General features: G+C 32.8%; 8 protein-coding genes and 2 long non-coding RNA genes across 14 annotated transcripts in view; 7 read left to right on the forward strand and 3 right to left on the reverse strand.

Moving 5' to 3' along the window:
• The first annotated feature begins 2,843 nt into the window (after positions 1–2,843).
• LOC105325222 (cysteine sulfinic acid decarboxylase) lies at positions 2,844–15,000 on the forward strand. Its single transcript, XM_034454869.2, has 16 exons — positions 2,844–2,888; positions 2,995–3,077; positions 6,386–6,516; positions 7,002–7,095; positions 7,488–7,578; positions 8,317–8,423; positions 9,203–9,318; positions 9,542–9,676; positions 10,459–10,575; positions 11,280–11,344; positions 11,795–11,873; positions 12,498–12,579; positions 13,097–13,214; positions 13,321–13,375; positions 13,933–14,022; positions 14,761–15,000. Exons 1-16 carry the CDS (start codon positions 2,860–2,862, stop codon positions 14,938–14,940), a joined length of 1,572 nt encoding a protein of 523 aa, XP_034310760.2. The 5' UTR covers positions 2,844–2,859; the 3' UTR covers positions 14,941–15,000.
• A 3,594-nt stretch (positions 15,001–18,594) lies between these two features.
• Positions 18,595–49,137, forward strand: LOC105325218 (fibril-forming collagen alpha chain). The gene is made up of 40 exons (XM_066086389.1): positions 18,595–18,805; positions 22,599–22,721; positions 22,946–22,977; positions 23,650–23,691; positions 23,929–23,982; positions 24,454–24,522; positions 25,436–25,534; positions 26,052–26,096; positions 27,336–27,389; positions 27,500–27,553; positions 28,469–28,522; positions 28,749–28,802; positions 28,932–28,985; positions 29,120–29,218; positions 29,619–29,717; positions 29,912–30,055; positions 30,966–31,064; positions 31,250–31,357; positions 31,454–31,507; positions 32,000–32,152; positions 32,670–32,723; positions 33,254–33,352; positions 33,828–33,935; positions 34,490–34,543; positions 35,451–35,549; positions 37,810–37,908; positions 38,529–38,582; positions 38,808–38,861; positions 39,518–39,733; positions 41,285–41,392; positions 41,966–42,127; positions 42,707–42,814; positions 42,943–43,050; positions 45,528–45,635; positions 46,560–46,721; positions 47,103–47,156; positions 47,680–47,733; positions 48,286–48,339; positions 48,607–48,660; positions 49,016–49,137. The coding sequence occupies exons 1-40, from the start codon at positions 18,724–18,726 to the stop codon at positions 49,124–49,126; spliced, it is 3,492 nt and encodes a 1,163-aa protein (XP_065942461.1). The 5' UTR covers positions 18,595–18,723; the 3' UTR covers positions 49,127–49,137.
• Positions 49,138–49,187: 50 nt separating this feature from the next.
• Positions 49,188–54,336, forward strand: LOC136275922 (collagen alpha-1(II) chain-like). Its single transcript, XM_066086390.1, has 8 exons — positions 49,188–49,275; positions 49,637–49,672; positions 51,468–51,575; positions 51,875–52,007; positions 52,593–52,702; positions 53,044–53,118; positions 53,423–53,644; positions 53,748–54,336. The coding sequence occupies exons 2-8, from the start codon at positions 49,643–49,645 to the stop codon at positions 53,892–53,894; spliced, it is 825 nt and encodes a 274-aa protein (XP_065942462.1). The 5' UTR covers positions 49,188–49,275; positions 49,637–49,642; the 3' UTR covers positions 53,895–54,336.
• Positions 54,337–60,026: 5,690 nt separating this feature from the next.
• Positions 60,027–71,112, forward strand: LOC105329713 (uncharacterized). The gene is made up of 9 exons (XM_034454885.2): positions 60,027–60,196; positions 62,612–62,659; positions 64,375–64,474; positions 65,642–65,875; positions 66,927–67,124; positions 67,550–67,659; positions 68,076–68,148; positions 69,570–69,728; positions 70,582–71,112. Exons 1-9 carry the CDS (start codon positions 60,122–60,124, stop codon positions 70,743–70,745), a joined length of 1,161 nt encoding a protein of 386 aa, XP_034310776.2. The 5' UTR covers positions 60,027–60,121; the 3' UTR covers positions 70,746–71,112.
• A 7,044-nt stretch (positions 71,113–78,156) lies between these two features.
• Positions 78,157–80,437, forward strand: LOC136275469 (uncharacterized). The gene is made up of 2 exons (XR_010714050.1): positions 78,157–78,535; positions 79,836–80,437. It is a non-coding gene; the product is annotated as an uncharacterized lncRNA (long non-coding RNA).
• Positions 80,438–92,228: 11,791 nt separating this feature from the next.
• LOC105329525 (uncharacterized) lies at positions 92,229–95,865 on the forward strand. Of its 2 annotated transcripts, none has more exons than XM_011430841.4 (5): positions 92,229–92,360; positions 92,534–92,600; positions 93,208–93,270; positions 94,715–94,811; positions 95,631–95,865. In XM_011430841.4, the coding sequence occupies exons 2-5, from the start codon at positions 92,553–92,555 to the stop codon at positions 95,792–95,794; spliced, it is 372 nt and encodes a 123-aa protein (XP_011429143.3). In that variant the 5' UTR covers positions 92,229–92,360; positions 92,534–92,552; the 3' UTR covers positions 95,795–95,865. The 2 variants fall into 2 exon arrangements, with proteins under 2 accessions (XP_011429143.3, XP_011429213.3); XM_011430911.4 differs by lacking the exon at positions 92,229–92,360 and adding an exon at positions 92,375–92,432.
• Positions 95,866–99,047: 3,182 nt separating this feature from the next.
• On the reverse strand, positions 99,048–122,972 carry LOC105323170 (contactin). Its single transcript, XM_011422151.4, has 25 exons — positions 122,675–122,972; positions 115,135–115,225; positions 113,844–113,938; positions 113,406–113,491; positions 112,395–112,540; positions 111,981–112,094; positions 111,376–111,711; positions 110,861–110,956; positions 109,202–109,429; positions 108,488–108,593; positions 107,670–107,854; positions 106,839–107,111; positions 106,427–106,723; positions 105,418–105,584; positions 104,955–105,081; positions 104,566–104,727; positions 104,150–104,302; positions 103,748–103,842; positions 103,489–103,584; positions 102,875–103,064; positions 102,141–102,262; positions 101,763–101,970; positions 101,360–101,475; positions 100,976–101,150; positions 99,048–99,391 (listed from the first exon to the last, which is right to left on the reverse strand). Exons 2-25 carry the CDS (start codon positions 115,205–115,207, stop codon positions 99,276–99,278), a joined length of 3,762 nt encoding a protein of 1,253 aa, XP_011420453.3. The 5' UTR covers positions 115,208–115,225; positions 122,675–122,972; the 3' UTR covers positions 99,048–99,275.
• A 3,604-nt stretch (positions 122,973–126,576) lies between these two features.
• On the reverse strand, positions 126,577–129,349 carry LOC105323163 (hypothetical protein). Its single transcript, XR_004597986.2, has 2 exons — positions 129,035–129,349; positions 126,577–126,690 (listed from the first exon to the last, which is right to left on the reverse strand). It is a non-coding gene; the product is annotated as a hypothetical protein (long non-coding RNA).
• Positions 129,350–129,790: 441 nt separating this feature from the next.
• On the forward strand, positions 129,791–137,661 carry LOC105323155 (uncharacterized). Of its 4 annotated transcripts, none has more exons than XM_034454926.2 (12): positions 129,800–129,934; positions 130,364–130,465; positions 130,755–131,142; positions 131,839–131,948; positions 133,218–133,278; positions 134,735–134,835; positions 135,390–135,554; positions 135,996–136,067; positions 136,538–136,664; positions 136,763–136,941; positions 137,091–137,231; positions 137,386–137,661. In XM_034454926.2, exons 3-12 carry the CDS (start codon positions 130,770–130,772, stop codon positions 137,551–137,553), a joined length of 1,497 nt encoding a protein of 498 aa, XP_034310817.2. In that variant the 5' UTR covers positions 129,800–129,934; positions 130,364–130,465; positions 130,755–130,769; the 3' UTR covers positions 137,554–137,661. The 4 variants fall into 4 exon arrangements, with proteins under 4 accessions (XP_034310811.2, XP_034310817.2, XP_034310824.2 ...); XM_034454933.2 differs by having other exon boundaries at positions 129,916–129,934; positions 130,394–130,465; XM_066084845.1 differs by lacking the exon at positions 129,800–129,934 and adding an exon at positions 130,017–130,272.
• A 3,455-nt stretch (positions 137,662–141,116) lies between these two features.
• The window catches only part of LOC105330710 (adhesion G protein-coupled receptor E2), a 12,843-nt gene continuing 9,780 nt past the window's right edge, over positions 141,117–144,179 (reverse strand). Inside the window, exons 9-12 of the mRNA XM_034454974.2 lie at positions 142,945–143,064; positions 142,718–142,843; positions 141,443–141,577; positions 141,117–141,206 (exon numbers count right to left, since the gene is read on the reverse strand). Of these exons, the coding sequence (XP_034310865.2) occupies positions 141,178–141,206; positions 141,443–141,577; positions 142,718–142,843; positions 142,945–143,064 (410 nt within the window). The 3' untranslated portion in view covers positions 141,117–141,177. The remainder of the gene's footprint in view (positions 141,207–141,442; positions 141,578–142,717; positions 142,844–142,944; positions 143,065–144,179) is intronic.

Here is a 144,179-nt window from a genome sequence, read left to right on the forward strand (position 1 = left end):
TATACATCAACGTCAAATTGCTTAGGTCCATACATGTTTAGGGTGGGGCGATATACGCGTAAAATTTACAATTTTCGCCAAAGGAACTAAACCTCACGACTGAATTTATACTCTGTGTCTATATCGATCTGTACTCGGTCTGAAGTCAACAGAAATATAGAGGGTGGTCATCAAATGTAAAAACTGAAAAAAAATGAAAAAAATTTCGAGCTCTGCGTGAAAAAAACGAGAAGATGCAATGACTTAAATAGGGTTGCGCAGTCTTGACAAAATTAGTGTGATACTGTTGCAAGTCAAAGGCAAAACTTTTGCTGTGTTATTCCCACGTCACATGGCACTTTTTGGATAATGCTGAATCAAGCGTACAGTCCAAGAAGACAAACAAACAAATTGGCTAACGCACGATTGCATTTTCTCAAAACTCATACTCATGATCTTTAGCATGCGTAATTCCAACAACCGCCCCCCCCCCCCCGGTCGTAGATCTTAGCAGGTGCAAATACATGTGAGGAGGCAGCACATTTTGTTAATGGAAACTTGACTGCATGGACAGTGAGCCAGAAGTGCTCATACATGTACATGTACATAGGACAATAGATTAATAAAATAGGATGGGGATATAAAAAAAAGTTCAAAATAGTTTATGTAAAAAAGTTATTACTCAGTAATTAATACTGAATTTTTCTACATGATGGGACTAGTGCATATTTGCAACAAGTCGCACGACTTATGCAGAGCTAAATTGAAGTAATCCACATATTAAAGAGAAACTTTCCAAGACCAATTTGCGCATCTAAAGGACAAGTGGACAACATAAGTCATATTGCAAGATATAGTATGGCTATTGCGTCAAATGCAAGAGGATTGAGAGAAGAAGAAAATAACAGACGGACTGACAGAAAAAGTACAACCTATATACATGATTCCACCAAACTTACATGTACTTCAAGAAATACGGGTATGTTTAAGTTTTATAGAGAACGTTTTCGTGCATCTACTTTGTGGGATTGTGTTTCTATGAAAAATGTTTATATGTATTGACATGTTGAGTTTTACATAAATGAATGCATGGGTAAAAAATGTGACTAACATACATTTCTTGTAGTATACAAGAAATCTTATGGTTGAGTCAAACGTAAAATCCAAAGGTGTAATTAAACGTACCATCCAAAGGTGAAATTAAACGAAACATCCAAAGGTTTAATTCATTTAAAACAAACTGTATGAGCTTAAAACATAAGATAATATTCTTTATTAAATTGTAATAGCATCCCATGTATCATTGTTGCAATAAAAGATATTTAAACATTCTATATTGTAAAACAGTATTTTCTAAAGATGAACAAAAGCAGATGGACATACAACCTTTTAATGATTTTTAATTTGATTCAACATCTTTACTTAAATACAATGGGGATTTTTTTCTTTCTTTTTTTCTTTATTAACCCTAGTACAGTCCTAAAATCTTGTAATCCAAAGATGAATCGTTCCTTCCACCGTGTCAAACAAATCTGTAGCGGTTCTGACAGCTAGGGGAGCTTATTTCAGATAATGAATTCTACTATACCGTTTCATAAAGTCTTTCCAAAAGGTATCGTTAAGTTTTATAACTTGTTTTAATGTTACTGATCATTGTGATAAATTTGGTAGAGTTCTTTTAATCTAATATTTGGAAATTGAGATATAAATATCCTCACAAACATGCCTACTTTTTTCTGACATTTGGGAAACATAAAGATTTCAGCTTGTACTGAGGTTTTTTTTTTTTAAATTGCATTAAAAACAATTCTTCATTTATAGAAAATCAAGATCAAAACTCTTGCTTAACACTTAAAACAAGTAATTGGATTTTTCTGTCAATTCTTGTGAGTAACATAAAGTTTACGTATAATTATAATAGCAACAAACTGCTATAGCAATTAAACCACACTGATGAGGCATTTACCTAAATGTGATATCCCAACTGATTAAAATGGCGGGAATTAAAAATTGCATAAGAAAAAGAACTAACTTTACAATGAAGTGACGACCAGTTGAATATTAACTTAAGAGATTTTCAGTCACTTTGGTCGGGATTTTAAAAGAGTGGTTGTTAAATCAAATGAAAAAAAATATCATCAGGAAATGCTGAAACACAAATAGTGGAATTACGTATAACTGATGAACTTTCTGATAACACTGAGGAAAATTGTGAAGATTATACCGACAACTTGGCACATCAGGGTTTATAATAAATGAGAACCTTTCTTATACATGCACTTTCTGTATTCAACAAGAGTGTCCACCCTAATTTGGCTGACCATGTATTGCTGATGAGGTAAACAACTTTGGTAAAAAGAAGAATCCTATTCATGTCACGCATTTAATGAAATTACGTATACAAACGTAAACTGGTTATTGACCATGATGAACCGTCGGAATATAAGGAATCATCCCAAAATATTATTATATAATAACTGTCATGTGATCTACACTAGTCACGTCATAAACGCCCTGACTCCTATTAGTTAAAGACACTATAATACAGTTATGTCGTGTATTGTTATTTATGAACGTATGGTTAAACTTGATTTGATCGTATCGTTTTGCTATATTAAGTTCTTTGGAGCCATAGACGTCGGAACCGGGTTGGGGGTGGGGGGGGGGGGGGGTGTTCGTAGCCCCCCCCCCCCCTTTTTTTCAAATTTAAACATATATGTAACCATAACCATTATCCTTATTTCACTTGTCAATGTTTCTAATACGTCTAGCCCCCCACTTTCACTTTGCTTCCGACGCCACTGGGAGCAATATATATATACATACATACTAGTTTTGACAGATATTTTCCACCTTCCTTTCCATCTCTTATCACTAGATATGAAGTCTATTGTAACGTCGCTAGCGAGGTGTTTATGCACGCATTTTCGTAAATCGTTTTTTTTTTTTTACTTTTCATTATTGTGAAGCCAAATTTGCAGTGAAATATTTTAATGTATATTTTATCTCCAACAGAGCTGCGTTAAGAAAATTTAAAATCGATTTAGCGAAAATCAGTCAACCTCGACTTATTTCAAGCATGGCATCCAAAGATCGAGGTAGGGCACTCGTATCATACTATTTTTAACCTTGAAATATAATTATAAACATATAATGAAACAATGATATATTTCATATCATTAGAGTGGCGTTCACAATCGCTAGAAAGTGTTTATGAGGGAAGGGTGCATATATAAACCCTGAAAGGGGGGGGGGAGGGGCCATTTAAACCCCAGGAAGGCACACCAACCTAACGCACACCAAAATCATGGGGATACAGTCTGGAAATTATGAAAAATATAACCAAAGGAACAAATGAAATGTAAGCGCATAATTTTGTCTGAAGGTAAACAACAAAAACTGAAGACTGCTGCGATTGACTCGCTGTGACAGGTAAATGCAAAACGCCCTATAATATATATATATATATACATTCTAATATTAAACAGTAGGTTTGGTGGAGGACAGGCACACTGGAATGGGCTATAGCCGCTATTTCCCCTGTAGGAACACCCACGCATTATTCCTTAGAAAATAAAATCCGGCATGGGAGAGGTCAAGAGCTATAACGTCAAGAAATGTAATCTACGGAAACACTTTCGTGGGTTTTGTGAATGTATGTGAACACGGCGTGTATATCTATCATACCTTGTCAAGTTAATGTTTACATGTCGACTCCTTGAGTTAAAATATTGCCTCAACCCACAATATGATTCTTTTGCCCAGTTAAGCCTTATTATTATATTAGTATTACACAATGAATTATTTGTTATTATTACAATGAACCTAATCAAAGGGATTTTGTTGTTTTATTACAAATATAATATTTGCGTCTTTTTTGAACTTCCGGTCAATAGACTGCGATTTATTAGGCCGCCGGTCAATAGACTTCGATCTATTGGACCGCCGGTCAATAGACTGCGATCTATTGGACCGGCAACGTATTTCAGAACGCGGGTATGTTAAATTTACTTTGATGTTACGATCTGTATACTTTCGATAGTTCTCGTAATGTATCGTAACGTTACGCTGCATTTAGTAATTGGTTAAACCAAATTCATGTTATCAATATTGCGTATCAAATAATCAACAGTTTTAAAGCCTCATATAAGGTAAATGACTATTCATAATCTAATGGGTTGGAGACTCCCCCTTCTATGTGTAAACTAATATTAAGTGGAGATGTTTTAATGCATGCAACAGGTTTGGCGCATGTAAAAGATGAAAAAAATATTAGTATATTGCATAATGGCACGAAAACCATCTGTAATATGCAAATTGTAAACCCTGAAAACTAACTAGAAAATGGAAGTAGGTAATAAAACAATTATTTAATGCCTGAACAGTCAATAGACCAGAATTTTTTCCTTTGGTGCAAGGAACAGCTTAGTATGGTCTATTGCCCTCGGCCTTTTGCCTCGGGCAATATTTTATACTGAGCTGTTCCCTTCACCTAGAGAAAAATATTCTGGTCTATTGACTGCTCTTGAAAGCATTAAGTAATTGTATACTGCGTTTAAACAGCTGTTTACATTTTTACGTGTATTGATATCTTGCTCTAGATATTGTTTACCTATACAAGTTGCGAGCGTTTGTTATTTCAAGATTGTTCTTTCAAATATGAAAAGTTCTGAAGCAGTTGACGTGTTCTTGTGCACAGACTGAGCATAGCATTATTGCGTTATGAAAAAAATTACATGTTATCTACTTTTCAAAAATAGGCATATAAACATGACCAGCGAGCGCAATATAATAAATATACTATAGCATGACTAATAATAATATAGGAACTATAAATTATTGGGCAAGTTTAACACAAAGCCTCCGTGAGTATCTACTGGTAGTGATCATGTACTTCATCGCTGCACCTTAACACGCTAAATGGCTTTTAGGAACAGTTGATTGCATTTTTTCTCTCTATAGGGCGAAGATGCGAGAGTGCGAAGTTGCGAAGGTGAAAGTACGAAGGCGAAGGGGCGAAAGTGCCAAGATGCGACGGCGAAGAGCAAAGATGCGAAGGCGAAAGTGCAAAGTTGCAAAGGCGAAGGAGCGAAACTACTATCGCTCCTTCGCCTTTGCAACTTCGCACTCTCACCCTCGCATCTTCGCACTTCTGCCTTTGCCTTTTTATAATTGTGGAGCTCTCTATTGTTTAAAGACAATTTTAGCTGTATAAAATGACATCTAAGGCAGAAGACGAACTTTTTAGAATTTATATTCAACAGCCTACGCAGATCCATATCTTTTTTTTCCGGGGGGGGGGGTCGAGGGATAATTGTATTTGTCGGAGAGGGGGGGGGGGGTATTCCGGGGCATACTTTTGGAAATTTTACTATATTGAATTAATAATATTAAAGTTTCCAGGTGGGATGGGGTCCGCACACCCTCTCCCCTTTACTGTGTGAAATAATTATTATTAGATTTTTTTTTGAGGGGGGGGGGGGGGGTCCGGACCCCATGCATGAGCAAGGAATTTCGCATAATGTAATTACATGTAGAATGTTACTCTGTGTTTAATCCACGGTAAACAGACAGCAGGTAAGTGACAGGAGTCGGGAAGTGCATGTGTACACATTATGGCGGACATTACATTTTATGTGGAGTATATAATGATTAGGCGTAGCCAGTAAACATATATGTCACATGTATACATTAAAATATTTATAAACATTCATAGTAAGCACGATGTTCAGCGCATGCGTACCAATAATATCATGGATTAATCGGAAAACCTTGGCGAGTACGATACTTGCATCAAATTCTACGTAATCGACCGAGACTTGCTGAATGCAATAAAAAAAAAGCGAAGGCCAAAGTGCGAAGTTGCGAAGGGTATGGCGTTCCGATGGGGTCACTCGACCTTCGCACTTTTGCCTGAAGGGCGATGATGCGAGAGTGCGAAGTTGCGATGGCAAAGGAGCGATAATAGTATCGCTCCTTCGCCTTTGCACCTTCGCACTTTCGCCATCGCATCTTCGTGCTTTCGCCTTCGCAACTTTGCACTCTCACATCTTCGTCCTTAGGTAAAAGTGCGAAGGTCGAAATGGCCCCATCGGAACACCATACTGTACATTAATACTGGTTGATCATAACGTCAACAAAGAATCTTAACTACATGTATGTTAAATGGTTTGTGAGACCAGCTTGTTTCATTATTTTGGAGTTTTCCAGACATATTTTCTGGCTTATTTAGGATTTCGAATTGTTTAGATGTTAAATTATGGAGATATAAGTATTGTACCACCAACCTACCTTACCACATTGAAAGTGAAGGAGGTATAGTCTGGTTTTACGTCAAAATACGTTTGCAACAACTTGTGTTCTATATTAATTTTTTTAAAAAAAATCAAATATTATACATTTACAGAGGATGCGTTTTCAAATCCAGACGTACAACAAATGCTTTTGAATTTGCACCACTCCATGGTCAAAACCCTGATAGATTCAGAAACCAAGGAACTACCCGTCTGTAACTTTAAGCAACCGGAGGAACTACTTGTATGTATAAAGGGGCGTGGCTTAAATCAACATTCACTTTTATCTCTATAATGACGCTTAAAGTCATATTAAATCATATTATTAATGATAAGAACAAAAACATGAGGTGAGCTGTAAATAATTTAAAGCCTTTTAAGGAGTTCTTGGGGTAAAAGTTATAAACATACGATTTTCTTTAATAGTGTATCTGTTTACCTAGCTCCGTCAAAATTTGGTCATTTGTTTGTATCATCTTTGCTAATTCATACAAGATTATATAAGGAGAGGGGTTTCTTTAATTTTATAATTTTATATTTAATTTCATTTATATATTTTTTATATTTTATATATAATTTTGCATTGCATTTGTGATATAATTCTTGAATCAAAGTGAAGTCAGATCTATACTGGAACATCGATCGATACTCATCGATTCACAGGTAAGCAATGTGGCCCGTAGACAAGATTGCTCTCAAGATTTATAAGACTGGTTCATTTCTTCTTAGAAAGCACTTGATCTTGAAATCGGAAAAGAGCCCGCTAGCAATGACACTATACTGGATGCATGCAAGAGTGTTATGGATTATAGTATTAAAACAGGTACTATTCATTTTGAATGAAGCAAAATCACAAAGATACAGGCTAGTCAATCATGATCGATTAAACGTTTCTTCACCTGTTTATAAGATGCTCATACTATATATATATATATATATATATATATATATATATATATATATATATATATATATATATATATATATATATATAGTTGTAACTTGTCAAAGGAAATTTGTATTTTGGTTGCTCATCAAGATTACCATAAAATCCTTGTTAAAAATGAAAATAATGTAAAAGAAGAAACAAACCTCCAGCTAAAATCATGACCAAGCCTTTTAATATCATGTTTATTCCAAAGTTTGTGAAAGGCTGATTCTAGATGCGTATAAAAATAAACAGCTCTCTGGGAATATTTTTACTTTTTGTTTTAGCTAGTCCACGTTTTATGAACCAACTGTATAGTGGAATCAACCCGAGCTGCCTGGCAGGGTCATGGGTGACAGAGGTGTTGAATACCAATCTGTAAGCTTACCAGCTAAGTACATTTATACTACAATGTTATTATTAGTAGATGTATGCGCTACCCTTAAAATAAAGCCGCCCCTTCCTTTAAAAAAGAATTTTATATATATTCAACTGTTCCCTGAAACGGTCGCAAGATATTCCCTCCCACCCAATCCCATAGTCTAGAAATAGTTACATGGAATACTAATGAAACAAAGAGGAATTGCATATTTTTGTAAGTGAAATTTTGCGGTCCGTTCTACGTTTTATGGATTGCGTCATTACACATAACTAATCGATTAAAAGGCCTAGAATATCAGTTGATTTGATATTTGTTCAATTATAGGATTGAATATGTAGATGACACTAAATGTGTATTTCCGAATCGCTTCCATGCCTTTTATACTTGACCAAGACCAGCTTAAAGATTTTATGATCCGTATTTTAATATTTCCTCTAAAACATGCCTTGAATAAAACATTGAAGTACTGATAGCTTGAAATCGTAAATTAATTTTTTTATCTGTTAAAATAAATGTTTAATGAAAATTAAATTAATATGAAGTTCCGGTTATACATTAAATATTTAAAAAATTATACGATTTGAATAAGAGCGGCATCATAAAGCGGAGTAATTGCAAAAAAAAAAGAAGCAATTGCAATCGGTTGCAGCCAAATGCAGTCTTCAAACTTAAACATGCAAGTCGAGATTGCTATTTCGTGTAAATTTTGTATTTACTATTAATTATGTATCCAGACATACATATGAAGTTGCACCTGTCTTCGTTATGATGGAGAAGTATATGATGCGAAAACTTTCAAAACTGGTTGGATATGACAACGGCGATGGAGTACTATGTCCAGGTAAATCATTTATCATAATTACTACTAAACATTAACCTGAGCTCTTGAGCTTCCATATTGGAATATATTGATAGTTTTGATTAAATCATACATAACTATAATTGTGCTCTCATAAATTGAAAAAAAACCGGTAACACACGCAGAGAGACATACAGACAGACTACTTTTTAAAATACGTGCCCTTTTGATAATGCATTTGTAAATCAACATGCATGTTTTCTTATCCGCATCAAATGTGTTCATCAATCATTTATAAGCTTTTAATGCTTCTCCCAATAAATCCCACTTAAAACACGTTTCATTTGGCACTGCACTAAGGTGTATAGTTTACATGTACACATAGACATGTCAAGAATGCAGAGAAGCCGTCTAAAGACCCATCTTTATTAGTAACGATACTGTTTCAGTTTTTCTTTCAAGAAATCATTAATGGAGTTATCAATGCAAGAGAAATGATAGACATATTCAATTTAAAAATATGTATGTCTGTTTGTCTTCTAGACAGGAGAGCATAAATATAAACTACCGTGTTCTGAGATATTGGTCAAGCTAATTGTTGCACATGTTGTACATGTTCGTGCTAAAGTGTATTAGTATCTTGTTTATGTTTGAGAAATATGATCATATCAATTAGCACTACAGAACGCAATTTGTCCTTATTTACTTTACTAATATTATTTTGTACAGTGTATATTTTTTTTCATCGCAGGTTGATTTGATAATTTTTTTTGGTCAATAAAGTTAAAGCGTCAGTTAATAGAAATCTAATCCAATTTTAGGTGGATCGTTTGCAAATATGCTTGGAATGCATTTAGCAAGAGTTCAGATAGATCCTGACATCAAATCCAAAGGGATGGGGAATAACAAAAAAATGGTTTTGTTTGCGTCATCGGAGGTACGTAATATGATAATATGAGGTTCATATATGATAAAAAATTTGCTACTTCCCAAAACCCTGAATGTTGGGGGGGGGGGGGTATATATGACTGCATATATGATTATCACTAACAAAAGCAACCCACACTTACAACTACATGTAGCCTACATGTAAGATGATCAATTAACATAAACAACACCCACTCATTTAAGCTTTTTGTAAATAAATCATTTATTTTCAGGCGCATTATTCTATTGCAAAAGGGGCTAGCTTTCTCGGATTTGGAGAAAGTAATGTCGTGAGAGTAGAAACTGACAAAATAGGAATGATGAAACCGGATGTTTTGGACCAGAAAATACAAGAATGTATTCAACAGGTTAGTATTATGTTTAAAGTAAGAAAAACCCGAAAGAATACACAATGAAGAAAAGCTAAATTACAAACAAACAAAAAAGACCAAAACACCGCTGCAAAATCCACTTTGAATACTAGCACTTGACAAACAAACTTTAGTGAGCTGTGTGACGCATTAACATGTTCATTTTGTTCAGATAAAAGATATTGCCAAATTATAATAATTTTATTCCCAATCAATTCCTACATGTCTAATAGATGGATGTGAAAATGCATTTTAAAATGGATTAATATTACTAAGTACACAGAGATCAACATCTTTTTGATAAATTAATTACTAAATCCTTTGTTAATTCTTTTATTAGGTATTTGAAATTAGGTCCGAAGGTCACTTGGTCCTCTGTATTAGGAATTATTTTTTTATAAATCGTATGAAAGGATTTTGTTTATCAATTAGAAATACGAAGCAGTGTCTCTGTGTCTCTTTATTAAAACTATTGTTTCGTTTTTTTTATAATCTGAAATGTTTTTTTTTTCATCTTTAAGATAATCTCTGCAGAAAATTGTTTATTAAAATTTAAATAATCAGTGCTATTTACTGTTAAACTGGAAACAGATAACATTATTGAAGACACTTGTAATTGTCTGGTTGTTACGATAAACGTCATGCAAAACATCAGTTTTAAAACAATTTACCAACATTTTTGTTAACAGTGTTCTTAACAATCTAAAGCACAATATATTTGAAAGAAATTATTGAGAAACGATGACATTTTTTTTTAAATATTGCGCTCTTTGTTTTAGGGAAGTATACCAGCTTTTGTAATGGCAACGACGGGATCAACTGTATTAGGATCATGTGATGATCTGAATGCTGTAGCTGATGTGTGTGAAAAACATGGCGTCTGGATGCACGTCGATGTAAGACTATCTGACTTATTCTTGATTTGTCGTCTGTTTGTTGTAAGGCACTCTCTCTCTCTCTCTCTCTCCCCCTCTCTCTCTCTCTCTCTCTCTCTCTCTCTCTCTCTCTCTCTCTCTCTCTCTCTCTCTCTCGTCAGAGTTTCTCATTAAGCTTCCTTACATGTATACATGTTAAATGTTTAAGTTTTGAAAATGTTCTATTGTCAAAATGCTAGTCCTATCACTCGTTGATTAGTTTCTCACTAGCATCTGTACAAACATTTTTTTAAAGAGGATTACTAGTACTTTTTTCAAATGTGCGTATAACTCTTTCAATACTTTGATATTAAATCCCCTTCGAAATCCCACCTAGCCTTTTATTACAATGTACGTGTTTTGACACCCATGTGAAGCAAACATTAATGTTTCAAATTATAATTGATATACCTTATTTATTTAAAAGAGGACGTCTGTTCATTTTCTTGAGAATCTAAGTTCTTCACACAAATAAAAAAAGGTCGTAAAAAAATTTGTGAATATGATCCATGCAATCTAAAAAGTTTTCAAAACTTTGTGGAACAGCAAATTCATTAAATTCATAAGGATAATAACCACTAGTTTATCTAATGCATATATCAAACAAAATTCTCCTCAGATGATTCTTTGTTTACGTTTTTTGATGAAACTGATTAACGCATTAACAGAATTAAATTTTAATTCAGGCTGCATGGGGCGGAGGTGTAATTTTATCAGAGAAATACAAACATCTTATGAATGGAGTCCACAGGTATGTAAAGAAGATAATTTTATGCTCTTGGGGAATAAATAACCCTCCACTATTCATATTTTGATTTCATCGGCAATCATCCGACTATCCGGCACAGTGTCCTAAGATAGATAAGCCCGGTACAAAACTAACACGGATAAATGAAATATTGTAAGAGCCAAGATGATAGCTTAAATAGCAAAAGTTTGTTTAAAACCCTTTTTAATAATTGTATTTCTCAAACGCCATTTTAATGTCCAAGTTTCAAAAATTAATGTGTATCCATTTTCCATTGCATTAACCTCCACGATTATAATTATAGCACATGTTTCCATTGAATATATACAAAGTATGGTTGGAATTTATACATATTGATTCTTTCAGTGGTGTCTTTACACATATTTCACAAATACAATAGTTTTGTTTTTTAAGAATGTTTATATCTTATGAAAACTGGTTTTTTTTTTAAAGATCAAACTCTGTGGCATGGAACATTCACAAAATGAGTACTGGTCTCGTCCAATGTTCAATCTTTTTAACGAAGTCAAGCGTAAGTATTTACAGATTTAGCACACATATCTATTGATAAATCTTAATTTTAAAAAAAAAGCTATTGTACAACCTCCACAGTATATGAAATAGTGTGAAGAATGTGTATTTTTTTTTTGATAGCAATAAATCTTTTTAAGAAATTTAAAAAAAAAAAGAAGTGCATGTAAATCTGTCGTAGTTATTCATAAGGCTCAAAACAGAATACGTGTTAGAAATACTAGCATAAAGTGCTAGTTGTTCAAATTACTTACAAAATGTCACAGTAATACGAGTGATGTGCATTTCAATTTACATATAAGGAAGTTAATTTGTGCAAAAATGATGGCACATATACAAATCGCCCGATAAGCATTTTCACAGTTATTCAAATTAAGCCCAACGATTCATCGAGTATGGGCTCCAATAAACGCCTACTGTCATTAATAAATGTCAATACATGAAAAATAAAAAAGCGATTGATTCCAAATGGAATTTGCATAAGTATTTGAGTGCAATATGTATAATTTATTATAATATTGATCGTGAAAGAAAGACAAACTTAAAACCTTGTAACTTCCATTCTTTTTGTTTTGCATACACATTATAGTAGAAACAAATACCGTAGAAAGATAAATATTATTAGGGTATGATGGAAGAATGCAACAGGTTCAACGCCGAGTACTTGTTCCAGCCAGACAAGCACTACGATGTCTCCTATGATATAGGTCAGTGCTCTCTTTCCTTATTTTCATTTTCATAAATGATATACTAGTATCTAAACAATTCTATATTAAATATATATACATGAATTAATTATATCTGTACAGATAAATTAATTTAGTTTTATATTTCATATTCATGTACATGCTTTTTCTACCGCTTAACAGATAACACAAAAAATTGGCCGTCAAGTGATGCAAATTATTATTCATATATAGACATTAACTTTGAAGATTTTACTGAATGCATGCATATGCTCGTCAATCAAAGCTCTTGACGATACATAAGTCAATACTTTATCTAGCCAGACATATGAACATATTTTATTGTATGAACCATTTGTATATGTTTATGCAATAAGATATGTTCAAACCAACCAAACTAGACGTGCAGGGCTTTAGAATTTCATTATTTTAATATATGATTAAACGACTACATGTGAAAAGACAGATAAGTTGACTGTGTCTTATTTCTATTAAGTTGATGGCTTTTATCCAATCTGTATACCATGTATCTTTAAAGGGGATAAAACAGTGCAATGCGGACGTAAAGTGGACATCCTAAAGCTTTGGACGTTGTGGAAGTCACGTGGGGACAATGGGATGGCAAAACAAACAGACAACGCCTTTGAAAACGCAAAGTATACAAAGGGTTACAAGCATTCACATTTGTGACTTTTTGTGAGGGTTTTTTTTTTCAACAGTACATAAATAATTACATCAAGCAACTATTGATTTCTTTTATAGGTATCTCGTGGATGAAATAAAGAAAAGAGAAGGATTCCGTTTGGTTCTCCCAGAGGTATGTTTTATCAACTTCCATGAAAAAAAACATTTAAAGATAGAATGTGCACCTAAAAAAATAAACTCATTTAAATCAGATCTAAAATTCGTACATGGCAATTTCTATGAATAAATGTTGGATTTAATTAATCAATTTTCATGTACAAAGTATGCTTTAAATTTTCTTTTAAAGGACAAAATTCCAAATTTCGTAATCAAGTTCAATTTTATATATATAAAAATCAAAGATTTAATTTCCAGGCAAATTCTCTAAAATATTTTAACAAGTTGCAAGGAAGTTTAATTTGTTAACTGCTGGGAAAGACTCCTACGGAATTTGGGATCAAAATAACAAGAACTTCTTGCATTATACTAAGTAAATAACGCTTTCTTAAAGATAATTCAGATGTTTTTCAGCATAATATTACATGTCAACTCTTTTGGTCGAAAGAAGACTGATTTTGGAAGTAAAAAGGTCAAAGTTCTTTCACCTTTTTTTATTTTTTCCTTCAACAGTGGCACGAATTTCCCATATTAATTTGTAAATTTTCGCCTAACGATGATGTTTTTATTTAGTTTCAGTGTCCAAACATTTGTTTTTGGTATATACCCTCAAGACTTCGTAATAAGGAAGAAAATGCAGATTGGTGGAAGGAAGTTTCAAAGGTAAAGGATGTATGCCTTTAAGGGGCAACGGCATAAAATGCGAAAGCCCAATCTTGTGTAAAAATATACGTACATGTATATAAATCATATTAAATGCTTATTCAAAGTTCCATATAAGTGTGAAATTAAGATATCATTTGACAAATTACACATGGCAGTTTTAACTTTCCGTATTAAACCCTAACGGCTTTTCCACACATGTACCAATACCTTTGATTTTAATTTTCCTGGTTTCCCTTGAACGTTTATTCTCGCACTATACGAGTATTTATCAATCGATCAGTGAAGAACAATCCACTTTATACGATGATTGTAAACAACATGCCCTAAAAAGACCTTTTTTTAAAAAGTGTTTTAATTTCTAGCAGGTTTTTGTTGCCACGAACAACTTACTCATCTCTTACTGATGAATTTATTGTTTATCAAAAACATTCTGTGATGTGAATGTAATATTATTTTTTTTAATACCAAATAAGCACAAATGAGTTGTTTTCTCTTCTGGAAACAACATTTATTCATTTAATACCAATTAAATTAAGTTGTTTTCTCTTTTGGAAACAAAAATGTTCTCCTCTAAATTTTCTGTTAAAATATTAAAATATTTGAAGTCTGCATGCTGAAATAACGCGATGCAGACAAACACATAGACAGTCTAAAAGCTAAATTCTTACAATTATTAATTAAACTGAAGAAAAGATGATTTTAATTGGTAATGAAAATTTGCCTACATTTTCACAGATTGCTCCTCAAATTAAAAGAAAAATAATGGAAGACGGATCAATGATGATTGGATATAATCCTCTTACAACAAAAGGATACGTCAATTTCTTTCGTGTAATTATCACGAACCCGATGACTACCCCACAAGACATGGATTTCATTCTGGACGAAATGGATCGCATTGGTCATGCACTGTAACGCGTGCTGTTTCAAGCATGTGCCATTTATAACAGTTGTTAAATAAAAATTCATACTGACTTTTTCTAATGAAATAAAAAAAATCAACAGGATAATCACTCGTCATTGGTTTGGTCTTATTGACGTGTATGTACAGATAGATAGATAGATAGATAGATAGATAGATAGATAGATAGATAGATAGATAGATAGATAGATAGATAGATAGATAGATGATAGATAGTCGGACATCGTATTAAGGTGGCTCTATAAAAACTTTTTAAGGATAAACATCTACTCTACAGTAGCATCTGAAGGCAAAGAGACATTATCTTACTGACTTTTTCTAATGAAATAAAAAAAATCAACAGGATAATCACTCGTCATTGGTTTGGTCTTATTGACGTGTATGTACAGATAGATAGATAGATAGATAGATAGATAGATAGATAGATAGATAGATAGATAGATAGATAGATAGATAGATACATGTAGATAGATAGATAGATAGATAGATAGATAGATAGATAGATAGATAGATAGGATAAACATCTACTCTACAGTAGCATCTGAAGGCAAAGAGACATTATTCTACCAGATTTTAAAAATGCCACCAAGAAGCTAAATGGGACTCTTTTAAAACGCTTTGAATCAAAACCGTTCGTTCCAATGGAAGACAAAAATTACACAAACATTGCAATGAGTAGCATACTTTTAGAATCTATAGAAGGAACAAGGAATACAACGCTGTTAAATTGCAAAAGCTAACTTCCACTTCATTCTATATTGCTCCAAGAAGATAGTTCTTGAGAATGTGACTTGTATGTTATAGAGGCAAGGCTCCATACGTGTAAAATCATACAAGGTCTGTCTTCTTCCTGTCCTCTAGTGCTTACAATATGGAACTGTCTTTTGTGAAATAAAAAACACGCATCACTGTTCAACGAGAAATTCTTTACATTCTTCGACTAATGTGAGTAGCTTTTTGTGATCGGCTTCGGGCGATCACAGTTGTGTCCTATTGTTCCTATTTGCGCATACGAACAATAAGAGTCTCGCTCTGGGAGGGGGGAAAATGCTGAAGGAATCAAATTAAACTTCAATGACCATGTGCTTGTCAAAACTGCAGAAAGATCAACTTAGCAAGAAAAGACCACTATAAACACACATACATTTTCATCAGTTTCATTATGTTAATTTGAATTTCAAAAATATAACTAATTTAAAAAGTAAAGCTCACTAAGAAGTTATATATGCCTCATGATATTATTCTATTAAAACAACTAGATTTCTTTTACAGTTAACTACATATTTATGTTCCATGACAGTTTTTATGTCTTTGTTTAAATCACAAATATGTATTTCTAATTTACATAATATTTAACACAGAAATTACACTAATTTTCATAATGGCAATTACTATACAGAAATAAAATTCCACATTATATCTAAAAAAAAATCAGGTAATCTACCAAGTAGATCTTGAAATATCGGATGAAGAGATCTGTGAAATGGAGAATACAAAACGACTTAAAGACACAATTGTTGCAGTTGGCGATGTCGTCAACTACTCAACGTATCCGTCAAATACATGCTTCTGTGTAAAACTACATGTACAAGAAGATGAAAAGTGTAAACCAAGCCACCAAATACAATTCAAGAAAGCCAGTGCCTTAAAAACAATGATAAAATAACGACAAGAAAATAAAAAATTACGTTTTTGCAAAAGCATTGATCAGAATCTGACCCTTCTGTGACGTTTACTCGTCAATCAGACCAGGTTGTTCAATCTTGAAATAGGAGACCAATGAAATTGACCGACTACACTCGACAGCGGATTGCACTTTTCAGTATTTGCAAAAAAAGAGAAATTAACAAAACTAACAAAAACATCATCGTACTAAGTTTAGTCAAACGCTTTTTCAACCAGTTGTTCTAAAACACTTTCTGATATATATCTTTGATAAGACCTTTTTAAAGCCCTTTTACATGTATATGATTGAAGTCACAAAAAAACTGCTAATAGATTTTAACTGTTTTCTTCTCTGTCTTTATCTTTAAAGATTCTTTAACACTAACGGCTCTTCCCGCTTAGTTACAAAAGCACTTCTCCTATATCTGTCTATAACTATACTTTCCATTGATAAAGTCCGCTAATGGCTTATAAACTAAACATTTACAATGACTCCTTACTTTTTTTCGATCTGCTATGAAATGATTTAATTCTACTCAGCATTTAGACATGTGGTGGCAACTACAAAATCTGCAAAATAATTATCAATCGAAAATTAAATAAGGCCTGACAAAACAATATTAAAAGTAAATCTGACTATCTAGATAAACGTTGCTGTCCGTTCTTGACGGTTGGCAAGCGTAAAAGAAGTCACGCTTAGGAATATTACGTTTGGTTAAAAATTAAAATATTATTATTAATGGGCTGATTCTTAGTTATTATGGATTCATCTTCTCCAGTAACTATTATTTTAACATTTTCTCGGGGGGGGGGGGGGGGTCACTTACCATCCACTGTCATTTATGTCTTATCTGAAATACATAAAGTGTAGAATATGTATTGATTTTAAGATGTTCATTATGAACAATTATTAAGTAAGAAAACATAAAATCCAGTTTTAAAATTTAAAAACTGGATATAAATACAAAATGTATCAATTAAGAAAATAGAGAAGTTCTTTTGGCGGACAAAATTGTTAAATTCCTCAACTAAATCAATGACTGTCGCATAATCCAACTTCATTTGCTTGGTACCATCTTTGCAGAAAAAATACTATTACTAAGCTTTTGAGACGTTTGTACAACATTTTAATTTGAGAACTCGGTTGTGTAAATAGAACAAAACTGTTTTATTCATTTGTAGGCAAACTAGATAGTAGGAAGAATATGAGAAACAATAGGCAGAATACCAATGTATAAAAGTAGAAATTTAAAAAATCGGTGATACATGTACGTGGGTTGTTAGGGGGGGGGGAGAGGTGGTGTGGGGTTTATTTTGTTCCTACACCATTTTAATTGTAACAGCATGTGGGTTTGTTGTGTTTTGTTTTGTGAAACCATGTCTTTATACAAGAAGTTTGCACAGAGGTGTAAGTTTTATAACCTAAAACATCTTTAACTATTTAATTATTAGTGTGTCTTAAAATTGTGTAAATAGATATGAGAACAAAACCGTTTTATTCATTTGTAGCAAGACTATATGATAAGAAGAAACAAAAGAAAGAATACTGGTGTATGAAAAAATACAGCATCATAGATCATTTAAATTTTGTACTTTTGATCCAATTTACTCTTATTTCAAAACACTAGTTCAATAGAAAAGATTCCCTTAAGTCCAATGCTATCATTCTAAACATTAATTTAACGTCTTATTTTGAACTCAAAACAGTCCTATGTTTTACACCTTACCGTTGAATTCCGACAAGGCTGATGTAAGCGATAATGTAAATTGAATTACCAAAATAAACTTTGTATTTTGAGCGTACCCCTTGAGTTGCACGTGATTTAAAATTTGCTCACTCTGAGATTTTACTCTATCAAGATTGCAATCTTCAACATATATTTGCCGTGATACACACTTTCACATAAAAAATACGCAACGTAATGTTACACATGTGCTTAAATTATTTGGAACTCAACAAATTCAGAGAACTTTAGTACGCTGACTTTGATTGGTTGCTTAGAAACATTGGAAAAAGTTGTCGTTCATTAAAACTATATTGTAGACAACGTACGAGTTTGGTCCAATATTTCGAAAATCAGTACTAATCCAAATGAGGTGACATTATAAAAATGAATAGTGAACGCATTCTATGGTGGCTGTGTATATCCATCATCATAACCATAGAAATAGTGTCCGGTCAACGAGTATCTGGTAAGGGCTTTTTTCATTGCATGGTACCTTTTTTAATGGCTCTAGCAAAATGCAAAAAATGCTTACGAAGCATCTATAGGTATTGCATATGAATCGTATACTTGAATTTAAGCTTTTCACCTGTTTTTGCTGCATTTCATATAAGTATCTATACAGCTGTTTAAGTTGAATGTTACGGGTACTTTTTGTCCGAGCTTTTGAATAGTTAACTATCATGTACAGCTTGCTGCAGTCCAGCCCTTGGTGTGACGTCATTATGATATGCATTATTTATTGTGACTATTATCAAAGAAATATTTTGGCGTGTTTCAATAAAATGTTTGACACGTGGGCAAAATTATTATAATGATAAAAAATATCGGCATGTTTTCCTTTCACAGTTTTGGTTACGTACATCCTGCCACGTCACTATGAAAGTCGCCATGAAAATTTCTGTTATTTCCAATACCTTTAAAGCAAAATCGGGTTTTTAAAGTTGCTAATGACTGAAAAATATTAAAAATATTCCATCATCAATGCAGGAGTAAGATAGTGACCTGTCATACAAATTAAGGAAGCAGAACTCGATGGTCATGCTGCAAACAGCTGCGCAGTGATTTAGTACGAGTATTAGTGTTAGAGAGAGAGAGAGAGAGAGAGAGAGAGAGAGAGAGAGAGAGAGAGAGAGAGAGAGAGAGAGAGAGAGTGCCAGTCTGTTAAGTCATTCGTCGTTATTTAAATATTCATATTTATGCATGCACTTTTAAATTTACATAATACATGTATGTAGTAGAAGCAATGTTGTTCTTTAAGTAATGATATTATAGCTTTTAATGGTAGAGCCATGAATTGTTAGCTAAAAGCACTAAACACTAAACTGGACAGGTTCATTGCTGCCAGGTGGACGTTTTGTACTTTGATTGTTATCAGCTGATAACAATAACATCATAATAACTTTTATCTGATTATCAGATCATACTAGGATAACAAATAAAAACATCATCCCAAACCAGTAAGGAGAGAACTCACCATGGAATCAGTGTCCCCGGGTATCACCTGGGTATAGCGTGAACATTAACATTGCCGGACATCCACAGCCAACCTTTTTTTTTTCTCATGAATAATTTATGCTGATTCAATTTTTTAGACTTTGGTGCAGAAAATATTGCTGATGCATGCATTATACATTACTAATATGTTTCATAACATTCAATATGTATTCTTAAGCTGAAATTTTTTTTTATATTAATTGGTTTATTAAGAATCTTATTTACGAAAACTAGAATTTAATTCGAGCAATATCACCAGCCTACAGCTTCACCCTCAGTGGATTTTTAAGTTTTTCGTCAGCCGCTTTGGCCTAGATGTGATTGATACAGATGTCGGGGCGGCAAGAGAACGTTGCCCCAGTTTTTGGGATACGATTTGTATCAGGAATAGATAAGCTGCTTGAATAAGAACTGTGCTTCAGCAACTGACAATTTATTTTTAACAAAGTCACAGGCAAATAAACCACGATCCCGCAACCACCCTTCCTATAAAAAAAAATACACAAAAAGAAATCACTTTTCAGAGATATTCTGCAGAAATACTAGACGATATTATAAAAGTTATAAACCATAACATATAATGAGGGGAGAAAGAACAAAAAGACGTTTTGGATGAATACAATTACAAGTATAATTTTCTCTATATGACCTAAACATCATTAAAATCGGACTCTAATATTCGCAGTTGTTTTATGTAATGCTTTTCCTACTAAAATTATATTATTTTACCGGTTTCATTTGTCTATTTTACATTTAAATACAGATAGCACGATACCATTTTCATTTAAAACTCTTTCTTTGATAAAAACAAATTAAACTAGTTTTTACAAGTAGCGTTTTTGCTGAGTATCTCAGCTGCAGCTTATCTTTGAGTGTTGCCGATCTTAAATAACATAAAAAACAAGGCCGGTGCTATGTGTCCGACTAAATCGTGCTGTATAATTACAAAACGGTAGATGGAGAATTTTCAGAACATATTTTTGGTGCTTCATGTGAACTGCCTCTGTATTAATGCGTATTGAAACAATTATACTTTTATATAACAGCAGGATATCTAGAGCAGTTGAATTGAACATATTTTATTGTATACAACATACAAAAGCCAAGGATTTGAAACAATTTCAAACAACTTACGAGTTCTTCTCCTTATTTCCTCTCGAGCAGTTCTGAAGTAAAAGATGCTGCGACCACTATGCACAATCTAAAACCCTAAACTGATTAAAAACATCAATGCTTTGGACATGATATTTCCATTGAACACTATTGCACTGCTTATTGCCATTTGTTCAACTGGAAAAATCAGTTGATGTCGAATATTAAACTAGAGATTTTCTAAGACCTCACTAATTCCAACATTCTCAACAATTCTCAGATACAATAATTTAAGGCAATCACTTAGCTTATTAAGAATCCAGAACTTCCGACTTACGACCAAATTAATGTGTAATAGCCACAAATTATCAAGGTTTCAATCCATTGCAATTAGCAATTGATTTTTGTAATCAATACAGCTACAAAGATTTTGTTTGTTATAGATCATTTAGTGAAACTGAAAATATTTACGATTTTGTAAGTTGTTTGTAAAACGCACCCATTTATTTTGAAGCTAGCAATGACTTTTTGGTTTGTATTACCCTTCTTTGTGTTTTTGTATAGGAATTAATTCTGGCATTGCCTTACTGGATGTCGTGTTACTTTTAAAAAAAAAAAGAGGAATCTGCTGATTTTGGCATTGCAATTTATATGAATTGTCAGATTGATTTACATTATCAATTATTCATTCTTTCATCCCGTCTTCAAGGATATGGATACTTAAAGTTCGGCTTGGTGCCTTTCATTTTGATTTTTAAAAAGTGCTCACAAACAGTTTCGATGCTTTGACACAAAAATTCCTTTCTTCGACAACGGCAATGTTTGAGGAGAGGTTGTCTTTTGTTTAAAACCAAAGACAACATATTTTTGACTACAACAAACAATGCACCATTTTATTGATTCTGTGGAAACACAAAGGTGGTTTTCTAGCCCTAGAATATAGCATGCATATGTTTAACGTTCTAAAACTTTTAATATCCATTAAAAAAAAGTATACCAAGAGGTTTTTAGATAAGAATGATTAAGCATCCCTCTGGTTGAGAGATACAGCGAATTTCTTTTGCAAGTCAAGCGTGACGTGTCTGATCTCGGCGGTACCAGACACGTTGTATGTAGGTCACCCGTCTTATCAGCTTGCTATTACAACATTAGCCTTGTACACTTGGTTCGGGAAATTCTTCCAAAAAAAAAAAATATCACATACAAGTTTGAACTTGTGTGATTCAAACGCGTCTCTATTTGCACTTTTTCTTTATTTTTTTTTTTATTTTTTTTTTATTTGTTCTTTAATTACAATGTAATTATGTCCCAATTCCTTAAACCATAACATATTATGAACTAAACACGAACCTTGCATACATTCGCCTGGTTTAACTGAGTATGTACAATAAACTACACATCTGAATCAATTTGTCCGCCGATAAATTTACGCATTACTTGAACTTTAAAAACCTTCATCAAACGCATTATTGTACACCGATTAAATCATAATTTAGAAATACTATGTAGTTGTTAAAAATGTAGGAAGCACTGTGTTGAAAACTATTTTAATGCAATAAAAAGAGACAGATTTTCAGCTTTAGTTTAACTGAATCTCTAATTTGAAGAAAAAGGTTTTTAAGATATATATTCATGTACATGGAAACTTGTAACAGTTCACTTTCTTTCAACAGAGAATGATGGATTAAAATGCCAATATGAAGGAGATATACTAACGCCATCAATCTGTGAAACATGCAGATGTGTGAACGGATTTTATGAATGTACTTTCATTGAAAACTGCGATGAAGACTCAAGTAAGTTCATGTTAACATTTAACTCAGCAAACCTTAATTTGTAAAGTTTTATTAAAACTTTATACAAGAACCAGCCCTATTTAGTATCAAAACTTTCGTTATTTTATCGAAATGAGATCCCAGTGAATATCAGTAAGTAAAAAGAAAACCCGAAATTGTTTTGGTTTAAATCAATTGACAGTTCAAATCACGATGTATATATAATTGATTTTTAAATGTTTCAGAAACAAAAGAAATAGAAAAAGAAAGTTTAACAGTAAGTAAACGCAATGTTCAATCGAAAGATAACTTAAGAATTTCCAACAACAATAAAATGTAACAGTACTGTAAAACAGAGCTGAATATCTTTAGGACCATCATTGTCTGCTGATGCAAGTTTTAAAATTAAGGAATACAATATTTTCCAAACAAAACCACATGTATCATCAAATTATTTTATCCGAATGTGTTTAAATATTTATATCATAATTGGCAAATAATTGACTGTGCACTAGTATTTCCAGTTTGACAGAAAACTTTTGTTTTTCACCAGTCCTCAAGTGACCAATCCATTTTGCACAATATCCTCAAATCTTAGCGATTTTGACATGCTACATGAACTTATTGAAACTGAATTAACATTGTTTCTATTTTGCTTTTCTAATAAGAGATTGATTGCTAAAATGTATAGAGAATTGTACAATGATTTTGATCCGAATACCAAATGTGCTTTAGAGACTGAGCAAAACCCCCCGGACACATTATTTCACACGCCTTTCTATGAAATGCATAAAGCTAGTTTCTATGAAATACATTTGCAGCATATATAGAATAAACTGTGTTTTCGGACAATATCTTATGTCAGGATCACATAAGTTATCAGTATAGACTAAGTTCGGAAGTGAAAGAAAATGAGATACATTATATTTCTGAGGATGTTTTGTTGTAGGGTGAAGCCAGTATTGATGCAACCGATTTAGCGGACGCAAGGGTATGTATCAATAGAAAAGCATTATTTTATTGCGGATAATGAATCATAATCATTTACGTATGAATGTATTTTGGACTTGAATATGCTCGTCTAACAACTTCTTAATGTTGAATATGTAGCATGTTGTGCTGGTCATTTACATCTTGTCCTGATTAAAAGAATGGACTCACCGAAATCTTGTCAATTTTATCTGTTAATACCGTCATGTACATGTATATTATACCAGTACTTTTATAGGGACCCCCAGGAGGCAGTGGTGTGGAGGGGCCACGTGGGCGACAGGGACCTAGGGTAAGATTGCATTCTCTATTATGTTAAGGAATATGCAAAAAGTCACTGATTGAAAGTTTTTCCTCTGCCTTAGGCGTCGGGTGAATTTAACAATACCAAATAAAATGGATCATTATATGCTTGAAATTTATTTTTAAAACGTGATATTCATTTTGGGGGTTTTTTTCTGTATGGATTCAAGAGGTATTTATGATAGGTTAACTATTCTACTGCCTATTTTACTATTGAATAATTATAAATTCAATTTATATGTTTGAAAAATAAATGTATCAACCCTTACCTCTTTGAATTTATCGTCTTTCAAAGAATTGTAAATTTTTATTTTCACTTCTAGGAAACAATGAAAGCAAATGGTAAATTGGGAGGCACAGTCATTAATTACATCAATACCAATTTGAGTTTTATTTGCTTATTTAGGGTGATGACAGAAACGATTATAAATAATGATAATTCACTTTTTGATTTATATAGGGCGACCCAGGATTAAACGGAGGTAATGGTGTTCCCGGCCCGCCCGGGCCCGTCGGAGTACCTGAAATGGTTAGTCCTATTTAAACACAATTTTTACATTTTCCAAAAAGTACATAAAATTATGAAGCTACATATAAGTAAAAATAACTTGACTTATTTCAGGCACGTAGGATTGTTCTTGAATGTTTGGGGGTTGGGGGGGACTCCATGATAATTCAAATTTTTATAGGTAAATTTAAAAAAAATCTTTGCTGCACAAAAAAAGTGCTACGTGTCTGTATTTTTTAACCTTATAATCCTTAATTCTTCGTGTTCGTCGATGACCCATGTCGCAAATACTGGCTCCGATAACGTATAGTTGCGCCCTCTGAAGTCTACCTAGATAAATAGTGGGTTTGACGGTAACTGCAGTTCCAGTAGAAAAATTCTAACACCCCCCCCCATCCCCCCAAATCCTGAAAGAAGATTTGGGCATTTTTTTTTCATGAAAAAATATTTACAAATTGTATAGCAAGATTACGTTAATTTACCTGGAACCCCAATTTCGGTCGGAACCACACTTACGTATTCCTGGTAAAGAACTGAAATTATGACCAATATTCATAAATGTAGAGTTTTGGATGGGTCCTTCCCGGAACTAAAACTATGCGACACTATTTTATAGAACACTTTAAAACAAAATAAGCATATGTTAATTAAAAGCAAATGATCCACTCTGAGTACCCTAACGAGTGTTTTTTGTTCTTATGATACATCTATTTCATTATCATTTGTTGTAAATCTATTATGTTTTCATTTAACTTTTCATCAATTTCATGTCAATAGCTATATACTGCACTGTTTGAAAACTTTCAAAATTCTATTTTTCTTTCGACAAATGACATGATGGGAAATGAAAATTGATGATTGAATATACTATAAATTATGACAAGAATTGATATCACTGAATATCTAATGTTGTTGCTGTTGTTATTTTTTTCAGTCAGCTGACCAAGCCTATGCTAACTACTACGCCTCAGTATATGGTCAAGGTTTTAAAGCTGGGGGAGCTCAAAGGCCGCAATATATGACTGCTAATATGGTAAGAACGGCGTCAATGTCTGAAGGGCAAAATCTGGTGTTTTAACACTTTCTTAGAAATGCCTGAGCGTATTTGGAGAAACCAAGCCAACTCTTCTAAATTGGAACTTTTTTGATCAATCTGATTAAAATCAGATCTTCGATCCGCTCCTTGTTTTTCTATTGTTGCTACAAGAGAATTTGATTTTAATCAGATTGGATTTTGTTTAAAGTTTCTTCATACTAGTAATCTGTATAACTGTATAATAGGACACAAAGTGAGTTAAATGAAAAACCATGAAAATTAACACTCTAAGTTAAAGAACTCTTTCCAATACTTATTTATCTTCATTCTCAATTTTTTTTTCTTTTGATAATCTTATAATTGTCACGAAGGGCAAAACCTAAAATCAATGTATAATTTTCCTATCACAAATAACTTTCAAAAGTGGTCTAAAGTTTCCTGTTTTGTTATCTTGAATGAACGGATGATACATGCTATTGTAGACATTGTATATATGCTTTGTTGGACTATCTAGGGACCGTACGGACCCCGTGGGCCACCTGGACCAATGGGACCCACAGTAAGTTATAATGATATCTACTGACCACCTAAAACTGTCAACATCTAAAAGTTATAATGATATCTACCTATACACCTACTACTGTCAACATCTAAAAGTTTTAATGATATCTACTGACCACCTAATACTGTCAACATTTATAAATTATAATGATATCTACTAATACACCTAATACCCTCAACATCTATAAGTTATAATGATATCTACTGACCACCTAATACTGTCAACATCTATAAGTTATAATGATGTTTACTTATACACCTAATACTGTCAACATCTATAAGTTATAATGATATCTACTTATACACCTAATACTGTCAACATCTATAAGTTATAATGATATCTACTTATACACCTACTTCTGTCAACATCTATAAGTTATAATGAGATCTACTTATACACCTAATACTGTCAACATCTATAAGTTATAATGATATCTACTAATACACCTAAAACTGTCAACATCTATAAGTTATAATGATATCTACTTATACACCTAATACTGTCAACATCTATAAATTATAATGATATCTACTAATACACCTAATACTGTCAACATCAATAAGTTATAATGATATTAACTTATACGCCTAATACTTTCAACATCTATAAGTTATAATGATATCTACTTATACACCTAATACTGTCAACATCTATAAGTTATAATGATATCTACTTATACACCTACTTCTGTCAACATCTATAAGTTATAATGAGATCTACTTATACACCTAATACTGTCAACATCTATAAGTTATAATGATATCTACTAATACACCTAAAACTGTCAACATCTATAAGTTATAATGATATCTACTTATACACCTAATACTGTCAACATCTATAAATTATAATGATATCTACTAATACACCTAATACTGTCAACATCAATAAGTTATAATGATATTAACTTATACGCCTAATACTTTCAACATCTATAAGTTATAATGATATCTACTTATACACCTAATACTGTCAACATCAATAAGTTATAATGATATCTACTTATACACCTAATACTGTCAACATCTATAAGTTATAATGATATTCTCTTATACTTCTATTACTGTAACATCTGATATACAGTAGTAGTAGTATTTACTTATACAATTAATACTGTAAGCGTATAATATTAGCGAATATTATGTTGATTTTTCTAAAAGGCACTTTTTTTATCTGATCATCTGGTACATTCTGCATATTTTTTATCATTTACATGTTTATTCATACATATATTAGGGCCAGCAAGGTTTACAGGGACCAAGAGGAGAGCCGGGGGATCCTGGACCCCCTGTAAGTAACAAACCTTTTTGCCGTGAAATTTTGTAAATTCACGAGGTCCAATTTTCAAGGATTATCAACTTTTTAATCTTTCATCTTATTTCCTTTTTGTCGTCTTTTAGGGTCAACCCGGAAGTCGGGGCCCATCCGGTCCACCAGGAAATAAAGGACTCAAAGTGTGTATACTATGGTACTATTATGATAATAAACGCAGACTTAATAATTAAGGCGACCCGTGCGTTATAAAAAAATTACCTACGAAACGCAAGAAAGTGTATGGGGATTTTTGAATCTGTGTTCAGTATTTAAATCTTTAAAAGAATATCAATTTTTTATCATTTGATTTTTTACAAAGATTTCTTTTACGATATGTCCGTTTCCTATACGACCAAAATCATAATCAATTCACTTCAAATGAATACAAATGGTTAGATACTTCTGACTAAGACTATTTTCCTGTCCATATTTTCATTTATTGGTCACCTGAGTGACTCGGGTGGCCTTTCGCAATTGGTATCCGCCCATCGTCGTGTGTCGTGCGTTAACATTACGATTGAAAAGATTTAACTTCTTAAAAGTACGCGGCAAATTCTTTTTAAAATGGGGTGTAATGCATTTGGTGTGAGAGTGAATATACATTGTAATATAGTACTGTAGTACTAAGATTAAAAGTCTTCTGCCGGTGTTTTTAAACTTTTGAATAGTTGATAATCTTTTAAACATTTTTAAAACACAGTCAAACGAAATTTAAGCATGCTTCTATTCATTCTTTTGACAGACATAGTGTATAAGATGCATACAAATTAGATCCTAATGAACATAAAACGAACGAAGAAATTACGAGATATTGCAAGAGTTTGCGTTCTTGATATAGAGAGTTTTGTGTTTGATGATAATTTTATATACAGAATTTTTTTTTTGAAAATGCCAAAAAAAAAAAATAAATAAATAAAAAAAAAATAAAAAGTTTAAAAAATAAGAAATCCAATATTATGACACGTATATTTCTCATGAAGAAATTTCATTTTAAGTTGTTTAACTAAAGCTTCATAATCCAAGTTATGGAATCTTCTTTTGATGTATATCAACAGGGATCTGATGGCAACAATGGCGAAGTTGGTCCTCTAGGATTACCAGGCAGAAAAGTTAGTTTTTTATCAAGTTAAACCCACAAATTAAAAAAAAATACATGTAACAATATAAAAAAAAATGTTACGTTTTTATATGACTGTTCCCCCATCTTCATATATGAATTGTTTCTTTTTTATATTTGCCCATATAATACACACTTTTATATTTGACCATATAATACACACCCACTCACAATCAATAAACTTCAACATTTGTAATGTATTGATTCGTCGTTTTAAGGGACCTTCTGGGGCCCCGGGAATGCCTGGGATACCTGGAATGAAGGGTCACAGGGTAAGAAATAACTTATCAACCAACGAAACACACTGATACTAAAATAAGAATATTCGTTTAAATTATGTGCCGAATTTGTTAAAAATTATTCTCCATAAAATCTATTTGGTTTTTTTTTCTCATTTAAAGGGTTTGAACGGAATAAATGGACCTTCAGGTGAACAAGGATTGCCTGGAGAAAAGGTATATGTACATGTATAAAGGTCAAAATCACAAGGTAGTTTCTTCCATATTTGAATGCATGTCGGACTGTCGATTAGTTACGGTATTGTTTTAATATAGTTTGCCTCGTTTTGAGTGTTTATTCTGTATTACAGGGTTCAATGGGACCTCCTGGTCCCCCGGGACCTCCTGGCCTTCAAGGTCAAAGGGGAATCCCCGGCGAAAGAGGACGTGACGGCGATAGAGGTTCTAATGTACGTAAACATAAAATAGCCACCTTAAATCTACGTCCCTTGACTATCGCGTTACGTATTAGGCAAATTTCTAATTACCAATTTAATGAAACAAATCAAAAAACGTACTCGTTATAAGAAATGGAAAACCATTATTATTTAGATAAAACACATTTATTCCCATACTTAAGAATGCAAGTGTATGAAACCTACATGTAATCGAGGTACAAACATCAACTATAAAAGGAAATCTCGCGGTAAAAATATTTTCAATGCAGTTTAACTATTGAATGTTTTACTTCTAAATACATTTGATATTGTTGACTAAATTCATACATTCGAACACGCATTTTGAATGAGATCACAATACAATGTTATCCCTCCTGAACGATAACATAAATAACATGTATTTTACTTGAAGGGATTGAATGGAGTGGACGGTCTCCCGGGTCAAGTGGGGCCTCCAGGAGTGATCGGAAATCAGGGGTCCCCGGGTATTCCGGGAATTCCCGGACCAAAGGTATAATCTGCTTGATTATATTCGATTTGTGCTTAACATTTATTCTTTGAATCCGTTAAATATAAATTCATTAAAACAAACAAAAACAAAAAAGGAAGCCAAAAAATAAATCACATTAGACTTCGTTTTATTAACTCCATTGACTCATATCAAATAATGACTTTTTTATAGAGTAATTTTTTGCTCGCTTTCAGGGAGAAGCAGGTGCCCCGGGACCAAAAGGTTCCGCTGGACTCCAAGGTCAGAGGGGAGAGAGCGGAGTACCGGGTCCCCAGGGTGACGAGGGTGCTCTTGGAATGGACGGCATGCCTGGTGCTTCTGGTGAAAAGGGCTCGTCGGTCAGTTTTGTTATATTTATGACAACTTTATTCGCGATTAACCGTTAAAAAACTAGTTTTCGATGACTAATTTTCGCGATCAAGATGTAGATTACCGGGGGAAAGTACCAGGGACTTTTGAGGATTGGTTCGCAGAGAAAAATATTCGCGATGACGCACCTTGCGAAATTAATTCGCACACGAAAAAACGTTGGTTACCTGTAGCAGTACGTTTTGTTTTCTTTTTGTTGATCTGGAGAAACTGTTATTATTTCAAGGCGTTAAAAATTTAGAAATTTATATACATTGGGTGGTACGTTATCATGTGTATATTTTACAGTTGCAGTACAACATTAAAAGTTATAGTATAACATAGTTGTTTTTATAACCGGGTCATTTTATGGGTTGCGTTTGAAAGTGTCTTTGTGGCATTTGAGCTGTCACCTTCATCTTGATTTGCAGGTTCTTGCAGAAAACACATTTTTCCCCATTTTTTCCCCAGTTCAACCTAATTAAATTGATTAAGGGTTGTACAGCTTTTGTTTCATTTTTTTAAAGGTGGTATGGGACATATGTCGATATTAATGTGAATAAAAGTACATGTACATTATAAATGGCATACTTTCACCGGTTTAGAATTTTCAAATTTTACAATCTTTTGAAAATATTTGGAATGGTAAAAATGTAAAAACCTCAGTGGGATTCGAGCTCATAACTTACAGGTTCGTAGTACTTAAACCCTCTAATCCACTGCGCTACGCTGTTGTGTGACAGAAAGAAACTATAGTTACACTTCATTTTATTGTTCATTTCGATAAACAATAAATGTACGTCACAACATGGAGGTGTCCCATACCACCTTAATAGTATCCAAGCTTTTGAATTCCAATATTCCTTCAAATACCATGATGGTTTTTTTATTCAATGACAGGGCGATCCTGGTCCGGCAGGTGTTCCGGGGTTCCCCGGAACCAGAGGACCCCAAGGCATACCTGGCTCACCTGGACTACAGGGCCCCAAAGGAGCAAGCGTAAGCTGCACTGTTATAAATCTCAGTCTGTCCGTCCCTCTGTCTGTCTGTCTGTCAAGTCACTTCGTCAGTTTATTCTTTAAAATTAAAACATTAAGACCGATTCTTTGCAAAGATAAAATACATCATTGATTGATGGACAATGATTGACATTTTTTGGCATTTTATTGAATTGAAACAAACAGGGTCAACCCGGACAGCCTGGATACAAAGGAGAACGCGGACCCAGGGGAATGTCCGGAAGTTCGGGTGACCGAGGTCATCCTGGACATCCCGGACAGGAGGGAAAGAGGGTACGTTACCATGGTTTCCAAACTTATAAAATATTTACTTAATTCGATCCTCTTGTTTCTGCATGAAAAATAATTATTTATTTTCTTCTTTAACAGGGACTTAGGGGATCCATTGGAGACCCTGGCCCCCAGGGACCTCCCGGCGACCGAGTAAGTTTACGTCATCTTTGTTTTAAAAATTTGTTAAATCGTCACTGTATTGATTTTTTGGTGTAATATAGATATAAGTATAAATAAAGTTGATAGCTAGATATTGTAGATAATCTATTACATAAAAAAAGTATCTATTGGGTCTTTAATAATGGAGTATTCGTTAGCTAATCAAAATTTTTTAAGCGAAGTTTTTACAGTTAAACTTGTTAAAGCTTTTATTACTAATTCTAACTAGTTGATTTTAATGTCTATACATTATTTAAACACAAAAAAAGGACATTGACTAATTGACTATATAAATACAGTATCTTTAAGAGGGAAAAAAAGTTCATGCATTAAACCGACAGCACATAGACACAACTTTAAAAAAGGGGGGGGGGGGGGGGGGGACATGTACTTTGAACTAAAAGTACATGTATATGAACACAACTTATATAATGAGAAAAATTTTGTGTACTCAACTTAATTCGGCTGGGTTTTTTTCCATAGGGATCGATGGGAGAGAGAGGTCTTCCCGGAAATGTCGGAGACCCCGGATCACCGGGAGAGGAGGGAGAACCAGGAGCACGTGGGAGGAGAGGTGAATCCGGACCTAACGGTGAACCAGGGAGAACGGGTCCTCCTGGTCCACGTGGACCGAGGGTAAACCATATTTTGAGATATTTAAACAATAAAATGCTTTCTTTGGTGATTCATGCGGGTCATGAAGGTTAGATTTTTTTTCCCGCAATGATCGCTACCTTCATAACCCGCATGAACCATTAAAATAAAAACATTGTTTATTTTGTTGTATTTACAACTTTCTTTTAAGAAATTGATAAATTGGTAAAAAAAATAAGTAAAATTAACTTAATTATTGTTAATGTACATTATTATGTTACCTAAAAGTAACAGCCAAGTCGTCTTCAATGAGTCTGACATCATCATGATTATTTCATGCAGTCCGTGATTTTCTATAGGTCGATGAAGGTTCGACCAATATCGATAAACGGGGCGTGTAAATTTCATTAATTCCTGTCAGTTTTAACAGAGCCATGAATTGCAGTCAATTTTTAAAAGAAATAAAAGGCATTACGGATTGCTTCCTATAAAAATGATCTTTAAATTCAATTTTTGCATGGGTATCTCTTGATACGATATTCTACTTGATCTGTTCCAGGGTGCTGCCGGTCGGCCAGGCTTGGACGGTATGCAGGGACCGGTCGGAGATCCGGTAAGTAACCAATTTCTTATCAACGTATCGGAAGTATTTAAGGAGGCTGTGCGGTCAACAAATTAGCTATCAGATCTGCCTTGAATTTTTGTACATGATTTTTATAAACTATTAGAAAGTAGAAGAAAAAAAATCCATATACTTTAGCTTTAAAATTTTATTTTGCTTAGAGTCGTTTGGCGTATGTTGTGCGATGGCAAAGTTCATTTTCAGTTTCTTCTTATGAATGATCAGGCAAATTTTCACCAGCGTGGTGTGTAGTGAAACATATATTGTTTCATTCACAAATTCATATTTCCATGGGCAATTGATTTAAAGAATAATCAGAGATTTTCTTTAAAAAAACACCTGAAATACATTGTGAAAATAGAAAAATATGATCTAAAAAATATAAAATAGAATCTTAATGAAACGAATTGCACTTCAGTAAATATTCTATGGCTTTTATAGAAGTATAACTACATGTATAGGGGGTAAAGGATTCTGTTTAAGAGCAATTAGTTCATGAATTTATCTTTCCGTCTGTAAAGGGAATCAGTGGGAATGAAGGACGCCCCGGAGAAATGGGACCACCAGGAAATGCAGGAGCTGTGGGGATTCAAGGGCCCCAGGGACCGGCAGGGTCCAGGGTAAGATCTCTCTCTCTCTCTCTCTCTCTCTCTCTCTCTCTCTCTCTCTCTCTCTCTCTCTCTCTCTCTCTCTCTCTCTCTCTCTCTCTCTCTCTCTCGTTGGTTTGCTTTATTTCACAATTTTAATAAACAAGTAAAATTAATGGTCTCATCGTTCCGTCTTACTTTTATACAGTTTTTTCTCTGTTTGAAAACCAAGTCAAAAAATGCCAGTAATGTGTATTAAACAGTAAACAGATGGATATCGGCAAAAGGTCATCTGGTCTGGGGTATAAAATTTTGGAAGCGTTAAAATCAACAAATAAATAATACTGTTGATAAATATTTCCCTGCTCATGTGAGAGTTATCACACCTTTATTGGGGGTCCACAAATCTAGTGATCTCAAACGATGTCGTCACATCAATTGAAATCATTTGAAATTTGTTGCAACACATATTTGTACGTTGGTGATATTGTCAAGCATTACTTCTCAGGGACCTCCAGGGAGAGACGGAAATCCAGGAGGCCCTGGTCCTGAGGGGCCACAAGGTGACCCCGGACCGATGGGTGAAGCAGGACCAACAGGAAACCCCGGACCCCAGGTACTCTCTCTCTCTCTCTCTCAGAATTTTAATTTGGTTGAAACATTTCTGTTTAAAGAATTTAATTTATACAACCTTTTCAATTTTACGTCACCAATCAACATGTTCTACTAAACGTCGACCATATGTCTGATAGCATTCGAGTTCAATATTATCAATAAAGAAAAAAACATGGGTTTTTTTAATTATCCAAGTTGGCTTACAATAGAGATTAAATTGGTTCCGAGAATTGATATGAGGCGACTAGAATTGAAGTACATATTTTCAAAATTGATAGTCTACATAACACTATTTGCTTGTAATTTAATTGATACGTATACGCAGGGTAAATTCCCTAAAAATAAATTTATAAACTTCTACATGCAAACGCCAAAAAAATAGACAACTATTCCTTAATTGTATTCGTATTTATCTCTTTGCTTGTATATAGTTGAAATGAAATGCGCCCTTTTTTTAAAGCCAATCTCAATGATGGCTTTATAATATATATACAAACTTTTTTTAATTAGAAACACACTTTTGTCAAAAGCAAATATTTGTTTGATAATTTACAGGGAGAAACAGGTGACCGTGGCCCCTTTGGAAATCAAGGCCCCAGAGGTTACCCCGTAAGTCTTAGTTCAAAGGAGTATTCTGTATTAATTAATAATGGTAATGTGTGTTGTATTTCTGTTTATCTAAGACATCTCGTTTTTTGGAAGATGCGCCCAGAGGCACCTTACGTTATTAATATTTTTTTCTCGTAATAAAATATCACAGACACCTCATAGCTATTTATTTTTTCTCATAATTAATATATACATCCTCTACCTAATGATACCCAGAGATGTATTATTAGGTAGAGGGTAAATAACTATATTTATTACGAGAAAAGTATATAACGGCAGGTGCCTGTGATTGCATCATACATTACAGTTTTTGTCTCTACAACTACCGATACTACTCGATGTATTCGAAGAATTATTACAATTTATTGCCCAGGACAATTTTATTTTTTTTTTATTAATTTAAACAATAAAATGCTTTCCTTGGTGATTCATTCGGGATTACCCGGATATGAAGGTAGCAACATTGCAGAAAAAAATAACGCTAACGCCTCGGCTTTTATATTTCAAAACAACATTTCTTGACCCCAGAGGTTATTCTGCAACATTCACGATAACTCGTACTTTATTTCTTAAATAAATGATAAGGAAAATCATATGAAAATTGTAATTCATGAAATTAACTGCTTCAAGTTTCGTTTCAAATTTGACCATATTGGCTCTCTTTATTTCCCTTTACGTTGGATAAACCTATTGTTCCGTATCACTGCTGAAATGCTGGTTTTGAATTATAATAAGTTAAACATACTCTGTGTATTGTGATGTCATAACATCCCCAATCTATTCATTTGATTGTCAGAATTTAACAAACAATAACACTAACTGTGAGTAATATAGCTTTGTTGACGTTCATTTTTGCTAATAACAATTTGTTTTGTTAAAGATATGTACATGTATAGTATTTTTAAAGGGAGCACCAGGATTAACCGGACTATCGGGAGAGGCGGGAAAACCCGGAGAGCCAGGGCCGCCCGGAGCTGCCGGACTCACCGGGAGAGCTGGTGCCAATGTAAGTACATGTAGATATAAAGGGAGATGGATGAATGAATGGATAGGTAATTACACTGATAGATACATGTAGATTTGTATATATTATGTTCATATGTTGTATACAATATGTTGTATATAAATTTTTCATGTATAAATCAAGACAACCAAAATTATTTGCTTAAAGAAGTATTGTGTGATATGTATTCAAACAAATGCCATCTAATGTAATTGATTAACGTAACAGTTGTTTTATAGGGAGAACTTCATTAACGAAACTGTTGTCTCATAGGGAGAACTTCATAAATACAACTGTAGCTTTATCAGAACTTCATTTGTGTAAATGTTGTTTGATAGGGAAATCTTAATTAACGTATGTGTAACTTTATAGAAAGAACTCCAATAACGTAACCGTTACTTTATAGGGAGGGTTTCATTAACGTAATAATTACTTAAGTTTATAGGGAGAACTCCAATAACGTAACCGTTACTTTATAGGGAGGGTTTCATTAACGTAATTATTACTTTATAGGAAGAACTCCAATAACGTAACCATTACTTTATAGGGAGGGTTTCATTAACGTAATAATTACTTAACTTTATAGGAAGAACTCCAATAACGTAACCGTTACTTTATAGGGAGGGTTTCATTAACGTAATAATTATTAAGTTTATAGGGAGAACTCCAATAACGTAACCGTTACTTTATAGGGAGGGTTTCATTAACGTAATAATTACTTTATAGGGAGAACTCCAATAACGTAACCGTTACTTTATAGGGAGGGTTTCATTAACGTAATAATTACTTTATAGGGAGAACTCCAATAACGTAACTGTTACTTTACAAGTAGTGGTTTCATTAACGTAGTAACTTCTTTATAGGGAGACCTCCAATAACGTAACCGTTTCTTTGTAGGGAGGGTTTCATTAACGTAATAATTACTTAAGTTTATAGGGAGAACTCCAATAACGTAACCGTTACTTTATAGGGAGGGTTTCATTAACGTAATAATTACATTATAGGGAGAACTCCAATAACGTAACTGATACTTTACAAGTAGTGGTTTCATTAACGTAGTAACTTCTTTATAAGGAGATCACCAATAACGTAACCGTTTCTTTATAGGGAGGGTTTCATTAACGTAATAATTACTTAAGTTTATAGGGAGAACTCCAATAACGTAACCGTTTCTTTATAGGGAGGGTTTCATTAACGTAATAATTACTTAAGTTTATAGGGAGAACTCCAATAACGTAACCGTTTCTTAATATGGGGAGGGTTTCATTAACGTTATTATAACTTTTTAGGGAAAACACCAATAACGTAGCTGTTACTTTACAGTAGTGGTTTCATTAACGTAGTAACTACTTTATAGAGAGAATTCCAATAACGTTACTGTTACTATTGGGAGAACTTCTTTAACTATACTGATACTCCACAAGGAGAGCTTCATTATTGTTACTGTTGTTTAATAGGGAGAACCTCATTGATTTATTCTTTTATAGGGAGAGCTTCATTAATATAACTGTTGTTTTATAGGGAGAGTTTTATAAATATAACTATTGTTTTATAGGGAGAGCTTTATTAATATAACTGTTGTTTTATAGGGAGAGCTTTATTAATATAACTGTTGTTTTATTGAGAGAGCTTTATTAATATAACTGTTGTTTTAAATGGAGAGTTTTATTAATATAACTGTTGTTTTATAGGGAGAGCTTTATTAATAAAACTGTTGTTTTATAGGGAGAGCTTTATTAACATAACTGTTGTTTTATTGAGAGAGCTTCATTAATATAACTGTTGTTTTATAGGGAGAGCTTTATTAATATAACTGTTGTTTTATAGGGAGAGCTTTATTAATATAACTGTTGTTTTATTGAGAGAGCTTTATTAATATAACTGTTGTTTTTAGGGAGAGCTTTATTAATATAACTGTTGTTTTTAGGGAGAGCTTTATTAATATAACTGTTGTTTTATAGGGAGAGCTTCATTAATATAACTGTTGTTTTATAGGGAGAGATTTGTTAATATAACTGTTGTTTTATAGGGAGAGCTTTATTAATATAACTGTTGTTTTATAGGGAGAGCTTTATTAATATAGCTGTTGTTTTATAGGGAGAGCTTTATTAATATAACTGGTTTTTTTTTAGGGAGGGCTTTGTCAATATAACTGATGTTTTATAGGAAGGGCTTTATCAATAAAACTGTTGTTTTATAGGGAGAGCTAAATTAGTATAACTGTTGTTTTATAGGGAGAGCTTTATCAATATAACTGTTGTAGGGAGAGCGTGGATTCCCTGGAGACCAGGGTGTCCCCGGACTGCCAGGTGAATCAGGTACCCCCGGACCTATCGGACCAGCGGGGCGTGACGGCGAAAGAGTAATATTTTTATTTTACTTTGTGTTTTAAACATATATTTTAAAGTAACAATATTCTATAATTACTACCACCAACACGTTATGCTTCCATTTCATTTTAATTCTTTATCCACTCAAGACCAGTTCACTGGTATTTGAGATTCAACATGAGTATATACAAATGTACACAATGAACAGTCAAGGGTCACATGTACAGTAGAAGTAATAAAGATAAAAAAAAATTAATTTTACAATAGAGTGGGCTGTATAGGTTTGTTTTTGGAAGAAAAGACTTTGAAATTTTTCTTAATAAATCTTGACAATTATACTTTTTCTACAATATAAGTATTCATCAGCTCGTTAAACGTTAACAATTTGGGTTTTCATAGTATCTCTTGGACAAAAACATTTTTCTATCATCTACAAAATGTGTACATTCCAAAATATAATGAAATTCATCCCCAATACTAATAGAGTCACACATTGTACATTTTCTTAAAATTGTAATCACTACTGTGCCATCTACCTATTTCTATTGGGAAATCGTTGGTTACATGTTCGTTATTTTGTAAACGTGATCCACTTTAATTTGTTATGTGACGTTGTTGATATAACTATATAAATTTTGTAACGTTATTACAGGGACTGCCAGGACCTAAAGGTGACCGAGGAGATATAGGACCCTCAGGACCTAGCGTACGTATTTGCACTGTTAATGCAACCATAAAGTCCAATCTTTGAAGAATCACATCTTTTAAAATCATATCATTTTATTTTACCAGTTGTTGGTTTCCAGCGCAAGTCTAATTTTAAATATTTTTTTGGAAAACAAAGAACAAAAATGATTTTGCCTGTTTCGTAAACACCTTTACTGTTTAGTGTGTATGGTCCTCAGTCTTTTAAATACATTTTTATATTTAGGGCATGCACGGAGCTCGGGGAGAGCAGGGAGCAAGAGGACCTAAAGGAGAAGAGGTAACTTACTTAGTCTACATTATAATGACAATAATCAAGTTTTAATCCTGATATTTTCACGTTTACATGCGGCCCTCACAAATAGACGCAAAAGTTAAGTAGAAACATTCAAAGGCCGTTTATATCGTTGTTCATTTTAAACTCTATGTACAATGTTTAGGAAGCATACAGCCAAATTTCTTCTTTTTTTATGGTAAATATTGATTTTTTTGGTTTTCTTTATTCATTAATGATTTTTTTATTCCTTCTTGAGGTAAGGAAGGATAGTTTATGGTGGTGTTTTAGGTGAATAATTTTACATGGAAGAAATCTGTATAATATAGGCTATTTATGTTTACTATGCCTCAGTTTGTAAGTTGATATAGCAGGCCAGCTAACTGTTAAAAGATTCTTTCCAACAAATTTTTTGAAAGATTTTTCTAAGATCATTGATAGTCAACCGTCTGCGTGAGATATAAGAAGTAGTAAAAAAGAACCCAACAATGTTAGGGTTACATGTGAAGTGTTGGTGTTCAGATTTTTTCATGCAAATTGTTTTCAAAGAAAAAAAAAGTTTTCTTTTTTATTGGTATTTTGATGCATCTTTATTCAATTAATAAAAAAAATAACCAATCAAAATTAATATCATTTGCTTCTATCTATGTCTATTTTTCAAGGGTGAACCTGGAGAACCCGGACCTGACGGGGCACCGGGTAGATCAGGCCCCCAGGGAGCCCCAGGACCTCCAGGCGATATGGGACCTATGGGTCTCTCAGCTGATCCCGGAACTCAGGGTGACGCTGGTAACCCTGGAGAACCAGGACCACGAGGATCCCCCGGGGGTCGGGGACCTCCAGGAGAGGAAGGGGCGTCGGGCATCCCAGGACCTCCCGTATGTTTATCTTGGCGACTAAACTACATCCTACGTATAAGAGCTGCTCAATAAACAATAAAAACAACCTTCTCGAATGTATTACGTACGCTGGCCTCAACGACAACCTTATTTTCTCATAAGACATTGAAAAAATTAAGTGTTATAATTAATTTTTGGGGTTTAAGATTATATCTTCATTTACTGCAATGATATGGCTTTAAATTTGCAACAGAAGCTTTTAATTAAGGTTGTCTAAGCAATACATCAAGAGAACGATGAGCTTCTCAATTTTTAAGATAAAATTATAACATCTGGTGATGTTAATAAATTCGATGTGCTTTCAGTTCTTTGCAAACTCCAAAGACAAGAAAGGGTGCTACATTCTACTTGCGTTTTCTCGAATTGTAAAGAAGATGGGTGAATAAGGCGTGTAAACTGCCTACATGAGGATAGATAAGATACTATAAAATTGAAATATCAACAAATCTCGTAATATTGAAGACGATGTTTATTTACCATGACATCTATTTATAACCCTTAAATGTGTTAAATATTTGGAATATATTGAAGCTGGAGTATGCATGTCAAAACCTCCAAATAGTGTCATTTTTAAAACTTCATTGACTTTTCTTTTATAGAGTGGGTCAGAGCTCCATATTTTTGTCATGGTCTATATAAGGTTTAAAGGAAATCAAACCGATTTCAATTAACGAAAACGTGGAAAGATGACCCACTATACTTTAAAAATTTCATTTTGTATTATTGAACGTTTTAGAAAAATAATACAAGTCCGTAATACGTGGTCGAAGTCGCATATAGCATTTAACAATGGAGTTTGTTGTGACTCAAATGGCTCAGTGATTAGAGCACCAGACATTAGGTAACATTATGATGATAAGGTTTTTAGGTTGTGGGTTCGATACCACCAAAACTTAAGATTTGTTTTCTTATCGTTTTTTAAAATATTCAAAACTGAATATAGTTAGAAATTGTGGTTTTGAAAACTTGCTTTATAACATAATCAAGTATATTTAGTTTGAAAAAATTCAATTTAAAATTGTATTTTACGACTTAACCAAATGGGCATTTGCGCTATCTTGTTCCCCCATCTTCTTTGGAATATACATGTATATATTGGAAGTATATAAAAAATCTGCAGCAGGACCGTTTAAAATATTAGAAGCAATGCAATGGTTTCATTTTGCATTGTACTGTATATTCTAAAGCAATATTTTCCAATAGTTACTAAAATTAGATGTTATATGGAATATAAATATATTATACATGTACATGTAATAAGTTTGGATAGTCAGCTTATGTTTTCCTATCATTCAAACATGTCAATATAACTAAATACCGTTACATGTATTAAGCTTTAAAATTCTTCAAACTTTTAATTCTATTATCAAATCCATTTATTTCAAAAGATAATAATAAAGAGTTATCAAAATTAAAAAAAATAGCAGCTTAACAACACTTTGAATAAATTTTACTCAAATACACGTACATCCTTGATTTTGATTCTGTAATTGTCTTCCTAGAATGACACGATGTAGACTTTATTTTAAGGGACCCTCAGGACCTCTAGGTGCCCGTGGACTGAATGGACTGTCCGGCGTAAAGGGGGAAACGGGAGATCGCGGAATTTCTGGCGCACCCGGTAATAGAGGACCCTCGGTGAGTTCATTTTGAGTTTCCTAATTTAAAATTAGTTTTAATCGAAGTATTATTTAAGATTTATATTTTCAAGTGAACAGTGCTTTTGTTTTAACGTATTTTTTACATCTGGGTATCAAAAGTGATTTTAATAGCTTTCATTGCCAAAATAGATCTTTTTGGTTCATATTTAACAATGTACAAAATTGCACAAAATAAAATTCTAAGCTCTTAAGAGTTCATAGTTGTGTTACCCTTCCAAACAGGCACTATTTATATACTATTACCCACAGCGTTAGCAACACACTTGGCAATGGGTAACACAACAAATTGTTACATGCGCGTAAATTATGCGTGTACGGTTCGCCGTAGAATTCACTTCATTTCTATATAAAAGCAGTAAAATTCGCGTCGGTTGACAATGGTTGTCTCGGGGTGTCAATTTCAACAGTTACCCTCCCAAACAGGCACTATTTATATAATGGCACCCTTACGTTCCCTTCCAGTATAAATTATTTTATATCCAATAGTGCATTTTAAAATACGACTATTTATAATGGAATGATATGTCTAAATAAATACTTGTATTTGCAGGGTGCGGACGGTATCCCAGGTAGAAAAGGTGAGCGAGGAGACCGGGGAATCCTTGGTATTCCTGGTCAACCCGGCCCCACAGGTAGAGACGGTCCCCAGGGATTCCCCGGAAAATCCGGCAGCCCCGGGTCACAGGGTACCCCCGGTCAGGATGGTATCACGGTAAGACAACACCTATATATATATGAAATTTATAACATAAGGTGATTGCATAAATTATTCTGTTTTCTTGAATATAATTATGATAATAGCTAAAATCGCAATTAAAAAAGGAAAGAAAAATAATGTCATTAAACATATATTTCTTTTGTTTCTTACAATGGAATTGATAGAGCGAATTAGTATGATTTATCAAAATATCGTACGTGCGTGTTTAAACAAGAGACTGTAGAGCATATCAGGATGAATGACAGAAAAACAATTAAATTAAGGTAAATAAATAGCATTTTGATAAACAGGGTGTTTCGTTATATTTGTTCACATTTTAAACTGGTATAACAATCAATAAAATTGATTTATCAAGAAGGTTTCAGTATTTTTATTTGTCGGTTTGTTGACTCTACATAAATTAAAACAGTAATAGCGTTATTGTCTGGGTAACAAAAACTCACCTGTTTGTATAGAAAAACAATAACAGGAGTAAACGTACTATGTCGAGTAAATTGTATGTACAATGTATATGACAGAAAATTTACTATTCATCAATATAAGTACATATATTCTCAATCTGTCTTTATCCAGGGAATGCGTGGTGAACCCGGATCCCCTGGGCCCAGAGGTCAGGAAGGCATGCCCGGCAACCCTGGACAGCCAGGTCAAAAGGGGGCAAGGGGCGAGGATGGAGCAGAGGTGAGGCGATTGACACTATCTCAAAAACTTGTTCGAAATCAGAAACCAGTGGCTTAAATGTTACAAAAGAATTTTGAAACGAAACCACTGTCCTCACCATTGTTTTTTTTTTTATTTTCCATACTTAGGGGCCAACTGGTCCAGTTGGGCCTTTGGGAAATTCAGGAGAAGTAGGTTTACCCGGAGATCCAGGTACGCGCGGAGAGAGGGGACCAATGGGACCAGCGGGTGCAGTTGTAAGTACAAGACACTGTTTGATGATGCTGAATTTTTGGTCAATTTCCCAAATATAATTTCGAGTGTATGAAAATATATGAATCTGAGACCAATACTCAGACTTGAGGCAGAGTATTGACTGTAGGAAAGATGGTGACGGCTTTGTCAGATGCCTTTATTTAAAAGAAAAACTACTGCACTATAATTGTTCTAGCCCTAGAATAGAAGAATCAATTTGCTCATGACATATTAACTGGGGTTTAATGAATTTGATAAATTGTCACTTTTTAAGTGAATATTTTTGTAATAACCTAGGATTAATGCAGGGCGAAGTGTTATCACCTATTTTATTCAATTTATATGTTAACGATTTCGAAAATAGCTTTTTAAATGCCGGTTGTTTGTCTTACGAGTTATCTTCCCTAAATCTGTTTCTTTTAATGTACGCTGATGATATGGTCCTGTTCTCTGAATCTGTGGAAGGTTTACAATGTCTTTTGAATGAACTACATAGCTATTGTAATACTTGGAAAATGCATGTTAATGCGGAAAAGTCAAAAATTGTGGTTTTTAGAAACAATGGCAGAGTAAAAGATAGTGAGTGTTGGCATATTGGTAATGATGTTTTAGAAATTGTACAACAATTCACTTACTTAGGAATACTTTTCAACTTCAACAACAAGTTTACCAAAGCTGAAAAACAATTATCTGAACAAGGTAGAAAAGCATTGTTTGCGCTTAGAAAGAATATACGGGGAATGTCATTTAATATAGAAACTTTATTGTCGCTTTTTGATTGTTTTATTGGTGGAATTGTTAATTACTGTTCAGAAATATGGGGAAATAATATAGGTTGTAATATCGAGAAACTTCATACAGACTTCTGTAAACAAATTCTCGGAGTGAAGAAAAGTACAAATACTGCTTACTTATATGCTGAATTAGGCCGTGTGCCCCTTGTACATTATAGAATGTTTAACATTATTAAGTTTTGGAAAAATGTCTTAATTAGTGACAATTGTATAATTAGACATTGCTACGAAGTTATGTATATTAATTGTGAAGAACACGGTTATAAAAACTGGGTTTTCTATGTAAAGAAAATTCTCATTGACCTCGGTTTTTTTTATATATGGTCTAACCAAAAAATAAACAATGGTATTTTACAACTTGTAAAACAAAGAATTTTTGATCAGGCAAAACAAGATATTTTTGCAAATGTTGAAAATTCAAAGAAATGTTCTTTTTACAAATATCTTATCGATGGTATACATCTTCAATACTATTTAAGAAAATCTATTCCCATTAAATTACAGAAATATATAACTAAATTACGACTATCGTCACATCGCCTGGCTATTGAAACTGGTAGATATAATAACACAAATAGAGAAAATAGATTTTGTCCAGATTGCAAATCTAGTGTTGAAGATGAATTCCATTTTTTATTTGTTTGTCCTCTATACAGAACACTGCGCAGATTATACATGAAAGAATATTATTATAAAAAACCTTGTATGTTTAAATTAATTCAACTTTTTAATACTGACAATGTTAAAGATCTCTGTAATCTTGGCAAATTCATCTCAAAAAGTATGTTATTAGAGAGGTTTAGCAAACCAACGTGTACGCGTACGTGTACGTGTAGAACGGAAAATATGTGCATTACGTCATCAGTTTGTGTAATGACGAATTTCTACACGTATGTACCCGAATGAACATACGTGTAAATTGCAAAGTACCCGTAAGGTCGAACTTGTAGCCTCTGTTTCCCTGTTGTCTATTAATTTTAATAAATATGTTAACTTTTCTTAAGCCTGAATATTCAATGCGAATGCTGATATCTACCAACATAAATTTTCATTAGCGTTTAATATGTTATTGGAGTTTTATTTCACGCATCTCTTCCTCCAAAACATGCAATGGCTCCGTTATCTTATTAATTTGCGATAAATAAAAATGTGCATATATAATAAATGATGTTTAATAAAATTAACACATGCAGAATTCCTACTTTTCGTTTATAACCAACATTCTCAGCTTAGTAGGAGAGGACATCCATAATTACATTAAAAGATTTACACGTACAAGTACACGTTACAACTGCCAAACAAGAAAAGTAATTGAGCTGGTACGCGTAGTTCTAACTTGTAACCTACACGTACAAGTACACGTACACGTTGGTCTGCTAAACCTCTCTATTAAGGGACAACTGTATTACATAATTGTAGTCTTTTGTTTTCTCAACCTGTATATGTAACAGTAAATGTTATTATCTGTACGTGCACAAGTTCTCGTGTAAATACACTACCACCTCATGTTATACATATGTCATACTGATAAGCTGTAAAGCTTAAAGAAATAAAGAATTGATAAATTGAACAAAAAATAAAACTTAATTAGTCTTTAATTAACAGTCATTTCATCAATGTGGTTAATATCCTTCGTTAACTTTTGTTTTGTATTCAAATGTAAAATATAAATATTTTGGTCATAGGGTTTACCCGGAGAGGCTGGAAAATCTGGGTCCGACGGCGCGCCAGGAAAACAAGGTCCCCAGGGACCTCCAGGGAACCCAGGGTCTGTTGGAAATGTGGGATCACCCGTGAGTTATACATGTAGCTTTTTCTTTTACATCGTTTGTGTGAAATTCTGTTGATTAGCATGCAAGAGCTTTTTGATTATCCTTACGCGTTAGTTAATTTCAATGTGTTTTAACTTTTCACAATTTTCTTTCAATTTATTTCTACTATATAAATTATCTAGAGCATGCAAGTTTTGCTCTGAAAATATTTTCAAATTGCGTGTCCAAACTCTTCCATTATATATATATATATATATATCAGTTAGATGGCCATAGTTTTTAAAAATACGTGTTTTAGTGATGCTGTTAAGGAGGGAAAACAAATTGAGAATATTTTGAATGATTGATATACCTAAAATATCAAATAAAGGTTCCACTAAACTCACTCGCTTGTTAGCTTACCTGTATTTGAAGATACTTTTTTTCTTGTTTGCACCATAGAATAGGAAAAGGTCGAGGAGTTTTGTTGTCTTATAATTAAAATGCCAAATTTCCTAATTATAATAAATCATATCGATTTGTGGTGAAGACTATGGATTTCAGATTTGTGTTCAATTATTAACAAAATCCGAAATTATGCTTTTAATTTTTGCGCCCTTGGTTTCATATTAAACTTTATCTTGAAAAATAACGATGTTTTCGGGACAGGTCATTTCTGTCGTAGCCTTATCCCTATCCTAAATGAGGAAAAATGAATCTCAAGCAATATTATTACCAAAGAAAAAAAATTAAAACAAAGAATCACGAGTCGCTAGATTGCATGGGTAATTTTGTTTCTTTACTTTGATATTTGTGACATTTACTAGCTTTTATGTACATTTACATTTGCTTTGTATTATGCTAGTAATAAGTTGGTTTACAAAAAAATATTTTTGAGCAGAGTTTTCTCAGAAAACGATTGCACGTGTATTTATTTATTTATTTATTTTTAACTCGCCGATTTAGGGTAATCCTGGACCAGATGGTGCACCTGGAATCACGGGACGTACAGGTGAGAAAGGACCCGCCGGAGAGATGGGACAGTCCGGACCATCCGGGTTACCAGGGTTCGCTGGTCCCCCAGGAGTGACTGGTGCAACCGGTCCAAGTGGCGAAAGAGGATTAAGAGTACGGAAATTAGTTTCTTGCCCTATTCTTTTTTTAGAGTTATTAACTTTCTTTGCTTGTTCACAAAGTTAATTTTAAATGATTTATTAGGGAGATAGAGTATGCGGCATATGATGCTGATACAAATTAAACCCGACTTTATATGCATATTGTATTAGTTTTGCCTATGTATCTAAAGGCTCTTAGAAGTATGACATTTCAAATAAGCAAAATCAGAACTTTGTTACGCCAAATGATAAATTGATATTACATTTGAATTTATTTTCTTTAAAGTTGTTTGTTTGCGTACTGCTTTGCTTAAAGAAACAACTTTGTGCTATTAATTCTCTTATCCAAGGACCGACTGTTAATTTAGGGGGTTTTTTTCCTTTGCATTTTTAGGGTGAAAAAGGTCCATCTGGAGCACCCGGCGCACCTGGAGTACGGGGACCACCGGTATGGAACAGATCTGGAACAGATCTGATTTGTAGCGCATGTAGAATAGTTTACGTGACATTAGTTTAGATTCTAAAGAAGACGTTTTATTTAACAAACTTGAGAGAGGTTCGGGTATTTTCATCCATATAAATGAAAAAGTTTATATAGAGTATCAAAAATATTTAAATTTAATAATTTAGCAAAAAGTGATGCCGAAAATAACTCTAGCATGTTAAAGCAATATAATGAATAATGCATATATTAATTTTTACTGAGCATGGTTTACAGTTAAATCGGATCTCTCCCCTTTTTAAAATTTTGGATGCGCCTCAAATGTAAGAAATTAGCTTTTCGCCTGTTACAAGAATTAAAGAAAACTAATAACCCAATTTACAGTTATAGTTTTCAACGGGAAATATATACTTCTATTCTAATTGCTAAAAAAATCATTGGCACACCAATGGCTTTTTCTGTACTCAGATTATTCGAAATATACATGTTTATTATCACTAATTAGTTTTAAATGGTTTGAAATTTTCAGGGTTCAAATGGAATTCAAGGAAACTCTGGAGAGAAGGGAGATAATGGCGAAGAGGTATGTATATTGTACCTGTCATTTGTTAATCGAGGATTAAACATTTCTTGATACTCAATTGAAATGTGTAAGAGGCACAGTCAATATAAACCCTCTCCCAAGTACAAAGTCAGGTAGTGGAATAATGTAAATATCTAAGTTTTATGCACCTTTTCAACTTGTAGACAAAGAAATCGATACTTATAGAAGCATTTTTGTTACCAAAATCTCTCGGCCACTTTTTAAAAGGATTTTGACATAGTCATTGTAGTCAAAATTTATTTTTTCTTTAAGATGTAAATTGGTAATTGGCCCATAAAGTGGTTTTTTGACAATTTTTTTAAGATTGCAGTTTTCAATGTTTATAGATCTAAATAAAGAACATTTTTAAATGCAATAATGTTTTAAATGAGCAGTTTTACACTGGTATTTAATAAAATAAACTTAGTTTGATATGCCATTGCCTACACCGTAATACACATTATAATAAATTTAATCCTGACTTTGGGTAGAATGATAGTAGGCCTTGAATGAATGAGATCATTAAACCAAGCATTCTTTTCCATTGTTTAGGGTGAAAAGGGCGACCCTGGTTTAATGGGATTGAATGGTTTACTAGGACCTGAGGTAATATTAATCTACTTCGTTGTTTTTTCCATATAATCTTTATTTCAGACTTGTTTTTTTTAAGGCATATGTTTTGTTACAAACGTAACGATGATGTCATAATGATATATATAAGAATAATATATTGCTGTTCAAAATAGTGTTCATTTACTTTTTGTATGATTTTCATTGCGTAGTTTTTATTCTCTGGTAAAAACTGCGTGACAAGAACGTAATTATGTTTACGAAGACGCATGATATTGATGTACATGTATATTCGTCTGTTAGGGACCCCCCGGAGAGCCTGGACCAATGGGACCCCCCGGTCCCTTAGGACAAGCGGTAAGCTTCAGTTACATCCCTTACTTCAACAATTCATTAAAAAGATATCTACAGGTTTCAATAGCACAACAATGTATTTGCGTGACGTCATATATTGAAAATGACAATTACATGTAGTACATGTTTAAACAATGAATTGGCAGATGTAAAACTTCTTTCACATAACACAGTAAAATTGTGTGGTGCTGGTCACTGTTACATACCAAAGTAATGTTAAAAATAACGGAACAAATTGTAAAACACAAAACTATAACGTACGAGTAAAACGTCGGCGTTCCAAGATAAGACAGATGCTTAATACATGTATAAATATGTATTATATTTATATACTAGTATATATTATATTTATACCTAGGGACCAACGGGACGACGAGGAAGACCTGGAGAAGAAGGACAGCCTGGCGCACCCGGACACCAGGGACCCCTTGTATGTCAATCACTTTATCTTTGTCAAATCTTTGTATGAAAAACATAGTAAAAAAGAATGTAGAAATCCAATATTTGTGATTCTTCTTCTATATTTTGATTTTTATTTTTGCCTGTTTGGTTTTTGTTATTTTCACATGTTCCTCTTTTTAGGGATCACGTGGACCTAAAGGAGATAGTGGACGACCAGTAAGGCTTTTGATCGTGTTTTGTTAAGTTCCATAGAAATAGTCTTTAAAGACGAAGTAACTGTTCCAGATTCAATGTCTTTATTCGATGGAATGCTTTTGAGGTTTTCTTAAAGTAGTAATTGGAAGCATTTAAAAGTACCTGAACAAGTACTCAAAAGTACTTAAAATATAAGAATGATTTAAAGTACTAAAAAGTCTTAAACAGACAGATAATTGATATTTAAGGTACAGATTTAGAATTTACATGAAAGTACAAGTGCTATTAAAATACTAGCAATGAATTTCAAGGTAATTGTGTTTTAAATGTAATATCAGTAACAATTGAAATACTAGTAATATTTTTCTTTCTCCATTTTCAGGGTGTAATGGGAGAAATGGGACAGCCCGGTTCACCTGTAAGTTGTCGTTCTTGAATACTAGTTTATCGAGAAGTCATTATTTAAGAAATAAAGTACGAGTTTTCGTGAATGTTGCGAGGCGTTAGCCGAGGCTTTTATATTTCAAATAACATTTCGAGACCGAGGAGGTTATCCTGCAACATTCGCGATAACAAGAACTTTATTTCTATTCTACTAACAGCCCAGTATTTCTACAGATCGTTTCTCCTATAGAGAGACGATCTATGTCATTTTGACGGCTGTTCCGTGTAACCCGAATGGTTTTGTTAGTAATGTTTACATGTGTATCGATCAAAGGAATCACATGCAGACGACAGAATTTTTCTTTGAATTTTTAACACTCTTTACTTATTCATAAAATATCTTTGAATCATGTTCCTAATATTTAAGGGGCAATTTAATACGATTATTACAGTACTACTACACGTTATATATTTAATGAAAAACACGCAGTGAAAATGTGCTAGGGAGGTCCTAGGAACAGCCGCATTGATCTCTTAAAAATAAACATTTGAGGCAATACACATCGTTTTGACTGGAACTAACACGTGAAATTGACATAGTTTTAAAACTTTTTACGGTTTGAAATTGTACTTTCATGGTCAGTGCGAGACAAATAAGTATTTCTGATCTGATAATTTACTGATGACGTTCGTGGTATATTGGAGATAATGTCCGCGGCATCTCTTTGATCTCAGCAATAACTGTAGTAGAATTGTTAATAAACTACAGGATTATTTTCGCCCCGTGTAATTGTCGCCCTTATACACTTGCAAGCAGTTTTGTACTGTCTTGAATTCGCCGAGACACAGTTTTGTTTAAAGAGAGATAATTTGAGACATTGGAATTCGCCCATTGTTAAATTCGCCCATTGACAACGAGGGCGAAAGCGGCGCAAATAAGACGGGTGAATATTTCACAGTAAATTGTTATTCATTGAAAACCAAAAACGTAAACTACATCAGAAAAACACGTGCGTATTGATAGAACCATGGTGAGGTGATCTAAAGCATTTATAAACTTATTAATGGTTGCAAAATTAATATGAAGAATAAATTCTCATCACTTCAAAAAAAGAAAAGCCTACGTACAAAAAAGATAAACAGATTTCTGATATCGATCATATTATGCGAGAAACAGAAACATCAATAGATATGCATCAATTAAATTTAACATACTGTAATTTTTTTCAAAGTTTTTTTTAGGGGGGAGGGTAATTTGTTCACTATTTTTTCCTGGTTAACAAACGGATTTAAACATTGAATAACTACCGATTAGGTTTGTCTTTTATAAATCGGAGAATAATTTTGGTTCTCTTCTGATTTATTATGTTTACGAAAAGAAAAATATTTCTAAACGAAAACAAGTTCTAAGTGCAAACAGTTTGATATTTTGATAAAGTATATGGCTCAAGCTCTCTTTTAGACATACAACATACGGTAATGGCACAAAACATATGCTTATTCTTTATCCTTGTACAAAACGAAAATCATTTGGATGCCGCTAGAGTCACAGCTCCTTGTAGAATATCTACATCTTCCTCGTATTCTTTGTTTTACACATGGCGTTTCGCCGCCATGTTTAAATTGAGGCCTAAAGGCCTTCTTTCTCCTTACGATCTCACTGAAAAACATATTGTTCTTGAAACTACACATATGTTTATAGAATTAAATAGTGAAAAATAATTGAAATCTTAAAATGGTAAGTCAGATAACCGGTGACGTAAAAACAAAGTTCAATTGAATGATAATGAAAACACTAATTTTTATGATGCTTTATTTTATGTTGCTAGGGTATCCCAGGTCCTTCTGTATACGGTGCCGCCATGCAAGGCTGGTTCCAAAGAGCCCCGGTCTTCAAAGGCCCCGGGTACCAGGGAGACGAGGCTAAGACCCAAGAGGTAGGTCTGGGACTTTCAGAGGATTTACTCAACTCTATACATGTATTTTAACTTAATAGTTATATAGTACCTCTCGTGGCTTTTGATGGTATATGATTTTTATCCAACGAGTTGTGTGTTTTCCATCCCAGAGCATTGGCGAAAGGATATAAATCACTCAACTCGTTGGATAAAAGTGATATACCATCACAACCAAGAGGGATTCTTCTCATCATGTGTTTTAATCCCTATTTTAATCCCTATTTTATAGGATTTTTTTGATAGAAATATTATTGAACCAAATTGTATATTTTTTTTAGAAAGAAGATGTGTTTAAAGCTCTTAAAGATATAACAGAGGAATTGAGGAAGTTGAAATTTCCAGATGGCTCAAAAGAGGCTCCAGCCAGAACGTGTCAACAGATCAAGAAAAATAAGCCAGACGCAGAAGATGGTATTGTTGTTTGTTAATGCAAAATCTTAGTGTATGGTCTATAGAACTAGGAGTCCAATTTGTGCTTATACAGAGAGAGAGAGAGAGAGAGCATCACTTTTGCTATACTATATGTATATCCAAATGCTCCAAACATAAAGTATATTTAAAAGCAATTCCGGGGGTTATCATTAGAATTTTCTCTCCGTCAGAGACACTACAGTTTATGAAATATTTATAAAATTTCATAATGTATTAAAATTAGTGTAAATTGGAGCAAAATTCCTCACTACTTCACGAAAATAACAAAAGAATACATAAATGCCATGCAACAAAATGATCATGCTCAATATGAATCATGTAACAACAGCTGATAATATTTCCTCTATTTAAAACTCGTGTAATTAAATAGAATTATCCTGAGATACAAATTAAACTCAAATTTTGTAAAAATAGCGTCATTGTCAAATAAGAAAAAAAACCTTGGACAATTTCTGCATGTCTTAACAAACATAAACTTTAGTCTGAACTTAGAAGTGCTTATTCTAAATCAAATAAATCAATCATAAGTATATTTTACAATTATACTGATTGGTATTTTTCCAGGGTACTACTGGGTTGATCCTAATGCTGGTGTTAAACTCGATGCCATCCGAGTCTACTGTGACTTCAGGAGTAAGAAGATTTACACGTGCGTTTTGCCAGCGATGAACATTGTGAGTATTAAATTAATGAAATCTAGGGGGGGGGGGGTTATCATGAAGTCAGTTCAAATACTGTCATTTTTGTTTTCTGTTATTTGGTTCAAGAAGTTATTTAATTTTGAAAAAAAAAATGTATTGCTTCTTACTATCTCTAAAAGAATATTTAAATTAGTAGCTTGTATTATCATTCATATTAGTTCAAAATAAGGATTAACTCTCACTTGCTACTTGACAAAATAATTATTCATACATTTTCAGTTTAAACACATATAGTATAGTAATAAATAGAAATAATATAGTAGTAAACATGTACTTGAACAAAAATGTATTCCTTTGTGGTATTTTGTCTACAGACCGATGAACACACTGCTCCAGGAGCGACCCAATCACCCCTGTGGTACGCCTCCCAGCACTTACAGGATGGAGAGGTACTTTCATTTGAATGTACATTGTACATCTGTTCGTTTGTATTTGCACTGCATAAACATTCCTGCAGAAACCGATCACATCCACCCGAATCTAGGGTCTGGAGGACCTGATAGGGAATTTCAACATGATCCGGCCTTTGGAAAATTTAATAATCAATTTCACATCATAAAGTTGCATGAACCAACAATAAGCCTCATGGCAAACAAAATTATACCCCCCCCCCGTAAAATTTTTTAATTAATTAATTAAATATCAAATGGATGTTTTTCAAATGATTACTTATCCGTTTCAATGAATTTTTAGATCCCATACCAGTCCAAAGTGGTACAGATTAAGTTCCTTCAGAGCTTACACGATAAAGCCGAGCAGGAGATCACTTTCCATTGTAAGAACTCGGTAGCTTACCGCGATGCCCAATCAAAGAGCAAAGACAGGGCCATCCTTCTAACAACATTCAACGGAGACTGGCTGGGCGCGAACAACAAAAAGAAATTTAGATACAAGGTCACAGAGGATGGATGTCAGGTGACTGCTTCTGTACATTTAAAACATTCACGTACTCCTACCCTGCACGAAAGTGCACGTGCTTTATATTTCATAATGTTTCATTTTCTTTTTTTTTAAAAAGGTGAAAGACGGCTCATGGGGGAAAACTGTGTTTGAGGTAAAAACGAAGAAGACCAACAGATTACCGATCGTTGACGTTGGTATTGCCGACATAGGGCAGCAAGACCAGGCCTTCAGGGTGGAAGTTGGACGTGTTTGTTTTTCGTGATATCTGAGTTAATGTTATGGTCAGGATATACTTTGTGACTCGTCGATTTTTGCGATAGAAAAAATAAAATTCCAATCATTTCGTTCCTGTGATTTAGATATGAAGCAATTTTACATAGCATACTATTTATGTATTTTATGATTTATGACACACTTTAAAAGAAAAAAGCGCACGAGGGTATTCTCGTGTGCGAGTGAGTGCGAGCGAGTATTTGTGCGTAATTATGTGTGTGTGTGTATGCGCGCGCGCGTTACATGCAATGAAAGAATGGTGAGTTTTCTAAAATTGTTTGAAGTATATTATGTGATCTTTTTGGACAAAATACATCATAAAAATCTTCATGCGTGTTTGGATCATGTGCATATTTCTAAGCTGGCATGTCAAGGCTATTCTCTTTTATTCGTTTTCAATCAGCTGAATCTAATAAACAATTGAATCAAAACATACTCTTTTTTTAAGAGAACATATATATCATATTTATTTATCTCTATTTCATTAATGGAATTTACATTTTTTTTAAACGATCATGTTTCTTTTAAAATTATTGAATCGCATAATAAAAAAAAATGAAATTACAAGATTTCATAATATTTAATTGATTTACAATGTTAAGTTCCCATTTCGTTGTTTTGTTCTGTTATTCCATTGACTGAATGTGATTTATTATACAAATAAACTATTAATAGTTTCTGGTTTGCATCGCATAATAATTGAAATTTCTATATATGTTGATGGCTACTGTAAGTTGCAATATGATGCTTTCACAAGTTACCTCATGAACAGTAGTGTATGCAATAAAATCTAACTTCAGAAAAAAAAACTTATTCCAGTAATTTTGTCAGGTTCTTGGAATTTTTTTTATACTATTGAATGAACATCATTTAAACCCAGAGGTATTTATAGATATAGAACAACTTTAAAAAATGTGCGGCAAAAATACCAAGGAGGCAGACAATAGGATCTTTTTGAGAACTGCAATGCTCAACATGTGATATGACTATAAAATTTTCCTTTTAGAAAAGAGACTTGATTATAAGCATAAGAATATCTAGAGGAAAAATTGATTTTAATTTTAAATACAGGATCTACAAGTGTACATGTTTTATACTCGATTGTCCAGTTATTTGTATTATGACTCCATTAAGCTGATTTTATCATGCCTATTGTTGCTCAGGTGAGCGATGAGGCCCATGGGCTTCTTATGTTGATTTCATATTTTATCTGCATTTCATACAAATGTTAATTCATGGAATCACTGTAAACAATAAAATGCTTTTTTTTGTGATTTATGAAGGTGGCGACATTGCAGAAAAGTACACTATCCGCGTTAGCGGGTTACGTAATCTTTTTCTGTAATGATCGCTACCTTCATAACACATATGATTCATTAGGGAAAGCATTTTATTGTGTATATTTACATCTTTCCTTTAACGAATTAATAAATTGATTGTAAAAAGTAAGTAAAACTCACTAAATTAGTTATATAATGTACATCAGTACGTTAGCTAAAAGAAACAGCCAAATCGTCTCTTATGGTAATTTGAGTCTCATTCGTACGGTCCGTGATTTTTCTTAGGTCGCTGTAGGTTTCGACCAATCTATGAACGGGGCGTGTAGACTTCAGACTTCAGTCTACTTCAGACAACAATGCAGATGAAATCGGAGGGTTTTTTTTACACCCCCACCCCCCCCACCCCCCCCCACCCTAAAAAGAATAAAAAGAAATGGATTGGGGCTACAGACAGGTATATAATTTTTATCTGCAAATAGGACTGAAAACAAAATATAGAAGGATTTATAATGAGATACCAACGACATATATTGATAATGAGAACTTTGAATATATTCATGTAATGTTGATTGTTTCCCAATGCTAAAACCCTTGATAAATGTTACTTTTCTTTTCTCCATTTCTAACTTTTTTCTTTTTCTCCCTTATTTTGTATCTCTATATTATTTTAATTATTTTTACAAATAAACAACAAATTTCTCTCTCTCTTTCTCTCTCTCTCTCAATGATTTGATCATTAATTAGATTTAAAAAAAACCACTTTCTTAACAGAAATAACAATCATACGACATCAAAATTAATATACAGTTCGAGATATCGATGTTTACCTGTATAAAAAAAAATATTCAATTTTCACATGTATGTTCTACCTGCTGTTTATTAAACTTATAAGATTTTACACCGAAAAACAGCCTTCATTCCACAAAACTCAGCATTTTATAGTGTAAGTCTTACAAATACTCCATGCTGTGTTTAATAAAAAAAAATGTTTCCTAGTTTTTCACCCCAATGATACTTTAGTTTTGTTAAACAACACAATTATTACAGCTTATAAGCACTCTTTAAAATAACAACATACTTTGACCAGCTGAGGGTTTGTGAACTCAAAAGACCCATGTGATGATGGTAAAGAGGAAACCCAGCTGCATGCTTAATATAAAAAAAATATATATAGTTATTGTAAAAATGATCATAGAGGTGGTCTAAAACAGTTTTCTTAAATTTTTAGGGTATATCGCCTTTTCCCATTATTTTGCCTACACCCGTGTTTGAGCTGAAAGTACGGGTTACTAAAAATAGAAATAGATACTATTACCTGTCGTAAAAAGGATTTTCGAAACACAGGTTCTGATTTTTAATGATGTCTGTAAACACTGATTTGACAAAAATTCAGGAAACCTGCATCGAGAAATAAATACATACATGTAGAACTCTGTGTATAAACACAGTTGATATTCTGAACCGTGGTAACTTCCAGCAAAATTCAATGAAGGCAGAGTAAATGGAGTATATATATATACATGTATAGTTTTAGGTCTGTTAATATTGGGTGTGCTTTTACTCAGGATTAAACAGAATAGAAAAAAACACCTGATTAGATACATGTAATTTAAACTCTCTACTCTTATCCTCTTTAAGTGAAAAGGAAAAAAATATTTACTATATTTGGTGAAATCGATCCAGCGACAACAAAACCAAAAAGACCCTACGCGTTACCGAACTAGGCAACGGATGTATCAATTTCATAGTGTCTTTTTTATATATGTGGCTATATACATGATAATATTAGAAAAGTCACTCACTGAGATATTTGTCTAGTTTTTCAGTACGAAGTCCACGTTAAACCAAAATTAATTTAATATAAACATGTACTACAATACCTGTAGAGCAAAATTTTAGTCGGATTTCTTTGGTTTAAAGTGGTTCAAATACATGTAGTAAAAAAATTCAACTTTTTTATTTCAGACAGAACTATTTCCTATATATCCCTTACAAAACAAAAAGATTTTGATGATGTCGTGTAAGAAAATTAAGACTTAAATTTAAATTTTTAAAGAATTTAAATACTTTAGATTTTACATGTAAAAATAAATATGTATAAATATTCTACAAATGGGCTCGTATCGTTTATTTTTCACCAAGGTCCTTAATGTCATGTTCCAATTTGTCAATTTTGTCAAAGGTTTTAGAAATATTAAAAAAAAAATCCCCCACAAAAAAAAAAACCAAAAAAAACCCCCACATTGTACACGACGACCTCTGCATCAGTGATTTGATTAATATCGTGAGTTATAAGTTTCTATACAAATAAAAATTTTCTATTCTAAAAAATAATGATAGTCGTACTCGTACCGAAACCAGAATTGACTGGCGCTGTATTTTCCGATGACCTAATTAATAAATTTGAGACATTTAAAATAGTAACGTTTGACCATCATGTGACTGATAGAGACAGAACCGAAAGCTTTTCAAGAAGGAAGAAGATATAGATATAGTTTCAACAACCTCCTACTCATCAATAGTAATAACAAGTGTTTCAAGTACGATGTGTCACTGAATAAGGAGTAAGTACTCGTAACTCTAGCATATGACACACTTTATCAAGTATAGCAGTGTGACATTTGCTACTTACATGTATTAAGTATATGGCCTTAATATTGACGTGCTTCAACTTGCATGCGCAATATTTTTTATGAATAATATTTTGGTGATATTAGGCTAAACCCAATAAAATACAAGTACATGTATACTACTTTTCTCGGAAACGCACTCTACCTTAATGACGTTAGAATTATTGTACATGCATCAGAAAATCCCCTATGAAATATTTCTTTTACTATAAAGCAATTTTTAAAAGAACCAGTAGATATGCTTCAAACAAATCAATATTCATGTATTTGCAATTCTTTATGTACATGTAATAAAAGAATAATAATAAACCATGTAATAAATCGATATGCTTTTTTTTTTCTCTTGCTACATACAACATTTTCTCTCCTTGGACGAAGCGGAGAAAGGTAGGGTTTAATCAAGTCTTTTAACAGAAAGGATTTTTAAAAATCCTAAAGAAACAAGAAAAAAAAAACCCCAAAAATAGAAAAAAAAACCCAAAAGTCTTCCAAATTCTGACTCCAGAATATGTTCAAATCATTTTGTTGACTAAGTATCCCTACTTTTTGAAAAACCCATATCCAACATTGAATCTAGGCCTTTCATAAACTGATTCGATTCAGAAAAACCCTTAAAACTCGTAAAATTACATTTTTATAAGAATGACGCCCCTGCAGATTTGGGATTTCTTCACAAAATACATGTATTTCAAATAATTTTACAACCTGTGTAAAAATCTTTCGCAAGATTATAAATGATCTAGTGTTAAATACCCCCCCCCTCCCCGAAAAAAAGAAATGTTAAATACCCCCCCCCCCTCCCCGAAAAAAAAGAAATGGTCAGGGAAAATAAACCCCCCTCCTCCATAAATCTATAACATAAAACTCAGTTGAGCACGTACGTGACATCATCGATTGTACTCGGAAATATTTCTTGAGACACTCCAGAATCTTCAAGTTCGTACTGACACATGGTTAGTATAACTCCTTTTGGAATGATAAATAATGTTTCAAAAAGGTTGGGTGGTCGCACTAGTTATAAATTTATAACTGTAAATTCTGGTTTCCTAAAACTCATTTAACCATATCATAATTAAAAGGGATTTCCATGCAATGATGGAAGAACGTTTATTGTTAAATACTGATGAGCTTCTAATACCACCTGGTAGACAGAGGCAAGAACTTGTCAAAACTAAACATTTAAAATGATACTAGCTTTCACAAATATCTCATGCGATGCTGCACTTAAATTAGATACATATGTATGTTCATCTTGATCTTTCACTACGTGTAATGATACCTGATTATAAAGCTACCTATCTCCTCATCTAGCTGTATTATTATGGAGAGTTGAATGAATAATTCTTTAACTACTTCATCAACACATCAAAAGTGTTTAGTAAAAAAATTGACATCGAAGCTATATACCGGTATATCATAGGCGTCGGAACCGGAGGGGGGGGGGGGGGGTTGGGGGGCTTAGTCCCCCTACTTTTTTTTCCAAAGTTAGACTTAACCATCAGGCAAATAGCATCAGGGAGGGTCCCCCCCCCCAATTTTCTTTGTAGTAAACATAATTGTTCCTAAATTCCGCCCCCCCCCCCCCCCCGCGGATTAGGAATATCATGTATTGGGAATATGTTTGGTTTTGGTAGGTAAGATTTCTTTAGGATTTCCATGATTTTGAGAATTAGCCCTTTTCTTTTTTTTTTTTTTTTTTTTTTTTTTTTTTTTTTTTTTTTTTTTTTTTTTTTTAGTCTAGCCCCCCCCCCCCCCGCAATCCTCACCCCATCCCCTCCCCTCCCCTACCCCGGTACCCCCCACTTTTAATTTGCTTCCGACGCCACTGTATATAGAAACCGAGACGTCAAACGCTTTTTTTCATCATGATTAGGCAGCAAAGTTCTTTTAATATGGCTTGTTGGCCTATCAAATTTTGGCACACCGAAATAGAGCACTCTTGAATGGAAATCTTACGTCCTGATTAATTTAGAATGGGAAAACCCCCTATTGAATGAGTGCACCCAATGAAATCATGGGAAGGGAACCAGACTACGCAATCATCTGAATAGATATAGTGCATACCACAAACGTTAAAATATATCGATGTATTGATGTTTAATATTTTTTACAATACTTCACAAACATATTATTTTGTGTTTTGATCTCAAAAACTTTGATGGTATATATTAGAGCAATCATTTTCACAATGGAATGTTTGGCGGATGAATACGAGAGATTGAAAATATAGTACAGAGGCCATCGTTTAATGTGATATGTAAACCAAAATACCCATTGTTGAATCAGCTTTCAAGAACGAATCTGTTATGTATACGATTTTATTTATGATTGGGCTCATATGGAGTTCTGGAATCGAAGGAGTTTTACATGGAATGAATAAGGTAGGCCATTGGTTCATAAGAATTTCAAATTGGAATGGTTTAGAGAAAATGGGGGGGGGGGGGGGTGTTCAATTTTTGAGAACTCGTACCCTAAAGAACTCGTACCTTAGCGCAACTTTGTCCGTTAATTGGGTTACGAGTTCATTAAGGGTATTTCAGCTGATACCAGGTACTTATGACTATTTTTAACTAGGTATTTGGAACTGTTTCTCATAATTTGGCCACATGGTGGGGGGCTTGTCAAGAATTGTTTTCTTTCTTTCTGAGAATTCTCGGCACGGAGTCATTTATACGACACATAATGTTTATCTTTGTTATTCTAGATATAATTACAGGCTGTTGATGTCACTGATGTTCAATTTTATGATCCATTGGAATATATATACTTTTCTAATCCCATTTTATAAACATATCTACTGAGACTCTATGACCATGATGACTCAGTGTTCAATAAGTTTTCCTCTCTGTCATAAAATGTACAAATGCCTCTCAATGAAATACCATCAAAATTTATTTACACATTGTAAAGGTTAGGCTGGTCCAATTACCAGTTTGCTCGGTTTGTAGGGCACCTATATAACAGACTGTGTAGAGGTTAAGGAGAACTGGTTTCGAATTCAGGTCTGGTCTGTCATTATTTCTTTCATTCCTTTCCATAATTTGATGCCATGACAGCTCACGGGGGAACAGACAGGCTAACTCCGACCAGGTGAAAAAACCCGAGATATATAATCAAGGACAGAGATCATTTGGGAGGGGGGTATGATCCCTGACCCAGGTAGTTAAGTCGGAAGTGCACCGGATATATATACATATGCAGCTACAGTACCTAACCAGATTTTCAGGGGGCCAGAGCTTGAATACTTGTCTCTTCCATCATTATTTCCCCATCTTGTTGCTATAATATAATAAAGAAATAGGTTGTAAGAAAGTGATATTACAAGTTTTAAAAATTCCTGAATGTATACATGCAGATTGCTGATGAATTCTCAAATGCCTCATCAGTGAACTTGGTGAATAAGTGTAGAAAATGTTTCTTCTTTAGATATAACATATTAGACAATTGTTGGAGCATTGTCTTAAGAAGTAAATTAATTAATAAAGTACAGACAGTACTGTACTTATCACATGGTAAAACTAAGTGGAAAGAAATTTCATTTATTTTCCTACTGAAAGTTACATTGAAGTAATTTGCGACAATTGTTTTTGTAAAAGAGTATTAACTTTAAAAAAAACCAACTAGCGGGTTGTAAATGGGAAAAAAAAGTTAGGGATAAAAGGAAATTAAAAACAAAAATCCCAAATGTTTATTTTAGTTTTTATCAATCTATATTGGGCCAAAATAAGATTATATAATATTATATATTGTGTGTTTGGAATTCCCTTCCACCTCATTGAAATACCCCCAGCTGATGAAATTTTATTACTAGCTAAAAATAAAGAACCATTTTTTATATGGAAATTTTTAATTTTTTTGCCATAAGATCTTACTCAATAATTATAACATTTATTAAGATGGTTTGGGAGAACTGTTGATATTGTAACAGGCGGTTGCCCAAAGTCCCAAATTAAGCACAGGAATCGATTCTAGTTTTATAACCGTTTATTAAGATATTACAATTAACAATACTTGCACAGAATAACAATAACAGTGCTTACTGTTCGAATGTTTTCCGACCAACTCTCTCAAACCCTGCTTCTGAACAATATATGGAGAACATACAAAACCGTCGGGCTACCCCGGTCCGGGACATAATGTGACATCATATTTAATAAATGACGTTAATTACCGTATACAGTGAGTGCGACAATTAGATATACGTGAAAAATATTTCTATAATAACAGTATTTACACTAACACACATAAACATATGCTGATTAAATACAATTCAATTACTGAAATATTAATTAATAAGAAGTCTACTCCCACAATATTAATGGGAATTAAAGTACATCATAATTACAATAAGCCTTTATACAAGAATCTTGTAATTAAAAGTACGAAATTACCCTTTCTTTGACTAAATGGCTCATGGTAATTTTGCCAAACAAGATACTGATTTAATGTGTTCATAAATAATGTTATCAACAAAAGAGAGCACCATTTATTTGAAACTTATACCAATACAACACAATAAGACTCCATCTTTATATGTAAATAAAAAGTTGCCATTTTTTCTTTTTTCCTCCCATATGCGTGTTAGCAATTCTATATTTAAGAGATTCTCGTCAATCTGATACAAGTTTTTTTATGCCATAACTACAATTATCCAAATCTAGTGACATGATATTGAAAATATCTCAGCTGGAAATAAGATCTATCTGCCTTTTGAAATTATCAATGTGAAGTTGGATAAATTGCATGGGTGGGTTTTTTTTTTTAATGTTGTACTAATCAGATTATTTCCATTTTAGGATGGTGGACTCCAAATTTCAGGAGATGGTGTATTAGATATTGACAATGTAAGTAAATATATTGGTGTTTGAAAATTATCGTGATTTTCTATGATGAGAGTATTTAAATGAGTTATGAGCTCGCAAAATGTCCAACATTTACCCAGGCCTCGTCATCACCTTAATTTTTTGGGACAAACTATTTCTAACAATAAAGTAAATGACTTAGCAGATATATAGGGTAATTTGTATTACCGGTATATCATTGGGAGTGAAATAAGCTTAGAGTTTTCTTCATTTAGCGAAGTACAGGCGTTGTATTGGATATAAAAGGGGACAACTAGAAATTAGTGCTGAAACAAGTACCATAAATCAGTATTTGAATATTCATGAGTGCTATTCGTTTCGTATTCGAATATTCATTGATATCAAGCATGTTTGATAGTTTATATTACTATGTGATTGTATGTGTAGATTGCTTAAAGTAAACATGTCAATTCGAAGTTGACGCTTATGTATGAGTTAATGTATTAACGAGGCCGGGTCTAATTTGTTCTGCCCTAGATTTTTGGATGAAACTTTTTACATGAATTTCTACCGATATAATTATTATTTTAAGATTAAAAAATAAGACATTTACCACACCGTTTGTTTAGGGGGTCATCTCAAAGTTTGTTAATCTTTAACATAGGACCCTATGGGATTTTGCTTGAAATGTATCAATTTTGCAAATTTTTTACATTTTTTCAAAACTTCTGCCCTAGGGATTTCTTTTTCTGTTCTACATATTAAAGTTATTGCTAAAGGGCATCAAATGGTCAAATAAAAAAAACCTTTTACCTTCTGGTTTGTTCCAGGGGTCTTATCAAAGTTGATTTTTGTATGCCCAATTTCCCAGATTCGTCAGATAATGGCTATTTTTTATATGACAAAGGCGAAAAAGGTGGTCTATATAGTATTATTAAAACATTCAGACATATTTAAGTAATAAAAAAATATATAACTTCACATATTAAGGGTCATTAATATAAAATACATGGTTACTGCCTTGAAATGTATGAATTAAGCTATATTTAGGCGGGTTAAGAAAACGTGACAGAGGGCTAGGCTTGCTGAACCCTCTTCACGTTTTCGACCAATAGCTTATACTTCGAGACATTTATGTTTATTCCACAATATAACATTATTTTTACCCATCAAACGAGATATTTTCAACAATTTTCGCTGAATATCTACAGTTGAAACTATCACGCCATGGCGTCAACTAAGCAAAAAGATGACGTCACAATACAAATGAAACGCTGCGCGAAAGCGTGCGTACTCGTTCTGTACTCGGCCTCGTTAAATTAGTTGCACATTTATTTTCTATGCAAATAATATATTTTTTTTTTAAAATCTCCATCAACTACAATCAAAAGAATTATTACTTCTTTAATGATAAACTGCAGACCTGACTCCTGTATGAGAGGGATACCTTACTTTGAAATTTTAATTAAAATTTTATAAGCCAAAAATGAAGAATTTTTTTTATATTTCTTACCAATTATTAATCAGTTAAAGTTTGAAAAAAAAAATCCCTCCCTCCCTCCTGGGTCTGGAAACCCCCAGGTGGCAATTCCAAACAATCATTTTTTAAGGTAGGCCTCAGAAACATATGTTTGTTTTTTTTTAAAAAAAAAAGTGGTAAAAAAATAATCCTCAGCCACACACACACAATTATTTTCTCCAAAGAAGTGGGTGTATGTATCTGTAATGGTTATACATGACATTAGTATCTGTTACAGGGAAGTGGAGTTGGTCCCACCTTAGTGGATGATGAAGATGTGGAAGATATCTCTGGAGAATCTTCAGGATCAGGACAGCTTTCCACCAAAACTCACCATGGTAAAGGTCTCATTTAGACATAAACTCACTGTGGTAACGTTTTCGGTTATTAAACACATGTGTACCAAAATTCATCATGATAAAGTTTTAATTTGGCATTTGTACAAGAATATTGAAATTTAAACAAAACCATAAGAATTTTTTTGTGGAATCAATAAGATGTTTGGGGTCTGAAAGCTGATTTTCAGGGTACACTTTGCCCACATATTTATATCTGAAATGAACCATGAAATTTGATATCATATTTATTATTCATTATAAATGGATCTATCAGGTAAAAATAAAGTAAAAAAAAAAAGGGCAATCCAAGAAAATGGACCCACACAAGTTTAAAGGATTTCATGGTTAATTCATTGTGGTGTGGGTAGTGTTTAAACAGTAGGTTGAATACTTGATAAAATTGATTTTACGAATACGTCAGGATAATACAGCAATTGATACCCATCTAGAAAATTTATTTGAAAATAACATTTGAGCTCTCATCTATTTTTATTTTAAAGCTTGCATTTCAAACTTTTATCAGTGAAAATAATAATTCCCAAAGTATTTAATCCAATGTAATAATTTTTTTTTTTCAATCTCTACAACCTATTTTACTATACTTTGGCATGTTTGAGTTTTAGGTCACCTGAGTTACTCAGTAGACTTATTGCTATCTGTTCTTGTCCTTCATCAGTCGTAAAGTTTTGAACTTTTTAGCTTCTTCTCTGGACACACTTAACCAATTTCAACCAAATTTGGCAGATAGCATCTATGAGTGAAGGGGAGTTCAGATTGTGAAATTCATGACCCTGCCCCTCTGGGGTCTGAGGAGTGGGGCTAACACCATCAAAATTAATGCAATCTATCAAAAAAACTTCTTGTTTACTCCTGGACATCAAGCAATCAAGTTAATACTGCAAGAAGAATTTTAATTAATGTAAATTCAGTGGTTAAAGGTTGTTAAATTGTTGTACTGGTTTTAGTGTTTGTTTTAATGGAGATTTGATAAGCCATGAACCTTGTTGCTTGTGTGAGGAGGCTGACCATGAACATTTTGCTTTATCTGATTGTCTTGATATTGAATTATATTTGATCAGATTGCATATCACCATTGAATATACATGTATCTTCATACTCCCAACAATGAAGCAGCCATCGGTATTAATTGCTTTGAATTTTTTGTAGAGTTCTCGACCACCACCACCACTCGCTCCCTTACGGCGTGCGAACAATTACGATTATCAGCAGAAAACACCACAGTGGACGCCTACAGACCAAAGTGCACACTGAATGGAGAGTACGAACCTCTGCAGTGTCACCGTAGAATGTTCAATAAAGAGTGCTGGTGTGTTGACCAGCTGGGCAATGAAGTAACAGGCACCAGAATGATGCAACCACATGTTCCAGACTGCATCACAGGTATTTGATTATATTGTAGGAAGAACAGTTTACACTTAACGTTATACATGTACGCGACCTCATACACTTCTGTATGTATTGGATAGAATACTGTATACAGGGAAGTACAGTTAAACACGCTTATAACGAAGTGCCAGGGACAGGCGATTTACCTTTGTTATAAGCGTAATTCGTTATATCCATCTAGTTTACAATATGTTATAAAGTCTCGGAATATGAAAATCACTTTGCTGTAAGTGTCAATTCATTTAAAGTGTGATCCCTATAAATGTGTTTAACTGTATTCACCATGGTTTTATTTTCGCCCCTTTCGCCCTAGCGAGTATAAACCAGGGTGAATTGTAATGAGACAGAGTTATCTCGTTTAATTAACATGAATGTGTCTTGGCAAATTGAAGACGGGTTTAAACTGTTTACAAGTGTAGAAGGGCAAAAATAACAGAGGGCTTGAATAACCCAGTATACAGTATAAGGCCAAATATGCATGTAGATCTGTATATAAAAATATCAGATACGATTAAGAATGATTAAAAAAACAAAGTATGATAATTTTTTTGCATATATTCTGTTCTTACAACACTGCCTTTAGATTTCATGAGTTTATTTGTTGATTTACTTGAGACAGTTGGGTCTGAAGGGTGTGAGTACAGTGACCGCTTTATTACATGTGTATCAAGTGTAGTATCAGACTGATGCTTGGCTCACTACTTATCAGACTGCCCCAGGAAATATTTTTAGTCTGCAAGAACAAAAGAATGACATCCCAGCAGGGATTGAAGACACATATGTCACAAAATTTTCTGTTTTACTCGGCCTAGAACTGTCTATTAGCTTTTCATACAGAAATGTATTTGGCATACAGTATATCCAATTCATACATAGATATATAAGGATATGCAATAGAATATAATACAGATGTTCAAAATGGCAGTGCCAGTGTTATAGCTTTATATTCTATCGGTATGTTTCATAATGTATTAAAAAAAATAAAACCATGAAGAAATGCTTATTTGATTGATATCTAATGATGTCATCTTTTTTCTTTGATAAGGTATCGGCCTAAAGCCCTGTGTTTTACAGTTGCTTAAAAGAAGACAAGGACTGTTGGGTGTATATCATCCAAGGTGTACAATTGATGGAGAATTTGAAAAAATTCAGTGCCATGGGTCCGCCTGCTGGTGTGTAGATCAGGGTGGAATTGAACGACCAGAAACTCGAGTATACCAACCAGAAGTACCCAACTGCATATGTGAGTTATTCTGAACTGTGTTAGTTCATTCAGTACATCTCAAGAGTGTATATCACTGATAAACCAGTCACCATGTATAAAAGTCCCTCTAAGGCTATTAAGACACATCAACATTAATAGTTTCTCCAGGTAAAACTTAAAAATAATGCCACATAAAATTGAAACGGGCCAGTATGCATTAGATTTCAGATACCGGGTAATAGCTTTTTATATTTTATTGCATTTTCAATTAAATAAAGATCTGAAATGTGAAATAGCCTTTGTGGCATTTGTTTTATACACTTGCTGACAATGAAGGGAATTTGGGTTAAAAATGTGGAGAATGAGTATTTTTCTTGTAAAAAATTATAAAGTGTAGCATGTCATGTACATCATAAAAGTTGTTTGTTTATGGCCATGAGATTGTATAAGATGTTGAATTGCAGACCCAACAAAGAGGCCTGATACAGAAAAGGTCACCAAATTGAGCCCTACTACACCAGCTCCAACACCTGAACCAGAAAAAGTTACACCGAGCCCGAAAGACAATAATGTCGTAAGTTACTGTAGTAATTACTGTTTCAATCAGAGAAAGTAACAGCAAGTCTGAAAGATACAGACAGTAATTTTGTGAGTTATTGTTTTAAAAAGACTATAATGTTGTTAGTTCTTTTAAATGAAAATAGTTTTGTAAGTTACTCTAGAATACAATAATGTCATAATTTTATGTAGAAGACAATAATTTTGTAAGTTACTGTAAAAGACAACAATGTCATAAGTTACTGTAATAATTACTGTTACAGTAACAGTTACTGACAGTAATAATTACTGTGATATTAAGTGTTACAATTTTATTTTTACAGACCGGGACATTTTCTTTGTACATGTAATTAAAATAATATTTTCATATTTTTAAACAAAATATTTAATACGTGTATATTTCAGTAAACTCTCAATATCTTCAATTTTCAGTATAATACAAAAACAGAAGAAAATGAAGAGGAGAATGTTTCAGTAGCAAATATCGTTCCTGGCAAAGGTTCCGGTGAGACTGTTTTTGTTTTGATTTTTTGTTTTTAGCTCACCTGAGCTGAAGGCTCTCAATTTAAATGAGCTTTTCTGATCAAAATTTATCCTTTAGTATCATTGTTTTGCATTGTTGTCGTAAACTTTTTAAATTTTATATCATATACTGTAGAAGCAGAAATATTCGTTGTGGATTTAATTTCGTTATTTTCGTTGGCAGTAGAAATCAACGAAATTAAATCCATGACGAATTTTTAACCAAAGTGATAATGAATACAAAGATATTAATATGTGTCGAAATTAAATGCCAACGAATTTTATTTGGTTCAAAAACAACGAAATGTTGACCCAACGAAAATATGTGCTTCTACAGTATACTTATAGAATTCTTAGAGAGGCTCCTGTGTCACCATGGTGTCGATCTTTTGATGTCCTTTTCTATCCATGATATCTGAACGTCAATGTCTCGTCGAGCATATTTTCTTTCCCTTTGGCCCAGTTGGGCTTAAACTTAACCCATGGATTGCCTATGGGTTGAAGGGATATGAAGTGACCTTGAGCAGAGGATGAGGTCCCGTAACTTATATCAGCAGCTTATTTAATATGCTATGAACTTTAAAAATCTACCATGGTTTTAATAATTTTTTTCAAAGGAGAATGAATGAAATTGACATGTGTTATTGTTTATTGCAAAATCGGGCCAGTCCATAAAAAAGTTAGCAGTCAGAATTAAAACATGTTAAAAATACTTCACTTATACAGCTTATAAGAAATATGGTCACATGAATGAAGGAATATGATATATATAGTCTATTGAACACCTAACAAAAATGGATGTCGCGTGACGTGTGTGGTTTCGACAATTAACATTATTAAAGGTTAAGTGAGTTCACACCAGGCAAACAGTGTCTGTTTTTAACGGGGAAAGCCAGCTGAATTTTTCATGTTTTGGCAATTTTTTTGTTCATTTATAATTACTAGGGGCTGTATTTTACATTATCCTTTTTGTCTATCTGTCTGTCTATAAGAAAGGAAAAATAAATAGAGAAATGCAACTTTTTCCCTTGCACAGAGTCAAACTTTCTGTCTGAGTGAAAAATGTTCCTCTTCAAAATTTGCGATTGAGGACATACTGTGGTTTCATCAATATTCGTTAAATACCAATTTTCGTGGATTTCGTTGTTTGGTTGATCCACGAAAATAGATGTTCATTGAAGTGCAATTTTTATTAACATTTTCTATTGATAGGGTCATTGGCCACAAATTTACATATCCCTGAAACTGTTATTTTCACTTTATCCACGAAAATTGATGCCCTTGAATATTAATGAAACCACAGTATATATTTTATACTTCAAACTATTTGTTATCAAGATAACCAGTTTAAGATGTTACACTCATATGTTTGTTATTTAATGGTGATTTTGTTTTTAATTTTAGGTGATAATTTTGGAATTCTCCCGGGTGGAGATGCATATGATGAGACTGGCAAAGACGAAAACAAAGGAATAGTAGACAAAGAGGAAATTGAAGGAAGGACAGACAAACAAGATTCCTCTCCTATTGTTTATATAATGGGAAGACCAGGATTACTTGCAGGTACATAAGCGCATTTTTAAACATCTTTTGGGATATCCAAATCGTAAAAAAAAATTTTTTTTTTTTTATTTCTTCAGTGGTTTTCTAAGACACTTTGAAAACACTGGTCAAAAATGGATAAAGACATTAAATATAAAGTTTGATTAGTATAAAAGGTCATAAGTATTGGAATGTCCAAACCCCTTTCCAGGGGGAGATAATTGATATATCAGGAAGTAATGAAAAATGTTTTTTCAGGAATCCAAGGGGAAGGTAACTGATATATCAGGAAGTAATGAAAATGTATTTCAGGAATCTTCTAACCAAATAACACATAATTAATGAACTTTACTTTTAGGCCGACAATATAGTTTATTCAAGTGTGTTTATCAAGTTGTCTTAATTAGTAGCTTGGAAGTGATACAAATCAAGAAGGGTAGAATTTGCAAAGGTTTTTATTTCATTTAAATTTCAGAGTAATTTTAAAATTTAGATTGGAAAGACTTCTTAAAAATGTATGCCATACACCCCCCTCCCCCCTCCAATTTCATGTCAACAAATTACATTGGCCACCGAAATACGTATACAATACGATTACACCTGGGGCAAAATCTTTTTACCATTTTGGCATTATCTGATGATTAGCTTAGCTTGAAAGGGTTTATAGTTGTCGGGAACAAACAAGATATGTATATTAATAAAGATAACAATGAAGATGTAAAGATGTAAACATGCTTTGAGATAGAATCAAAACAGAGTTTTGTTGAAGAAACTACAAAGATGATGGATATGTGTATGCATTGAAACACATTAGATATGCAATGTACAGTTTTACATGATATATTCTAAATAATTATATTGTGATTTATTTCAGCTGTAATTGGTGGAGCAGTGGTGGCTTTGTTGTTGACCATTTTACTTGTGATGTTTATTGTTTATCGAATGAGAAAGAAGGATGAAGGAAGTTACCCGCTGGATGAACAGAAGTACACAAACTATTCATACATGAAGGCCCCTGACAAGGAATTCTATGCATGATTCATTGACACTACTCAACTTCATTTCAAAATACCTTAGAATTGGAGTCATTTTTACATCACCTGAGCCGAAGGCTCAAGGAAGCTTCTCTGATCAAAATTTGTCCATTGTCTGTGGTCATCGTTGTTGTAAACTTTTCGCATTTTTATCTTCTTCCTCTTCAAAACCACTTGGCCAATTTAAATATCATGTTTGTTTAAATCATTGTCTCTGGAAGGAAGGCGGGGCCACAATACCACACTTTTTACATAGGAATATAAAGAGAAAAACCGTTCAAAATCTTCATCTTTATTGGGGACTCAATGTTAAAAAGTGTGCCAAAAATAAAAATAAAAAAACTCTGCTAAATTGTACAGAGATTTTCGAATTTGAGTAATTAAATTAAAAGCTGTTTGGATCAGAGTTATGTAAGCTTGCTATTGTTTCTCAGGTGAGTGATGTGGCCCCTGGGCCTCTTGTTATTGTATCCATGCCATATAAGTATTTGTCATATTTTTGTTATTCAACACAAGATGACCAAAATAGATGTATTTGCCTTCACAAGAACAACATGAAGAAAATTTAAAGGTTTTGTAGACATTACTGAAAAACAGCTAAATTATATATACAGACATGATCATAAATTTTTTGCACAAATTCAATGTTTTGACATGATATTATAGATCAAAGCTGGCATGTCAATTACTACAGTGTACTTTTTGATAAACAAGTTGAATATAATTTGTTGAAATGAATTCCATATTATAAAAATTCCTTTGAATTATAAAACCACACCTTCCCTAGTGATAGATCATAGAAACAAGCAATTTTCATGGAACAAAAAAAAATAGCTGTGCTGAATAGGCATATCTCACAAATGATATTGCCTTAATCTTTCCTATCAAAAACATAGTAGGCGTTGTACCTTATTACGGGCAAACATTTCGCCATTGTTTTTGTTTGTTGTCGCGAAACATTTTCTTCGAGGCTGACTAATTAACCTTTATTTGTATGTGTTAATTGTAAAACATAACTCTTAAAACAAAGTTTTAAAGTTTATAACAATTGTTTTAATTAATGTGATAGAATGTAATAAGTATTGCATGCAATCAGAGGTAACATTACATGTTGTCTTGGGTTTTTTTTTGAGATGACAATTTTTATTGTTACCAATGATTGCAGGCATATTTTTTATGATGTACCACCAGGTTTCAATGATATTTCATTTTTGATTTTTTTAATCTCAGATTATTCTTGTTCACTATTTTGTCTGTAAATATTGAAGTACTCTTTATTAGTATATTTTACATGTAACTTGATTGCATAGATGACTGAATGAAAAAAATACCCAAACTTATTAGATTATAACAATTTTGATTTATTTTATTTTTTGTAAATAACTTGCATGGTAAATGTACTTTCTTCTAATCTCAGCTGTCCTTCTTTTTGTTTTGTTAAGAGCACTTAAACTATTCCACTTTTGAACTTCTTGTAGTTTTTTATTAGCAATATGTACATTGTACTTAATGATACAAAGGGATGTTCAAGCCATTACTATTACTTGGAGATGTTTACTTAGTGTGGGGTTACTTAAAGGTTGTATTTCGGGGCTATGTGAAGCATGTTGTGACCTTGTTGAAATCCATAGGGCTTAGAACTCATAAATACCTAATAATGGTTTCTCATGCAAAAGACAAAAGACCTTGAAGCCAGGGTATGGGAGCAATGGGAAGTTCTAGTTTTTTCTAGAAAATTTAAAATCCACTGTGAACTGTTACTCAGGAGTGAGATGTGGTGCAGGGGGCCTCTTGTTTGTAGGTTGTTGTTTTTTTTCACAGATAGATACCGGGATTTACCCATAAAGCATCATTATACTTGCGATGCGCAGGGATTACCAAATAAAATGTCGGAGAAAAATCTGTACTTATCTGTGAGATAAATAAAAGAAAAATAATTTCTGTATTCAACAAGATTTCCAGATGCATGTAGGTTTTTAAAAGATCCCTTTAAACTTGGATGATTATTAATATGAATCAAACAACTTTGATGCATAGTCCTGAACAAATTCATGACAAAAGCAGATCATTTCGTATCATCTTTATCTTAAGCTCTTTTATGTGGAATGAACTGTGCAGCTTTTGGGAATTGGATAACATCAGTTACTGTGATTTTAATTCAGATAAGTTTTTATCCATTTTGATTTTGAAATGTTTTACAGTCTTGCCAATATTTTTGCCCATTGTAACCCCAAGATCAGGAATGTGTTATAAAAGGGGGAAATAACTTTTTTTTTTAAATTTGTATCTTATATCCAGCAAATTCCACTAACTAATAAAATGCTTCTAAAACTAGTTTTCAAATGGATAGCCCTGACTAAAAAAAAAAGTTGCAATATTCAAATAGAAGGGCAAGTATGTGAAATGTATGGCGGATTAAAAATTGCTTTTTATACTAGCTAAGAACATTTGTTAAAATTCTACATAATTTGGTCAGTGTACCTGTCTCTATGGTTACATGCTTACATTACCTGAAAAAAAGGACTCGCTGAGTTGAATGTTTTATACCTGACAGCCTATTAAGGTAGAATTATCTGCCTAAATATAAGTGAGCTATATGTTTATTGTCATCACTCTTCGTGTCTTTGTTTTGTCCCAAGACAATTGATCTTAATATTGTACAAGTTGTATGCCAAATATATCTTATAAACTCTTATTAGCTTTGAAAGTAACATACCTTTGTAGCATGTCATGGAAATGTCTTATGTGTGATTTGACAAGTGATTTGGTTTCCAAACCATTGATGGCTTTGGATTCTGTATTTTGTTTTAGATTATGCATTTATTCTTTTATTAGATAATATTATGGATATAATGTAAATCTAATGTCATAGGGTTGTAATTCACAAAGTTGATAAAATTGTTTTCTTAATAATTTATTGTACAATATTTTTTGTAACATTTCACAATTTTCTGAAATCTATTTTAAAAAGAAAAGAAATATTTTTTTTATTCTTGTTTTATGTATATTTATAAATTTTTATGATGAATTCTTCAGTTGTCAATTTTAATCAGACATAAAATAAAAATGATAATAATGTATGAAGAATCATTCGAGAATATATGCCCTTACTTGCTTTTGTGGATTATAAAATTCGGAGTTAAATTTTTTGGGGAAATCATCATTGGTTAAATTAGAAGTCGATATCAAGACTTTTGAAGTGTTAACCGCAATAATGAAGTCCATGCTATCATAAATATTGACCAGTCATGCATTTTCCGAATTGTTTTCATCGTTGAATAGTTTAAAATTGTTTTTTGGGATTTTTTTCATTACCTCATTCTACTAAGAAATTCCTATCTCCAGTCACCCGGCGACTTTCAAAATCATAAATACTGATTTTTGTTCTTTACCATGTCCGTATTTTACACAAGGGGACTGGGGCTTTAGAGTGTTGTTTTATGAAGCAAGATCCATAGAAATACATATTTAAAATATACAAACCCGTTGTTATTTAGAGATTTAGAAAACCCAAACATGTCCATGCATTGGACAGGATTATCTCCTTGTTAAAATAAAGGAATTAACGACTCGGATACGTAAAGAATAAATTGTATGTTGCAGGTCACGCTACTGAAGACAGAAAACGATTTACGTATTAAATTGAAAACAAATTACTGCGAATTGTACAGTCAGATGTGCAAAATGATTTAACGTTATCCGACAGTAAAATTTCTTGAATTGCGATATGTTTTTGGATACAAATTCATTTGTAAGGCATTTTTTACGCGTGTGTGTATGTATGTGATGGCGTGTGTGTGCATACTGTACTCCAATAATATTTCAAAGTTTCAAAAAGATTTAAGGAGAAAAAAAAAGAACAAAACAAGAGCACATTGTGTTGCATTGTGTCATCATTTTCGATTCATTATATTTTCCTGAATTACGATCTGTGTATTTTAATTCTTTTTTTTTTTTTTGTACTTTGAATAAAAATATTTTATTAGTAAACCATGTTCCGTTTACTTTTTCAAGGTGTATAGTTGACAAAGAATAACAATAATACAGTGTTTAAAAAAAATCATTGAGTCCTTCTGACATATTTTAATTATGACTACTTAAAAGTAAATAATCCAAAGTTTCCCCGAAACTTTAGGGGAATAACAAAAAAGAATAGCATAGGAAAACTTTTTATATCATTTTAAATGAAAGACTTGATACATACCTAATAGGTAAGAAAATACCAAGTAAATGAAACTTAAACACTAGTCGGCATTTCAACAAAAATCTATAGCAGCAGACCACTTATTTGTAGTAAAATGCTTAGTTGACAAGTATATGAAAACTGGCAATAGGAAACTACACGTATACGCATGGTTTGCAGATTTTCGTAAAGTCTTCGAAACAGGCAATAAAGTAAAAAAAAAAATTCAGTTAGATATGCATGTACATGTAAATGGTCTTTTCTTCAATGTATCGTGCAATCTGTACAGACATAGCAACAATAAATGAATGTAAAAGTACATTGTACATCATAAGTTAACTCAGCCATATACTCATCGTCAAACATGCAATCTTAGAAAATTGTGAACTATCCTAATGTCTCTTGATTGGGCGTATTGATATAATTGAAATTCTATTAAGTGTCTTGATATTGCGTTGTTAATTACAAATTTTTATCATTATAGTATGATAAATATCCATGTCATGTCCATCTTCGCTAGCCAAGGGTTTTCGGTCCACTTCGCTCCCCATAATTATGGGGAGCATAGTGGACCGAAACCCTTTGGCTAGCGATGATGTGTCATGTCATGACTGACTGAAATATTGACTTAGTCTTAAGGACGTTGGATCCTGCGATCAAAAGTCTTTAAGTTTTTTTTTCTAAAGTAATTTTTAAAAATCTACACACATAGCTTAACCAAAATTCAAAACAAAATGTTGGGGTCTATATGCTTCATTCGGCGCTACGGTGTATTTGATAAGACCTTTCTGCACTGAAAGTGCAGATTGCCCATAAGTCGCTTTTCCTTCTAATTTTTTTCATCGGAATGAACCATGGCATCAAATACAAATTTATTCTATTTAAAAGAAATGAAATTAAAATTATTATAAAGAAAAATTTCTTCATCGTATTGATATCTTGACCTTTTTGCACTGAAAAAAACCCGCTATTTTTATCCATTACCGATTCAACATGTAATGAAATTACATGTATTTGAAAGTCTCAAACTTTTTTTCAAGTTATGATAGACTTGTCAGAAAAATCTTATTAATTCAGAAAATAAAACCAAAAATATGGGTCTATTATGTAAAATTTGAGAATGGCATGAAATAAGTTAGTTTAATATAGGCAAAAATTTGGATTCATTTTTCTTTGACTTTTATGAAATATAACTGTCGAAATATGTTGAAAAATTTTAAAAATATGTTTTTCGTAACAAAATGAAGATATTCTAATGCACAAACTCTTTGGAAATTTTGTTTGCATTGAAAATAAGGAAGCTAAAGTGACGGTACTCTAAAACAATTGAGTTATGAAAAATGTTCATTTTCTTCTTAAAAACCTTCCGCCACAAAATATAATCCCCTACTAAACTCTGTAAATATGTAATTTTTCCTTTACTATTTTATTTAATATAGTTTAATTGGCATAATAAAATATGAATTTATGAGTAAAATCAATGTATGATGCATAATTTCAAGAACAGAGGTGACCCAAAATGGCTACCCCCAAAAAAGAGGAACGAACCTCTTTATAATTGCTTCATGATCCTGATGCCAGAAATATGAGTTCGACAGGGAGATGTCCAATGACCAAAAGGATTGCAAAACAAAACTATAAGTATACTTAATGAATAACTCTAAAGGCCGTCGCTTAGAAATCAATGCAAGCAAGACCAAAGTTATTATTTTAAATAAAAGCCGTCACCTTTATCAGTGAAAAGTTACATTTGAAAATTCGCATATTGAAAAACTTTATGTTATTAATGTAATGAAATTCCTTTAATTGATTGTGTAAACAAAGCAATCAGGGTCAATCAAATATATTCAATCATAAGCTATTCATTGGCTGTGGTGAACTGTCTAAGTGACCCTAAGATGAGTCACCAGAATTGATGAAAGGTATAGAGAGCTCAAAATCGGAAGCGCGTCTGCGCATCATCAGGGATAGTCTGCTGGTAACAGACGCAGATGAGAGAAGAGCAGAGATACAGGTACGGGTTGTTTCATTTACGGGACCCTAAAAAGGGTGGACCATTTGTTATATTAGACCATATCACATAGTCTGGGAGTATAGGCTCATAATAAAGAGTTCGGATTAGGTTTAGAACAGCGTCTGAAACGGTGGTTTCAGACTAAATTCCGAAACTTGTTCAAGAATTTTAAAATTGCATGAGGAAAATTATACTAAATCAGTTCGCGATTATAATTGCGATTCATTCCCAATGGTAAGTACCGTATACTATAATCAGTTATAAAAACGTGTAACTTGTGTTCCTTCTAAGTAAAGACATAAAATCGCCAGTGTTCAGACTAAATTTCAAGGTCATATCAAAAAGTCAAAGATCAAATATGACGTCATTTAGGTTTCGGTTTCACCTCAATCAAATATGCTTATTCCCTCAATTAAACAACCATACTGCTAAATTTTTATTAAAATTCGAACTCTACGATTTCATTTTAAGAGACCGTTAGTTGTTGCGAATTTTCGTCTTAAAAGATAACTTACAAGTTCTATAATTACATTGTATCAGTTACATCAGGAAAATTTTCAGTGTAAACCTTGAGTGTACAGAGATTTTTAAATATGCAGAAATAATAAATTTATTCAGAGAGAGAGAGAGAGATAAAGAGAGAGAGAGAGAGAGAGAGAGAGGGAGGAGTAAACAACCTTCGTTAACCTTGATTTAATCACCTATATTTTATCTACATTGTTCGAATCTCTGTCAAATTATGTTTATAATGTAATATAATTAATGACGGAATATTTGTATGCATATAATGATTTACAAAAGGAACAATATCAAAGATTCTCTTTTCATAAATTTTTGATTTCGTAAGCACGGTTAGCTCGAGATTTCTAAAAAAAAATTGTAAAAACGTGTTGAGTTCTTTTTATTTTTCAATAATGCACCCCGCAAAATATTTTTGAAGTTCAATAAAAAAAAACACCTTTACACTGTTAGGTTCAAAAGAAAATGTAATGTTCGAAACATTAAATTTTCGCCAGTCGTATATATATTTAGTTCAGTTCTGAGACCCAATTTGGTTATATTTACGAGTGATTTAGTTGTGCAATGAAGTAATTTTAAGTTACAAAATCCTGAATACTCATATACTGTTTACAATCAATTTCTGGGGATTTTTTCTCTTTACAGTAGCAGAAACTCAGTACAATCAAAAGGGGATTTTTTATCTATGTTTATAGTTGGATATTGTTAAGAGTCTGAGATCTCCAACTTATACATGACAAAGCCCTTGTTTGTTGTTGTCGGTCATTTCACCAAAAATATTATTTAAAAAAGAGAGTTTTTATTATCAGGATTGTTATAATTATCCGACATTGAAAAAAAAATACTGGAAAAAACCTTTGTTGGATTGTCATTGTCAGTCAGTGGGAATGAGTTATTACAACTGCGCATGTAAAACTTTTTTTTAAATTTTATTTTATATCGACGATATTGTAAAAATGGCGGAATCTGCGGTTGATCTACAGAACTTACTTGATGAAATTACGTTTTACACCCAATGGAAACTTGAAGTTGACAATACAGAAGGGATTTTTTCTTAGATACATGGAATACGAAAAAGGTACAGTTTCTTTCAATATGCAATGTGCACTGTTTGATTTCCCTGAAAATGCACAGAATTAAAACTAAGTTAGATCGCTTCTAAGCTGTTTTCATTAAGGGGTATAATCACTTTAACAATATTCATTTTCTTAAACGTTGTAAAAACTTTAAAATGACGAACAACATTATGAAACATTTTCTATTAGTTTATCGAAAAGGAGAATATGGACACAGCCGCCGCCCTCAACAAATTAATATATTTGTGTGAAATCGCAAAATTTAATTTTAATCATGTTAATTTTCTTGTAGGCGATAAGTTGCGGTAAAATTTACCTGTTTGTGAAACTACTGAATATTTTTATCTTTTGCTTTTATGGTTTAAGGATTGTACAGGATCTGCATTTCAGTGACGTCACAAATACACTAATAAATGTTTGATGAGGAATTATTAATATACTATTCTAAAGTTCTGTTTTGCTGTACATATGCAAGTTTACGCTTCGTTCAATTTTAGGAATTATTAAAAGAATAATATATACATTTTATTGTGTTTTCCATCAAATTATGTGCTGGTGATCCTCCAAATGCAACAACCTATCACTGCGTATGGATTGCCATGTAATTTACATAAATAGTTCCCAATCATTGATTTTCTAATATCGGTTTTAAAACATATGTCATACGTCATACATGATTTAAAAACACCTTGTTTTACAACTATTCCACAAGTAAGTTGATTTGCTTGTTAAAAGCAAAATTTCAAGACTTAATTTTCACAGATTATATTTTTCAAATTGATTTTATCAATAAAGGGATATAATTATAAATCATTTAATGCTATAATAAAGAAATGTATGTTATAAAGGAAAACATAAGAAATATGCAAAATTTATTTCTTTTTGAACGTTTGAAATTTTCATGTAATATTTAGATTAAATTTTTATGATATATTTAGAAAATGTGCGTTATCTAAAGTACCTCAGTGTATATACAAGAATGATCACTGTATTCATGGGCAAAGTAAATAAAAATCCATCTGTATTCACAATTGATATGTACATGTACATATATTTGTATTACATGAAAATTTTGATGTATTAAATGATGTTTCTTTAAGTGCATCATTAATTTTAAATAAATGACAATGTTGAATAACAATATTTTCCAAAATGTACTACAATGGTTATAAAGCATAATTTCACGATAAGAAACGATTACTTAATTACTTACTTACTGATTTACTTACTTACGAATGTACTAACTTATGTCTTACTTCTTTAATTTACTACTACTTTTATGTTTTACTGTCTTTATTGCAGAAAGAAAATGAACAGGCTGTAAAATTTCCTTGGACTATAGTTAACAGGTTTTATTATAAATATTTGTATTCACAACATACATGTAGTAATGAAATCCGGTGGATTGATTATATTTAGTACATGTATATCTGCTACAACTTGCTAAATCTTGTGAATGTAAATTGTTTAAGGGGACTGGATAGTCGCGGCCATTGTAAGATTATATTTATCTTCTTGTAATGAAGAGCTCTATTTATGATATTGAAGCATTCTTAATGTTTATCCTAAAATACTTTGATTTTTTTCTTCACTGCATGATATCTTTAATGGCAAATGATCATATTAAAATCTTAAAAGGATGACCCAGTTGGTAATTTAATGAACATCCAGTCTGCTTAACTGTTACTATTCAATTATGAACATATTTGTAGGTCGATATGTGGTTATATTGACCTATGTCAAAGGATATCGACCGAAGACAAAGAAAGTGATAATCGGCCGTGCGTGCGATATTAAATTCCGCGGACGAATGTCACGTGGTGTATTTTCAGTCAATGAAAATGACAAATATTTTTGTATAACATAATACATGTAGTTTGAATTAAAGGATAAAAATAATTTTATTAAGATATGTTCAAATAATGTGAATCATTTTTTCAGTGGTTAAGTGTACAAAATTGCTAAACAATATTTTGTTATTTTCCTTCAATAATTTTCAATCTAAACTATGAATTGAAAATTCATAAAGGACAGTATGAAGAAATATATTCCTTTGATATACATGACGTACACTGTATTAGACATTTCTGAAGCAGTAGATATAACAATTTCACGAACGAAAACTCTGAAAAATATATATACATGTAGGAAGAGACTAATTACTACGAAAGCCGAATAGGGCCACATAAAAAAATATTTTTATCTCGTAATTACGAGAAAAGATCTCGTTATTACGAGTAAATTATCTTGTAATTACGAGAAAAGATCTCGTAATAACGAGAAAAGATCTCGTTATTACGAGTTAATTATCTCGTAATTACGAGAAAAGATCTCGAAATTACGAGAAAAGATCTCGTAATAACGAGAAAAGATCTCGTTATTACGAGTTAATTATCACGTAATTACGAGAAAAGATCTCGTAATAACGAGAAAAGATCTCGTTATTACGAGTAATTTATCTCTTTATTACGAAAAAAGATCTCGTTATTACGAGATAATTATCTCGTTATTACGAGAAAAGATCTCGTTATTACGAGATAATTTTCTCGTTATTACGAGAAAAGATCTCGTTAGTACGAGAAAAGATCTACATAAAATGGTGCGTTTCTGAAAAGAATTCGACTGGATCACCCTTTCAGTCTTTATTATTCAAGAAACGTTGATTCAATAAAAATAACAACGATCATTTTTCATTAATTTCTACATATCAATTATTGGATTTGACATTTTATCTTATATGAATAAAAGGAAAGAACTTCATGTAATTTTACTATTTAACTTATATATATTATAATACCACTACGAAGTAAATACCAGGTAGTCCTATAGTCGTAAAAGTTACAGATAACTTTAATGACTTTATAGTTTCAGTCATGGATATGGATATACACGATTTACTCGAATTTGTGTTTTATATTTTTATACACAACCTACATGTATATTGAAAATAATTGATTTTGTATTCTAACATTTTGGAGTCTGAAAACAAATTACACGTATCCTTCTTAATTATTGATAAACAGTTCCATGAATTTATTAATCAATCTGCTTTGCTACTTCTTCTGAAATGTCTTTAAAACTGCTTGATCCGATTTTATATCAAATTATGCTTACGCTTTTAAACGATGATTATGCTAAGTATGTATATATCAATAGACATTGCAGTAGTTCATACACTTTACATAAAAAGATTAGAATAATGAAACGCAACATTTTAAATAGATCTTTTCTCGTAATAACGAGATAATTAACTCGTAATAACGAGATCTTTTCTCGTAATAACGAGATTTTTTCTCGTAATTACGAGATCTTTTCTCGTAATTACGAGATCTTTTCTCGTAATAACGAGATAATTAACTCGTAATAACGAGATCTTTTCTCGTAATTACGAGAAAAGATCTCGTAATAACGAGATAATTAAATCGTTATAACGAGATAATTAACTCGTAATAACGAGATCTTTTCTCGTAATTACGAGATCTTTTCTCGTAATAACGAGATGATTAACTCGTAATTACGAGATCTTATCTCGTAATTACGAGATAAAAATATTTTTTTAAGTGGCCCTATTCGTCTTTCGTAAATTACCCTTACGCATGTTATCATATATTTAAAGCAATAAGAGCTTAAATTTTTTGTGCAAATTTTACTGAAATTTTGTAATTTTGCAATTTCAGTGACCAAAAAAAAAATGTGATAAAATTTATGTCAAGTTTGTGTGAGAAAAACTATTAAGATATTTGAATTAAAGCAAAATTACATTAGTATCAACCTGTACAACAGTTAAGTTAATTGCTAAACATATTCCATAATGCAGAATATTTATTTCTAGGGAAAAAACACTTTTTTTTCAATCTCGATCATCATACATGTTTAAAGTAATGTAATATTATCATAATAGCACACTTTTACAACAAAATCTATTACGAAAATAACGGTTTTTAAGATGGATATATTGATAGCTACATGTACTTTAACATTGTACAGGATTAAGTATGCATGAAAATGTATGCAGCTTGCCTCTAACCATTAACCGAAATACACAAGAAATAAAACTACGAATCTTTTGAAAAAATGATTGCTGTAATTTTCTTCTTTAGCGAATTCATTTTCTCTTTAAATTCAATACTGTTAGCCTATAGCCAATTGTAATATCGTAAAGTTTTACTAGTTGGTGTAACTATGTCCTATTGTTATTGTATTAACATCAATCAAAAAATTTACAATATGACAATTTCAATTTACTGGGTTAGCGTAAATACAAAATTAAACAATTTGATGTAAATACTTATTTTGTATTTCGGTATTTACAATTAACCCTTCAGCAATATGAATTTCTGGACGAAATAGTAAATTTATTTCATGTGAACTAATTAAAAAATATTATTTTAAAGACATCTTTTTGAAATTTAAATATCACAAAACATAGCGAGTATATGCTAAATGTTACTTGAATTTAAAATAGTTAATGTACATAAATAAAAGGTTTAATCTGATAATTCGAGACAAAATAAAAAATCCAAATGCATACAGGGCATTGAAATGCCTGGTATCTTGATTTAAAAAAAAAAAAAAAATAAAAAAAAAACAAACCAAACAGTGGGTTTGAATTAACTACTAATAGGTGATCATATTAATTTAGTACAAACCTCAAACAAACGATTAAAATCCACACTTATAAAGTCAGCCAGATTCCTCTATCAATAGATCCATCGCTTAAAGATAAACTAAATCAGGCAAACAGAATTTAAAAAAGAACAATATATTCCCTAATCTATAAGATTTCGGAAAAGCATGAAGAGAATAATCCCAACAGTGGAACTAATCAAACCAAAACAAAAAATCTAGAAAGACAGCAAATATATCGATTTTGACCCCCAAAAATCAGATGTTTCGCCCACACGCCCCAAGAATTGGTTTTCGTTCCATTTATGGTTAACCCCCCCCCCCCCCCCAATCCCCACCCCCAGCACATAACGTTAACCATACTGATTTCCGGGCATTGAATTGGATAATGCTCGTTATAGTCAACTTATGTGTTGAGTAGGCTTGATATAGTCTGTAAATCCATTTTAGATCTCAATTCTCTATCTATATGATGACATGCGATGGTCCATATAATGTATATCATTTTTTTTCAACATAGGAGTTCAGGATTAACAGGATGAAAACAACGTGGTACGTTGTGTGGCAGACCCAGCCCTAAATCGTGACGGACACTCCTTTAACAATTATAAAGACACGATCTAACACCTATATTAAATGAACAACTCCTACAAACCCATTCACATAACATATCCCGCGATATCGATTTTTACTATTTTTGCAAGCGAACGGTTTACGTGTGTTACTAGAGAGGCTGATCCTACGCAATCCACTCCGTACGATATGTTTCCAATGACGTCATTCTTGAACTAGAACAATTGAAAATTTACGATACGCCTTTTTAATCACATGTGGTTCGATAACTTCGTAAATGACTTAGTAAAATGCGCAGTTATTTTTGAACTTGTGCGTCGAAAATTATAAATAAACGAGAAATTCCCCGTCGTTGAAGAGGACTGTAATATACGTAATAGTTTAATGCTATGAATTAAAATGTATCCCCCGCAATGGACAAATGTTTAAAACTGCTGGGCTGTACACAAAGTAAATTGTTTTCGTGTGCCGAGTGAGGTGTAATGGCCTCAACTTCAGCTGACGTTCTGTGTACAATTGTGAATCGAATTTATTGTGCGTGGAACAGCAGCTAAAGTTGTCGTTTTCTTCATCATTAACACACTTTACTTTTACAGCCACTTGTCTTTACTCTTTGTTTATCCGTCCGCTCTGAGTTCATCATGATTCTGCTGGTGAGTTTTGTTATAATGGTAAAAATCAATCCGTCCAGCTGATCGGATATGGCATTCTGATCGTCAGAAAGAATATGTCCACAGCCGAGTCTTAAGACTGAAAATTGATTACAATTTCTCTTTGTATCATTTGAGAGAGAGAGAGAGAGAGAGAGAGAGAGAGAGAGAGAGAGCATATATATATATAGATTAGAAATCGTTTTAAAGCAGGTTTTAAAATGACATAAGAGTAAATTGGGCTATGATTAAAAAAGGAATATATGGGCTATATCAAATAAATACAAAAGCAGTGAGGATGGAAATCCCACAGAAACAGGACTTCCTTTATTCTTTTCTGAGTATCCAGCTTTTGTAACTCAGTTTTAACACATAATAAAACATTCACTTATGTAAAGGCAAAGCATGTCCCATAGCGGCACCCCTAAAGGAATTTCTTGTAAAAATCATGAAGAAATTCCCTTTATTAAAAAGAACGGCCTTTGTTCATGTGGAATAAAACTGACTACAGGCTTTTATCTTATTTTATTAACACATCGTAATTCTAAATTTATCAAACATGATAAAATCTGTGATATATGTATATACAAATTATGTCTTCTGGCAATGCAGATGTGCGATTTTTTTCCCTACAAATATCTATACAACCAATAAAATTAATAATGCAAAAATAACACGACTACTAATGTCATTGTCGTGTAATAAATGTGCGATTCAATTGAAAAGAAATGAATTTGATTTAAAAGAAAATAGTCTATATATAGCTATTGGTTTGTTCTTTCTAAAAACATCCATGGCAGTAAGTTTTGCTCTGTTGGGAGTAATGAGTAAGTTTTGCTCTGTTGGGAGTAATGATAATAATAGCAATATTTGATTTACATTTATTCATACTTTGTTAAAAAAATAATTTTTCGTCATGTTAATCAATCTAAAGAAACATAAAAACTGCTTTTTGATTTTCCATTATGAGTTACACAGTAAGTCTCTAATAGTAACAATATCCACAGGTTCACGAAGGAGACTTAAAGAGGCTCGATGGCCGTGGCCATTTTTAAAACTGTACTGACCTCCTTTGTAAGAAGAGCTCTATATCAAAATTTAGGGAAATACCCAAATTTTAAAGGTAAAATATATGTATATTTTCTTTACAAAATAACAGTTTATTGCTAAACAAATAGTAACTTACATTTTAGGTAGATCTGGCCGCAGGATCATGAAGCAATTTCGGACTTGAATAAAATGATCGTTTATCATAATATGATGATTTAAATTTGTAATTAACAACTTTATTTCAAAACACTTTAAATAAAATTTCAATTTTGTCTTTTGATTAAGACAGTGTACTATTTTTACTTAAGAGGGTTTGATGGTCGCGGCCATTTTAGGCTATATTTACCTCCTTTAGAAGAAGAGCTCTGTATAAACAGACGAAGAGCTCTTTATAACGAAGCAGGAAAATGTTCAATTTTTTAAAAAGCTTAGCTTATTTGGATTTTTTTTATTTTCTAAATGACAGTTTATGTCGAAAAATATCATGTTTAAAAGTTTAAGGCAGATCGAGCCCCGGGGCCATAAAACTTAGTCGAGCTCACTTTTGATCTCAGTCTCACTTTTCCACTATAGATTCCTTCTGTGAAAAGTAAGCTCGTTAAAGTTTAATGGCCCCGAGGCCTGGTGGTTAATTTGTGAACCATATTCAGCCTCCTTAAAGTCAAAATTTCTACATACACTACTAGTTGTAGTATATAGAAATGTTATTGTTAATTTACATAGAAACAAAGCTCAAAATGTAATTAAGGACAGCTTTCCTATGTGTTATTGCTATATACCTGTACGTGCATATTCCAATTGTCAATTATATTTTATGAAAGACTAGAACCATTTTAACAATAGCTTGGACTTTGGGTAGTTGTGTCAAACAGCATTGTGACGTAGGCCTGTCTATTTCATTGCTGGCATTTCAGCTATGGCTCTTTGAAATCAACAAGGTTTGTCTAGCCTTTGAGCTAAGACTACGCAATCGGTGTATATTTCGCTTGAACCCGCGTCATTTTTAACTTTCTATGACGCAGGAAATAGATAGTTACATCCTACTGAAAGTCCAAGGCCATGTTAAAATGGTTCTATATAAAATTTCTACTTCAGTCTGAGATATCTTTCATGGTCCAGGGTCCGGAAGTTGATACTTATTGATATATCTTTATTAAAATCGTTTAGTTGGAATTTAATTTTAAGAAAAATAAATGGTTGAGCATTTGTTTAGGAAAGCTATACAGTCAAAATATTCTTTTTCGGTTTGTTTGTTTGTTTGGTGTGGGTTTTTTTTGATTGAGATATAAAAGATCGATAAAATATTGAGACATCAGACTATATATGTTTGAAAATTAAATTCTTGAAGTAAGTTAAAGAGAGGTACGTGTAATATAAACAAATTCACATTTATGACGAAGAGCACAATATCAAATTAATTATGAAAGAGTTCTGAGTGAAAACTTGTGCCACTTCAAGCTTAATTAGTTCATATCCTTGTTCTAAAAAGATATCAAATTCATAAAAACTATAATTTTAAACTGTTGAAAATCATTTACTGTTTTGAACTTCATGTAAATGAAAATGTAAAGGGGTCGGTCCTTATTTTAACTAATGGGATGTTTGGTTGTTTATTTTGATCACATCCTGTTTGATTTAGATAGGAGTAATCCAAAGATTTCGTGTTTCCGACAGACTCGGCAATTTGATGTTTATCAAAAAAAAGAGAAGTATCCTGTAAGTTGAAAAACAGTCTGGTTACCCCCCCTCCCCCACCCCTTTCCTGGCGAGTGTAAGGAGAACGGTGACATTTTAATCAGGCCTGAGTGAAAACCACATAAATTACTTTTGCCTCTGTTAAACTAATGTATGTAACATTAGGGAGGCTGGATGATTAACAAATGCACCATCAGATCTGCCTTAAACTTTAAAATATGATATGGCCATAAACTAACATTTAGAACAGAAAATATTCAAATACTTTAGCTTCAAAATTTGATCATTTTCCCATATCGGTATACAGAGCTCTTCATCTTAGGGAGATCAAAATACTCTAAAAATGGCCATGACCATTGGGCACTCTTAAAGTGCTATATATTTTGTACTTTTAAAAGACTCCTCTGAGGTCACCTACTTGAAAGGTCAATGCACATGTTGATAACATATTGAAAGAAAGAAAGAAATTAATTGGTTTTCTACAAGCCGTTTTATTTGGTACAAATGCCATTGCACTGAACTTTTTTCCTGCCACAATAAAATGTCAAGAGCTAGTGTTAAATTTTTCTGCGTCATATTGAATCCAATACGTACAGTAATCCTGGAAATAAAAATGCGACAATTCTTTGTATAATGCGATGGCAGCCGCCCTAACCTACTCGCTAAATAATTTAAAACTAGCTAGGCTTGGTTTATCCGTTTTCACTAGACGTTCCTTTAGAAACATCTATTAATGGGTGACAACGCGATAGCTTTGGCGACTACAATTATACTTAATGACGTCATCAATGTCCACCTTTTTTTTTCTACAATCCTGGTTTAAAAAGTTTATTTTTGGTACAAATATGTCGAATTTTCAAGGGCTCATAAATTTTTAAAAACGTGCATGTACAAAATTTTTATTCATGCAGGATACCGATTTGTCTCTCCCTAGCTTTAAAACCAATCCCATTATGAATGTTTTTATCGTACTTTGTTTACAAACAACGTGTTTATACTAAATATACCAAAACACATCTTTTCTTAGCAGCGGACCTTCTTAATACTTCTATTATTAGAATAAGGTCTTAAACAAACGCCTGAATTCTCATAAAAATCGCGTCGATTCCGAGAAAATCGGAAAAAAACAACCAGTAAAAGCTATAAACTAATAAAGAGCCTATATATAGGCAACATCTTCGGTTTGTTATGTTTTTGTTTTACCACAAAATGTTTTAATCATTAAACTTCTACCAATAGATTTTCTTAAACCTTTAAAATAATGAAAATTATAATAAATGTAATTAAAAAAAATTACAAGGATTCTTATAATTTCAATCGAGAGTTAATAAAAATGATACTTTCTGAACAAGTTTGATAAAAATTGATACTTTTTGAACAAGTCTTTATTTTAATGATTCAAATTGGATTGCTATTATTGCCTTTTGTTTCAACACATTATCGATGATTTTAGACCTCCTACATGTCAAATGGTTATCATACGGTAATCTTTTATAAATGAGAATGAACAGAGTCCTTCAAAGGATATGCATGCGGAAAAAAGTGACGTCATTATGTAAACAAAACAGTCTTTGTGGGGCTCCGAAAATTACGAAAACCATCCGTTAGCTCTGAAAAAGACGAAAGAAGGAACTGTCCCAAAAAGAACTATATACAATAACGTCTAATTTCTGCCCCCGTGTTTAGTTTTATTAATTTGAAAACCCATTATATCAAAAAGATATTTTGATCATTTAATACTTATTAGTTTGATATGATAAAATATATATAAATAAATATTTACTTGAATCTTACCTTAACAGACAATCATTATTGTATAAAAAACGCAATGCGTAATATGTGTATATATGGTATCTGCAGTGACATATAGACCCAATGGGCCGGATGTTTCATTATCTATTTTGTATAACATTTTGTAATTTGTTTTGTTATACTTTCATGTTAAATACTGAAATCTGATTGGTTAAGACGCAGTTAATAATATTTACTATTACCCTCAGCGTTAGCAACGCACTTGGCAACGGGTAACATTAAAAAATGTTACATGCGCGAAAATTATGCGCGTACGGTTCGCTGTAGAATTCACGTTATTCCTATATAAAAGCAGTAAAATTTTCTTAAAAATTTTAAAAAAGACATTCAGTATAACAAAATAAATAGTGCCTGTTTGGGAGGATAACAGTTGAAATTGACATCCCTCGAAAACCATTGTCAACCTCCGCTTCGCGTCGGTTGACAATGGTTTTCTCGGGGTGTCAATTTCAACTGTTACCCTCCCAAACAGGCACTATTTATATAATAACACATGTCACTATTATATAAATAGTGCCTGTTTGGGAGGGTAACAGTTGAAATTGACACCCCGAGGAAACCATTGTCAACCGACGCGAAGCGTCGGTTGACAATGGTTTCCTCGGGGTGTCAATTTCAACTGTTATCCTCCCAAACAGGCACTATTTATTTTATTCTACTGAATGTCTTAATTTTAGAGATTTTTTACTACTTTTATATAGAAATGACATGGATTCTACGGCGAACCTTACGCGCATGTAATAATTCGTTGTGTTACCCGTTGCTAAGTGTGTTGCTAACGCAGAGGGTAATAGAACGGATTATCAACTGCGTCTAAACCAAATAACAGTTATTATTTTGGGAAACAAGTACGAAAATATATTATATGTTTCGAGTAAATTGTAAGTGTTCATTACATTTAGACAAACGAATTAGGTCATATTCTTATGCAGACGCTATGAAGACCTTTATCTTTCAATATATTAGTAATCGCTTAGGTTTTATTAAAGTTTTATACTATGATGTACCAAGTTCGAATTTCCTCTATTGTTTATCGTTGATTATTTTATTTCGGTATAAATAGATTTGAAATGTTTTTCTTTTGCGTTAATTATTATAATTTTGTAAACAGTTAATTGAGACGTTATTTTATTATGATTGTTTATATCTCTATTACGGTCACCAGATTTTAGACTTATTATACGTAACTATAAGAAACGTTTGTAAATGGTGACTGTTGGTTTGTAGCACTTCCATGCGACGCTTCTTCGACTAAACTTGTATAAATTATTTTAAAGTATATTAATTATTTCCTTCTACTTTGGATTACAGCCACGACAGATAGGTCACTGATCTAGGTCAGTGGAGCTGAAAGAGCAGACATAGTCACACCAAGCGAGTGTTATTCAAGAACTATTTTCCCCATTATAAGTGTAGCACACGTTAATCAAATAGAAGCGAAAAACAGACGTGTCAGATTTTTTAAAGCTATATTCATAACTTTGAATTTTGGGGCATAAAAACACTTTCGCCACTCATAGTTCTTTGTCATTTTTTGTTTTTTTATTGTGATTATGCGGTACCTCCTGAAAGTGGATACTGTGATTCCTAGCATGTAGGTCATATGCCACAAATGGATAACGAGAATTCGTAGTTGTTTTCGTCGTTTGCAGTAAATAGAAATATCCAGATGTTCAGTAATTTCCAAGCACTTTGCGATCAAGTTCCAGCAAAAGAAGCAGCAACCAAAACCGCAAATTTGAATTAGCAACTAATTGCTAATCTAGTTCGGAGTAATGTCCAGAATCCAGCGCAAAGAGAAATTACTATTTTGTATGTACATACATAGGAGCAGTCGATGCATAGCAAGGTTACTGGAGATCGATGATCGATTTCTTGAAAAAAAAAAAAACAACGACACACATTTCTTCAAATTTTTCGAGAAAAATTTCAGTACTGTATATGAAATATTCACTGTCCATATAACGGCGGATATTTCTGCTTTTTATAGGGAATGAAACTTTCGTGTTTATTTCTGATTTAATTTGATTAACAACTGAAGCTAAACTAGTATTTTATCGACGTTGTTTTAATCCTCAGAATACTAAGAAGTTCGTGATAAGTCAAATTGTGAAGTACTAAAAAAATGCCATTAAAACTGTTGAAATCTGAATGACAATATCACTCTTTTGAGCTTTTCCGTTGTTTCTTGGATTGTTGTAAAGATTTTCGAACTGCAAGGCAGGTACATGGCACGGGCAAGAGATTTGGGATACAATGTGATGTAAATTTAATTGTATTTTAAACTGCGAAATGAAATTGTTACAGCGATATTTTTCTGACTCTTGATAAGTAAACAATAGTCCCTAACCTTATATTGATACATTGGGTCCTATTTTAAAATGTCATTCATAAAATGCCAATTTTCTGTGTTCATTACCGATACCTAGTTGTCTCATATTATATCAATTTCTAGAAGAGGGTTGGGGTTTATTATTAACGCAAGTGATCTTTGTAAATTAAAAAATTATATAATTTATATGTGTCTTGTGAAAATATGCAGTTAAACCTCCGGTAGAACTAGGACTTTTTGTTGCTCACTTCTTGTCTTTGATTAAAACCACGCAAACGTGATTTTTAGTGAAGAATTTGTTTTAAGTGTCGGTATTAAAAAAGTTTTTTAAAAGTGGAGAGGCGGGGGGGGGGGGGGGAGTTTTAAAGGGTGTAATTGGCATTTTCTGTACAACTTTTTAAACTTTACTGAATATGATATTGCATCTACACCGCTCTGCACAGCGCACCTAAATACAAATACATGTATACAAATATTCTGCAAATCATATTACCAAAATCAAACTAACGCTTAACAATGGGTAAATAAAAATCTGCAGGACTTATTATATTGACGAGATATAGATGTTTGTTAATTACCCACGGAAAATTAAATAAAATGTTAACTTGCACTGAATTTTACACGTATTGATTTTCATCGATTGGACCCCCCCCCCTTTTTTTAAAAGTTGGATCCGCCTCTACATACGTTGTACACTTACAACCCCCCACCCCCTCCCCCCAACATACACACACTCACACAAATAAAATTTGAACCATTAAACCGCTGTGTATAATTTTCCTCGTGTGTATATAACCTAGATGCTGATCAAAACATTCTTCTATCAATGAGCTTGTGGGGATAACGAGAAGGTCTAAACATAGTTATCTCGTCACTGATGACGCGTTATCAAACTGAAGACAGCGGACCAGTTAAATGTTATTCCAATCGTAACACTCAGGGGCCGGTCTCACTCGGTATATCTCGGCATATGCTAACATGTAACCGACGGAATCAACCGTAGTTTCCCGAAAGAAGTGTATGTATTAGATACCATTTCCGCTTTCGTGCGCATGTGTACAGCGGAACTCAGATTTGGGAGGATACACAGTAAGTAATTCAAGGGCAAATCAAATCGGGTTTATATCTAACGTTTCTTATCCCATCAACAAATTGATAAGTGTATGCCTCTCTTGTGTCTTTCTAGTGACATTGTTGCAAATACGTGCACTGATTTATCCTGCAGGATAAACCATTTCACAGGCCTCTTTCTTTTTTGACAGAGCCGGTCATTGAATCAAGATGAGCTGTGTAAGATTTGTTTCCTGTGGTGTTGCTGCAAGATGCATGGTACGTATTTACAATATTTTTGCATAGATCTAAGTTTGATGTATGCTTGAAATATTGATCTGTTAAGTGTTTGATTGTCATTACATGAGAGAGGCGACGATCAATCGACTTCAAGAGTTGAATGTCTTTTGTGTAAAGTGCATAGTCCGACAGTTATGAAAAATAGTGATAACGTATGATTGTTGCATGGCAACTGTTTTAAGGAATTCAGTAATTGGTACCGTAGTGTTTCTTTGTTTTATAGAGGATGGGTAAATCTATAGTATTGTTTTAGAATGTGACATCAAGGTCATGTCATTGACACTGACAGGAGGGGTATAGACTTGTTCATTAGAGAAGTAAGCAAGCAGGAGCTTTCATTCTCTCTGCAAACTGTCATATTAAGATTCTAGATATGTTTATACTACATCTGGTGACTTTATGCAGACACAAACACTTGTTTTGAAGTTGTGATTGCTTGAAAATTATTTCCCTTTGTTAGTGTAACTTTCATTTTCAAACAGTTTCTCTCGTAACTTATCTGTAAATTTTCTTAGTATTGCATAGTAACAGTTGAAATTAATTTAGGAACAACAATATGATAATTTTCTATGATATTAATTTACAGAGAGGAGCATCTGTCAACCTTACTAGACCAATGACCAATGCCGTTGTGGCTCAGAGATTTGAGGTAATTTTCATCACTTTATTTGTACAACAGCATTACATTAATATTAGATTCCATTCAATTCAATCATGCTGTATTATAATAGTGTATTATGTTTTGTTCACGAAGAACATTTTATTGCAATGCATTTTTATATTACTGATAATTCATACCAGCTTAGTATGAGATTTCTAGCTGTCTTACAAATTTTTGAAATAGAATGTAAAATTGAGATATCAAAAATGTTTGCAACTGTTCCAAATATAATGAGAAAGGAACATATGCGGTATTATGCATTCCCCCAAAAACTAAAGTTCAAAAGAGAGATTTAAAGTATAAGATATTGATAAGTATGTAAATGTTAATTACCCCAGTGATGTCATAATGTAGAAATGATGTCATGAAGATTGTCTTATTTTGATAAATTAATGTTTTGGTATGTTTGCCCGAGTACCATTTTTAACTATGATATGTATTATTTTATAAACAAATAAAACATGTAAAGTATCATTCTTAAGCAAACACCCGCTCTATACTTCTTAAGGCAAAATATTTTGTGAAAATGGCAATATTTTCATTTGTTTGCAAAATTGGGGGAATTAGCCCATTATTGTTTCACTGACATCATAGATGAAAGCTTTAAGACGATCAAATGATGACTAAAATCAACATAGATATGATAGACATCCTCTGAATAATGTTTTATGAACATTTAATTTTGTCACGATAAATCTGATGAGGGAATAAGATGACACAAATGCCCGTTGGTTAAAATGGTAAAATACACTTTCAAATTTAGCTTTAGCCATCAAAAGTGCTTGAAATATAATACAATTTTGCAAAAAAGCAATTTTTAATTTTTTTCAGTCTAAATATTAAAACACCAAAGATTCTTAAAAATTGCCTCAAGCTTTGATGGTATTGAAACCGGCAACCTAAAAAGCCTATTTCCATAAGCTTAACTAAGGTCTGGTACTCTAACAACTGAGTCACAACAAAATGATGTATTTAAATGCTATATGTGACTTTGGCCACAAATTTAAGGACTTGTTCAATTTTCATAGAATAAGTTATGAAATATCTACAGTTGACATGAGAAAAGAATGTCTAATTACAGTGCATATTGATGTATTGAACAATGCTAGCCAAGCATAGTTGAAGATTTACTTTTGATGCAATCTTGAACTATCATATTGATAATGAAAGTGATTTATTCACAGCCCATGGCATGTAGAATTTAAACTGGCTAAATATAAATGTGGAAACAGAAAAGTGATAATTCATTTATCACAATAACTAATGTTGTTGTGCACCCGTGTTTAGGAGAGAGATCTGCAGTTTTGGTTCTAGACTATGAGGAAACTTTGTTCTTCGTTGTAGTTTTCCTTAAAGGGTTTTAAAGAAAATATTAACAGAATGAGTGTTAATACTGTTGTTTTTTGACGATTCATAATTTTTTAAATTGTAGACGAGACAGTTTAGAACAACAGCAACACGACAGGATATTGATCAAGCTGCAAAATACATCGGAGCTGGGGCAGCCGCTGTAGGTGCAGCCGGATCTGGTAAGGAAATTTATAGATCCTCTCAACAAAATCATGCCTATATGGCAAGTAGGCGGACAGATGTGATATGATAGTAGCTGTGAGCTTGTGCGGAGATATTATGAAAGTCTTGCACAACCACACACTGTCTACCCAACTCTGCTTTGCTCAGAGAGAAATGGCATATGGTTGAACAATTTTAATTATGAAAGTTATTTTACTTTATACTAAAAATTATACTAAAAATTTATGAAACAAAAATGGTATTTGTTTTTTGGGGTATTTCAATTTGAAGAAAAAAAATAAGTCAAAGAAATAATGAAAAACTAAAAACTGTAAAAATTTGCTCCTGTTCTTTTGAGGCTTTTGTCAAATTTTTTTCTTATAACAAATGTTTTATCATCTGCATAATGCCATAAGTAAGGCCAATAAATGTTAAGTATTTTGGGCACCACTGCATTAGGTCAAATGCTGTCACATGAAGTTAATGTTATTGTCATGCGTCAAGAAATGAAAATTGAGTTATCCTCCTTTTCAATCATGAATTACCCATCTGTCACTGAAAACTTTGACATTAGAAACAAGATTATATTTTTTTTATTGGGGGAGGGGGGTTAATGTGAATATTTTTTTCAATATCTATCATTTGATTTTCATGTTCAAGTAATCAAGTTTACTCAATTGTCCTTTATTTGAAAAAATCTACTGTAGGGTCTTGACATGTAAATCTCTCATTGCCATTTTTTTTGGGGGGGGGGGGATTTATCCTTTAATAATGAAGATTTTCAAATAAAAAAGACTTTAATACAAGATGCTGATATTTTTGTTATTTGTTTGCAGGGTCTGGAATTGGAACAGTGTTTGGAAGTCTGATCATAGGATATGCCAGGAATCCATCATTGAAGAACAATCTATTTACCTATGCTGTCTTAGGATTTGCATTGTCAGAGGCCATGGGTCTCTTTTGTTTCCTTTTGGCAGCTGGTATTTTGTTTGCTTTCTAGGTATTGTAAGAGACTTAACAAGAAGAGTTTGATAGATGTTATGATATAAATAAACATGTGAAACTACAAAATTTCTCTTCTGTCTTGTTTCGTGTAGTATTTTGAAAAAAAATGCCAAGATTTATTTTTTAATACGTTTGTACACAACTTGAAGGAACCTGGATTTAAATGTTAAGGGGTGTTCTGGAAAACTCTGAATGGATGGGGTTTTTTTTATCCATTGTAAACCCTTGTAGAAACGTATCTTTGGAGAAATCTTGAGAGTTTTATTTTACATTGATTTCAAATGTTTTTCTGATAGGACAATGAAAGAAAAACTTTGAACAAAAATAGTTGAGCTGGTAATGAATGAATATTTGCAATTTTGCATTCAAATTTAAGATTTTGCGTGAAGAAAAGGATGTCAAAATTTGTCTTTGTACATGGATGAAATCAGCAAACCTACAACTGCGCACATTGATTCTTTTTTGAAGGAAAGTGCTTGAAAATAATTATACTGGGTAGTAACAAAACTTCAAGAGAAAAAAAGTTACTTCCAGATTGTTTTCATAGAATGTTAGTAGTTTATATCAAATGAGAGGTTTTTGTGCACAATGAATCAATATGGCTCAAATCAGTGGAGATTTTCATTTCCTTCAAATATTAAATGAAATATCTTTTAAAAAATGATGATTACACATCGACATTGATTAAATCAGAAGGTATTAAAAATTTTGAGTGTGCATCGAAATAATATAGACACTTCATGCCAAGGAAATCTGGAATGTCAAATTGTAATATATTGAGTGATATACAAAAATTTTTGGTCACCATAGTCATTCCAGTAAAAATTGTAATGTAGTGTAAATGCATATATTGTTTCTTTATTACCTCTGCAGGCTCTACTGTTACTGAATAGAAACTGACTGCATATTAAGAGAGACCATAAAGCCCCCTACCAAAGTTGTAAATTTTTGCCCCCCAAAATAGGGATTCCGACTACATTGTAGGTAGGGACCTAAATGGTTCATATAATTATTTGTAAATGTATATAATGTTTAAGAAATCCTCTTTACTTTTACTGGCTTTTAAAAGAAACGGACTGCATATTTAGAAAGACAATGAGGCCGGCCTCTACCAATATGTAAAATGTTTGAAAATCATCTTTACTTCTACTGAAACAGACTGCATACCTGGTATTTAGATAGTCTATAAAGCCATCTACCACAATTGTTATATTTATGACCCCAAGGGTCAGGGATTCATACTGTGGTTCCATTAATATTCAAGGGTATCAATTTTCGTGGAAAAAGTGAAAATCACAGTTTCAATGGTACGTAAATTCGTGGCCAATGACCCTTCCAATACAAAATGATAGTAGAAATTGCACTCCAGTGAACATTTAATTTCATAGATAAACTTAACAATGAAATCCACGAAAATTGGTATTCAGCGAATATTAATGAAACCACAGTATTGCAGGATGTTGACAAAATGGTCAATTATGGTTATAATGTATATATAAATGTTTTTAAAAAAATCTTGACCTTTTCGAAAATAAATAAAAACTGTCTGCGTATTTTTAAAGACTATAAAACCCTCTACGAAACTATTAAATTTCATGATCCACAGGGTAGAGGTTTTAAATACTGCGGAGGTAGGTGTTTAGGTAAAACATGTATATTACCCATCTTTAAATTAGTTTATTAATGAAAATACACACACGTAATTTGACGGAAAACAAATTATTGAAAAATTATTTTCTATCATTAGAGTCTTGCGCCGATTTCAATATCCAGTCATGTACTCTTATCATATTAAAGTTTTTCACCATAATTATAGATTCCATAGTTCCTGTTCCAAGATTCCAGGTTCCCGAGGGTGGTCATTACAATATATTAGATTTGTTTTACCCCAACACGAAGCTTAATTAAATGTACATACGGGATTCGCCGGAAGTCTGTGTATGGTTAAGATAACCAGGTGACCGTAAAGGCCTGGTGGCCTCTTGGTGTATAATATGGCCTTTATATTGAAGATTACAAAAATATATCGTTTGATTTTTAAACACGAAACGTAGAGCCAGCGTAACGGTAAGTTACGTATAGAGGTTGTATGGTCTAGTGGTGGATCAAAGGTTATTTTTTAATATTTTGCTGGCGCTGGTTTACGAAAGACGAATAGGGCCACAAATAAAAATCTCATAATTACGGGGGAAAACTCGTTATTTTGAGTTAATTATCTCGGTTTTACGAGAAAAGATCTCGTAATTACAAGAAAGTCGCTCTTACGAGTCAATTATCTCGTTGTAACGAGAGATCTTAACGAGGAAAGATCTCGTTATTACGAGTCGATTATCTCGTTATTGCGAGAAAAGATCTCGTTAACACGAGAAAAGATCTAGATAATTACGAGAAAAGACCTAAATAAAACGCTGCGTTTTATTGTTCTACAATCATGTACTCTCTGGGTCTATGTATGTAAAATGGATGATCATAGATTAAGAAATTCATTAAATTGGTGAAAAAAAAATTCAAAAGGAGGAGCAATGCAGATTAATCAATAAATTTATTGACCAATTTATAGATATGTAGGATAATTTGTTTTCAGACTCTTAAATGTTAATCTAAAAAAAAAACCAATAATTTTAGTGGTACCGGTATTGTTATATACGTTGAAAAGTATAAGTAAAAGTGAAGTTTTTTTCCACCTATTAATATGAGATAAAATGTCAAATCCGATTATTTTAAGTAGAAATCAGTAAATAATGATCGTTGTTATTTAAAGATAGTCAAAATTGGATTAACCTTCGTGGTAAGAAAAAAAATAGACTGAAAGAGAGTACAAATCAAGTTGGAAGTTTCGATCGGATGAGCGAGTAACACTCATTGTGTATGTATTTTTTCGCAAAAATAAATCAAATAACAACTAATATGCACTTTATCATAACGGGATATTTTCTCGTAATTATGAAAGAGTTAAATCGAAATAACGAGATCTTATAAAAAAAACTCGTATTTAAGAGACCTTCTTCGTAAAAACGAGGTATTCTCTCGTAATAACGAAATAAATCGAAATAACGAGATCTTTTCTCGTAATAACGAGATAAAAATATTTCTATACGTGGCCCTAATTGACTTTCATACTGGTTCGATTCACTTCAGTTTTTTTTCCTTTATCAAGAAAATATGTATAGATTTTGTATTATATAAGTTAACCTTATTGAAAACTCCTTTTTTATTGCGATTGAATGGAAGACCAAAAGAACCAACACAATTTTATAATTTAATAAAATAAAAATTTTATTGAGATGAATGATTGAAAATGTATATCGCAATCAACCCAAACAGTAAAAAAACCACTTCTACACATGTATAGATGAGACAATAATAATGGTGGAATGATGGAAATAAAAAAACCTAATATTCATTCTCTTTGTTCAAAGTCAGCAAGTTGAAATATTATTCAGCATTGTGCAATAGGATAATCAAAGTTTATGAATTCATGTAAAAACACAACTATACAAGATGCAGACACACACAATCAGGAGGGATGCTCGGTCCTTGGTGCCGGCGGCACGGATCTCGGATATTGTTCTATCCACTGGTACCAACCCACCTACAAATAATACGACCAGATGAAATCTCACAAAACCAGTTCAGATCGTGAACGAGCAGAATTCTTTTTAAATGAAAATGTTCATTAAATAACTCTTTATTGTCAAGATTTGTGACAGTATATTTTATTAAAGAACGTTCAAAGTCTGAAGTCTATCAGTCATATGGTCTGTACAAAAATTAAGATTTTTTCCCCTTAATATGACCTTGAGTTAAGAAAAGGGTCAATGTCAAAAGTCTGACAAAAGTATGTTTAGCTGTTTTATCTTATTCTTTGTTTCAAGCTCGGAATCCTGTTGTCAAGGCATTTTCAGGAAATGACTGAGAATGTGTTTCATTCTTATTTGACTCTAAAATTAAATTTTCAGGGCAAGGCAGGGTTCAACTAGGTTACCATCTATCTATGGTACATGTTCAATATGTATGATTAAGGAGTCTCATAAAACAGTCCGGACAATTCTTTATAGAAAATTCTTGACTTATAACACAAAATAGTTTTACATTATCTATCTGTGGTATATTTTTAAAGGCTGTGTGATAAAGGAATCAAATGTTATTGCCTAGACAACTCTTTTTATAAGATGATTAAATTTGAGATACAAAATAGGGCCAGGTCAAAAAGTTGAGTATTGGTCACTTTTTCACAAGAGCACATATCTAACTACATGTAAGTGTCAAGTTTAAAGTCTATCAGTTAAAGAATTTCGAAGTAAAAAACCTTAACAAATTGGATGTTTATTTTTTTATTTGAACAGAACTTGAATTATAAGAAGGGTTAAGGTCAAATATTAACAACAGTACATTTAAGTGTATTTTCATTGTTCTTTGTGTCAAGTTTGAAGTCTTTCTGACGAAGTATATTCAAATGACTGAAAATGGTTGTCTCCTAATTTGACCTTGAAATTGAAATATGAAGGTAAAAAAAAATGATTGGGTCCAGCTAGGTTATATACCTTTTATATATTTATGATACAATTTAAAAGTCGTATGCTAAAGGAATCTCTGTTATGGTCCGGGCAATATCTTTCAGAAAATCATTTACCTTGAGATACAAGTTAAATCAAAGTTAAAATATTGAAGTCCTAATGTCAGAGTTTTTTTGTTTCCGTCCCGTGACGACCGGAATAAACGACGGACGTTTACATATGCAAAGCGCACTGTAGCTAAAATCGCGGAAAATTAGAAAATTTTATCTTTTACTAAAAGTCTTTTGAGAAAAACTGTAAACAAGCAAAAACATAAAAAATCTTATATATGTCGGGACCGGAAATGACTACCAAACAAACCGATCGATAATTCTATTTTATTTTATTTTTACAAATTTTGTCTAGTGTGAGATCTGAAAGCTTCATTAAAACGTTACAGAAAAATAATTAAACATGTAATAATGATAGAGGAAAAACAAAGTGTAGAAACGGAAGACCTTAATAAGAAAAATCTACTAAAACAATACGTCTTCCTTTGGAAGGATGACTGGTTTTGAGATTTTTTCAGTTGCTTTGACGTTATGCTAAACATATCACATTCATAATTTCCCAAACCTAAAAAAAAAGTTTACTAATTCTGTTTGTTAAACTTTACTTACCAAGCGTAAAATATTTGGTTGGGCTCATTTTCCCATCCCCGCCTTTACTGAATCCGAGAACCCTCAAGGAATACACGTAACCCCGCTGAATTCCATAAATAACCCCTTGAGTTTCTTTCCCAGTAATGGTATCGTTTGCTGTCCGAATATTGTCGCCTTGCAACCAATACCTCATCTGTTCAATATAGATAACATATTACATACAGTGAGTAGTGAATTCCCTCGACGGATGGATATCAATCCTATCACATAGAATGGCATTCTCTCACCAGAGGTTGTGGTACAAGCTTGCGTAGCACGACCTCTGGTGAGAGAATGATAGAATAGCGGAGCCTCCGACAAAATGCTATGGTCATTAGGGACTCAGCAAACAAAGAAACAAACCTTATATCCCCAAAGTGTTTCTTCATACAAGCCAGTTGACACTCCCCGCCATTCCACGTAAACACTGTCAGGGCCGTGAGAACTTATGGTAACAAACTCTGGATATAGTATCGGCGCTGTAAGAAATCCAGGAAAGAATCCTCGATATAATTTTTCGAAAAGATATGATTTTTCATCAAAGCTTAGCGGAGACTTTTGTTGATCACATGAGTTTTTATACAATATATTGAAATAAATCATAAACATTGCGGACGTTAACTTATTTAAATCGTCTATTTATGCCCCCAAAATACAAAATATTAATCTCTTTCATTTTTCTTTTGGTAAGCTGACAAAAAATTTGCAACCCCCCCCCCCCCCCCCAAATTTAGATGAATCCACAGTAACATAGAATAGTTCCTACCCCCAAGACATGTGCTCAGTCGCTGCCTTTCGCTTGGGTTGCTGAGTCCGGCCGAGTTGAACATCTCCACCGTCACCCAGTAATCTGTGTTGGGTTCCAGGCCTATCACCTGATTCCCCGACATTTGTCCGTGGTAATAAGAAGTCACCACCTTCTTGAAACTTATTTCGTTGGTATCATCGTCTACGATTTCTATATTTATTGTAATCTTTGAAAAGAAAAAAAAAGGTTATTTAATATATGTGAAATAAAGGTCATCAATACTGAATATTCTTGTTAAATAATGAATGAAAAGTTATACAGTACTTTACATCATTTCATAATTTTAATTTTTTTTAATTTAATAATTTATACAGTTGATATATATTGGCAGTATACCCGATAGCCCTTGATTACACCCTTTGCCTTCTCCCGTGTGTTGTCCATAGGGTCCCAGGTTACCCAAAGAGCCGTAGAATTGATTTCGTAGCCATTCACGTTTACTGGTCGAGCAAGCGGTACTGACAAGAGATAAAACGATAATCAATATATCAAATAAATAGTTATTTACTTGTGTGCTTTTTGTTAATTTTTAAAACTTTTTTCGTTGGTATCATCGTCTACGATTTCTACATTTACGGTAATCTTTGAAAAGCCCAATCACTGATGCATATATACATGCATGTGTTACGACTTAATTTTATTAAGTAGTAGTATGCATTACATGATGTTTTTTGTTGCAGATTTCAAGTTCTATTTCAAGAGAACGCGACAGAGATTACGCGATAATTATGTATTTTATTGAATAAATGCGCTAGTCTTGGAGCAGTTATCCATAATCAGTGTTGTTATGATTGAGTAAGGAAGTAAATGTTTTATGTTCGTTTGAGATTGTTCGAATAAGAACATAAGTTAAAATATCTCTTAGTCCGTTCAAGATATGATGGAGAGATAGGGATTGATTGGGATATGTTGTAAGCTACTGACTATTGTATTAATAAAGCTGGATCTATAACTATGAAGTGGGGAATAATTTGAAGTTCATAGACTTACTTACTAGTATTTCTGTTGTCACATGTCATGAAATTAGTTTCTTTTAATATCACGTAACTTGCAATCATATATCGACTTACTTCCTTCTGATGAATAAATGGTCTCTATGGAGCTGTTTGGTCCTCTCCCAAAAGCATTGCCCACGCCGACCATCACATCAAACGGGAGGTAGTACAGGTCATCAGAAGGTAGCGGCACCGTGTAGGTACCGTAAGTACCGTCAGTCCTGTTGGACTGTATCAGCAGTTTGTCCGATACAGGGAGCGTTTTCTGTTGTAATAAAACAAATTGGCAAACTTGAGACATCATTGTTTTAGAACCATTATAAAAAGAGCTTGGACTTTGGGTAGTTGGTGTCAAACAGCAATGTGACGTAGGCCTGTCTATTTCATTGCTAGTCACTCATTCATTGCTCTTTAAAATCAACACGATTTGTCTGGTTTTTAAGCTAAGACTACGCAATCTGTGCATATTTCACTTGAAACCAGCGTTATTCTTTCTTTTTGTTTTGAGCAACAAATAGATAGTTACGTCCTTCTGAAAGTCCAAGGCCTTGTTAAAATGGTTCTACTAAGTAAACTATGGTAATGTGTATTCAAGAGCTGAAATGATTGGAGCTTGCGTACACATCAATGCCATTTTTAACTGGTTACTTTTTCGACCTTTAATCTCATGAAATATTTATTAAACATACCGATTGGAATTCTAAATTGGTTTCCCCGTTCCTACTGCGTCTCCAGTACACATAGTACACGACGCCCGGTCCACTTTGTAACTCCTTTGACAACATCTGAAATCGGATTTTTGATTTTTTTGTGAGTACTTGGGTGAAACATATACTTTGATTATTTGATTGCTTGATTTCGAATTTCAAATCTTGCATTCTGAATAATCTCGACTGTCAGACTTTTGCCTGCTCCCTATCTGTACAGTAGGTTTTAGTAAAAGCTCACCTTCCAGGTAATGGTTAAAACGCCAACGCTGCCTCCTCCTCCCCCTACATTTGTTGGCGCCATAATTGGCTTAGCTCCAGGGATGTGGATTTCCTCTACAAACAGAGATATAAAAACACGCATCAATATATTACGATTAGATGGTTTTAATTTTAACTTAAAAGATGTTGACGATAGGGAATCGTATACTAGTATATACAGAACAATATTTCGAAAATGTATTCAACACAATTTTGAAATATCAATATTATCAATTTTTAAGTATATAATATATCTTTGTAAGTGTATACATTGCACATACAAAGGTACCCCGACCACACGGTCATATAATTTGCAGTAAATTATAGATAATGTTTGAGTTTAAATGACTCAAAGTACATGTACATGTATGGACAATTTTACCCGTTGGGCGACTGATTTCCCCGGGGTCCAGGTAAGCATTAGAGGCGTACACACGGAACCGGTAGTTATTGTACGGAATGAGCCCACTAACGATGAACTGTCTTTTGTCAGCTTCATTAGGACCAGGGAGTAAGGTCTGCATCTCGCTAACCTCTGTAAGTAATGTCCATTGTAAATATAAAGACACGGGGTTATAATATTCCACAATGATGATTGCCCATAAACAAGAGACCTATAGTCCACAAAGCTCACATGGAAATCTCTGATCTCCGTTACACGAATGAATATAATAATTTTGAAATGGAATGACATATGTGAGCTTTCGAAAATATTGGAAAAGTGAATAAAAATTAAGTGTTTTAAATTCATAATCTAATAATACTATAATGAATTAACAAAAGAGTTGTAGTTCGTACTGCTCATGAGACGCCATGTTGTATTTAGAATGGTCTGTGCCTCTATGTAGTAGAACTGCACTTGTGATCCATGGTCGGGTGCCCTGGTCCATTTAAGGGTGACAGAGTGGGGCGTTTCTGATCCTTTCACCCTGTATACAAAACCGGGCATCCCAGGGGGTCCTTAAAAAAACAGGGCGATGCTTTCATTCAGCGGTACAATCAAACTTTGTGTTACATGTAATACTTATAATGAAGTAAAACAATCATGAAAGTTTTAAATAAAACATTTTCAACGACTTAAAAATTGTAAACTGTACCCAAAATTAATCAGTGCTTATAATGTAAAACCAATTTAAGGGTTTAAGCATATCAATGGTTACATGTCTATGGGTGGCTCTGGTAATTACCTCGGACAATGACATTGGTCGCCACTGATGTCTGGGTAATGGTTGTCTGTGCTATACACTCGTACAGACCCGCGTGGAAGTAATCAGCGTAATTAATGAACAGACCATTCAGCCCGCCCGATGCCCCCTTCATAAAAAAGAGAGTTCTTTACTACACAATACTCTAATTGTAAGAACATGTGTACGACGTATATATATTTAACTACTATATCTACAGCCCTTGCAAACACACCTTTAAAAAACTTGATGTTATTTTGAGGAGGCTTGATGGTTTATCAATTGCCCATCAAATATACCTTGCACATGATTTGTTTAGCTATGAACTATTATTATCATAAAAAGAAAAAAATATATTTATAAGTTTTTTTTCTAAATCTTTTTTTTTTCTAATTTTTTTTACACAGTCGTTTTTTTAAAGTTAAAGGAAAATCAAGGAGACTATCTGATCATTAAAAGTCCAAACCTTTTTCAACAGTGTATCTCGTCGAAAGTCGATTAGTTCGCCATTGAATTTCCAAACGTACACAAGATCTAGGTTACTGGCATCATAAGACGCTTGACACTGAATGAATACAGTTCCATTTCTATCCACGTGGTATTCCCTAGGTATGGGAGCCATGTAAACACCCTCTGAAAAAAGTTATCCCACGTTTCAGTTAACGACAAGAGGCCCAAGGGTCACACCGCTCACCTTGCTAAGAATCATTTATGGCTTATTTTTATTCAAGTTGCCCACTTGCTTCTCTATGTGTTTCCCTCTATATATAAAAAAAATTCACACACCTACACATCGAATTCAGAAGCAGATTTTGAAAAAAACATTTTTGTGTTTGATAAACTTTGAATACACTATCCTGTCCTATCCTGACCCCCCTGGCTAATTAATGCCTTTGACAAACTGTAATCTATCATATGATATATTAGAACGTTGTGTTAATTTTCAGATATTAATGGCTACTAGCAGGATGATTTTCTACAAACTTTACTCTTTTTTTCAAAATGATGATGTAATGAGATTGATCAATTACCTTATTGAAACAAAAGGTCCCATTGATTCAAGTAAAGTAAGAAAGGTAATGACAGAATAGTGATCTTTCAAAACAACTAAAACAACTGATCACTTATCATGTATTCGATAGTTAAAGCTCATCATAAAATGTACCAAAAAGTAATTGCAGCCATGTTCTCCATAGAAGAAAAAAACTTTACTTCATATTTTCGAAACATGTAATCAAAGAAATATGCAGTATTCTAAACACATCTCGTGTTAGTAAAAGTAATGAGAGCAGGATGGATGTTAACATAAATAAATGTGTGTACATTTCATCATGACTGCTAAATCCAAACGAAAAATAAGAGGTTCCAATACAACAAATTCGGGTTTTTTTTAAATTATTTTGATTATCCTTTCTGTGTTTTTGTTTCATATTTCTAATAAACTGTAACTACATGTAAGTATAGCAAAGTCATACTTGACACAATAACGTTGGTTGTCGTCTGCGCATCTCCGTGTATATTTTTCGCGTGACAAGTGTAGAAGCCACCATCTCCGAGGGAAACTCCAACAATTTTGAGGTAACCATTCAGGCGCATCTGAACTCCATTTTGATTTCCATTTGTAAATGACAATGACAATTGTGCTCCATTTTTTACCCATGTAATCTCTGGAGCCGGCGCCGCCTCCGGTTGACATGGTATGGTTAGGTTACCACTCTCTGCTGCCAGTAAGGTAGTGGGAAGAGGATATTTAATGAACGTGGGTCGAAGTGCTGAAAATAGTGTCAACTTTTATAAATATTTTTTTTAAAGTCAATAGACATGCAAATAAATTGATTTGAGAAAACAAAGTATAAAACAATCCAAATGAAAAAGTTGGTGACGTACACAAAACTTTGACTTGTGCACTGGTTATAGCGGTTCCGTGTGTATTTGTTGCAGTGCATTCATACATCCCGCCGTGTTTGCCAACTTGTGTTCTGAGAATTGTCAGGACATTGGAGACGATTTCAATTTCACCTGGAACTGGCACTAACGGTTGGCTGTTTTTATACCACGAGAAGGTAGGTCTGGGTTTCCCCAGCGCATCACATCGCAGTGTCACGTGACTCTCCTCATCCACAACAAGATCTCGTAATGGATACAAAAAGTATGGCTTTGCTGAAATTGAATAAAACCCACACAATTTCGTCTATTGCCAAAAATTTTATAAAAACATCAATATCAAAACGATAATTTTCCTAAAATAGTGATGATTTGTGAGGTAACTCAAGTCCTCTAGAAAAAGCTCCACCAATCCTAGATTTCCCAGAATTGTCTAAGCTATTTAGATTGCTTTTTGCGGTTAAAGCAATATGAGCTGCAATTTTCATGTTGAAATTTTTTTTGGAAGAAAATGTTATTTTGTACTAAAATGACACAAAAAATATCATGGTTTTAAAATTTCTGTTAGCTCTGTTTTTGTGGGAAAAGCCATTAAGAAGCCTTAATTGGAGCAAAATTAAATTATTGTCGTCCTGTACAAAAATTGATCTGATATTTATTCCTTATAAGGGAAATCTTTCTCCTGACAAAAATGAATGATTTTTTAAAATCTTATTTATCATAAAAGCTTGAGTTACAGGCAGACTTATCGTACTAGCAGGTTTTTGCAGCAAAATAAAATTCTAAAAAATACAGCTCATATTGCTTTAACCATTTACAACAAGACATCCTCACCATCAATGGTCAGAAGAAGGCTTTTTTGGTCGGTGTTAGATCTTCCTTTGACGTTACACGTGTAGGTCCCCTCGTCACCGAATTGTATGTTTGGGATAATAAGAACTCGGTTGTAATCTTCGGTGTATGCCTTTTTAGGGATGTCTTTGTTGCCTTCTCTTATCCAGGAATAGTCGAGTGGGGACCTTTGTCGATAAAGATACTTTTATAGTATCATCACACAGTCCTGTTACATGTTCATGATGATATGTACTTAATTTACATTACAAAGAATAGATTTGTGTCTTGCTTGAAAATCAACAACTTTAGGTTGTCCATCAAAATTATTTCAACTAAACAATAGAAAACCAAATTCTGGCATTTTTGTTAGCTTAAATCGTTTTCAATTTTAATTTGCCTTTAAAAAATAATGATACAGTCTATTGTAAAGGCAAATGAAGTACTCTAAAAGGTTCGTTCCTCAACATTTAAGCATATACATGTATTTGAATGGGCTTCTAGTCTAAAAATTATCTATAAATTCTCGGATATCAGTGTTCAAATATTCGTCTTAAAGTTTAATTTAAAGAGAGATCTGCAAGGGAAATGCATCTAGTGTATGATGAAAACCGTGAATGTCTCTTGACCATTAAGAACTTCATAGTGTATTTTCCTATCTCGAAGTAGCAATTTGATAGTCAAATATAACTTCTCAGTGAATTGAAAAAAAGAATGAAAAAAATTGAAATAACCTGGCGAAAATGATAAACCCCACACATTTTCTAGAAGAAAGAAACATTCTGTCTTCATACTTAAAAGTTGTCGGCAGATGCGATTACCTTCCATATGCTAGACATTCTATGACAACATCCATCCCGAGCAGTGGAGTACGGGGAAACACTGCCGGAAAATCGGTGTGGATTTGGGCAGGATAGTTGGATGCACCTGTAATATTGTTATTGTTCTTATCAGTGAACTACACGCTCATTCACAAATTCACAAATATCCTCCATCATTATCCACTATTATGTACAAAAAACGTCGTGATTGAGGTGTGGTACATGTATATTCAATTTATCATGGTGCAAACAAACGAGAAATTTCTACATGTATTTATAAGCTTACTGTCACAAAAAAATCATAAGTCAATGCTCTTCAATTTTAAAATGTTTCTTATTTGATTATATGATTAACTATAGATTGCATGAGACACTTGCGACTTATATGAACAAATTTGAAACTACTATATCTAATGAAATTTATGTAAAGTTGCATTACTAGTTGATAAGTTGCTAATAGGTTTTAAGAAAACCAAAGTAACAATATTTCCCCCTTTGTAGGAATCGAATTCGAACTATTTACTAAACGATTAATTTTATTTGAAATTGGCTCAGTAGTTTTGAAGAAGAAGAAGAAGAAGAAGAAGAAGAAAAACACTGATATACGCCAGATAGAATTCGATTAGAAAACCGGATATGTCAAAAGTTCAATCAAACGCGTCCCTTTTAACATTGTTTAATCAATCGCGCCCCTTTAAACATCTGATGACTTACTCTCGCCAGCCACCCTGAGAGGCATGCCCATACTCGTTTCTGTTGGCGGTTGGTCGGTTGCCATTGTGTCGCCTGGTAACGCAGCCAGCGTCACTATACAGTGATACATCGCAGCATCTGACGTCTGGACCTCGGAAAAGTATAGGTTACCGCCAATCGACACAAAGAAATGCTTGTTTAACACCGGCAGGAGAAATGAGTTTTCCTTCATCCATTGGTACTTAAGGTCTGCAATGCAATGAGTAAATAATAAAATATTTCAAATATTTTTTTTTCAAAATATTTGTGGGTTTTTTTTTAATTGAATGCTGTAAACCGTTGTTGATTAATTTTAATCTTCAACTAGTACAAAACCTTGAAAAATACAGCACTTGATATTAATCAAGAGATGTTTGTGAAACACTTATGCCCCCTCCATTGGAAACATCCACAAAGAAAATGAACGTAAACTGCAAATATTTGGAATTTTTCTAAGTCCAAAGGGGTATAACTCTGTCGAAAATTGCTCTATCATATCCAAAATCAAACTTGACCTAGATATTATTTAAATAAACCTGTATACCAAATTTCATATCAATATGTGTACCCTCTGCGAAGAAAATGAGCGGAAACTGCAAATGACTCGAATTTTTCTACGTCCAAGAGCCTAACTCTGTCGAAAATTGCTCGATCGTACCCAATATCGACCTTGACCTAGATATTATCATGATAAACCTGAATACCAAATTTCATTTCAATATGTTCATACTCTGCGAAGAAAATGAACGGAAACTGCAAATAATTGGAATTTTTCTACGTCCAAGGGCCATAACTCTGTCCAAAATTGCTCGATCGTACCCGATATCGAACTTGACCTAGATATTACTAGTATCCTGATAAATCTGTATACCAAATTTCATTTCAATTTGTACAAAAAATAAGCGGAAAATGCAATTAACTTGAATTTTTTACGTCCAACGTCTGTCCAAAATTGCTCGATCGTACCCAATATCGAACTTGACCTAGATATTATCATGATAAACCTGTGTACCAAATACCATTTCAATATGTTCATTCTCTGCGAAGAAAATGAACGGAAACTGTTAGTGCACCGACCGACCGACCGACAGACAGCAGCAAAGCAATATGTCCCCCTTCTTCGAAGGGGGGGGGGCATAAAAATCGTTGCATTAAATATACATGACTGAAATGCCTTTTTTGTCCTAAGCAGATTGTCTTGGGGATTGAGCGCCTGAATCCCCAAAAAGATCTAAAATCTACGAATTGTACATCGTAGTACGACAATAGTATTGCTATGTTTTCACTTTCAAAAAACTATGTCACTGGTCATCTAATATGGATTTTGTTTATTATAACATTACTATTTTGTGTTACTAGTATTAAGGCAATTTTTGACTTAGGTATTAAACTATGTTAAAATATTTTTTTAAATCTAAAATCCTGAGTAAAAATAATCCTTAATGTAAATATATTCTTTTCAATCATATTCATTTAATTTTCTGAGACAACGTTTATAAATGTAGTAAAATGTTGAAATTTGAATCAACGGAAATTCATTTTTCATACTTGAAAAAAATTCTTAATTTCAAAATGTACATTAAACGTTAAAATATTTTTACTTTCAAAAAAAAGCATGGATAAAGTAAAAAAATTACTTACTTGGTTTGTAGGAAGGTGGATTACACTGTAAATATGTACCCTGGTACAGAGCTACATTCACTGGGCCAGGAGCCACCACTGGAAATTGTGCTAGCCCTTGGAAAATAAAAATTAATTTTTCAACTACAAAAAACTACAACATATATCCAAACAAATTTCCATCTTAAAATGACAGAAATAAAATGAATCAAAGGTGCTTTAAAAAAATTTATTTTTTAATTGTGAAGACATTGGCAGAATGAAATTTTTTGCTTGTATAAAGATAGTGTACAAACAATATAGCTTAAAATATTTTCACTGTAACTCGAACATGTGCATCGCTACTACAAAACATGTACTTCTTTGTACGTTTGCTAAATGCATGTGTTGTTATTTTTTATGCAGGATATGCCTATACATTGTTTGTATTTTGTATATGCCTATAAATTCCCTAGATGCATAATGAGCAACGGCCAAAACGTTTAGCAATAAACCTTATACATGTATCAACAAATGTCAGCGACAAGAATTCTTACTTCCAAATGACACCCTCGAAGGTTCGCTTCTGACAGAACCGAATTTGTTAGAGGCCACACAGTAATATTCCCCAGCGTCACGTGTCTCGTTCAGACGAGTACTGTCAAACGTCAGTTTACCATTACTGATAGTGTAGGCATTATTGGAGGTAAGAATCTCCACATCCATCGTGGGCCGCTTCCGTTGCCATTGATATTTGGGCTGAGGGTTGCCGGTAGCTATGCACTCAATGCTGGGGAGGTATGAACGAGTAGTTAGAACAATATTGCTTGGAAGGACTGTAAATCGGGGTCCTCTTTCAACCTTCAGTGGATCTGTTATATTGCTTCCATATGCTACAAATCAAAACTTTAAATATATTTACGGCTATAAACTTTTAAAATTTAGTAAAGAAATAATTCAAGTATTTAAACTTTATATATTTAATATCTTTTACACACAGAGTTGTTCGTTGACCACAAACATCTAGCTTTTTCAATTCGTGCATTTTTAATAAGAAGTTTTAAATATACAAAAATTAACAATTAATAAACGACAAAGGTTGAGATCATATACAGTAACAAAAAAGGTATAAAGACCCGAGTCTATACAAAATAAATCTTACTAAAGTCCCTCTCATCTTGAACAATGCGATTCAGCTCCGTTTTCTTAATCTCACAAATAAAACTAAAACGTTCGTCTCCTCCAGACTTGGTTAATAGGTATGTAAAGAGGTTTTCTGTTAAAATAAAAAAAGAAACATACATACTTCTATGGTCAATAATCAAAGACAATTGTTATAATAATTTTACACTTTACTTAATAACTATCTACCATCTTTGTTTCAAATATACAGGATTTTTTTTGGCAAAGTCGTTAATTGATTTTGTTAAATTATTGTTCAAAATTAAATACTAGTAATTAAAAAGAAATGAAATGAGATCGAATCTAATTTTTTTTTCTAAATTATACCAAAAGATGAGATCTGTAAAAAAAAAAAAGAGAGAAAAAAACCCCAAACAACCATAAATAAACCTACCAGAGTATCTGTAGACGATGAATCTAAGATTGGGATCAGTGTGAGCAATGTTAGACAATAATACGCTCCCTGCAGTAGACAGGGTGCCATCTCCATTCCAGCGAACGCTCCCGTCCTGGAGGGTCCCACTGGTGTACCAAAGGGACCTGGGTTGAATCATAAAGCAATTACTTTAAAAATGTTGAAATTGAAACTCAGTTATAATTACATCCATGATATCATTTATATTAAACAAAAAAGAAAAATATAAAGTTATATAGAATAATTTTTTTTATAATGAAAAGGACTTGGACACGATTTGAGATCAACAATTTTATTTTTATTTTTTATATATATGTTTACTATGGTATAATTATATACTAGTTGTCTGCATTCATTCTATAAAAAAAAAAATCGATTTAATTGCTCTATTTATGTGCTTTATGGATGGGTGTCAAAATTAGCGTTGGATATTTTCCAAGGAAAAGAATAGGACTATAGGATATTTTTTGTAATTTATGTGCATTCAATCAACCCTGAATAAAGTTTATTGTTATATACCAACACTTTTTAATTCATTTTGGACATTTTTTATGTATTTAGGAGTCTGTGCTCGTTTAGAATATGAATACATCATTCATTATCATCAATGAATGTTTATTGCTCATTGAGATTATTAAATATTATACATATAATACTTATTATGTAGAATTTGGTTACTTAGAAAAGAGGAGCAATGGTAAGAACTGTCGATAAAATCCTTTCAAAAATTAAAATTCTTCCCGTTGCAAAAGACGAGACTTTCCGTTCGTTTTTTTCTGTTTTACTCTCTTCAAAAATAATGATTTTCTGCAGGATTCTTATTTCATACGCTGAATTTCATATAAATGTGTTAAAAACCGATTTTTCGAAGGGGAATAAAAGTTCGTTCTTTCTTTTTTCACAAATTGCCCAAGTGAAAAAGATAACCGTCAGCAAATCTCACAAAAGTACAAAAATAAAACAAGGATATCCTTAAAAAAATTATCTTACCGAATAAAATCTATATCTTTGAGTCTTTGTGTTATGAAGTTATTTTCTTCCAGAGTATTTACACTCACTAAAGCTGCACCATATCCCTGAAAGAAACCAAAAAAAATGACATGAAAATGATATGATTAAGTTAATAGATTGTTTGACTGATCGACTTATTGTTAATTGATTGGTGTTTATTGTTCCCATCATACATAAACATTTCCAAAATAAAAAAAAATAAATAATGGGGATTGGCGGTCAACAAATTAAAACTATCAAATCTATCTTAAACTTTAAGATTTTGGTTTTTTTTACCCCAAAACAACCCCATCTACTTTAGCTTCATATCTAATCTTATCTAATATCTTTTAAACCAAGCTCTCCTTTCAAAGAAGATTAACATTGTCTTAAAAATGGCCACGACCACCCGGCCCTCCTTAGTCTTGTTTTCTTCACCTCGCATGTCTTTACAGCCTCCTCATACGTCCTCTGAGGGTTCATCTGGAACCTGTAACAATGTACATTGTGGGAAAACCAATCAAGTGGACACTCTACAAAAGACAACAAAGCAGAGTCATAACGGTAAGGGAGGAGCAGCAATGTCAGTACATGTACAAATACGACAACAGATGCTGTTGTTATGGTGTTACTATTGCTATCATGTTGAAGTGATATGTGCTACTACTACTACTTGTATTGCTGCAATTGTAAACTATCATTTTTAAATTGTTGTTTTTAATGAAGTTATGATGTTTTATTTGCGATTTTAGTGCATAAATAGTAGCTGTTATTAAGCGAATCTTGTTGGATGTCATATTAAGTTGTTGTTGCTGTTGTTGTTGTTGTTTTTATGGGTTTTTTGTTTTTGTTTTTATGTGTTTTTTGTTTTTGCTGTGGTATTAGTGTCCATTAAAAATTTAGATTATTGAGAATCAAAATTTGAGTTGTCATGTACAAATTTTGATTCTCAATAATCTAAATTTTTGTAAAGGACAATAGTACAAATAATGGGAATTATTGATGTAGCCAAACATTGTTGGTGCTATGCTATGGAAGTTGTTGGAAATCAATCTGTGGGAGAGAAAATCGTCCTGCGACGGCCAGGTAGAGTATTTTTTCCTTCATCTGGAAACAACCACAACTTCCGTAATGGCATAACCTCACGGCTTAAAACTATTTTTCTGCAAAGATATATTCCTCCGCGTCCTCAAACATATTTTCCCCGTCGTGTAGAATTCAATAAAGGTGATAAAAGTAAGACAAGCCCCGTATACCGATTATCCGATACTTGCACTATATATGTAATACCACTATGATACTAGCCGGTATGAAATTAGGCATTTTACTGTAGTAGCTTGTTAACCAAACAAGACTATATTGTTACTACCAAACTTTATCAGATATTTAATCATATACCTGTCACCAAAAGTATGATGATATTGCTGTTGTTTATTTATTCATGTAAACAATATTTTATTCAGTAAAGTATATTGAATGGAATTAAGCAGCAGACACCGTCCGTTTTAGCCCTCTCCCTACATCAAGGTCCAAATGAACAAATTGAAACATTTTAAAAAATTGCTGTTGTTGTTCTGTTAGTAGCGAGAAGTATATAGTAGTGTCCTTTCTGATGAAATTCATTTTATTTAGTAAAATATACAACATGACTAAAAATAATCAGGTTTTATATTAATTTTTTAAAAATAAATTATATCAGAAAGGACAGCAGTAGTAATAATAGTAGTACCTAGTATTCTTTGAGTTGTTGCGAGTTCTATCCTTGCCAGAAATAGAATGAGTACAAAATTTGTTCGATACATATTCCTCAATCATGGCATCTGAAATTAACAAAAAACAAAATTGACTTTTAGATTATGATATTCAGATTTTTTATTCTTGATTGTTTTATTGGTATTAGTATAATATCGACTTCGTCTGTAAAGGAATCACTAAGTATTAATAAACTTTTATAAACTACTGTCGTAAGGAAAACTGTTTTATGTAATATCCAAACTCATAATTACAGCATTCCATAACTTAAATGGATGATTGTAGAATTGCAGTTAATTGTAATTGAACACTTTTTTGTTTAAACATCAGATATTAGAACCATTTTAACAAGAGCTTGGACTTTGGGTTGTTGTGTCAAACAGCAATGTGACGTAGTGTTGTCTATTTCGTTGTCAGCCATGCCTCTCTGAAATCAATAAGATTTGTCTGTTCTTTTGAGCTAAGACTACGCAATTGGTGCATATTTCGCTTGTAACCGCGTCATTTTTAACTTGTTTTGACGCAAGAAATAGATAGCTACGTCCTACTGAAAGGCCAAGGTCTTGTTAAAATATGGTTCTATATACTGAATATTCTGGTTTTGTAAAATATAAAAAAAGTAAAACCTTCATTATTTCCCTGTGGTTGTATTTCTTTGATTTTACAGTTGGTACTTTGTAAGTAAGTAAGTGAAAAAGTAACTCATTTATTTTTATAATGACATATGTATTAACAGTATATTGTAAAATTGACTAAAAGAAAAACTCGAAAAGGTCAACACCCGGCCCGTCGGGCCTATATGTCACTTTAAACACTATAATATACACAATAATGTACAGAATACATAAAGAAAAGAACGCAATGCAAGATGGGGAAAAACCCCAAAAGGACAAAAAAGCAAAAAATACACTTTTAAATACATAATACAACAAGTAAATCTTTAAGGAGTTTTGGGATATCAGTGGGTATAAGTATTGTTTTTTTATATTTGCTTACAACTCATTACTAAATACAAAATTGATTGTCTTCTCTTTTAAAATAGATGAGTATAAATATTTGGCAACCTGACGAGGATAATTGACAATGAGCAAACGTAATAATTCATCATCTGAAATTTCTTCTGGCTGATTAAGACCAATATTTTCAAATAGTTTTTTTTACGATAATCGTTATATAAAGAACAATGTAATGAAAAATGAAATTCATCTTCTACACTTCTATTGGAAAACACAAATTCTTTCTTCGATAGGTTCCCCCTAAAATCTTCCAGTTTCAATTCTTATTGGTATAATACCACATCTAAACTGAGCCTTTGATCGTTAATACTTAGGCATATCTAAAAATAAGTAATTTTTTCTCATTGTATGTTGAATGTAGATTATTCAAATGTAAACAAAAATATGAATATTAAAATTCAAAATACATACTTTCATTTCTGCAGAAAAATAAAGCAACCAGAACATGAGAAATCGGATTCTATAAAAAAATTTAATTATCAAAAAAGTTACAAAAACCAAAAATGGAAGCAATATGGTCAAAAGAATTAAAATATCAAATGATCAATGTAACAATATATACACGGATAAGATAATAACCGATAAGCAAATAGCAGAATGTAACTGGGTCATTCTCAAAAAAGGTGGATTTTTTCAAGTACCACTTGTTTAAAAACAAAGTACTTACAACCAGATTGAATTTATCATAGTTTGTATCGGGCATGTCATGATGTTTGTTTGCTAAAATATGCCAACAGTACATCGAATGAAAATCTATAAAAATATGATATTTACAACCACATGAAAAGAAAACAGTGTAACGCATAAGAAATATTCATAAATTTCATTAAATCTTATTGTTCATGAATTTGGTTTGGTGTTAAAGTTAAATTTTTTGAAGTTTTTCTTGAACTTAATCATAAAACAAGAATTTAATAATGTATTTTCCTTAATTTTTCATATTTGGTTTGTGAATGAGAAATATGCATCTATCTCATGACATTGTATTGCACACTGAAAACTTCTTCTCCATTTAATGTATGATTTTTTTTGGAGACACTTGTAAGTGACATGAAAAATAATCTTAAGTGAAAAAACCTCAATATTTCTTGAAAAATGTTTGAAAATGAAAACAAAATAAGGGATGTTACACTAAGGACAATTATTGTTAGTCCAAATGTTATACCAAGGACAACCTTTATTTAAACACAAAAATATCAGATTTCAAAATAGAGACAACTGAATATTTTCATAGCTATAACTTATGAATGCATATATTTAACAGTAATCATTATCAATGTGCATAATAGAGCCCCTAAAGTCAAATTATTTGCATAATTTAGTTCCAGTATGTTTCACCAAGGACACTTATGCTACACCATGGACTTTGTCTGTTATAAGAATCAAAGTTTTAATATTTCAATTTTTTTTGAAAGCTTGAATGTATTTTAAATGAATTCAAAATTACTAAATGCACTTTTCAGCAGATATATTATACATGTTACTGTTATTCTCTACAAGTTCAGGCTTAAAATTTAAGTTTGTTATACAAAAGACACAACATGTTACACCATGGACACCATTTTATCTAGTTGATGAATAATATTAGTATTTTATTGTACTACATTGCATAATCTGTCATAAAATGTATTTATACAATACTTGTTTTATTAATTTTTCTATCAGAAATACATGCATGGGAATTGAAATACTCTTTTGTGTAACATTAAAAGTCCTTGGTAACACACTTTGTTCAAAGTCAAATAATAATTTTTAGGGAAAATTTGGCTTAAGCTGTAAGTCCAATATCAAATTCAATATTAATTATACTTGAATTGATAAATTTGATTTGATTTGACAATGCTGAATTTTTTTTAAATGAATATTTTAGGTCATATGTCCTTGGTGTTAATTGTATGTGTCTTTGGAGTAACAAAATATTGTATGATTGAGAAATAATCTAGATCTACAGCAAACAGATGCATCAACATTATATATCAGCATAAACTAACAAATGTGATACATTGTGATATATTTATTGAATAATTTCATCATATCTTTCCCAAAAAAATAAATTATGTAAATTATAGTCTCTGGGATAACAGTGATAGTCTATGGTGTAACTTTTTGTTCTTGTTACACCAATGACTGTTACACAAAGGACATATTTATGAATCAACTTGTCTCTGCTAAATAATTACTGCTCCCTCAGAGTAAAAGAGCATCTTATCTGCTACAACAACACATAGCAATAGTTTGTCTGTTTTCCAGAGTGTCTAAATATTTCTTTTTCCTAAGTATTTCCTGTTAGCCCAAAGACAATATAAAAAGTTACACATTTATTTCTACTTACTATCATTAAAAAAATTGAGTAAATTTCATCTTCAGCTATTTTGTCTTCTATCATTGTTTATAGCTATACGATGGGAATAGAATAAGGAGGCATCAATTATCTTTCAAATTACTAAGAATAACAACTCTTACACACCAATATTTTGTTTCGTTACACCATGGACATGAAAAAACATGTAACAGACAAACTTGATCTCGCTGAAAAATATTGTTCGTATATTTTCTTCGTCTTTTCGTTTGAGAAAGGGATTTTACTTACCTTTTATCTCTTGACCCTATTATTTTAATAAAAAAAAAATGGTTTTACTACCTTACAAAACCTATTTAAAGTCGCAAACTCTGAGTGGGAACAGTGAAATAATGTATAAAAATCAACTTATAAACTTTCTAAATTTTTAAGATTTTGTTAGAATTAACAGTTTATGTGCCAGTATGTATGCTAATATACATCCAAAGGTAGCACAAAAGTATCAGGAATATTAAAGTGAATAAAACATGGACAACCATTGCTGTAGGTTGCTTACGAGTTTACAGACAACGAACATTTTCAATAATGTCATATCTTTTGTAGGGTACAAACTACATAAATATAAAATGAAGTGTAGACTACAAAACGAAATTCCAAATGAGAATGCACTTTTAAATACTCTGAAATCATCTCTGTATTATCATTACTTTATTACAGTTAGTACAAAAAGCGTCAAATCCAGTTACAAAATTTTGAAAACACTAGCAGACCAATTGTAACTGTATTGCTATTTTTTTCCCTTTTCCATATATATTTGTGTATGTATATAAATTTCAAAATATATTTATATTTATATAATTATATCAGTGACTGAATGTTATCCCCCCCGTTTTTATTTTACATTACTATTATGATATATACATGTATGCATATATACTATGTGTTAGATCATATTTACGTCTATTTATGCTTTTAAAAAATACAATCATAAATACTAAAGAAAATATATATTTTGTACATTATATAAGTAATTATATGATTTATTTATACTGCTAAATAGCACTACTGGTCCAGGGGGCCCCAGGCACCCCCGGTCATGTATATCTAGAGAGCCTCTGCGGAGGTATTATCTCGAATTTAAATGTATTTTGTTCAATAAATATTTTTATTTTTAAAAAAAATTCCCATTGTATTTAGGACAAAAGGATTAGCATATTGTAGCCGTTTAGAATAAGTTTTGTTTCAAGTTCGAGTCTTCCGCCCATTAAAAGAAATTATCTACATCAAATTGTTTTGATCAACTATACTCTGTAAAATATATTGAAAACAAAACATCGTAAATATAATGCAATGGGATATATAAACCTCACTACATTTAATTTCAAAATATGAATATAAAGATCATCATAACAGATTTTACAGCGTCTGAAAAGATGCTCCCTTGAAAACTGTGTAAAGGGAAAGGACATTTTAAAGGGGCCTAGACATGATTTTAGATTTTAGATCAAAATTAAGTTTTTAATTTTTAGATATAGAATGGTTTATTTGCATCTTGAATGATTCACCCTTTGAAAGTTAGAAGTCATACTACATTCAAGATACAGAGGTAAGAAGCCATTGTTATGTAAACAAAGCTCGAGTCTTATATTTGTTTACGAATAATGTACAGTAAAGAAATTATCATTTTTTGATAAAAAAAAAAAATTTCTGACAAACAAGATAAACAGAATTAATGTTTATCTAAATAATTATCAGCACAAAAAAAAATTAGATTAGAGTTTATACCGATGCAACACATATGTAAACATTAACAGGACTCGAGCTTTGTTTACAAAACAAATAATTCTAACTTCTTTCTTGTTATTTGATATTTAACTTGTAAAGTTTAAGAAAGCATAAAAAATATCCATACTATTAAAAAGGGAGAAATAACATTTAAAAATTTGAGCTCAAATCGTGTCCAAGTCCATTTAACTGAGATTTCCCGGGTAACAAATCTCAAACAGAAACTATCTGGGTCATTAATTTATACTTACAGGCTTCACGGGTAGCAATTATTTTAATTCATGCTCACACAAAATAAAAATTTCAAGAATGTTTACTTATTTGAAAAGAAATGACTTCTCCCGAGATTGTTTGAGGGTGTTCACATCGCATGGCGGGAAGACATTGTGTATAACGTTCGTAGTTTGAAACTGGAAATTTCCAATTTCAGGTAGCAAAATGGGAAACAAGATACAATTACTTAATTTGTAGAATTTCTTAATGTTGTTTTCCTATCGCTGTGATGTACACAATAGACGTTTCACACCCGATCCGTGCGTATCGCCTTAAAGCAACTATCAAATATCTGGTAACAAGAGAAAAGACTCCATTCCTTCTGACATCTAGTTTTCATACTATCACACGTTCTTAATGGTCTAAATCGGAATAATGGTTTAAATTTCAGACTGTTGTATTAAAAAACTACAGGAAAGTTTTTGTCAATCAGAATGTTCATCAGAAATTCGAACCTGTTCTATCTGCCTACATCCAGACAGACAAAACTGGAAACATGAAATAGTCAAATGAAAAGAAACACCCGACACATGTTTATAAATGTTTCCATGATCTTATCGCTTTTTTGTGTGGAATGTGTTTATGATGGGTACTATAATGGTTTGACCCCCCCCAAAAATGACTAAACTTTGGGGTCAAGGAAAAGAGAATTGCTAAGAATTGCATAATACTTTAGAAATTTCACAACGATCAATCAAATTTTCAGAACAAATTTCAGTAAAGAAATTCATATTCTAAAAGGCATGGTCACAATATGAACTCAAAATTTTCCATTTCCCCATTTTTCATGGGATGAATGGTTATCAAAATCGTTTCTAATGCATGTGACCTAAATTCACAAAATTCATATGTCACAGTCGAGATACAAGCGAGATAGAGGGCTAAATATTCTTTGCTATGCAAACAAATCTGGGTTTTTTTTAAAATTCTTTGTTTACAAATAATCTGTTCTTTAGAAAATAACCAAAATTTATCACCATTGACTCGTGACAAACAAGAGATTTTATTTCGTTCTGTTTCTTAATAACCGAAACTTGAATAAACTTTTACCATTACATTACTTATGATCAAAAAGTTATTAAAAATGGTTCGAAAACTGTAAATCATTCAAATTGTATTTTACTCCGTTGAAAAATAAATAGCTAGAACTTAACAGTATTTATCAATTTCCGTGTATAGAGTTGATTTGATAGTTGTTTACATGTATAAGCATGAATCTAGGAATTTTTCCAGAAAAGGGAGAGGTTTGAAATAGGGGTTTACCTTTTTAAGGAGGTTAAAGGCCCATTTTCAGTATATTTACGATAGAAATTAAATAAAACTGAGTCTGTCACTGGAGCCCAGACGCTATTCTTTGGCCTCCCTCCCTCACATATCCCCCGATTCAAGAAAGGGGTTAACTTCTGTGATGTTTAGTATAAGATACCTTACGTACAATCAACATACTGTAAGATTTAGCAGACTGTCTGATGTACTTATTGGAACCTCTCAGTGTTATTGGATCTCGTGTATTCTTTGTCTTCGAGGCCAGTGGATGCACATTCCTTTACCTACCTTGATAAGTAGATCTACTGCGTCAAAGCAGTTTACATGACTCATGATGATTATATATTATGTAATGTACGGAAAAAACCTTAATGAATATCTTTTGATTTTGCTATAATTGCATCAATGCCATGTTTGGGTCAGTGCAATCCACTAAATTATAAAAGCGTTGGTGGTGTAGATGTAAATGATGGGGAAATTGATTAATCTGCACACTAAACGCTCTAAAGAACTAAACAGTATTACCTTACCATATACGAGCAGTCGACCCTTATTGTATCTTTTTTTTTATTGCATTGAAATTCAAATATGTTAGAAATCTTTAGAATATATGGTATATAAAAGGATCTTTCTGTTGAGTAATTTAACCTTCCGATACACAATGTCTGTGTTTTGAAGTCTTAATATAGTTAATATACATGCATATAAACATATTTTTACAATCAAAATTATGATAACCTGTTGATATCATTGATATTATACAAAATATAAAAATTTAAAAAACCGAAAGTTGTTTTACGGTTTTCAAAATAAATATACATACTTACTGGGATTAAATCAAATTTCTGACGAAAAAAGGTTTTAAAAAAGTTTCTTACCCAGATGAAATAACTTGCATGTAGTCCGTTTTTAAAATCAACAATGAACACAGTGAATCATATTACGTAAACAAACAAAATCTCCGGACGCATCCAAAAAAGAATGTCACTGCATCACCTTCTTTAACCACGTCTTTTACGCTCTTTCTTAAACGAATATACACCTTCCTGGTTCAAAATTCAAATTTTCTCATGTAGAACGTTCAAATGTCGGAAAAGAAGAGAAATAATTTCCACATTTAAAATACTTTGCGTTTTACATGATATATTCATTGTCGCGACTTTTGGTCACAACCATACCTACTTTTCATCCTATCAACGAAAAATTGTGGATCGAAATGACGACAGATAAGAAAGCTAATTCTATTGGTCAATGTTTATCAGCGACGTTATCGGGTGTGTACACAGCCGCAGGGCAAATAAGGTAACTCCGCGATCTTGTACGCACTATCCTTGTGACTATTTTAAATGAATTCCGTGAACTTGAAATGAGTCTTGATGAAAACACTAGAATAATTTTTCAAAGGTATCTATTTTTGCAAACTGACACGTGCATGTAATGATCACTTGTCGTAATGTGAAATATGAAGGAGAGTTCGTTTTTCATACGGGTTTGAAGGTAGTGGGCTTTGCCCAAAAACTGAATATAACCCATGACAGTATTTTCCTGTTTATATTTATATCTCTCTAATCTCTCTTAAAAGATCTAAAGTCCTGAGAAGTGGGAATATTAGTGCTTTGTGAACTAAAATATGACATCACGTGCAGTCTCAGAACCACTTATCGATTAAAATTATGAATTTATATACATATATAATAAAGCATTATTCAACATTTACACCAACTTATTCCATTAAAGGAATTGAATGAAAAACGATTTCATTGAACTGTATACAATAAACATTTTTCTATGAGAGATGTTACTAAACCTTACCCCAAGATATCTCCGATTCACATTTTGCTTAATTATTCGATAATCATAAATACTCCAGAGTTCAAACGACGTTTATTCAATAGTATGAAAAATCCCAAGATTTTTTTCTTCTGAAAATCCCTCTACCTTATCAGGTTTCAATACACGGCTACAAATAAAGGAGTCTTCGGGGTTTTGCATTAAACAGTGCCCGGATGATAACGTTGAAAAATTGCACAAGATATTCCGAGTGACTTTCGAACTGAAAAAAGATGTCAACATTTCCCATTTAAAATCTCCGTATGAAATCTTTTTGGTTTCCGAGTGAAAAATAATAATGTTGCAACGAAGATATTCTGGATATTTTCCATTTTATCGATTTTAATTGCACTTCTTTCACAGGTTTGAGCATTTTTATTAAAAATCTTCCTGATGCGCTGCATAGATATATTGGGACATACTATAATTATCTGTTTGGTGGAAGTTTCAAACCGCTGACATTTCGTTTGTTGTTAGGGATATATTGTTCAATTCATGTAAAATTATCTGAGGAAAGTGTTGACTATGTAATGTCATGATAAAACCACAGGGGCCAAGCCCGTTTTAACATTAATTTTAATGTAACCATAAATAAAGAAAGGGGTCGAACTCTAACCTAGATAAAAAAAACTACCAGCTCGCTTCAAAAGCCTAATAAATCAATCATTTTTTACAACACTTGCAATATGCATGTATTTTTCAGAAAAGTAATGTCTAAGATACACTCATGCCGAATTTCAAGTTGATGGGTCTTAAAATAGCGGAGATATACATCATTATTCTCTCGAAGTCGCCAGTTTATTTTTACTCGGACATTTACCCGTCCAGGGCTCACGATGGGATTTTGCCTATGACAACAGCAGTATTGCAACAAGTCGAGAAACATTCGCACTAATCTTTTAAAATCTCACATCAAACGCACGCTACTTACATCATTAAATTCCGATAAAATTCCTTAAATACTCTCCAAACTGAACTTTATTCTGCAGCCACATCAACTTCTAACCAGACTAGGAACCAGGAAGGTATATTATCAAATTGACTATAAAGCAGAGTTAAAAAAGGTAGTTAAGGGTCGGGACTATTGATTGAAGTATTCATCTGTGTTTTAAACTGTGCTTCATTTTTGTAAAAAGTTTCATAGATTGAATCCCATCCAAATACCAGTAACCCTCAGCCTTGGGTAAAGTATGTCATATTTTGGGACCCAGGGTAGAAGAGTAAAAAAAAACAAAACAAAACAAATAACAACAAAAAACCAATCAATGGGTTTGCATACTAGATGCCTAGTAGTCGATATTTCAAAGGAACGAAGACCAAAACTTCCTGTCTCAAACTGCAGAGATTGATATCCGGTGTTGGTGACACAGACACAAGTGTAAACAGAAAACTCAAACATCAAAGTCAAATCCCTTCAGATTTCATGTTTACCAAGTCTCAAAGATACGCTCTATTACAAACAATAATTCAAATTGAACACTTCATGCTAGTTCAGCTTAGCATTGACGAGTTTATGACAAACTGTGCGCAGTTATATATAATTACTTAAGTGGAAAGGTTATATCCATATTGGAATGAAGAATCGGTTCAGTTATGGAGAGAGCATGAGAAAGAGAAAAAAATTTCACCCTACATAGAGGAGGCAGGGGCATTGAATCAGCCCTCGGGGAGGAAGACTCCAATGCACGGGATACATTTGATAAAGCCCTGAGACGAACAGAGGTCGTTTATAAATATAGAACCATTTTAACAAGACCGTGGACTTTCAGTAGGGCGTAGCTGTCTATTCCTTGCGTCAAAACTAGTTAAAAATGAAGCGGTTTCAAGCGAAATATGCACCGATTGCGTAGTCTTAGCTCAAAAGCCAGACAAGTCTTGTTGATTTCAAAGAGCCGTGGCTGAGTGGCTAGCAATGAAATAGACAGGCCTACGTCACATTGCTGTTTGACACAACTACCAAAAGTCCAAGCTCTTGTTAAAATGGTTCTAAATTGTCTATTCGTAACCTAAATACCAAAAAAGTACTTGAGTCGAGACTTTAAAACTCTACGTAATGGGACCCATTTACAAGAATTTGAAAATAAGGTCTTCAATCAAATTAAACTCCAAAAATATCGTTTGATGAAAATGGAACCTTTATTCTGACCAAATTGCTGTTTTGAATAGCGATATTTCAATGAAATAGTTACTTAGTAAGCTACTACAATTTTCGATTACACGGAGAAAAAAGTACTGTATAAATGTATCTAAGGTGTCAGATTATTGTCGCATGCTACATGTAGTAAAAAGCAAAATCAAGTGCTTTCATTAAAAAAAATATTTAAAATCATTTCTAAAGGATATTGATATTCTAGCTAACATCGATAGTTGAACTGAATCGAAAAAATAAATAGTTTTGACTTTGTAGATGATGCTTCATAAACCTACATCAATTGCAGCAGATATTGCCTTGATAGCAAAGAAAGACTCCTGATGAACTTTAATGTATGCTTGATGAACTTTTTTGATGGTGTAGACGCTGAAGCGGTCTGATGACTACTTATAAATCAGAATGGACTTACCTTAGAAAAAGTATAGAATAATTTATCAACATTACACGTCTGAAAAATCATTTATTATACTTTTTTATACTGTTTATTAATCAAAATAATAATAATAATACTTAGCAATAGTATCGATTGACATAGAAAATTATAGCTGAGACAGTCAAGTAAATTTCTTTTATCCCAAAACAATCCTTAATGAGAATTCTGTAAGCCATTAGAAAAAATTTGCTCTTTCTTGTTGGACTCGTGTTTATATCTTATATAATCCTTCAATAACAGAATCAAATCATTCCAGGATGAATCGTCTGATCCGTGAGAAAAGTCTTTATGGGACATCCGTTTATCCCAGAATCCCCTTTTATCCCAGAAGCCTCTTTTGTAGTAAGCCTCGTTTTGAAGCTGATGCTGTATGTCCTCATCGTTCTCGTACTGTTCCATTAAATGGTTCTCGGCGGTTCCAAAAGTGAACGCTAAACATATAAGCAGGACCAAGAGCGGTGTCCACATGTTCAAAACTTCTGCAATCAAATAAAAAAGAAGAATCAAATATATTCCCATTTAAATGTTCAGCAATTAAGAGAAAGAAGAATCGTGATGATCTATGGTAAATGATTTTTAAGGGTTTTTGAAAATTCATTTTGACGTCATAATGGATTTGAAGTCCTTTTCCTCGTATATCAAGGCAGTAAAATACTGAATACATGTAGAAGAAAAGCGACATCCCAGGTGAAATACAATGTATATATATAGAGAGAGAGAGGGGGGCGTCTGCGGAGGTATTACATGTACCTCGAACTCTGCTTATTGTGTTCAAAAATAAAATATGGCGAAAGGGGTGTAACAGAATTTCTAGTATATTTATAGAAAAGAGACTTCTTCTGACATTTGATTTCAAATCACATGAAAAGTAATCCAGAGGCCAGTCATGATATCAAGTACCGTTTGTAGACATTCTTGAAATATTTCAAGTGAAAATAGAGCATGGATGAAAGAGCTCGTATCTCAGATACCATAAACAAGTTTACCTGTTTTATTACACTATTTTGACATTCATTAAAAGAATAATTATCATTATACAATCTGTGTGAGTGTGTGTGTTTATTTTTGGAAATGACCGACATAAAAATACTGTTTAACCTAATACCGTTGCCTTGTTTTCGAAAAAGTATTCCTTTAATAATATTTCTGATCGAAATGCGAACTTACGGACAGACGAACGGATGGACGTCAGATAAGTGAAAACCGCACTTGAAGCTACATGTAAGTGGTATTTATCATAACACATTTATATAGCACATTTAGATACCGGATGTGGAGGATGTTGGTAAAACTTTGTTATATAATTAGAAACAAACATTTATTCAAAAACCTTTACGTTGATATTTTGATCTGTATGCTTAAGAAATATTTTAATCTTAATTTCTGCTTGCGTTTTACTTTATTTCGTTACATTTTCTATTTCATTAACTACTGCTCTCTTCACGACAATTATACACTCATCCATTTTTTCCAGCAATTACAAGAGGCTGTCAGTGAATTTAATTTTCAGTAAACACATTTTATAACCCCTCACAAAAATGCAAATCCAAAGCAAACTTGTAAGCAAAATAAAGAAGATGGGGGAATAAGATGGCGCAACTGCCCATTTGGTTTATTCGTAAAATACAACTTCAAATTCAGCATTTTTTCAATTAAATATTTTGAAATGTTATAATACAAGTTTACAAAAGGGTAATTTCTTACTATGTTCACTTTGAAATATTTAAAAAAAAAACGTTAAGAAAAATAAAATAAATCCTTAAGTTTTGGTGGTATCGAACCCACAACCTAAAAACCCAAGTTCTATAAATTTACCTATTGTCTGGTGCTCTAACCACTGAGCCATTTCATTCACAACAAAGTGGGTTGTTTAAATGCTATTTGAGACATTGGCCACGAATTTACGGACTTGTATTATTTAACGCTCAATTGTTGGGCTACAAAATGACATTTTAAAAGTTTAGTGGGTCATCTCTCCACAGTTTTGTTGATGGAAATCGGTTTAAATTCCATTGAACCGCATTTAGACCATGACAAAAATGTGGAGCTCAGACCCACTCTATGAAAGAAAAGGCATTGAATTTATAAAAATGACACTATTTGGAGGTTTTGACACGCATACGCCAGTTTAAATTAATCTATTGCATGTATTTAAAATATTTAAGGGTTACAAACCGATGTTACGTTAAATATACACTGATTTTGATTATTATTGAAAAAATTATCAGATTTCGTGATATTTTAATTTTGCGGTATCTAATCATTCCTCATATGGGCATTTTACACGCCTTGTTCACCCATCTTCAAATTTAAGGTGGTATGGGACATCTGTCGATATAAATGTTGATTAAAGTACATTATGATTAAAATACTTTCACCTGTTTAGAATTTTGAAATTTTACAATATTTAACCAAAAATACGTTTTAAAAGGTGAAATGTTTTAAATCCCCAGCGGAATTCGAACTCACGACTAACAGATTCATAGAGAACCTTCCAACCCACTGCGTTACGCTGTTAGGTAACAACTTTGGGAAAGAAATTACAGTTGAACTTCGGTATCTCGAACACCGATATCTCGAATACGATGGATATGTCAAAGTGATTTTTAGGTCCCAAACACTTAAACTTTTATTATTTAACCCTTGATATCTCGAATACTCGGACATCTCGCAGTTTTTAACCAGTCCCATCTATTTCGAGATAACGAGGTTTGACTGTATTTATAAAATTACATTTGATTTTATTGTTTATTTCGATAAAAATTAAGTCACAACATGGAGTTGTCCCATACTACCTTAAGAGAACTACAATTTGAGACTTACCTCGTGACAGTCCTAAAAGAACTGGTTGATTTATTAAACTCAACAATAACAACAACAGAAAAAAAAATGCTCAAAGTCCTCAGAAAGCTAGCGGTGTTCGTTTTCCCGACGTGTGCAAAAAGACGGGGGCACGTCTCAGCTTGAGAATGGAAATTACGCTGGGGTTCTTTCGTAAATCTCTGTAAAACTTTTCCTAATTTGAAATGTTACTTCGTGACAAGTTTGATGGAAAAACAATCAGAACGCCATGATAGAAAATGTTTAGCGTGTTAACGAAGTCTTTGTAGATTGATTTAGTCCGGCTATGGATTGAATGTCCAAACGATTTGTCTTCATCATTTCAGAAATAAGAAAGTTGATCTATTTGCAACGAAGAAAATGTAGGGGAAGTATAAAAATATAGAGATGTATATGATTAAGGTATTTTGGGGTTTTTTCCTGACAATTTACCATGTACAGAGGATGAGACTAATTATTTTTCACATGCTCTCTCTCTCTCTCTCTCTCTCTCTCTCTCTCTCTCTCTCAAATACATGGGAAATATTAATATTGTTGTTTTCACCTGACCTGCGTTCTACATGTACACTGACCCGGAGCCAGATATTGAGCAGCGATGTTTAAATTCTATTTTGCCCTAGTTTTGAATCTCTGGATGGATTTTTCCCTCCTATATATAAATCGAGGTCTGACATTTTTTACGACACATGATATCCTTTTTTAAACTGTGCACATTTAAAGTACAAAATTCTGTTGATTTTCATAAGGTCTTTTATATGTAAATTAGCCCAGGTAAAGGTAAAGGGTGTCATTTAAATAGGAAGTAAGTACAGTCGATTACTTTGTCGGGATTAAACAACAATATTAATGAAACTTTGAACTTTCGTTTAATCATTGCCATAGGTAAGAATTTTTCTTATCTTTGTCAAGGTTTGTGGTGCTGATGAAATGTTCAGTAAGACAATCTAATTTGTTTTAATCCCATCGATAAAAAATCAAAAATGGCTGCCTGTTTTAGTTCTGTAATTTTATACTGTAGTCAATGAGTAACGCATGTATTACTAGTATTACATTCTTAGGATTGATATCAACTTAAGTCTTTGTTATGTTGTTTGTTATTCTTTTAATGACGTCAGTGAGTTTTACCGACTGTCCACCTCTAGTTTTATCCAGAATCACCCGATTTTCCATTGCACCCTACCCAGTCAACTGTAAAACCATTTATTTTTAAAACTGTCATGGTAAATAGCGCAGAGAATTTACATCGCTAAAAGAGTCGTTGAACGTACACAACTATCTTAACATTTTGTTGTTCATAATTTTTCTTTCCAGCATACATGTATTTTATTTCTTAAATAAAAGCTGCAATACGATTACACTTTATCCCAAACCGTTTGGACTGGAGACTGGGTTCTTAAAGGTCCCTCACTGCAAGCGAGTTTTCTAACTACATGAATGCATACATTATTCCCCACACCCGACACGATAATGAGATGAATATTTCTATCTAGCATTAACGAGATCAAACTCACAAGTTTTAAAAAAATCATGTACTGCTTTTTGTTTTTAATTGTTGAAGAGCTTAGATTTGAAAAAAAAATAAAACAAAACAAAACAAATCAACTGAATCAATGAAAAAACACCATCTTTAAATATTGAGGTTTACATTATATCGTTCACACGAACTGCATGCAGAATAAAGATGTGTGTTTAACTCATTTAGATCTTGAAGATTGCAATGGGTGATGGCTCTGGAATCTTCCTGAACAGGATCTATGACGAGCATCAGCAAGAAAATTACAAAGCGGATTTCAGGGACAATGTCATGGAACAGTTGCCCTCTTCATCAGCCCCTAGTGGTATTGAAGACGATTCCGGATATACAGACGAAGCGAGCGACCTACACGGAGGGGGTCTGATAGAAGACCTTCTGGGTCCACAATTTAAAAGAAGGAACAAGGACGCTGGTATCCACATCCACATCGGTGCGGTGCATTACCACCGAGAGCCCCACCTCCAGGGTCTATACAGCGACCCCTCACGGTATGGCTACACTCAGCAGCCTCCACAGCCATGTCACCCTTTGAGGAAAAATCAATACGCGTCTTCAAGTAAGTCTTCTCATCAGCGGGGATGAGGGTGGGTGGGGTGATGGTTCCCCTTAAACTATAAAGTGAAAGTTGTGGACTCTAAATCATAAATTACATGAATCATGATTTACCTCGGAAGTTCTGAGCACATGATAAATTGTAGATTTCATTCAGACAATTTGAGTCATCTTTCCCGAGGTCATTCTTATTTCGCGGCTGAATATTTTTTTTTTTCATATCTGTGACAGCATCGGAATATTATCTTTAGCCTTCTAGTACGATATCTGCATGTACAATGTTAATTTACCGAAGGGTTCTTTAGATAGAAATCGGATTGAAATCGCAAAAAGCCCGACAGTATGAAGATGTAACTGCATGGATTATGTAAACTTGAAATAAATGTCAAATGAAACAACACCTTATTACTTCTGCTGTTGGTACTAGTGTAACTTTTGATGCAAAAATATTAAACCATGAGCAATTGAAGCATTTAGGCGCTTTTGCTAGACTTTATTGAAGACTTAAGATACCATATATCAATAAACTATAAAGTTGTCAAAATGTCGTTAAAAGTGATTGAGGTGTATATACACGAGTTAAACTATAGGTTTACTCTTTGAATTTCTTCAGTTTTATACTTTTGTGAATAGGCAATTTTGTCATTTGAAGAGATGGTAACAAACGATTTGTATTTCAGTGATGTATCTTGCATTTCAGCGGTTCCTCATTCAGATCACCACAGCAGTGTGGGTCACATCAGAGTTCAGCGCCGCCACTCAAACGTGTTCGAAAACTTTACTTTACAACGGCCAGACACAGACACGAAGGTAAAAATTGAACTAGAGAAATCTTTCTCATAGGAAGGAACTAAGGGTGAACTAGAAAAATCTTTATCTGAGAAAAGAAAAAGTATCATTCTCACCTTTTACATGTATCATCCTCGCGTACTTTTATCATCCTCGCGTACTTTTATCATCCTTACGTACTTTTAATTATCATCGTCCCCCTTACGAATTCTGAGAGTGCATGTCACTGGCGCTTGTGTCTGTAATATAGGTTCACTGAACGGTACATAATGGTATTATACTTTAGGTATTACAAACGTCATCGCAAAAACCAACGATTTTTATATATATGGGCTAAATTAAAAGGGTAAGAAAAGACAACTGTTGGAAATATTGAATGGTATGGCGTACGGTTAACATTAATACCTGGCCGTGTTTGACGCAGAGTTTGACTTATCGATGGACAGCTGCAAAAAATTAACCCACAATTCAAAGCCAAAAAGGATTCCAATAAAACAGTTGCGAAAAATTACCTTCTTTTTTTTTACATTTATTTCACATATTCATAAAAATCATGTACAATGATAAAAGTTCTTAAATATTAATATCCAAAAAACTACAATTATATCATTGCATATTCTCAGTCTAAACTACAATGTATTTAAATTTCTTCTGTACAAAAGAATTTCGAAAGAGATTTTTAGCTACGAATTTAATGGCCGTGTAAGAAAACCAATCATCATTCACAACATATATTGTCCTTTTTTCATCTTGCAAGCCATATTCGGTTTTCGGTTTCAGATGTTGTATCAATGACTATAAAAAAAACAAATATTTCATATCATACATTTAAACAAACCAAACCTGTTGCATTCTTCACATGCCCATGTTCAGAAAGTTCAAAATCGCTCATAATTGACAATGTTGTATATTTCGATAAAAGTATGTGTATCCCGATGAAGGACAATTTCTTTGTCTTTTTATTTAGTAGCATAAAGATAAAACTGAATGTGAATGTACACTTTAGTTGGAAGCCCCCCCCCCCCCTCAAAAAAAAAACCTCAACAACAACATCAACACCCCTCCCCCCAGAACCCCCCCCCCCCTAAAAATAACATAATAATAAACAAAAAATATAAAAGAGAAAACAATTGGAGGAGGATATTTAACGGACTTCAAGATGATCTGATAAAATGAACATACTAAATATCCTTTGTACCTGTTATAAGCGAAATTTGTGGTTTTTAATAGTAATTTACCAATACTGCATGCCAGTTCAATTCATAATTATCATTTTCTCGCTACCCCTAGGTCAATGAAGATGAGCTTGCCAATGCTAAGCTGGACAGCGAGAGCGCATCTACCTCAGAGAGTAAGTAGTAACCTAGAATAATTACACTATTCAACGTCAACGTTACGTTTCGAATGTGTACTATCAATTGGGACGCAAGTGGGTTTTACTTATTCGTATTCAAATATTAAATCTTACAATTGCTGAAAATTATATAAATACATGTATAAGTAAAAAAGAATCATTCTTTGAATATTATGAGTTGATAAATTCAATCAAGTCTATCATAAAGACCTCTGGGCTCAATTGAATTTGATCACGCCCAATCGAAATTATCACTTCATAATACTCAAAGAATGATTTCTTATTCCTTAAATAATATTTTTTTTATTGATAAACATCATCAAACTTAATATTTTAAAGCAACACTACTTTAAAATTAGCAAAATATGATCAAACTTAAAATGTTTTATATTGATGGCCGTCTTAAGGGCATGAAAGGCGATTCTCGGTTCAAATTTTTGAGTTATTATTCAATTTGAATTGAAGATGACTATATTTGTGTATCAGAAGAATTAAAAACAATCTGCAAATTGGTGAATAACTAAAAGTGTATGTCTTTAATCGTTTAGGTGCTCATTTTACTCGTTACTACTCAGTGATGCAAGAGCAGATCGTTAAAAAAAGCATCAAAATAAAAAAATAAACAATAAACAAGTTTTATATATTGATACAGAGAACAAATGAAGGCAATTCATTTGATTATTTCACATTTTTATATTCAACCTGGCTTGTATTAATTTAAAAGTGGGTCGGTGTAATTCAATACCGCATGTCTGTATGTAATCTAAATTTCAAAAACATATCACAAGTATCAATACTCCGTCCGTTTATTTTATATTGGTTAAAGGGACCTAGACAGGATTTTAGATTAACATTTTCAAATTTTGTTTTTCCATTTTTTATAAAATGTTTAGAATGTTAAATATAGGAATTTATCATGTCAAAATTTTAATTTCAAATATTGAGTTACAAGCAAGATACAGAGTTCAGAATTCCTTGTTTTGTAAAAAATCTCGAGTCTTGTTATTGTTTACATATACATGTAGGTTGTATTGGTAGAAGTTTCAATCAAATATTGCTCTTTTTGTTAATGATAGTATTTATGAACACATTGAATTATTTTATATTGTATTCCACGATTCATTTTGTCAAAGAAATGGTAATTCCATGAATTCTCTACATTACATTATTTGTAAACAAACATAAGACTCGAGCTTTGTTTACAATACAATGATTTATTACCTTTGTATCTCGCTTGTAACTTGACTTTAACATTCAACATTTTGGTCAAGCATTCAAAATGCACCATGCAGAAAACCATTTTATACATAAAAAATAAAAATAAATATTTTGATTTCAAATCGTGTCTAAGTCCCTTTGAATGAGGCAGAGAATCAAGCATGTAATTTAAAAAAAACCCATCGATCTGTTGAGTAGAACACTTCATTCATTGTTATGATATTTCGTATTTCAGAATACGTTCCGCTGTCGGCGTGCGTCAGTCCAACCGACACAGCTTTTGAGGACAGCGTGTCGAGACTGAGAATAACTCAGTCAGAACAAGTTATCAATGGGGCAAGTCTAACTTCGGTTTTTTTATGTTGTTGACCTTTTTTTCTTTAATGAATTAAGTTTTTGAGGTTAATTTTTTTTTGGCATTTTACTCTCTTTCACACGTTTTTTCCAATGAGCATACAGTTAATAGTAACATCCAATAAAGATGACACATTTAAAATGATATGATAAAAGGCAAGTAGGGCCTCCCCACCCCCCTCCACTGTATATTTATTTTCAGTTTCACCATTTTGTAACCAAGCTTTGCTATGACTTTATGAGTTAAATTCGTTGCCTAATCTTTGCATACTCCATCAATACCATTGCACACCAATTTGAACCAGTAATCTTTTAGTGTGCTTGAACAACAAAATTAAGGTTTAACATGCATTCCTGCAATTAAAAAGACTTGAAACGATACGAACAACCCTCCTATTTTGATTTGGAAGATTTCTTTCTATCAATTTTTAACGTTCTTTAGTCCGAATACTATTTTGTTTTTAAATTTAATAATTTGGCACATAATCTAAAGCTATCTTATCGATTTTCTTATTTGAGTATCTTCTGTTTCTAAGGTTCCGGCTCATTTGGACATTAGTATGGAGATGGAGGGCGACAAGTCCGTGATGTGGACAGGTAAGCTACAGTGTGCACCGTCAGCCCCCGACCTCCGCCCCCCATCGGCCGCCCTCCATCGTGCCAAGTCAGTCATCTACATCAACAGTGCCCACATTGGACAGGTGGGTCAAGTTACGATCAAATATAGTAAACGTCTTAATAAAAATTATTGATTATGGAGTAAAGATTTGATAAACCTAACAAAGATGATGCGTCCTCAATTCTCTTATATTTACATCTCTCCGTGTCTTTGTGATTACACTACGAATCGATTTTGTAATGTATAGTTCAATAAATTTAACCAATAACTGTTTAAAATTTATTCGTAAAATTGCTGAAAACTATATAGATATAGGAAATAAAGAGTCATTCTTACAAGATAGTAAGGTGATCGAACACGATTGGGCGTAATCAAATCTATCATAAAGCCCATCGGGCTTTATTGGAGGATCATGCCCGAACGTGTTTGATCAGCTCATAATACCCAAGATTGATTCCTTATTCCTTAATTGAATTATACGTGCATGAATTTAAATGTTATATCGTCCTCTTTCTGTTACCAGGGAAAGACAGTCATTGACGGAGCAGAGGAAGTAGATTACGTCAATTATAACCAACCATTTACCAAAGCACAGGCAAGTAAAAAGAATTGTCATAATGTATATTGTTATACTTTCATGTTAAATACTGAAATCTGATTGGTTAAGACGCAGTTAATAATATTTACTATTACCCTCAGCGTTAGCAACACACTTGGCAACGGGTAACATTAAAAAATGTTACATGCGCGAAAATTATGCGCGTACGGTTCGCTGTAGAATTCACGTTATTCCTATATAAAAGCAGTAAAATTTTCTTAAAAATTTAAAAAAAGACATTCAGTATAACAAAATAAATAGTGCCTGTTTGGGAGGATAACAGTTGAAATTGACACCCCTCGAAAACCATTGTCAACCTCCGCTTCGCGTCGGTTGACAATGGTTTTCTCGGGGTGTCAATTTCAACTGTTACCCTCCCAAACAGGCACTATTTATATAATAACACATGCTGATGAAATCAGGATTTTTTGAATCCATAGAGTGTCTGGTATTTATTTGTGCTATAGGCATACAGAATAGCCAGTGCTGGGGCCCCCTCCTCTCCGGACTCGCCTCGCAGGGTGTCCACACATTATGTCAGGAACAAACAAACGCCGATGGAACACAGACTATCCGCTGCCTCTTCTCACCTTGGTAAACACAATTTTTTTTACCTGAATTGAAGGTAAGTCATGAAGAATGACGCTCTCATTATATACTGCATTTGCCTAATGCTTCTGGGAATGTTGCAGGCAGAAAAACGTGGAAGTCAACAACAAACTTGACAGAAAACACATCCTTTAATGAGTCAATTAAAAAAGGCAGCACCAAGTGTTCTACTTTCTACTGTGTACCGGAAGGTTATCATCCAGACATTGAGGACGACAATGAAAAAGCACACATAAAGGAATGTCTTTACATGAAAGGAAAGGTATTACCAATTATTCGAATAATTTCCATGATTTTGAGCTTTACGAATTTACGAGTTTAGTGAAATTGCTTCGCGTGTGATGATTTTGAGTTTGTTGATTTAGTTCATGGTTTTTTTTCTCCAATCATTTCCTTGAATACGTCATGTAGAGTGGAAATTGGGTGATACTCCCGCTACAGAGCCATCCGGTGAACCGGTTTTGTCTGGAAGTGAAATCTCAGGACGAAGTCTTGTCATTTCCCGTGATGCTGACGCACAAGAAGAAATACAAGATTGATCCTTCGCGAAAGGTTATTACAGTCTTATTATGCCATACATCAATTTAATTTGTGAAACCATCAAAATGTTTGGATCACGAACTGTAACTCTATCTTCCACTTTCTATAGTTCTTTGATTTAAAACCACAAAAAATGTACTATTTAGGGTTTGTTTTTTTCTTGCAGGGTTTCAAATGTATATGCAAATTGGTTGAATTTTACAAGAAAAACAAACTACCATCCTGTAACTTGAATTTGGGAATCCCATTTCCCAAGTCTCTTATTCCTCCAACCGAGGCGGAAGCAGACTGCAGTGATGAGGTCAAGCGTCAGTACGCGGGAATCAGGTTGTGAACTCTCCACTACGTTAATGAGTGAATGACGTCACAAAAATAGTGATCAAAAATGTCATCATCGCTCCTTTACTTGAGATATTAATGGGAAAATAAATATATATCGGATTGTAATTTTAAAAAACATATCAAACATTCTGTAAAAGTTTGGTGTATTGCAATAACCCTCTGTGTGTAACTACGCAAAAATATACACATGTACACGACGATTTTTTTTTTGTTCTCGCGTGGTTCTGTGTCACAAAACGCCTTAGGTGCCAAAATGGTTTTCACAAATTCAAGTTATGATCTTTTTTTTCCACACAGCAGTCACATTTCCTTCGATAACAAATTTTTAGTTCATAAAGAAATGGATGGATCTGCCAAAAAAAAACGCAACTCGTATTCAATCTGTGACATCAAACATTGTACAATGTCTTTCATTTCTTGGATTATCGTATTTATACAGTCTTCCATATTCTATTTGAGAAGATAAGTGATATATTTAGATTTTTATACTAAATTTCAGTCTTCATATTTTTTATGGTGTTATGTACATACGTTTTTTATCTGTTTATATATTATATATTGAACTGATATTGTTTTTTTATATTTTAATATTTATATAGATTACACTTATGAACAAATTCAAAGAACATGTAAAACTACGAACTTCTTTTATTAACATATCATGTAATCTTTGTTTCACTTTCAATAAAAATAGATTTTTACTCAAACGTCATTTACAATCATAATTTATCAAATATTCGTACTCAAAATATTCATTTGGCACGAAAAATTACCTTTGCGCTTTTTAAAAACCAATACTCTAATGATTTACATCTTAATTTTGAACATAATTTGAAGACAACGCGACCCTCCACTTTTGAACATAATTTGAAGACAACGCGACCCTCCACTTGAAATACATTCCAATAACACCGTTCTCTGTTTTAAGCAACGTATATATATACATTTTTAATCGATAATTTTCTCCACTCTTCGCTTTCATAGATTGATAAATTTTCAAAATATGAGTCGGACTAATGATTTCGGACTTAATTCTATTACAATAATGATATTTAACTGTTGTTTAGCTCTCTCTCTCTCTCTCTCTCTCTCTCTCTCTCTCTCATTTGAACTCAAGGTCATATCTACATTGTTTAAAGGTGCATGGTTACGATTTTAGTCAAACTCTATTTTTCTATTTTTATTATTCTCAATGCTTTAGGAATGCATTTCTAATTATCAGATGAAAATTGAGAGTCAGTCGTAGAGTTATAAGCAAGATACAGGGTTCACAATACTTTGTCATGTAAACAAGGCTCGTGCCCTGTTTTTGTTTACATAGGTACAATATACCAGTAAAAGTCTTTTTCAAGCTGATTTGTCTATCTTCTTATTCACTTTAAGCATAAATAAACAGTTCCTAACGTTTAACACATTCATTTTAGGTCTAAAACTCTAACATTCAAAATGTAAGCAAAAGCTTTGTTTACATTGCAAAGAATTGTAAACTCGAGCTCTGTATCTCGATTATATAACTCGACGACTGCCGCTCTTTTGGTTGGCCATTAGAATTGCCTTCCTGGAGCATTTTTAACATCAAAAACGTAAAAATAAATTTTGACGAAGGGCTTTACGATAGATTTGATCACGCCCCGACCGAAATTATCACCTCATAATATTCAATGAATGATTCCTTATTACTTATTTACATAATATTCAGACGTTGTACGATTAAAATTAGACAAACCTCGCTTGCGCCCCAACAATACGTCATTTAAATTTATTGGACTGTATAGTACAAAATCGATTCGTAGTGTTAACACAGAAAGACACTGGAAAATGTAAATATAACAATATCATAAACCCATTCAATTCTTCAAATAATAATTTCTGTTTGTTTAGATATTGTTTCTAAAAACCAACAGTTGATAAGTTTTTTTACATTGAATTTACTGTAAGAAAACTTGACAATTAAGCTGTTGGCATATCTAGTAAACCTTGGTATGTCTGTAAAAATACCGGCAGCACAGTTAATCTGGTCCTTATTTCCAAAATGGGCTCTAGAAATACGTTTTAACAGCGAATAATCGTGATTTGGTCAGCATGGGTTTTTTTTTATCATAATTAAGAATGCTGAGTCTGAGAAAATATGCTGGTCCTCATGAAAAGGTCAAAATGGCGATTCAAAATGGTGGTCGGTCAGCCAAACTTCTAAATTTTCTCTTTTAAAAAGTCTCTTCAATGAGAAAAAAAAATGATGACACACAATTTTGAATTGATCCAGCATAATATTTCATATGCATCATATCCAAAATGTTCTGAAACCAAAAAATATATGCTGGTCCTAAGACGTACCTACTACGTACCATAGTTCTGAGATAAATAAAGATTTGGAAATGGTCAGATTTTTATGTTACAGGTATTTTTTATTCAATATTGATTTCGTAAAATCTTATTATTTTCTCTAATTCATATCAAATTTTCATAAAAGTCACTATTTTTGAAATAAATTAGGTCAGTCTTTCTTAATTTCTTCATATTCGGATCTTTAAATTTGCTACTTTGATAGGCTTTCGCATTTGGTTCAGATATAACAATACAGTTGTTAATTGAGGGGTTACAAAACTGATATGTATTGGGACGTGCAAAATCAAAATTCTAAGGGTATGTTCCACATTGTCCTGATTTTTTGATTTTTTGTTTTGTTTTTGTTTTTGTTTTTTACAATTTTCAATTACTTGTACATGTAAGAAGATGGGGGAATAAGATGGCGCAAATGCCCTTTCGGATTAGTAATGAAATACAATTTTAAATTTATTTTTCCCCAATTAGATTTATTCAAATATATTGTAATACAACTTTGCAAAAGCAAAATTTCTAACTTATTCAGTTTTTGATATATTGAACAATAAATAAGAAAAAAAAATATTGTCTGAAATTTTGGTGGCATCGAACCCGTAACAAAAAAACCCTAGATATATAAGGTTAGCTTATGCCAGGTGCTCTAACCACTGAGCCATTTCAGACACAACAAAGTGGGCTTTTTAAATATTATGTCTGACTAAGGTCACGAACTACCGGACTTGTATTATTTTTTCAAAACGTTCAGTTGTTGGGATACAAAATGATATTTTTGATGTATAGTGGGTCATCTCTCCACGTTTTTGTTTATTGAAATCGGTTTGTTTTCCAATAGACCTTATTTAGATTATGAGAAAAATATGGAGCACAGACCCACTCTATAAAAGAAAATGCCTTGAAGTTTTAAAAAATGACAGTATTTGCAGGTTTTGATACGTATACGCCTGTTTGAGTCAACATATTCCAAGTATTGAACATACCTATAGGTTAAAAATCAATGATTCGTTAAATGTATATTGTTTTAAATGATTTAAAAAAAAAACCATCAGATTTATTGATACTTTAATTTTTCAGTAGCCTGTCCGATCGCGTGTGGGCATTTTACACGCCTTATCCACCCATCTTCTTTTTACCTACGTGAATATTGATCTCTGCATCGTCTCTATAATTATCGGTATCAAATATGATTTGATAAAATAAATACAAGCACAAAACTTTGAAACTTTGAAATTTATTTAGATTGGACACATTTGCCTGTAAACCTCATCTAAGACGATTAACCCCACCAATTCCACTTCACTTTCTCTGAAATGTAAAAAATTTAAATAAACAGAAAAACCTCCATTATATTCACTCATTAAACCGTTTTGTAAATCGAAATTGTTGCTCAGTATTCGATTTTAGAAGATCTGTTAATGCATTAATTGTATCACCCCTGGTAATAAAAAAGAAACTAAAATACAAGTATAACGTTCACAAAAAAAAACACAAAAAACAAAAAAAAAACCAAACAAACAAGAAAACTGAAATATGGCACTAACGTTTTCTGCTGCAACTCTTGACCCCGTCCCCTGTATAACCACTCAAACAGCTACACGTGTAGGATCCGGGGGTGTTGGTGCACTTTGCCCGGGAGTGACATTTGTTGTCAGATCGGCGGCGGCACTCATCTTTGTCTGCAAAATAAGATATACTGTTGACACTAATCTTGTTCATGTATGTTTGCCGTGTAAAGTCATTTTATCCCTTTATTTTAGAATTGAACACTTTCTTAAACTAATAAACTAATTATTAGTCACTCTACCAGATCAAAATGACACAGAATAGTAAAGTTATCAATGATTTCTGTATTATTACTATGAATGTCATAGACAAACACTGCGTTTCACAGCAAAATGAGATTGAACATGTAGTCAGAATTTTTAAAAGATGAAAAGTATGCTCTCTTGCAGTGACAGTATTAAATCTATTTCTATATGTATTTATCTAGTCAATATTTCAGATTTTAAATAATGTTATAAGTTATGCTAAGTACTGCGCAACTGGAGTTATACTTGAGTTGACTGAATAAAGTCTTGCAGGTTTCATTGGTTCTTTGACAGTAAAAAAAGTGATTGGTCTTTTCTAGATTTATTATCCAATAGTAAACTTCGTTCAGTATAAGCATAAATGTATCTCGTTTCACTTTTTGTAACGCAGAGCAATTACATGTTTTGAAGATTAATACCTACATTCAAAGCATGTGGTATACGTAACGTTTAATATTTTCATTTAATTATGTGTTTTATTGTCATTGTGTAATCTGATGTCATCATTTTGATTGCAATATTATTTTTTTTACTTTATTCTACTTTTTCCAATCAAGTCGTGACCTATAATATGCCTTGAGTCTTTAGTAGTATCTTAATTCAGTTAATTACAGAATTTATTTATTATCAAGTGTTTTTGATGAAAAACGTTAACTGTTGGTAAAATAACGAAATATATTTTCATCCATGTTGTAACTTTGTAACTTAATTTATTTGTCAGTTAATTTAGGTCCATGCCTCATTTATATACTATCGCAAAAAATCGGAAACTACAATCTGCCTTCGTTAACTATTTTTTAAATTCTATTGGCTATAAAATATATACAAACTTTGTTCATTAAAATCATACCATGAAACTAAATATATTTACGACTTTGTTGTATGTTCTTGTGTAAAACGGAGTCCTGATCGTAAACAACCACAACATCAATATGAAATCGTGAGCTATACGTGTGTAGGTACCGTGTTTAAAATTGATAGTGATAAAACGACAAGATTTAATTTTACCATGACAGTAAAATCCGCTTCCATAGTAACCCTTTGGACAAGTGCAGGAGTAGGAGCCGACCGTATTCGTGCAGGAGGCAAGCTTGTCACAGAAGTTTCGCTCTCCCTTGGAACATTCATCGACATCTTAAATAATATAAAATAAAACTATATTTTATGTTATCACGTGTGACTGAAGGTAATGGTATAAGGAAGGTGACTGGTGGTTTGGATTGGTAATCGCTTGCCTTGACAATTGAACCCGTCTCCTCTGTACCCAGGCAGACACTGGCAGCCGTAGGAGCCGATGGTGTTCACACACTTCGCCTTCGAAGAACAACCATGATTTCCTTCACACTCGTTAATATCTGAAGGAAAAATATCAATTAGCATTCTTTTAAAATAAATTCGAAAAGCAGCAAAGCTAGACGAATGTAAGTCAAAGCAAAGCAGGGTAAGAAAATGGAATTAACTAAGGTCAATTTGCATGTTATACATGTAGCCCTGCTTATTCTCTGAAATTTATTTTCATGACTTTGAACAGATTTTTTTGTTAGTAATTCAATACATAAGGAGATAATAGTTCTCCCATAAACAATATGCATGTATGATAAAAAAGATTTATGGGGTTTGAGCAGAGACATAAATAACATTATTTATGTCTCTGGTTTGAGACAGCAATCGTAACTTTTCATTTGTAACATTTATCTACATGTACAGGAAAAGCTTATCAAATCAAAACTAAAATAAAACAGAGCTCAGAGAAAATTCTACATCAGAACAAAAAACCGTTAAGTCACTTTTCGACTTTAAGACATACCGGTATTTATTTGCTAATAAGGGTTTAGGTTCTAACTATTTTAATTGTTATTTACATATGTTACATCTAAATAAAAAAAATTTTAAAAAACTCATAAGTTTTGCGTTTATAATTTTTTCATAATGGTTTGGTGTTTACTCTGTAAGATTCAAGAGCATCTCTCTCTCTCTCTCTCTCTCTCTCTCTCTCTCTCTCTCTCTCTCTCTCTCTCTCTCTCTCTCTCTCTCTCTCATTTCCAAGGCGGCTAGCTAAATCCCCGTAACTCCCACCCGAAATCCTTGACCCGTCCCACGCCTGTGGTCTATATTATACAATTATTTAATGATTGAGCAGTCAATAGACCAGAATATTTTTCCCGAGGTGCAGGGAACAGCTCAGTATGATCTATTGCCCTCGGCCGTTGGCCGAGGGCAATAGATCATACTGAGCTGTTCCCTGCACCAAGGGAAAAAATTCTGGTCTATTGACTGTTCAAGCATTAAATAATTGTTTTATTACCTAATTCCTTTTTTAGTTTTCGGGGTTTACAATTAGCATATTGCACGAAAACCGTGCCATTATGCTAAATACTCAGATTTTTTTTTTATCTTTTACATGCACAAAACCTGTTGCATGCATTACAACATCTCAATTTAATATTAGTTTACACAAAGAAGATGGAGT

The sequence above is a fragment of the Magallana gigas genome, chromosome 5 (genome assembly GCF_963853765.1).
Source record: "Magallana gigas chromosome 5, xbMagGiga1.1, whole genome shotgun sequence".
Taxonomy (NCBI): domain Eukaryota; kingdom Metazoa; phylum Mollusca; class Bivalvia; order Ostreida; family Ostreidae; genus Magallana; species Magallana gigas.

What these genes read in the sequence shown, in the direction of transcription:
- LOC105329713 (XM_034454885.2), top strand. Translation starts at nt 60,122, where the DNA reads ATGTATACGATTTTATTTATGATTGGGCTCATATGGAGTTCTGGAATC. An exon ending in GTGTATTAGATATTGACAAT is followed by an intron (nt 62,660 to 64,374) that starts GTAAGTAAATAT and finishes TATCTGTTACAG; the next exon opens with GGAAGTGGAGTTGGTCCCAC. An exon ending in TTCCACCAAAACTCACCATG is followed by an intron (nt 64,475 to 65,641) that starts GTAAAGGTCTCA and finishes AATTTTTTGTAG; the next exon opens with AGTTCTCGACCACCACCACC.
- LOC136275922 (XM_066086390.1), top strand. Translation starts at nt 49,643, where the DNA reads ATGGGAGAAATGGGACAGCCCGGTTCACCT. An exon ending in TAAGCCAGACGCAGAAGATG is followed by an intron (nt 52,008 to 52,592) that starts GTATTGTTGTTT and finishes GTATTTTTCCAG; the next exon opens with GGTACTACTGGGTTGATCCT. An exon ending in AGCACTTACAGGATGGAGAG is followed by an intron (nt 53,119 to 53,422) that starts GTACTTTCATTT and finishes ATGAATTTTTAG; the next exon opens with ATCCCATACCAGTCCAAAGT.
- LOC105323170 (XM_011422151.4), bottom strand. Translation starts at nt 115,207, where the DNA reads ATGTATCGAACAAATTTTGTACTCATTCTATTTCTGGCAAGGATAGAA. An exon ending in TTCGAGGGTGTCATTTGGAA is followed by an intron (nt 110,957 to 111,375) that starts GTAAGAATTCTT and finishes TTATTTTCCAAG; the next exon opens with GGCTAGCACAATTTCCAGTG. An exon ending in TCTCAGGGTGGCTGGCGAGA is followed by an intron (nt 108,594 to 109,201) that starts GTAAGTCATCAG and finishes ACAATATTACAG; the next exon opens with GTGCATCCAACTATCCTGCC.
- LOC105323155 (XM_034454920.2), top strand. Translation starts at nt 130,770, where the DNA reads ATGGGTGATGGCTCTGGAATCTTCCTGAACAGGATCTATGACGAGCAT. An exon ending in AACCATTTACCAAAGCACAG is followed by an intron (nt 136,068 to 136,537) that starts GCAAGTAAAAAG and finishes TTTGTGCTATAG; the next exon opens with GCATACAGAATAGCCAGTGC. An exon ending in AGATTGATCCTTCGCGAAAG is followed by an intron (nt 137,232 to 137,385) that starts GTTATTACAGTC and finishes TTTTTCTTGCAG; the next exon opens with GGTTTCAAATGTATATGCAA.
- LOC105325218 (XM_066086389.1), top strand. Translation starts at nt 18,724, where the DNA reads ATGAATAGTGAACGCATTCTATGGTGGCTGTGTATATCCATCATCATA. An exon ending in CAGGAAATAAAGGACTCAAA is followed by an intron (nt 27,554 to 28,468) that starts GTGTGTATACTA and finishes GTATATCAACAG; the next exon opens with GGATCTGATGGCAACAATGG. An exon ending in AGGGCCCCAAAGGAGCAAGC is followed by an intron (nt 31,065 to 31,249) that starts GTAAGCTGCACT and finishes TGAAACAAACAG; the next exon opens with GGTCAACCCGGACAGCCTGG.
- LOC105329525 (XM_011430841.4), top strand. Translation starts at nt 92,553, where the DNA reads ATGAGCTGTGTAAGATTTGTTTCCTGTGGTGTTGCTGCAAGATGCATG. An exon ending in TTGTGGCTCAGAGATTTGAG is followed by an intron (nt 93,271 to 94,714) that starts GTAATTTTCATC and finishes TTTAAATTGTAG; the next exon opens with ACGAGACAGTTTAGAACAAC. An exon ending in TGTAGGTGCAGCCGGATCTG is followed by an intron (nt 94,812 to 95,630) that starts GTAAGGAAATTT and finishes ATTTGTTTGCAG; the next exon opens with GGTCTGGAATTGGAACAGTG.
- LOC105325222 (XM_034454869.2), top strand. Translation starts at nt 2,860, where the DNA reads ATGAAGTCTATTGTAACGTCGCTAGCGAG. An exon ending in CATGGCATCCAAAGATCGAG is followed by an intron (nt 3,078 to 6,385) that starts GTAGGGCACTCG and finishes ATACATTTACAG; the next exon opens with AGGATGCGTTTTCAAATCCA. An exon ending in AACGCCTTTGAAAACGCAAA is followed by an intron (nt 13,215 to 13,320) that starts GTATACAAAGGG and finishes TTTCTTTTATAG; the next exon opens with GTATCTCGTGGATGAAATAA.